The 106,088-nt window shown below is 55.1% G+C and overlaps 2 protein-coding genes across 3 annotated transcripts in view; one reads left to right on the top strand and one right to left on the bottom strand.

Annotated features, from left to right (window-relative positions):
* The window catches only part of LOC144951768 (teashirt homolog 3-like), a 79,499-nt gene extending 72,126 nt beyond the window's left edge, over nucleotides 1-7,373 (bottom strand). The window contains 1 exon segment of the mRNA XM_078882132.1: nucleotides 6,794-7,373. Coding sequence (XP_078738258.1) covers nucleotides 6,794-6,833 — 40 coding nt within the window. The 5' untranslated portion in view covers nucleotides 6,834-7,373.
* Nucleotides 7,374-44,653: 37,280 nt separating this feature from the next.
* On the top strand, nucleotides 44,654-104,974 carry LOC144951764 (fatty acid 2-hydroxylase-like). 2 transcript variants are annotated; one of them, XM_078882126.1, is made up of 7 exons: nucleotides 44,654-45,569; nucleotides 96,210-96,314; nucleotides 99,559-99,701; nucleotides 100,997-101,103; nucleotides 102,412-102,584; nucleotides 102,998-103,250; nucleotides 104,801-104,974. In XM_078882126.1, the coding sequence occupies exons 1-7, from the start codon at nucleotides 45,273-45,275 to the stop codon at nucleotides 104,878-104,880; spliced, it is 1,158 nt and encodes a 385-aa protein (XP_078738252.1). In that variant the 5' UTR covers nucleotides 44,654-45,272; the 3' UTR covers nucleotides 104,881-104,974. The 2 variants fall into 2 exon arrangements, with proteins under 2 accessions (XP_078738252.1, XP_078738253.1); XM_078882127.1 differs by lacking the exon at nucleotides 100,997-101,103.
* Nucleotides 104,975-106,088: the final 1,114 nt, after the last annotated feature.

Raw genomic sequence — 106,088 nt, forward strand, 5'->3', positions numbered from 1 at the left:
AGGTGACTTGGTAGCTGTGAGTGCATTAAGCGATTGCATAATACAAGTCTTGCTGCTCGGGGTTTTGTCAAAGATTTGGGGGGGGGGGGGCCTTCGATCAATGTACCCAGTTTTCTGCAGAGCGAGTTCCCCGATGACAACACGATCTTCGGAAGCCTCGCTCCCATTGGATCACGGCAACGTTACGGACGGACGCGACGAGTGGAGCGTGTTACAGTAAACAAATCAAACTCAAACTAGAAACGATGATTTTAGTTTACCAGCTGTAAGGCCCCACACTGAGATGTGTGACTCTGTTTCAGAGGCGACCCGTGGTCATCGCAGATGATGGCCCAACAAAGTGGCTTAGCATCATCACGTGGACATTGAAAGCAGCAGACAAATGCCGTGAACGCGTGACGTTCACTCTAAAAACGGAGGGGGGAAAAACGGGGGACCCGGAGAAAAATCCACGCGACCCCTGGGAGAGACACGCAAACTCCAAATATACAGCAGCAGCAGGCGTCGGGGTCGCGATCGAACCCACGACCTCCTGCATACCAGGCGATGTAGTTAACATCTCCCAGCCACCGTGATGATGATGATGCTGCTGCTTCATTGGCAGTGGTGCACATGGACAAGAAACAACAACAACAACAACAACAAACTCGGAACGCTCGTCAACAACAACAACAACACTACTTCATAGCAGATACAAACAAAAACTTCCGAAAGTATACCGGGGTCCCGTTAAAACAACACAGACAAAGATCCCCCGTGTAGCCTTGAGCAGACTGCTGGGGCAAGTGCAGTCACGTGGCACGCGATGGGGTGGGTGGCCAGCACCACCACGCCCGGCCCCCTTGAGATGCTCGCTGCCAGCGGCTACCGTTGTTCTTGTCCTTGATCGGGAACCGAACTCGGGTGCCTGTCGTGACGTGCACGCTAACCACTGCGCCACCGCTCCCAAAAACCGGTGTTCCATTCATACAACCAACACACACAGAACAACAACAACAATCACAACAGACTGCTGGGGCAAGTGCTGTGAGCGGCGAAGTGGCAACACCTGTGCTGAAGCTAGGATCTTACAGACGAAGGAGGTAGTGGGGTGGAGTCAACACCACGCCCGACCGCCTTTGTCTCCCCCAATGCTGTATAGAAACGTATACCGGTGGTGTCCCGTTAAAGAACCAACACACGTGACAAAGACAAAGATCCCCCGTGTAGCCTGTAACAGACTGCTGGGGCAAGTGCTGTTAGCGAGCACCTATGAAGGCCGGCAAGACACACGAGGGGATGGGTGGCCAGCACCACGCCCGGCCGCCTTTATCTCTCCAGTGGCGATGTTTACTACACACCGCACCAGGTACTCATTTGAGGCCGAGTCGACCTAGGGGAGGCCCAGGACCGGACACACGTAGACACGCACACGTAGACATACACACGTAGACACACGTACACACACACGCAGACACACACGCAGACACACACGTAGACACACACGTAGACACACACGTAGACACACACACACACGTAGACACACACACACGTAGACACACACACACGTAGACAAACACACACGTAGACACACACACACACGTAGACACACACACACGTAGACACACACGTAGACACACACACACGTAGACACACACACACACACACACGTAGACACACACACACGTAGACACACACGTAGATACACACGTAGACACACACACACGTAGACACACACGTAGACACAAACACACGTAGATACACACGTAGACACACACACGTACACACACGCACACGTACACACACACACACGTAGATACACACGTAGATACACACACACGTAGACACACACACACGTAGATACACACGTAGACACACACACGTAGATACACACACACGTAGTCACACACACACGTAGATACACACACACGTAGACACACACACACCTACACACACACCTACACACACACGTAGACACACACACACGTAGACACACACACGTAGACACACACACACGTAGACACACACGTAGACACACACGTAGACACACACACACGTAGACACACACACGTAGATACACACGTAGACACACACACACGTAGACACACACACACGTAGATACACACACACGTAGACACACACACACGTAGATACACACACACGTAGACACACACACACGTAGACACACACACGCAGACACACACACACCTAGACACACACGTAGACACACACACACACCTAGACACACACGTAGACACACACACGTAGACACACACACACGTAGACACACACGTAGATACACACGTAGACACACACGTAGACACACACGTAGACACACACACACGTAGATACACACGTAGACACACACACGTACACACACGCACACGTAGACACACACACACGTAGATACACACGTAGACACACACACACGTAGACACACACACACGTAGATACACACGTAGACACACACACACGTAGATACACACACACGTAGTCACACACACACGTAGATACACACACACGTAGACACACACACACCTACACACACACGTAGACACACACACGTAGACACACACACACGTAGACACACACACACGTAGACACACACACGTAGACACACGCACGCTGACGTCAGGGCGAGCACGTGATATGTACTGATGTTCATCAGCAACACAAATGGCAGGCGATCAATCAAGACGGGGGGGGGGTCCAGCGCTTATCTCTCCGGGAACAAAAACACGACGAGGCTCCCGCAGCAGCCAGCTGCTGCTGCAGCCTCCTCCACCACCTCCTCCTCCTCCACCACCACCTCCTCCTCCACCACCACCACCACCACCTCCTCCTCCTCCACCACCACCTCCTCCTTCAACAACAACAACCACTCCCCCCCCTCTCCTCCTCCACCACCCCCCTCCACCACCCCCCTCCACCACCCCCCTCCACCACCCCCCTCCACCACCCCCCTCCACCACCCCCCCTCCACCACCCTCCCCGTCTTTTGTTTGAGACCCCGCGAGACTTTTTCACTCTACTGCCGCTGCACGTGTGCGTAGGGGGTGTGAATGCAGGTGTGTGTGTGTAGGTGTGTGTGTAGGTGTGTGTGTGTAGGTGTGTGTGTGTAGGTGTGTGTGTGTAGGCGTGTGTGTAGGTGTGTGTGTGTAGGTGTGTGTGTAGGTGTGCGTAGGGGCTGTGAGTGCAGGTGTGAGTGCAGGTGTGAGTGTAGGTGTGTGTGTGTAGGTGTGTGTGTAGGTGTGTGTAGGTGTGTGTGTAGGTGTGAGGGCAGGTGTGTGTGTGTAGGTGTGTGTGTGTAGGTGTGTGTGTGCAGGTGTGTGTGTGTGCAGGTGTGTGTGTGTGCAGGTGTGTGTGCAGGTGTGTGTAGGTGTGAGTGCAGGTGTGTGTATGTGTGTGTGCATGTGTGTTTCCAGATGTGTGTGCAGGTGTGTGCGTAGGGGGTGTGAGTGCAGGTGTGTGTGTCAGTGTGTGTGTGTGCAGGTGTGTGTGTGTAGGTGTGTGTGTGAGTGCAGGTGTGTGCAGGTGTGTGTGTGCAGGTGTGTGTGTGTGTAGGTGTGAGTGCAGGTGTGTGTATGTGTGTGTGCAGGGGTGTTTCCAGATGTGTGCAGGTGTGTGTGTGCAGGTGTGTGTGTGTGTGTGCAGGTGTGAGTGCAGGTGTATGTGTAGGTGCAGGTGTGTGTGCAGGTGTGTGTGTGCAGGTGTGTGTGTGCAGGTTTAGGTGTGTGTAGGTGTGTGTGTGTAGGAGTGTGTGTGTAGGAGTGTGTGTGTAGGAGTGTGTGTGTAGGTATGTGTAGGTGTGTGTGTAGGTGTGTGTGTAGGTGTGTGTGTGCAGATGTGTGTGTGCAGGTGTGTGTGTGAGTGCAGGTGTGTGTGTGCGTAGGGGGTGTGAGTGCAGGTGTGTGTGTAGGTGTGCGTAGGGGGGGTGTGTGCAGATGTGTGACTTGAATGTGTTTTATTGCACTGTGAATGAACTGCACTGTACTATTGTGTGTGTGCAGGTGTGTGTAAAGGTGTGTGTGTGTAAAGGGGTGTGTGTGCTGTGTGTGTGCAGTACTGTGTGAGTGTGCTGTGTTTGTGGTACTGTGTGTGTGGTACTGTGTGTGTGGTACTGTGTGTGTGTAGCGCTGTGTGTGTGCTGTGTGTGTGCTGTGTGTGTGTGCCGTGTGTGTGTAATACTGTGTGAGTGGTACTGTGTTTGTGTCTGCTGTGTGTGCTATGTGTGTGTGCTGTGTGTGTGCTGTGTGTGCTGTGTGTGTGCTGTGTGTGTGTGCTGTGTGTGTGCTGTGTGTGTGCTGTGTGTGTGTGCTGTGTGTGTTGTGTGTGTGTAGTACTGTGTGAGTGGTACTGTGTGTGTGTCTGCTGTGTGTGTGCTGTGTGTGTGTGCTGTGTGTGTGTGCTGTGTGTGTGTGTGTAGTACTGTGTGTGCGTGTGTGCTGTGTGTGTAGTGCTGTGTGTGTGTGCTGTGTGTGTGTGTTGTGTGTGTGTGCTGTGTGTGTGTGCTGTGTGTGTCATGTGTGTGTAGTACTGTGTGCGTGTGTGCTATGTGTGTGTGCTGTGTGTGTGTAGTACTGCGTGAGTGCTACTGTTTGAGTGCTACTGTGTGTGTGCTGTGTGTGTGTGCTGTGTGTGTGCTGTGTATGAGTGGTACTGTGTGTGTGCTGTGTGTGTGCGCTGTGTGTGTGTAGTACTGTGTGTGTGTGCTGTATGAGTGCTGTATGAGTGGTACTGTGTGTGTGCTGTGTGTGTGTGCTGTGTGTGTGTGCTGTGTATGAGTGGTACTGTGTGTGTGCTGTGTGTGTGCGCTGTGTGTGTGGTACTGTGTGTGTGCTGTGTGTGTGCGCTGTGTGTGTGTAGTACTGTGTGTGTAGTACTGTGTGTGTAGTACTGTGTGCGTGTGTGCTGTATGAGTGGTACTGTGTATGTGGGTCAGTGTGTGTGTGTCTGTGTTCGTGTGGGGAGCGGTGGTGCAGCGGTTAGCGCTATGCTGTGTTACGAATCCGGCGACCTGAGTTCGATTCCCGCTCACGGCCAACACCGCCAGTGACGATTATCTGAGCCGGTCCCGGGCCTCCCCCAGGTCGACTCAGCCTCAAATGAGTACCCGGTATGATGTGTAGTAAACATCGCTACTAGAGAGACAAAGGCGGCCGGGCGTGGTGTGGGCCACCGACCCCCTCGTGTACTGTGCCGGCCTTCATAGGCGCTCGCTAACAGCACTTGCCCCTACAGTCTGTCACAGGCTACACGGGGGATCTTTGCCTTTGTGGTATCCAACCACTGGGGGGGGGGGGGGATACAAAGACGGTCCGGGCGAGGCTGCGGGCCCAAAGCGACGACGCTGCGGCCTTTGCAGGCCGGAGCACTTGCCGGTCATCTCAGTCACCTGCCGGTCATCTCAGTCACCTGCCGGTCATCTCAGTCACCTGCCGCTCATCTCAGTCACCTGCCGGTCATCTCAGTCATCTACCGATCATCTCAGTCGACTCATGGGTACCCGCAGGGTCTGTCAGCAGAGAGCCCTCGACACTTCAACGTGGCGTCAAGGTGCACCTAGCCTGGCACAGGCGACGTGGTGACGTCACCGCCACTGAGTGGTGTGTGTGTGTGTCTCTGTGTGTCCGCTCGCTAAAGACACTTGCCCCAATAGTCTGTGAAGGCTATCCGGGGGATCTTTGTCTCTTCCCCCGTGCATGTTCCTGTGCGTGTCTGTCCGTGTGTGCATCTGTCCTGTGTGTGTAGACGTCTCCTGTGTCTCTGTGTCTGTCTGTGTGTCTCTGTGTGTGTCTCTGTGTCTCTCTGTCTCTGTGTGTCTCTGTGTGTCTCTGTCTCTCTGTGTGTCTCTGTGTGTCTCTGTCTCTGTGTCTCTGTGTGTCTCTGTGTGTCTCTGTCTTTGTGTGTCTCTGTGTGTCTCTGTGTGTCTCTGTCTCTGTGTGTCTCTGTGTGTCTCTGTCTCTGTGAGTCTATCACTCGCTGTCCCCTATCTGTATATCTGTGTCTCCCACGTGTCTCTCTGCGTGTCTATCACCACTGTGTCTCTGTGTGTCTCTGTGTCTCTGTGTGTCTCTATCTCTGTGTGTCTCTGTGTGTCTCTGTCTCTCTCTCTCTCTGTGTGTCTATGTGTGTCTATCACTCGCTGCCCCCTATCTGTGTATCGATGTCTCCCACGTGTCTCTCTGTGTGTCTATCACCACTGTGTGTCTATCACCACTGTGTGTGTCTCCTATCTGTCCATGTCTCCCGCGTGTCTCTGTCTCTGTGTGTCTGTGTGTGTCTGTGTGTGTGTCTCTGTCTCTGTGTGTCTCTCTGTCTCTGTGTGTCTATCACCACTGTGTCTATCACCACTGTGTGTGTCTCTCTGTCTCTATGTCTCCCACGTGTCTCTCTGTCTCTGTGTGTCTATCACCACTGTGTGTGTCTATCACCACTGTATGTCTCCTATCTGTCCATGTCTCCCGCGTGTCTCTCCGCGTGTCTGTCTCCTGTACGACGCCACGCGTCTCTCTATCCACCCCCCTCTCTCTGCAGTGTCTGTCCGTGTCTCTGAGTCTCCCTCCTCGCGTGTACAACACTCTGTCTCCTCTCTCCCCGTATGCGTCTCTCCCCCTGTCTCTCCCCCTGTCTCTCCCCATGTCTCCCCGTGTCCCCCCGTGCCCCCACGTGTCTCCCCATGTCTCCCCTCCCGTGTCTCTCGCCGTGTCTCCCCCTGTCTCTTGCCGTGTCTCTCAGCCGTGCCCCCCCCCCCAACGTCGTCTCCCTCCCTGCCCCCCCCCCGTGGCGTCGTCTCCCGGCACTCCGCACTTACCTGCGAGCTTGCGCGGCGCCTGCTGTTTCACGCGGGGCATGCTGCTGCTGCTGCTGCCTGCCGCTCTGCCGCTCCAGGCGCGTGTCCGAGCATAGCACGCGGGGCGCAGCCGAGGAGGGGAGCAGCCAGAGGATGGAGGAGGCGACGCCGCTTCGCCCGGTCTCCCCCCACAGGGGTCGGGGGTCTCTCCTCCCTCCTCCTCCTCGTCGTCGTCCTCCTCGTCTCGGCCCGCAGCTTCCTTCCTGCAGCGGGGCTCGAGTCGGCCCGGGGCGCGATGTCCGCCTCTCTCTCTCTGTGTCTCTCTCTCTCTGTCTCTGTCTGTGTCTCTGTGTGTCTCTCTGTGCCCGTGTGCTGTTGCCTGTCGCCTGCACACGTTGAGTGGAAGAGGCTCGCTCGGGTAGATCGCGGTGCAGTCGTTCGCCGCCCTCTCTCCCTTCTCTCTCTCTCTGCCTTCTCTCTCTCTCCCTTCGTGTTCTCTCTCTCGACGCCGCTCCGCTTACCTCGCCCGCTCTATCGCCCCTCTCGCACGCTACGGCGTGGGGCCCCGAGCGGGAGGGAGGGGGGGAGGCAGGGAGGGGGCAGGGAGGAAGGGAGGCAGGGAGGGGGAGAGGGGGAGAGGGAGGGAGAGGGAGGGAGGGGACAGGGAGGGGGGAGGGAGGGAGGGGGGAGGGAGGGGGGAGGGAGGGGGGAGGGAGGGAGGGGGGAGGGGCAGCAGCGCGCATTGGGCGCGGTGATCGCTGCCAGTCAACGGAGCCGAGTCAATCAGCCTCGACCACTCACACACAGCCCCATCACTCCCACATCATCACTCCCACATCATCACTCCCACATCATCACTCCCACATCATCACTCCCACATCATCACTCCCACATCATCACTCCCACATCATCACTCCCACATCATCACTCCCACATCACTCCCACATCACTCCCACCCACATCATCACTCCCATCCACATCATCACTCCCACCCACATCATCACTCCCACATCCCCCCCCCCCACGCGCTCACCAAGTCACACACACGCACGCGGCGTGCGAGGGGAGGTTCCCGCACTCCGCCTGCGCGGGCGAAGCGGCGAACCGATGGAGGCCGGCAGAGTGCAACGACGGGGGTAGGGGGGGGTGGGGTAGAGGGGGGGGGGGTAGGGGGGGGGTAGAGGGGGGGGGGGGTAGGGGGGGGTGGGGGGGGTAGGGGGGGCCAGCACCACGCCCGGCCGCCTTTGTATCTTGCGGTGGCGATGTTTGATACGGAGCATCGGGGTGCTCGTTTGAGGTTGGGGGTGCGAGAGGCCCAGGACCGCTTCAGGGGAACTCGTCACCGGGGTTGGGGAGCCGTGAGCGGGAATCCAACTCGGGTGGTGCCTGTTGGGTGCGCGCGCAGCGGAGCGCTCGCCGCGACCACCAATTATCTCCCCCCCGCCCCCCCGATCCCTCTCTCAGGCGAGCGAGCACACACAGACACGCACACACAGACACGCACACACAGACACGCACACACAGACACGCACACACAGACACGCACACACAGACACGCACACACAGACACGCACACACAGACACGCACAGACACAGGTACGTACATACACACAGACACAGGTACGCACACACACACACACACAGACACACACACACAGACACGCACGCACAGACACGCACACACACACAGACACACACACACACAGACACGCACAGACACACACACACAGACACACACGCACGCACAGACACGCACACACAGACACGCACACATAGGTACGCACAGACACACACACACAGACACGCACAGACACACACACACAGACACGCACACACAGGTACGCACAGACACACGCACACACAGACACACACAGACACGCACAGACACGCACAGACACGCACTCACAGACACGCACACACAGACACGCAGAGGCACACACACGCACACACGCACAGGCACACACAGACACACACAGATACGCACAGACACGCACTCACAGACACGCACAGACACGCACACACAGACACACAGACACGCAGAGGCACACACACGCACACACGCACAGGCACACACAGACACACACACCCACACACACAGACACGCACGCACAGGCACCCAGACGGAGCAAGCGAGCAATGGAGTGACGCGTCCGGGTGGGTGGTGGTGGTGGCCGTGGTGATGTCCATCACCATCACTCGTGTGGGATGGTGCTTGTGATTGGGGGAGTGTTTATGATAGTGATGGTGGTGGCAATGGGGAGCGGTGGTACAGCGGTTAGCGCCCTGCGATATGAACCCGGCGACCCGAGATCGATTCCCGCTCCCCTGAGTACCTGGTGGGGGTGTATATATCACTGGGGAGACAAAGGCGGCCGGGCGTGGTGCTTGCTACCCACCCCCTCGTGTGCCGTGCCGGCCTTCATCGGTGCTGCTCGCTAACAGCACTTGCCCCTACAGTCTATTGAGGCTATACGTGGGTTCTTTGGCGGTGACGGGGAGCGGTGGTGTATCGGTGGCGAACCAGGCAGAGACCCGAGGAGGGAGACTCAGAGTCGACCGAGTTACACGCTGATGATCGTCACTTCATGGGTAATGGCAGTGATGATGTTGGCGGTAAAGTTGGTGGTGGTGGTGGTGATGATGATGATTCACATTCGATGGTTATAAACCGATAGGCGATCCCGCCGCGGGCGTCTTAACTTCAAGATCGTGACTCCGCTACCGCCCCCACCACCCCAAGCTGTGAGAGCCCAAAAAAGAAAAAAAACACAAATTCCTGGGACTCCCACATACGCCCAGCTCGTGACTTCCTTTGGTCCATTCAGGTGCGCGCCTCCCACCACCACCACTATCACCACCACCACTATCACCACCACCACTATAACCAGCTCCGTCTTCTCTCTCTCTCGAGAACCGGCGTCTTTTGGAGTGGGTGGGTGTCTGGTTCGTCACCGCCCTGCCTTCAGGAAGAATGCAGCATTCGTTAAAACAACGATGCCAGTTTCTCTCAATCCTCCCCACGCCGCCTTTGACCGCACCGCGGTATGAATGCACCCACACACACCCACACACGCACCCACACACCCACACACACACACACCCACAGACACACACACACACAACAGACACACACACACACCCACACACACGCACACATACACCGACACACGCACACACCCACACACGCACACACACACACATACACTGACACACGCACACACCCACACACGCACACACACACACCCACACACCCACACACACACACCCACACACACGCACACACGCACACACCCCACACACACACGCACACACACACACACCCACACACACACACCCACACACGCACCCACACACACACGCACCCACACACGCACCCACACACGCACCCACACACGCACACACACACGCGCACACACACACACCCACACACGCACACACACACGCGCACACACACACACCCACACACGCACACACGCACCCACACACACACGCACCCACACACGCACCCACACACGCACACACACACGTGTGGGTACTCATCATCACCTCTTCCAAGGCGTCTTCGCCCACGTGCACCCTCGAGGTCAGCAGTGGCTCTTGGCCTGAGGGGGGGGGGCACCACGCATCTCCTGGGGGTGCGTGGTGACCTCTCTGGGGGTGCGATACATGGCCAGGTTTTTTTAAAAATAAATAATCTAGACACAAATTAGCACGGGGCGCCGACTACTTTGTTTCATCAAACCCGATGTGCTTATTAACGTTACACATTGTTGTAACCACTGACAACCTAAGGAGTGCAAGGCCGCAGTAAAGGCTAAGAACTACTGGGATAGACGGAGTCGCCCTACCGCTGGTAGTGCCGTGAACAAGAAGTTGCAGGGGCTGCGCCTTCAACTTTGCATCATTTTGCACCACGACTCAATCACCCCCTCCTTCTCCCCCCGACGTGTGCCGCACAGCGCGCACCGTACTGCAACATAGCGCTTGCACTACACCATACCAGACCATACCACACCGTACCGCACGTACCGCACGCGTGCGGGCCCGCCCGGCCGCCCGGCCGGTCTTGTCCACGTGTCCCAGGATGCTCGCCAGCAGGAGCGATTGTGATGGTGAGGCCTGAACCGTCTGGAGGAGGGACCGGGGGGCGGGGGGGTGCAGGGCAAAGGGGCCCGCGGTGAGTGCGGCAGAGGGCAGTGGCAGCAGCACGCGAGAGGAAACCCTGCAGACCAAAACAATAATAACAGGGGCCCCGTAGATTAGACACAAATCAGGTCCAAGCTGGACGACGCTACTGCAGTCGATGTGTGGGCGCCGCGGTGGCTGGGAGATGTTGACTACCTCGCCCGGTATGCAGGAGGACGTGGGTTCGATCCCGACCTTGACGCCTGCTGCTGTATATTTGGAGTTTGCGTGTCTCTCTCATCATCATCATCACGGTGGCTAGGAGATGTTAACTACCTCGCCCGGTATTCAGTGGCGGCGGTGGTGGCGGTGGGGGTGGGGGTGGCGGTGGGGGTGGTGGTGATGGGGGTGATGGTGGGGGGTGGTGGGGGTGGTGGTGGTGGTGGTGGCGGTAGCGGTGACGGTGGTGGTGGTAGCAGTGACGGTGGTGGTGGTAGTGGTGACGGTGGTGGCGGTGGTGGTAGCGGTGATGGTGGTGGTGGTGGTAGCGGTGACGGCGGTGACGGTAGTGGCGGTGGTGGTGGCGACGGCTGCAGTGGAGGTGGCGGTGATGGTGGCGGTGGTGGTGGTGGTGATGGTAGCGGTGGTGATGGTGGTGGTGGCGGTGGTGGTGGTGGCGGTGGCTCTGCTGCACGTGGCTGTCTGTAATCCAGTCATGCTGTGGAAGCAGCAGCAGCAGCGGCAGCGAGGGTTGGTGGGTCACCGCACAGATATAAATTAACCGTTGGCGTCCAGGAGGTGCTACACCCTGGCTCCGCCAGAAGATGGTGGTAGAACAAAAGTGACTAATATCCATCTGTCCCAGCATCATGGATGGGTTTTCTCCGGGTGCACCGGTTTCTTCCCACATGAAATCACTCGTCGTTAATTGGGCCAATGACACCTCAATATATAGTGGACCGCAGAGCTCGGGCAATTGTTGGTAGTCCCAACAACAATTTTTCTTTTATTTTACCAGGTAAGGCCCACTGAGCTGTGTAGCTCTTTTTCAGAAGCGACTTGGCCACAAACGATGGCTCAACGAAGTTCGCTTATCATCATCACGTGGACATTTATAGCATTAGTCAAATACTTTAAACGCGTGACGTTGATTCTAAATGTGGAGAAAACAACCGCAGGATCCGGAGAAAAATCCACGCGACCACGGGGAGAGAGACACCACAAACTCCAAATACACAACAGCAGGCGTCAGGGTTGGGATCCAACCCACGACCTCCTGTAAACCAGGCGAGGCAGTCAACATCTCCTAGCCACCGTGATGATGAGAGAGAGACGCAAACTCCAAATGTACAGCAGCAGGTGTCAGGGTCGGGATCGAACCCACGACCTCCTGCATACCAGGCCAAGTACTTAACGTCTCCTAGCCACCGTAATGATGATGATGAGAGACACACAAATTCCAAATATACAGCAGCAGGCGTCAGAGTCGGGATCGAACCCACGACCTCCTGCCTACCAGGCGAAGTAGTCAACATCTCATAGCCACTGCGGGCACCCTCTCGCCACCAAACTGCACCACGCTGGTCCTCCTGCGGGCTGCTGTTCACGGGAGCGTTCACGAGGGGGGTGCGGGCAGTCGGGTGGGCGTGGGGGGAGGGGCTGCCAAAAATAATATCTGCTTAGGGCCCCCCCCCACTGCCGTGGTGAAGCGGTGCAGCAAGGTGAGCAGCGTGGGGCTTCAAGTGGCTCTGGCAGGCTCAGCATTCCACGTGTCCCCGAGGGCGTTATTGATAATTAACCTTGCTTCGCAGTGCCAACAGTCAACACAAACAGCCTGCTCGCCCTCTCCCCGAACAGCTGCTGCCACTGCACACAGCTACCCGGCAGCGGTAGCGGCTCTAACGCGCCAGAGCCAGGCGGGTGATGTAATCGACCCACACGGTGGCCAGGAGATGTTGACTACCTCGCCTGGTAGGCAGGAGGTCGTGGGTTGGATCCCGTCCCTGACGACGCCTGCTGCTGTATATTTGAAGTTTGCGTCTCTTTCGCTCTCATCATCATCACAGTGGCTTTGAGATGTTGACTACCTCGCCTGGTATGCAGGAGGTCGTGGGTTGGATCCCGTCCCTGACGACGCCTGCTGCTGTGTATTTGGAGTCTGCGTCTCTTTCTCTCTCATCATCATCACAGTGGCTTTGAGATGTTGACTACCTCGCCTGGTAGGCAGGAGGTCGTGGGTTGGATCCCGTCCCTGACGACGCCTGCTGCTGTATATTTGAAGTTTGCGTCTCTTTCGCTCTCATCATCATCACAGTGGCTTTGAGATGTTGACTACCTCGCCTGGTATGCAGGAGGTCGTGGGTTGGATCCCGTCCCTGACGACGCCTGCTGCTGTGTATTTGGAGTCTGCGTCTCTTTCTCTCTCATCATCATCACAGTGGCTTTGAGATGTTGACTACCTCGCCTGGTAGGCAGGAGGTCGTGGGTTCGATCCCGATCCTGCCGACGCCTGCTGCTGTATATTTTGAGTCCGCGTGTCTCTCTCCCCGTGGTCGCGTGGATCTTTCTCCCGTCCCTCCGGGTTTTCCCCTCCACGTTAAGAATCAACGTCACGCGTTTAGAGAGTTTGGCTGCTATACAATTCCACATGAAGAGGACGACGATGATGATGATGATCATGATGATGATGATGATCCACTTCGTTGAGCTACCATTAGCGATGGCCAGGTAGCTTCTGCTAAGAAAAGAGCTCTCTGGCTCAGTGGGGCCTTGTCAGGTAAAATAAGAACACGTGCTCAGTTTAATTTCGAAAGGAAGAGCGTTCCAGACGGCCCCGTTGTTGTGTTGTTGTTCATTAGAAAGGTTGTTGGGTTAGATCGCGTAACGTGTGAGTGTGTCGTGACCCTCCACCACCCGACACAGTCGGTGAGGTTTGTCACGTAAAACACATTCCTGCGGAAGGAGCTGGTAGGAAAGTCGGGTTGCTCGGTCAATGGCCAGGGTCAACGGCGGCGTGGTGTATTCCGCAAATATGCCCGACTGTGAGGGTGGGCACAATCCGGCGTGAGTAGGTTAAACTTTGAGTTTTATAAGGGCACCACGGGGTGACCAGCCCCTCCCCACCCAGCCCCTCCCCACCCTCCCCTCCCTACCCAGCCCCTCCCTCCCCACCCAGCCCCTCCTTACACGACGGACGGACGGACACAATAATCCCCTGTGGGCTGGTGTAACCAGGAGGTTCCAACCAGTACAACGCGCCAATGAGTGACCACGTGAGCCCACCGCTGTGTTGGAGAGTCAACCCGCAACATTTACAATTTGATTGCCTCTCCAACACACCGGTGGGCTCAAGTGGTCACTAATTGCCGCGCTGTTTACGTGACAAACCTCACAGGCTGTGTCGGGTGGTGGATGCTTCACGACACATTGACACTTTACGCGATCTCACCCAAAAAAACCTTCATTACGAATAACATTGGCCGCGCAAGCTTGCGGCGGCGTTAAACCGTGCCGCTGCTGCTGCTGCTGTTGTTGTTGTTTGCGAGAGCGCCTCTCGTCTCCTCGTGTCGACATTACTTGTAACGTTTCTCTGCTCAATTCTGCTCCCTTCTTTCTTCCATCGGTCGTCGGCTGTGGTAATTGCTAAAATAAATCTGAGAAAGCCTCCTAATTGTGCGTCGCTGACGGCTGAGCACAAGCTGTCAATTAATTAATCCCGGCGTCCCGATTAATTTGTCCTGTCACGAATGTGGCTTCACGTTGGGGGGGGTGGCGCGTCTGTGTTTCTCCCCCTCCAATTGTTGGTGTGCGCGTGTTAATTTTAAAAATGTGTCACCAGAGAGTTAATGACGTCCCCCGTGACTCGTAACGCTAGGAACGCGACTGCGTCATTCGTAATTGCTAAAGTATAACAAAAATATAGAGATTTTTATTTCATATTTTACAACTGGCTTTAAAGCCATCCCTCTCTAAGCCGTCACACGTGCTCTGTTTTTGTTTAATGCTTCCATTGTAATCGTCGTCGTCACCGTAATCATCATCGCAGTCATTTTGCCGTGGTCCATCCACTGCTGGATGAAGGCCTCTCCTCTCTCCCCAAGGCTGCAATACCCACCGCACCTCCGACGGTTGACTACGTACGGTGCGAAGGAAGTCCAACACACATGCTGCCGCTCCCTCTCACGATCCTGCGATGCAACCAGAAATCCATGCAGCTGCCTACCTCCTGCCTACCGGCTGCCTACCTGCAACATGAACCAAAGTCATCGCTGCATCTCCAGAAAACGAGCTCACATCCGCTGGCTCGCCTTTCCACCACGGCTGCCGTGGCGCGCTGGCCACGTGTCCCTACCGGACGACATCTGTGAAAAAGAGCTTCGTAGCTCATCGGATTTCTCCAGGATAAGTAAACATTCTGATAATTATTGACCCATAGAGACCGAGAACGATTCATAGAGACCAATAGAGATCCATAGAGAACCGACGAAATCCATCGAGACCCATACATGTCCATGGAGACCCACAGAGACCGATATACACCCATGGAGTTCTGTGGAGACCCACCGAGATCCATCGAGACCCATATAGAGACCAATAGAGATCCATATACATTAACGGACGATACGATTATCGTGGCGATTATCTGAACCGGTCCTGGGCCTCCCCTAGGTCGACTCAGCCTCTAATGAGTACCTAGTGCGATATGTAAACATCGCCACTGGGGAGACAAAGGCGGCCGGGCGTGGTGTTTGCCCACCCACCCCCTCGTGTGTCGTGGCGGCCTTTATAGGTGCTCGCTAACAGCACTTGCCCCTACAGTCTGTTAAGGCTACACGGGGGATCTTTGTGTGTTTTTAAACGAACAAAAAACACAGCGACACAATAGGCGACGTTTCGGACAATGGGTCACGCGCTCACAGGCTGCGCGTCTTAATGACACATGCGGGGGGAGCCGTTCTGCGTCTCTAGGATGGTGCAACAATGTTAACACACAGGTGGGGAGGGGGGTGAGTTTGTCGCGCAAATATAAATGTGTCGTTGAACCCGCCACCACCCGACACAGCCGCTGAGTAAAGGATTGTCACTGAAGCACACAACGAGTAGAACACAACGCGTGTGTGTGTTGCAGTGGATATACAGCGGGCGTCAGTCAGGGTGGGGAAGGAACCCACGACCTTGACACGAGGTAGTTCGCATCTCGCCACCTTGGGGCCGTCCATAAATGACGTCACGCGATTTTGGACAATTTTTTACCCCCCCCCCCCCTTCGTCACACGACGTCACAAGTTAACTTGACTATGGAAGGCGAGTAATGAAGGGGTCTACACACATTACATTGGTGACACAGAGAGACAGAGGTGTGGACTCGAGTCATGTGACTTGGACTCGAGTCAGACTCGAGTCATGAATTTGATGACTTGCGACTCGACTTGGACTTGCATAACAATGACTTTGTCCCACCTATGAGATGTGGACTCGAGTCATGTGACTTGGACTCGAGTCAGACTCGAGTCATGAATTTGATGACTTGCGACTCGACTTGGACTTGCATAACAATGACTTTGTCCCACCTATGAGATGTGGACTCGAGTCATGTGACTTGGACTCGAGTCAGACTCGAGTCATGAATTTGATGACTTGCGACTCGACTTGGACTTGCATAACAATGACTTTGTCCCACCTCTGCAGAGAGACATAGTAACAGGCACGCGCTTATTGCCCTGCACGCTCCATCCAGTGTCTGAGGGGTTGCGCAATCAGAGGGGAGGCTGAGCTCGTCGCTGCCTCACCTCTCGTCTCTCCTTGCATTTGCAGCGGAGCTCCGCAGATTTGGCGATTTTGACTATAAAAATGATTGGAATCGTACAGAAATTACATTTATAACATAGATCAGTGGAAAAATCTAAATTTTTATTTTATTAGCCCAAAATCTGATTAAACCACTCGATAAGCCATGCATCATTATCATCATAATCCAGAAAACGCTGCCCACAATTTATACCGCAACAGGAAGTTGCGGCTATTTAAACATATAAATAAATATATCGGAAAATCGGAAGTGACGTCCACGTGCCCCTGATTTTTCCCGCCAAAAGTGACGACCGCGTGGGAGGGGGGGGGGGCGCGCGTGACGTCACTATAGTTAGCGCGATGACGCGGTAGATTTTTTTATAAATTGGTCTCGCGTATGGGGCCGTCCATAAATGACGTCACGCACCTAGGGGGGGGGAGGGCAGACATTTGTGACGACGTGTGACGAGGGGGGGGGTCAAAAATCGTCCAAAATCGCGTGACGTCATTTATGAACGGCCCCTATGTGCAGGATGTACGTTGAACTTCTTTCGCACCGTACGTAGCTAACCGTGCTAATCGGAGGTCTGCGGGAAGAACAACACAACACTACACACTGGGCATTATATATTTATATTTCACGCACGCCGATTTTCCCCGTGACTCCCCCGCCCCCTTGAGCTACTTGGCACCATTCGCTTTTGTTTTATTTTCTTTCTTCCCCGGTGCCCGAGCGGTGCGTGCGGAGTCGCTGGCAAAGCTTCCGCTGCAATCGGTCCGCTTCAATGTCCGCGCGTCGAACTCGGCATCAGTGGCAGATGGGATGTTGCGTTTCACCAGTGGATCCGGCGGTCTCATGATGGATATCCACACACACACACGTCACCCTCGGCCCACGCACACACACGAAGACAAAGATCCCCCGTGTAGTCTGAACAGTCTGTTAGGGCAAGTGCTGTTAGCGAGCAGCGCCTACGAAAGCCACAACGGGTGGCCGGCACCACGCCCGGCCGCCTTTGTCTCCCGCGGTGGCGATGTTTACCGCACACCGCGCCAGCTACTCATTTGACACTGAGTCCACCTAGGGGGGGGGGGGGGTTCGGATAATCGTCGCTGGTGTTGGTGACCGTGAGGGGGAGTCGAACCTGGGTGGCCGGGTTCGTCGTGGTGCCCGCACGCCAACAGGCACCACCCCTCGCCGCACAACTCCGCGCGTGCACGCACAGGCACAGACACACGCACACAGACACACAGACACACGCACACAGACACACGCACAGCCACAGACACACACACACACGCACAGGCACAGACACACACACGCACAGGCACAGACACAAACACACAGACACACACACACAGACACACACACACAGACACACACACACAGACACACACACACACGCACAGGCACAGACACACACACACACACAGGCACAGACACAAACACACAGACACACACACACACACGCACAGACACACGCACACAGACACAGACACACCGACACACACACACACGCACAGACACACGCACAGACACAGACACACACACACAGACACACACACACACGCACAGGCACAGACACACACACACAGACACACACACAAACACACAGACACACACACACAGACACACACACAAACACACAGACACACGCACACAGACACAGACACAAACACACAGACACACACACACAGACACACACACAAACACACAGACACACGCACACAGACACAGACACAAACACACAGACACACACACACAGACACACACACAAACACACAGACACACGCACACAGACACAGACACAAACACACAAACACACAGACACACGCACAGACAGACACACGCACAGACACACGCACAGACACAGACACACAGACACACGCACACACACAAACACACAGACACACAGACACAAACACACAGACACACACACACAGACACACAGACACACGCACACAGACACACAGACACACACACACAGACACACAGACACACAGACACACAGACACAAACACACAGACACAAACACACCGGGGACATAGAAGAAGCAGCAGCCACTGGGAGACACGGAGACATGTGGTGCGTGCTACCACCGGCACGCAGGAACTGAGATTTAATCGCGACGGCCTGAAGTATAAATCTTGCTCTGGACGGAGCTCTGGGCGCCAGATGTGAGCGCAGCATGGGCAGGGTTTGCGCCTGGCTGCTGGGCTATCACACACACACAGACACACACACAGACACACAGAGACACACAGACACACACAGAGACACACAGAAACACACACACACAGAGACACACACACAGAGACACACAGACACACACAGACACACACAGAGACACACAGAGACACACAGACACACACAGAGACACACACAGAGACACACACACAGACACACACACACACAGACACACACACACAGATACACACACAGAGACCCATCGTGAACTGCCTCGCCTCGTGTACAGGAGGTCGTGGGTTCGATCCCGACCCTGACGCCTGCTGCAGTATATTTGGAGTCTGCGTGTCTCTCTCTCCACGTGGTCGCGTGGATTTTTCTCCGGGTCCTCCCTCTACATTTATAGACACGCTTTTAGAGTATTTGGCTGCTTCTTCTTGGCTCTTTCGGTAAAGTCACGTAGAAGGGAAGTAATAAAATAATAAAAATAAAACATAATAAAATAATTCTCACGACGTTTCGGCGCTGTCTCCCCGACAGACCTGAGGACGGCTGCTTGCGTTGTGGCCGAAACGTCGTGAGAATTATTTTCTTATGTTTTATTTTTATTATTTTATTACTTCCTTTCTACGTGACTTTACCGAAAGAACCAAGAAGATGAATCCCTGCAGTCACGAAAGCTTTAAATCGAAATTTATTTGGCTGCTGTACATTTCCACATGAAGAGCCACTTCGTTGGGCTATCATTTGTGGCCAGGTCGCTTCTGAAAAAGAGCTATACAGCTCAGGGGGCCTTACCTGGCATAATAAAAGTGGTCGTGTTTTTTTAACTTATTTTGCCCCCTACGTAGCCAACCGTGCTAGTCGGAGGTAGGTGCGGTGGGAAGGACAACAAACCAAAGACAAAACTGAGTTCTAAACAAACGAGTTCGTCAATCTCGATGATGATGATGATGTAAAAGTGCATCATCATCGCTCCCCAGGGGCTTCCTAATATCGGAAGTCAGAGCGCGTTCCCAGACGGTCGCAGGAAGCGGCATCTGAGGTCGCCACGCAATGACGACGACGACGATGACAACAATGATGATGACGAAAATGATGATGATGATGACGACGATGATTACAACAATGATGATGACGATGATGATGACGACGACGATAACGACGACGAAGATGACAATGACGACGACGACAACAATGATGATGACGACAATGATGATGATGATGACGACGATGATCACAACAATGATGATGACGATGATGATGACGACGACGACGATAACGACGACGATGATGACAATGATGACAATGACGACGATGATGACGATGATGACGACGACAATGATGATGATGACGACGATGATGACAACAATGATGATGACGATGATGATGACGATGACGACGACGATAACGACGACGATGATGACAACGACGACGATGATGCTGACGACGACAATGATGATGATGATGATGACGCCGATAATGACGCCGGTGATGATGATGACGCCGATGATGATGATGACGACGATGATGATGCGGTGACCACCGTCTTTGTTTCGATGGCTGAGCCAGAAGCCGCCGCCGCCGCCGCTGCTGCAGCGAGAATGACCACCGGAGGAGCGGACGTGGTGGGGTTGATGCTTCTTGACTGAGAGGGGCGGGGGGGGTGTCAGGGGAACTCTTGTTGATTACAATATTCTGGGGGGCCCCCCCACCCCCTCACAACTCCCACGGACCCCCCCCCCCCCGCCTGCAATCTCCAAACTTGCCGGTCCCAACCCTGATGGGTCTCTATGTGAGTCTATGAGTCTCTGTGTGAGTCTATGGGTCTCTGTGTGAGTCTATGGGTCTCTGTGTGAGTCTATGGGTCTCTGTGTGAGTCTATGGGTCTATATGTGAGTATATGGGTCTCTATGTGAGTCTATGTGTCTCTGTGTGAGTCTATGGGTCTCTATGTGAAGCTACGGGTCTTTTTATGAGTCTATGGGTCTCTGTGTGAGTCTATGGGTCTCATGGGAGTCTATGGGTCTCTGTGTAGTATATAGGTCTCTGTGTAGTCTATGGGTCTCTGCGTCATCTATGGGTCTCTGAGTGTGTCTGTGGGTCTCTGTGTAGCAATGGCAACGGTTTGAAATTCTGGCCAGCTCCGGTCCGAGATTCCGTGGGCGGTTGTCACTTCGTGGGTTCTCCTCAAAGGAACCGCTCCGGTTCCTGCAATTTCGTTTGTCCACGTCGTGTTCCTTTTTTTCGTAGCCGCTAACCCCCCCCCTCCCCCACCCCCCATTGCTCTTCTCCACGAGGTCGACATGACACCGACACGCGCCGCGTGCGGTGCCGCTCGTCCAACGCGCGCGAAGCCAGCGGAGACATACTTGTGGCCGGCCGTGAATTGTTCGGAGATCTTTTGAAATCCTCCAGACTGGGGGTGGGGCGTCACTGTTGAGAGGGGCGGGGTGGGGTGGGTGGGGTGGGTGGTGTGGGTGGGTGGGTGGGGTGGTGGGTGGTGTGGATGGGTGGTGTGGATGGTGTGGGTGGGATGAGTGGTGTGGGTGGGGTGGGTTGGTGTGGGTGGGGTGGTGGTTGGTGTGGGTGGTGTGGGGTGGGTGGTGTGGGTGTGGGTGGTGGTTGGTGTGGGTGGTGTGGGGTGGGTGGTGTGGGTGGTGTGGGTGTGGGTGGTGTGGGGTGGTGTGGGGTGGGTGGTGTGGATGATGTAGGTGGGGTGATGGGTAGGGTGGGGTGAGTGGTGTGGGTGGGGTATGGTCAGGGACGGATTAAGATGTTGTAGACCCCAGGGCTACAGGTACTGGTGAGGCCCCCCAGTAATATTTTCAAAGGAAAACAAAGTGAAAGAAAAATAAACACATCTTTTTTACACGGCTAACAACAAATAGAATTCAGCATCCACAAATGAAACAACGTTTCACTTCGTCTCTGGAGGCGCTCCAGCTGGCGGAAGCCCCTGGGCTGCAGCCCCTAAAACCTCCACGCTTTGAACCCGCCCGGGGTGTGATGGGTCGGCGTGGATTGGTGGGGTGTGGTGGATGGGTGTGGTGGGTGGTGGGTGTGGTGGGTGTGGTGGGTGGGTGGTGAGTGCGTGGGTGTGATTGGTGGGGTGGATGGGTGGGTGTGGTGGGTGTGGGGGGGTGGTGGGTGGGGTTGTAGGTGGGGTGTGGTAGGTGGATGTGGTGGGTGTGGTGAGTGGGTGTGGTGGGTGGGGTGTGGTGGGTGTGGTGGGTCGGGTGTGGTGGGTGTGGGGGGGTGGTGGGTGGGTGTGGTGGGTGGGATGTGGTGGGTGGGGTGGTGAGTGGGTGTGGTGAGTGGGTGTGGTGGATGGGGTGTGATTGGTGGGGTGGATGGGTGGGTGTGGTGGGTGTGGTGGGTGTGGTGTGGTGGGTGTGGTGGGTGTGGTGGGTGGGTGGGGGGTGGTGGGTGGGGTGTGGTGGGTGTGGTGAGTGGGTGGATGGGTGGGTGTGATTGGTGGGGTGGATGGGTGGGTGTGGTGGGTGTGGAGGGGTGGTGGGTGGGGTTGTAGGTGGGGTGTGGTAGGTGGGTGTGGTGGGTGGGGGGTGGTGGGTGTGGTGGGTGTGGGGGGTGGTGGGTGGGGTGGATGGGGTGTGATTGGTGGGGTGGATGGGTGGGTGTGGTGGTGTGGTGAGTGGGTGGGTGGTGGGTGTGGTGGGTGTGGTGTGTGGGGTTGTAGGTGGGGTGTGGTAGGTGCGGGGTGGTGGGGTGGGGGATGCCTGATTTTGAAGAACGCTTGACGCTCGACTGACGTTCGGATTGGATGTATTCTCATCCTTTGGGTTCATCCGACAGTCGTAGACACGGAGTTTAGTTTTATTAATCTCCGATTAACCTGAAAATCGAGAACACATCGAGTTTTGTAAAGAATAAGAAAAATCGATTTTGATAATCAGCATGATCATCATATATTATATTACCTTTATTAAGAATAGAGCATTGACATGTTTCATGCCGCTGTTTAAATTTCCTGACTTTTGGGTCATCCCGAAAGCACGCAAAGATAAGATAAAGATCCCCCGTGTAGACCTAACAGACTGTTGGGGCAAGTGCTGTTAGCGAACACCTATGAAGGCCGGCACGGCACACGAGGGGGGGGTGCCCAACACCACGCCCGGCCGCCTTTGTCTCCCGAGTGGCGATGTTTACACATAGCACCCAGTTACTCGTTTGAGGCTGAGTAGACCTAGGGAAGACCCAGCACCCGGTTCAGATACTCGTCCCCGGTGTTGGTGGCCGTGAGCGTGAATCTAACTCGGGTCGCCGGGTTCGTAGCGTAGCGTAGCGCTAACCGCTGCGCCACCGCTCCTCATTACGCACACACTGACACACTGAGACACTGACACGCACACTGACACGCACACTGACACACGTGCGCGCGTATAATTAAGAAATAATTCCACTGAGTTTGGAGCCTAGAAATGATGATGATGATGCAGCTTCATTGGTCCCTACACGGCCTTAGAAGTGGCCAGGAATGGCCGTGGCGTAATTGAAGAGGCGACCAGAGGTGTCGTTCACCGCCGATGGCATCGTGGCATCGAGGGGAGGGGGGGAGCGGGGTAAGGCGTAGGGGGCTCCCACACAACTGACGCACGCGACGTAGGAATGGGCGATGTTCATTTTGCGGCTAATTAGCGCGTTCCTATTAATTGACAGCGCTCTGTGATCAGAGAAGGGGGCGGGAGTTTTCATTGATCTTCTGCTCACGTCATGAGGTCCTGACAGCTGCCCAACGTTCACTTCACCAAAACTCGCCCCAGTCCGTTGTTGCTGCTGCTGCTGCTGCATTTACCCCACGCGTTCAGACCACGAAGCCAACACCGGGTGTATAACTATCTATCTCAACACCCGCTGTATATATCTACACGGGATATCTCTCTCTGTCTCTCTGTCTCCTCCACAACGCCGCGTTTCATTAACGCGGCGTTGAGAAGGAGAAAAGTGTCGAGAGCCTTCTTAGAGGACCCAAGGACCGATTCCATCATTCATCCCAAAAACTAAAAAAACCACCCACCCACCCACCCCCGTTGCCGGCTCCGACACACCTCTTCTGGCTGTCAGCGGAGCTTCCAGACAGCGGCGGCCGTGATTAATTGCTGCCAATTGATATCTGCGTTCCGCTGCGTTTTAATAATGAATTTCCCGGCCTAACGACGTCTCCAGAGATCGCCGTCTGATTGCAAATGTCGGTGCGGTGGTGCGAATTACATCGCCCGGGTAATGGCAGGGGCTGTAACATATCACAACACGCGCCCTCTCTCTCTCTCTTTCTCTCCGATCGTGTTCTCCTGCTCTACTTTCACGATGTCCGACGTTTCGCTCCACTGGCCAGGGTGACTCAGTGGCGACGCGTGCGCCTCGCAGGCACGAAGGGCTCCTCCTGCTGTGAAGTTAAAATGTCTTCCGTCTTCTTGCGCGTTGGGTTGCCTGCGTTGGCTCGGGTCACGCTGCGTCACGTGCTCTGCAGCCACCGCATGTCCAGGCGGCTTCTGTTTGGCCGCAGAGAGGCGGGCGGGGGGCCAAACAGGCGCGGCACGGGCTCGAGAAGAGACGGAGCTGATGCGGTGCCGGGAGGACGTGGAGCCGAAGTGGAATTCGCAGACGAGCGGTAAGCAGCGGTGTCGAGATCGGCCTCTGTGGAGGAGGAGGAGGCTGGTGAAGGACGCTGCTGCTGCTGCTGACGGCTGGAGGCAGTCGTCCTCGAGCAACAAAACCTGGGGCAGAGTGTCGCAAGCAAGGGGGCACTTCCAATCCGCGTGGAGGCGAAGGACAAGATGGTAATTCATCTTCTTGGTTCTTTCGGTAAAGTCACGTAGAAGGGAAGTAATCAAATAATTAAAATAAAACATAATACAACAATTCTCACGTTTCGGCCACAACGCAAGCAGCCGTCGTGAGAATTGTTTTATTAAGTTTTATTTTTATTATTTTATTACTTCCCTTCTACGTGACTTTACCGAAAGAACCAAGAAGATGAATCCCTGCAGTCACGAAAGCTTTAAATCGAAATTTAAAGATGGTAATTGGCCTGGAGTTGGAGTCTCGCAGCTGTCCGAAGTTTTAGAAAAAGGTGACCAATTCGCCTTGGTCCCGTGTTTGTTGAACTTCCTTTGCACCGTGCGTAGCCAACCGCGCGTATCGCAGGGTGCGGGGGGCAGGACAACAAACTAAACACGACAACAGCAGCAGCAGCAGTTCTAGAGAAATTAGCTTTCAATAGAGATTGAAACGTGCTTAGCTCCAGTGGCTTCATATTGCTGCTGTTGCTGCTATTGTTGTTATTGCGATTATTGCAGCTGTTGCTTCTGCTGTTGGTATTAGTATTGCTGCTGCTGCTGTTGTTGTTGCTACTGCTGGTCTTGTTTATATTGTTGCTGTTGCTATTGCTGCGAGTGTTGCTGCTGTTGTCCCGTGTGTGACGGTCAAGCGTTTTGCAAAGGCATCGTTGTCCACATAACCCCAGCATCTTTACGACCTATGGACGCGGGCCATCATTTGCTGGTGCCCTGTTGGACTTAATGTCAGTGACCTGCTTACCTTCCAAACATTTTGCACTGATGTCGTTTTTTATTTCAATCAATCAACCAAACGGTGGTTAGTACGGCGCCCTTCACGGTAGCATTGTCACAGAGCGCTTCACAGATGAACAAATTTAAAAACGTGGACATCGTGACATCAATTAAAATGTTAATTACACAACGCATTAAAAGTTAATTCACGTTAGTTGAACGTGTAACTTACCCCTACCGGGCATCTGTGAAACACGGCCCCAGTAGCTCATCGGATTCCTCTAGCGAACTAAAACAAAAGCATTGTTTTTATTTTGCCAGGTAAGCCCCAACTGAGCTATACAACTATATGTTGCAGAAGCGACTTGGATATTACAAATGATAGCCCAACGAAGTGGCTTATCGTCATCAGTGTGGAAATCTATAGCAGGAGCGAAATAGTCTAAACGCGTGGTGATGTTGATTATAAATGTGGAGGGGAAAACCGGTGGACCCGGAGAAAAATTCACGTGACAACCGAGAGAGAGACACGCAAACTCCACAAATACAGCAGCAGGCGTGAGGGTCGGAACCTCCTGCGTACCAGGCGAGGTAGTCAACATCTCCTAGCCACCGTGATGATGACACAGAGAGAGAGAGAGACGCAATCTCCAAATATACAGCAGGCAGTGTCAGGGTCGGGATCGAACCCACGACCTCCTGTGTACCAGGCGAGGTAGTCAACATCTCCTAGCCACCGTGATGATGACAGAGAGAGACGCAAACTCCAAATATACAGCAGGCAGTGTCAGGGTCGGGATCGAACCCAGGACCTCCTGTGTACCAGGCGAGGTAGTCAACATCTCCTAGCCACCGTGATGATGACAAAGAGAGAGAGAGAGAGACGCAAACTCCAAATATGCAGCAGGCAGTGTCAGGGCCGAGATGGAACCCACGACCTCCTGTGTACCAGGCGATGTAGTCAACATCTCCCAGCCAATCTGTGCACGGATCGTGCCCCTTCCTTCCCGATAGGGCTGCTCCCACTTCTCTCTGATGGAGTTCCGGTCTCGTTCGATCTGTCGCTTGCGGGGAGTTGTTGTTGTTGTTGCTGCTGTTGCTGTTGTTGTTGTGAGTTGTTTGCGCACAGCTCGTCCGGGTGACGTTGTCCATTGTCGCAAACAATCTACGTCGTAGATTATTGTTCTTTTCTTGAAACCTATCGACGTGATCGTTTCCTAAAGCCCCAATGAACGGGGTTGTGACAACTCCCTGGCTCGTCGTCCCATCTGCGTCGTCCCTCCCGCGTCGTCCCTGCCGCGTCGTCCCTCCCGCGTCGCGAGCGCGAGGTCGGACGCGGGGAGTTCTCCTCCTCTTGAATCAAAACACTCAAACACTCAAGGTGGTGCTGGTGCTGCTGGTGCTGGTGGTGGGGTCCGCCAAACGGTGAGGGTCTCTCACGAGCGCATGGAGCAGCAGGGGAGTTGGACGCTGCCCTCTGCTGCCCTCTGCTGCCCGCGGCTCCGCGTCGCCCCCCGCCTGGCTCGTGGGTGACATCGCGAGTGGCGGCGGAGCTGCCGAGTCTGTTCTGCTTTGTTGGTGTTGTTATTGGTGTTGTTGTTGGTGTTGTTGTCGGTGGCGGTTGATGGGCCCCGGTGGTGTCCGCATGTTACTTCACGGGAGATCCGTGATGCTGCGTGGCCAAAGCAGCAGTAACAGCGACAACAACGACAACAACGACGAAGAGAGGACATGGCAGAGAACGGAGGATCGCAGGGTCCTCAAGGAGGACTCGCTGCTGCTGCTGCCGCTTCTGCCACTGCCGCTGCAGCTGCTGCCTTTGCTGCTGCTGCCACTGCCGCTGCTGCTACAGCAGCAGCTACTGTTGCTGCTGCAGCAGCAGCTGCTGCAGCAGCTGCTGTTGCTGCCGCTGCTGTTGCTGCCGCTGCTGCAGCTGCAACGGTAGCGGCAGCAGCAGTAGCGGCTGCTGGCTTACCGTGCGGCGCTTCCAGACGCGCTTCTGCGGCCGTCTGGAACGCGCTCTCCCTTCCGATATTGAGAAGCCACTGGAGCTGCGCACCGTTAAATCGTCGTCATCTCGATTGAGGAACTCGTTTCGTGAGAACTGTTTAACACGTCGGCGGTGACGTCACCACGACGCTTGTGCCAGGCCATGTGCACCTTGAGGCCACGTGAAGTGTCGAACGCCCGCTGGCAGGAGGTCACGGGGCAGACACAGCAGGTGCCACGGGTCGACTGATTGAGATTACCGAGATGACTGGCTGATGCACCACCTGTGCCCCCTACTGTGCCAACTTGCTGTGCTTTAACCACCCGGCGCTCCGTTCGTTGTTGTGAGCGTCGCTCCTCCGCCCTCCGTTGTTGTTGGAGGGCGACTGCCTCCAACTGCCCAGTAGCGTCCTTCACGAGCCTCCTCCACAGAGGCCGATCTTGATACCGCTGGTACCAGTCATCGGCAAGTCCACTCAGCTCCACGTCCTCCTGTGCCACATCACTCCATCTCTTCTCTAGCCCGTGCCGCGCCCGTTTAGCCCCCTCGATCCGGCCGAACAAAAGCTGTTTGGGCATGCGGCGATTCGTCATGCGGGCTACATGACCACACATACACACACACACCGGGTGGCGCTGTTCTACACACACACACGCAGGGTGGCGCTGTGGGTGCCTCTTCCAAGAAGTCTGTGGCAAGCGAGGATGAGTTGGAGCAAAATAGCCTCGAGAATGCACAAGGGGGAGCTCTCCTCTCTGTCGAGATCATTACAAAAATAAGTAGAATAATACTTATAACTATAATAATCAGAATGAAATGTGTATCGCGCTTTTCATCAAGGATCTCAAAGCGCTGTACAGGGCACAGCAGCAGCCACTCAGCATAAAAATAATTAAAATATAAACACATTTTAAGAATCCAATTAGTAAGTGAACTAAAAGTGTCACACGCGGAAGCGAATATTAAGAGGTTTCTAAGACGCATTAAAAAGACGAGGGGACACGTGGGGGTGCAGGAAGAGGATCTGCATCATCCCCACGCCTTAGACGCCTTGAGGGGTCACGTGGGGTGCAGAGAGAGGATCTGCATCATCCACACGCCGTAGGCACCTTGAGGGGACACGTGGTGTGTAGAGAGAGGATCTGCATCATCTCCACGCCGTAGGCACCTTGAGGGTCACGTGGGGGATGCAGAGAGAGGATCTGCATCATCCACACGCCGTAGGCGCCTTGAGGGTCACGTGGGGGATGCAGAGAGAGGATCTGCATCATCCACACGCCGTAGGCGCCTTGAGGGTCACGTGGGGGTGCAGCGTGTCACTGATGTCGGCTGGTGGCAAGATGGTTCGCTGCTTCGTAAGCGAGCAATAATATTGTAAAGCTGTGTTCTACGTGAACCTGCAAGCCAGTGCAGGGAGGCCAACACGGGCGTACGATGATGTGAGGAAGGCGTTCTGGTTAACACCCTAGCAGCCGTATCCTGAGCATGCCGCAAATCGATGATCACCTTTCCTGTCCACGCCTGGGAGTAGTAAGACATCGCAATCGTCTATGCGAAATGAGATGACGGCATGGAGCAGCGTTTGTCTCAACAGTGACATCAGCGAGCTATTGCGGGGCTGCGCCTTCACCTGTCGATGGTGGCCACGGTGGCTAGGAGATGTTGACTACCTCGCCTGGTGTACAGGGGGTCGTGGGTTCCATCCCGACCCTGACGCCTGCTGCTGTGTATTTGGAGTTTGTGGTGTCTCTCTCATCATCATCACGGTGGCTAGGAGATGTTGACTACCTCGCCTGGTGTACAGGAGGTCGTGGGTTCCATCCCGACCCTGACGCCTGCTGCTGTGTATTTGGAGTTTGTGGTGTCTCTCTCATCATCATCAAGGTGGCTAGGAGATGTTGACTACCTCGCCTGGTGTTCAGGGGGTCGTGGGTTCCATCCCGACCCTGACGCCTGCTACTGTGTATTTGGAGTTTGTGGTGTCTCTCTCATCATTATCACGGTGGCTAAGAGATGTTAACTACCTCGCCTTGCTGTATATTTGGAGTTTGCGTCTCTCTCCGTGGTCGCGTGGATTATTCTCCGGGTCCTCCAGTTTTCCCCTCCACATTTAGAATCGACATCACCACGCGTTCAGAGTCTTTGGCTGCTACACATGTCCACGTGACGATGATGATGTGAAGCCGCTTTGTTGAGCTATCATTGGTGGCCAGGTCGCTTCTGAAAGATAGTTGTCACGCTCAGTGGGCCTTACCTGGTCAAATAACAAAAATAGTGTTTCGTTTATTAGCCTGTCAATAAAAGGTATCAAGACTCTTCATCAGGAGGGAGCGTGAGCGCGAAACTTGCAGGGCTGCGCTTCTACCTTTTCAGCTGCACCTCAAAATGAATGATCATCGCTGAAGCTGTTCCGTCTCTCTCTCACCCTCGCATACCACACACACATGTTGGTGATGTGCACGTCTTCCTCGAACGCTGGGGAGCCGGACAAGCCCCTCTCTGCACCAGCGTGGACGGCACCCTCGTGTTCACCTTCTGAAGCGCTCGCTCGTCACCGTGGCGTGCGCGATGACCACCACCACCACCACCACGTGACTTTTATTTCGTGTTGTGCGCGATGACCACCACCACCACGTGACTTTTCTTTCGTGTTGTGCGCGATGACCACCACCACCACCACGTGACTTTTATTTCGTGTTGTGCGCGATGACCACCACCACCACCACGTGACTTTTCTTTCGTGTTGTGCGCGATGACCACCACCACCACCACCACGTGACTTTTATTTCGTGTTGTGCGCGATGACCACCACCACCACCACGTGACTTTTATTTCGTGTTGTGCGCGATGACCACCACCACCACCACGTGACTTTTATTTCGTGTTGTGCGTGATGACCACCACCACCACGTTACTTTTAATTCGTGTTGTGCGCGATGACCACCACCACCACCACCACGTGACTTTTATTTCGTGTTGTGCGCGATGACCACCACCACCACCACCACCACGTGACTTTTATTTCGTGTTGTGCGCGATGACCACCACCACCACCACCACGTGACTTTTATTTCGTGTTGTGCGCGATGACCACCACCACCACCACGTGACTTTTATTTCGTGGCACATTTAGCGCCACAGCGCGTGGATTAATAGCGATTATTTGTGTTGCTGGTGACTTTGTGTGTTTCATATCGGAATCGCCTCCAGTGCCGTTGCTGCTGGCGGCAATAAAAGTTGTTTGAAAGTCAAAGTCCCCCACTTTGTGAGACAGCAGAGCGGGGCGCTCCGCTCCCTCCTCGTGACGCGGCGGTCCGGGCTTGACCAGCCTCGTTGTGAAATCGCAGCTGCGACTCGGCGTCTCCATCAGCCTCCACGCGCAAGAAGAGGAAACGGAGTTTACGACTCAAACAATGATTTACCTCCACCAGCCCCGAACCATTTGTTGTGGTGGTAAAGCAAATGCTGCTCCCATATGAATGCGCCGTGGCCTCTCTTTAGAAGCCATGCGGGTTGCGTAAGAGAGAGAGAGGTGGGGGCATTCTCCCTCTCCCGGTGTCCCTCGGCACCACTCCACGACCCCCCCCCACCTCGTGACCCCGACCACGGCGTTGCGAAACGACACGGGGGGTGGCAAACACCGCACCTCGAGGGCAAGGGCCGAGCCCACGGCCTTCCACGGCGAAGGCCACGCAGTCGGTCGCGACCTGCGGCTGTCTGGGAGGACGGCCTTCGCCTGGCGCGGCTTTGCCACGCACCCGCCGACCCACGCCGCTAAGCCCCGGGTGAATGATCGCTCGCCGGGGACGATCCGAGGCTGTTGCTTCTCCCCACCCACCGCGTGGACACCGCGAGCCACCCCCCCAGGGCCTCGCTGTGGCCGCGGTCCGCACCGTGCAACAACGCCACGTGAGCACCCCGCGTGCTTGTGGCCAGCGACGTGGATACAAGTAAAACAAGTCGCAGGACAACATTGTCTCCTCCACCTATAAACTAAACTATACATTTCGAGTTAAAGCTTTCGTGACTGCAGGGATTCATCTTCTTGGTTCTGTCGGTAAAGTCACGTAGAAGGGAAATAATAAAATAATAAAAGTAAAGCGTTACAAAATAGTTATTTTATTATTTTATTATGTTTAATTGAAACATTATTTTATTATTTTATTGTGTTTTATGTTAAAATAATAAAAATAAAACATAACAACACGATTATTTATTGTTTTATTTTTATTATTTTATTATTTCCCTTCTACGTGACTTTACCGAAAGAACCAAGAAGATAAACTATAAATACACTCTTGTTTTAACCAGGTGAGACCCCATTGAGCTGTAAAGATTTGTTTTAGAAGCGACCTGGTCACAAATGATAGCCCAACGAAGTGGCTTATCATCACGTGGACATTTATAGCTGTAAGCCAAAAACTCGACACGCGTGGCGATGCTGATTCTAAATGTGGAGAAACCCGTGGGTGCAGCAGAAAAGGTATAAGCGCAGCCCTGCAAGTTGCGCGCTCACACTCCCTCCTGATGAAGAGTCTTGATACTCGGGTGAGAGCCTTTATTGGATAAACACTAAAAAAAACTATTTTTTATTTGACCAGGTAAGGCCCACTGAGCTATACAGCTCTTTTTCAGAAGCGACCTGGCCACTAATGATAGGTCAACAAAATGGCGGCTTATCGTCGTCATCATCATCATGTGGAAGTGTACAGCAGCAGCCAAACACTGTGAACGCCGTGATGTTGATTCTAAATGTGGATGGGAAAATCAGAGGACCTCGGAGAAAAGTCCACGCGACCACGAGGAGAGAGACGCAGATTCCACATATACAGCAGCAGGCGTCAGGGTCGGGACCGAACCCACGACTTCCTGTGTACCAGGCGAGGTCGTTAACATCTCCTAGCCACCATGATGATGATGATGAGAGAGAGAGAGACACACAGACTCCAAATATTCAGCAGCAGGCGTCAGTGTCAAGATTGAACCCACGACCTCCTGCACACCAGGCGAGGTAGTCAACATCTCCTAGCCACCGTGATGATGATGAGAGAGAGAGACGCAGACTCCACATATACAGCAGCAGGCGTCAGGGTCGGGACCGAACCCACGATCTCCTGCGTACCGGGCGAGGTAGTTAACATCTCCTAGCCACCGTGATGATGATGAGAGAGAGAGACGCAGACTCCACATATACAGCAGCAGGCGTCAGGGTCGGGATCTAACCCACGACCTCCTGTACACCAGGCGAGGTCGTTAACATCTCCTAGCCACCGTGATGATGATGAGAGAGAGAGACGCAGACTCCACATATACAGCAGCAGGCGTCAGGGTCGGGATCTAACCCACGACCTCCTGTACACCAGGCGAGGTCGTTAACATCTCATAGCCACCGTGGCGCCGCTGCGTCTCCAGCACATCCGTGTCGGTGTCTGTCTCCACCACGGAGCAAAGAGACGCGGACCAACGTTATAAACACATCCGATACCACCCGCCATGCCGCCACACGGCATTCTACGAGTCTACAGCTTTCGGCTGGCGTGATGCACTCCCACAAGGCCGTGGGCTGATGGCTTGTGGGAGACATATTTGTCTTGGCGTGGAGAGGCGGTTACGTAAAAGACGTGTTGTTTCTTTACTTGTTGATATTCTCCGCGACGACGAAGACGACGCCAATCATTCTATTCCACTCTATCTCGGATGCATATCGCGTTCCTTCATCGGCAGGGCGTCATATGAGTCATTAGCGTCACTTCGAGGCGTGCGCTCACCGATTGCAATGTCGCCTCCAACTCGGGGACCGATATCGTCACGAGCCCTTTGGCCGCAAGCTCGGTGCCACTTGTTGATTCAAGCGAGCCCTGGTGAGACATTGCTCGTTTCGAAACCTCTCTCCCTCCGCCCGTCGCCACGGAGTTTGCCTTGCCGTGGTTCAGCACTCACGCACAGGGCGAGCCCTGGCGGTTCTTGTGCAAGAATTGCATCGATCGCCAAGGCAATGGACGCCCCGAGAGTGGCACCTGCACGCAGCAAACGGCGGCGGCGGGGAGGAAGCGGCGGGGCAGGGCCCACCAGAGGCACACACGCGGGGTCAAGGCGCAGCCGCACCCGCTCGCAATTGCCTCGCTCACGTGACTGCTGGAGAAGGGCCGCCTCGACATTAAGGGTGCGCGTTCGCCTACTCCTCCACGCGGGCCAGGCACAGCAAAGACGTTTTGGGTCTTTTGGTAAAGTCACGAAGACAGGTAAATAACAAAAAATAACGAAATAAAAACTACGACGTTTCGATGACAACACACGCGTTCGTCGACGAACGCGTGTGTTGTCATCGAAACGTCGTAGTTTTGTATTTTTGTAATTTTTCAACCTATCTACGTGACTTTACCGAAAGACCCAAAGAATATTAATTCCTGCGGTCACGAAAGCTTTAAGATTGAACACAAGGGGGGGGGGGGGGGGGGGTAGCGCAGTGGGTGATTCTCAAAGTTGCGTGCCTACTTCTGTTGAGTTCAGTTTCAACCGAGTGACCCCTTGCCTCACCCAGCGTGGTGCTCAGAAATGAACGCGTGGACAATGAGCGTCGATATTGTGACCGATTGTCCACGTTGTGAGGTCAATCCGAACGAGCTGCGAGTAACTGCGAATTAAAACAAAACATGTATCGCGACCGATGCTCTGCGTGCGCGACGCTGGTTGGTTTGGGGTCGTCCATAAATGACGTCACGCTATTTGGAAGATTTTTGACCCCCCCCCTCCTTCGTCACCCGACGTCACAAAAAGTCAGACCCCCCCCTAAAATATGACGTCACAAAGCTCTTCCCCCCCCCCCCCAAAAAAAACATTCTTCAAATCGCTTTAAACTATTGTCATTGTAGTGCGTATTTAATGCGGCGCTGCACTCTGATGTTGTAGGAGAAAACATTTATTAGAAAGTCTATCTAATTAAGTAGAACGTGTTGTCTATATGTATTTAAAGTTGCGCATTTTGATGTGACGTCACATTTCTCAACCCCCCCCCCCCCTAGGTGCGTGACGTCATTTATGGACGGCCCCTTACTCTGGGAAACCAACATTGTCTACGATCAAAGAGTTTCGAAAGGGCTGAAAGATCGTGCGAGCTTACCGCAGAATGAAATGCTGTCGTGGTTATGTCACGTTGGCAGATTCACGCAACGCGATTATTCACCAATGACTCCCGCGGGTGATGTCATTTCACACATTTCCCAATCGCATCACGTCACCCGCTCGCTGGGACATTGACCACGAACCCCCCACCGGGTTGAGAACCACTGGGGCAGACCCACAACCCACAACCCTGGTGCCATGCAAATGCCCCCTCTCAGCGTCTTAGCTGCCTTTGAGAAAATGCATTTACATTTTGACTTGAAGCTTTCGTGACTGCAGGGATTCATATTCGCTGGTTCTTTCGGTAAAATCACGTAGATAGAAAACAAAATAATGAAATAAAGCGAATACAAATAGCACGACGATTCGATTGCAACACAAGCGGTCGTCATCAGGAAAAGGGAACCTTGAGAGGAGAACTTTATTCTTATTTTTCTACCTACGTGACTTTACCGAAAGAACCAAAGAATATAATGTATTTACTACGATAACCAGCCGAGAATGTCTGTGTCCCGCGCGTGACGTCACTCCACGTCGGCCAGCCCCCCTCATTAATAATCATGAGCAGGTGACGTCCTTCACATGGACCCCCCCCCCTCGTCATTAATAATCATGAGCAGGTAACGTCACTCCACATCGAACAGCCCCCAACATTAATAATCATGAACAGGTAACGTCTTCCTAATGGACACCCCCCTCATTAATATTAATTAGCGGGTGACGTCACTCGACATGGGGGGCAAGGCGCCTCCTCCCCCCTCCACAGCGTCAACTCACAACCCTCACCACAAAGGCAGAACCCTCACGTCACGCGATCTCCGTCACGCTGTTGAGTCATCGAAGTAAAAAGGACGTCGTGATGAACAAGGGATTATAACCTGCAAATGAAATGGGTCTGTGTCACCGCGCCCTTACTAATTGCACACGAATGGATGCAATGAACATCACGTCGTGGTCTGTCTTGTCGCTTACAAGTTTCAGATTTACTGCAATACGCCCGTCCTAGGACGGGCAAGAGGCGAGTTACGCTATATTTGTGTCGTGCTGAACTTCACGCAGACAACTTCTTCTTTCTCCGTCGTCACTTTTATTACAAAACTCTTTACATTCCACAACCCTGACGACTTCAGCGTGTTTCTCTGCTCTCCGCCGCTCTCTCCCCGTCTCTCCCTCCCCGTCTCTCTCTCCCCGTCTCTCTCTCCCCGTCTCTCTCTCCCCGTCTCTCTCTCCCCGTCTCTCTCTCCCCGTCTCTCCCTCCCCGTCTCTCCCTCCCCGTCTCTCCCTCCCCGTCTCTCCCTCCCCGTCTCTCTCTCCCCGTCTCTCTCTCCCCGTCTCTCCCTCCCCGTCTCTCCCTCCCCGTCTCTCCCTCCCCGTCTCTCCCTCCCCGTCTCTCTCTCCCCGTCTCTCTCTCCCCGTCTCTCTCTCCCCGTCTCTCTCTCCCCGTCTCTCTCTCCCCGACTCTCCTCTCTGCTTCGACTGGCTCTCTCTCGGCGTCTCCGTCTCACTCCGACTGTGTCTCACTCTCTCTGTGTCTCACTCTCTCTGTGTCTCACTCTCTCTGTGTCTCACTCTCTCTGTGTCTCACTCTCTCTGTGTCTCACTCTCTCTGTGTCTCACTCTCTCTGTGTCTCACTCTCTCTGTGTCTCACTCTCTCTGTGTCTCACTCTCTCTGTGTCTCACTCTCTCTGTGTCTCATATCTTTTCTCGTTCCTGTTCCACTGCTTCTCCTCGACCGTCTCCGTCCAGCTCCCAGCAACAACTCCCCGTCCCTCTCTCACGCTCCAGTATATATCCCCGTCCTCATTTATTACCAATTAATTAAACTGCGTCCCCACCGACGCCCCGCGCCCGCGGCCCCCCCCCCGCTCCCGTCTCCAGACTTGCTGGCGCCCCCTGCACCTGCTACCTCCACCATCCAATCACCGCCACGCATCTTACAACTACTTAATTAACCGTCTCCCTCCGGCCGTTATCCTCCCAGCAACACCTGTTTGTCCTGACGCGACCCCACTGTCCATAACACACACGTGTTTCCAATTCCCCTCTTGGCGCGCGTTAATCCACTACATTTGTGTACCGTTCTTAGCCCAGGAAAACCTCGCTGAGTCACAAGACTCTTGTTTAGGAGGGTCCTGCCAAGGTTTCGCCGGTAGGGTGAGAGCGTGCGGTGAGTGTGGTGAGTGGTGCGAATTGTGAGAAGAAATGGAGTAATGTGGTACAGGAGGACGTGGGGCTGAGTGGACTTGCCGATGACTGGTACCAGCGGTGGCAAGATCGGCCTCTGTGGAGGAGGCTCGTGAAGGACGCTACTGGGCAGTTGGAGGCAGTCTCCCTCCAACAACAACGGAGGGAAGAGGAGCGACGCTCACAACAACGAGCAGAGCGCCGGGCATTTAAAGCACAGCAAGTTGGCACAGTAGGGGGTAGATGTGGTGCATCGGCCAGTCATGTCATTCAGTCGTCCCGTGGCACCTGGGTCTGTCCCGTGACCTCCGGCCAGCGGGCGTTCGACACTTTCACGTTTCCGTAACGTGCACATAGCCTGGCACAAGCGCCGTGGTGACATCAACGACACTTAGTGGCGAATGGTGGCTGTTGTTGTTGTTGTTGTGTGGTGAGTGGTCAGTGAGTGGGAAGTATGGTTGGTTGCCACCTTTCCTGGCTTTCCCACGATCGTCCTCTCGTTCACCTATCTGCTGCTTTTTTGTGTTTCTTTAGAACGACTTGTTCGTCTTTAATCTAGATCTGTTTGTCGTCAGTTTGTTGTCCTTCCCCCGGACCATCGATTAGCACGGTTGGCTACGTACGGTGCGAAAGAAGTTCAACATACGTGCACATACATGTACTGGGAAATCTGTCAGTCTTGTCCCAGAGATTATCCCGGGGTTTTGTGATTTTGGTAATACACAGCACTTGCCCCAACAGTCTGTTAAGGCTACACGGGGGAGCTTTGTCGTTGCTTGTTTGTGTGTGCGTGGGTGGGTGCAGAGTGACGCAATGTGCATCGCATCGCGCCCTCCACCTGGCAACCCGAGTTTGATTCCCGGCGACGGGTAACGCTCCGCTCGTTTCAATGCATCTCGTAAATATACCGCGGATCTTTGTCTTTGGTATTTGTATGTATTTGTGGGTGTATGTGTGTGTGTATGTGTGTGTGTATGTTTGCCTTCATCCGTGGAGGGATGCAGGCAAAGCCGATGAGTCAGATGCCTTCTATGAACTTCTGTCACAGGTGCTGGCTAAAGTGGCCACTCGGGATAGAGTCATCTTGTTGGGTGACTTCAATGCCCGAGTTGGTCATGATGCTGGCACCTGGTCTGTAGTGATTGGAGGGCATGGGCCAGATCAGCTCAATAACAACGGCAGGAGGCTGCTAGATTTTTGTGCAGCCCATGGGCTTGTAATTACCAACACGCTCTTCCGGCATCGGTGCATCCACACAACATCATGGATGCATGCCGGGTCCAATCAAGAACATCTGCTGGACTACATAGTGACAGACCAGCGGATGCGAGCCCATGTCCTTGACACCAGGACCTACCGTGGAGCTGATCTGCCCTCTGACCATCGACTAGTCATCTGTAAGATGCGCCTGCCATTCTTCCACTCCGGTGGTGGGTGTACACCCAGGACCCCATTCAAACCTAAAGTGGCCTGGTCTCAGTTAGCTGATAAAAGTTGCAAGCGAGAATTTCACCATCGCTTGCGGCTGGAGTTGGCATCGTCCCCCACTCCTCCTGATGTCGAGGGTAAATGGGCGAGGTTTCGGACTGTGGCTCATGCAGCTGCAATGGCTGCTTTGGGTACGCGGTCCAGACCTCCCCAAAGACCCTGGCTGACAGAGGAGGTGTTCAGGATAGTTGAGAAAAGCGACAGGCCCACTCTCATCGGCTACAGCATCCCACGTCAGAGAGTGAGGAGGCTTACCGCAACCTTCGCTCGGAGGTTCGGAGAGCCGTAAGGCGCTGCAAGGATGGGTGGTGGTCGCGGGTTGCTGAGGAGATGGAGGCTGCCTCAGTGGTCCGCGATCACAAATCACTATTTAACTCCATCAAAAAAGTAACTTGCAGCGCCACACCTATTACCACGATTAGGGGAAAAAACGGTGATGCAATCTCAACCCCCAGGAACAGGTTTGCAGATTTGCTGAGCATTTCTGTGATGTCCTGGGGGAGGGGAAATCCCTCAGCCAGGAAAACATCATGGCACAAAGTGGGGATGACCCTGCTGAGGCTGCGGTGCCTCAAATATTGGAAGAAGTCACCCCCTCTGAGTGGCTGGCTGAGGTGCCATCTGTTGAGGAAGTGCTGAAGGCAATCCGGAGTCTGAAACCAGGAAAGGCACCGGGCAGAGATGATCTCCCAAGCGAAATGCTGATATAGGGTGGCGTTTGTGCACAGACTGCCCTACATGACATCATAACAACAGTCTGGACCACTGGACGGGTTCTGCATGATTTGAAGGATGCCCTGGTGGTCCCCCTCTTTAAGAAGGGGGACTGCACAGACTGTAACAACTACAGGGGCATCTCACTCATCAGTGTGCCGGGAAAGATCCTGGCAAGGATTATTCAACATCGCCTTGATAGGCACGCTGAGGTGAGGCTTGCGGAGCCCCAATGCGGTTTCATAAAAGTGCGGTCCTGCACAGATGCCATATTTTCTGTCCGGCTGCTACAGCAGAGGTGTAGGGAATTCCAACAAGACGTACATCTCTGCTTTATTGACCTGGTCAAGGCCTATGACACCATCAGTAGGACTGGGCTCTGGGTTGTTCTTCGTGCTTTCAGAGTCCCTGACCCTCTGCTCACGATCATTAAGGACCTTCATGATGGTGAGCGGGCCCGGGTAAAACTACGTGGCCGGGAGTCAGAGCCATTCCCTGTACACCTTGGGGTGCGACAGGGATGTCTTCTGGCTCCCACATTATTTAACATTTATTTTGACCACGTAGTTTGTGAAGCCTTCAATATCTGTAGCGGGGGAATTTCCATTTGGTACAGATATAATGGGAGGCTGATCGATGCCCGGGTGCGATCAAGGGATGGCTCCCTATTGGTCAACCACGTTATGTATGCCGATGATTTGGTAATAGCTGTTCATTCAGAGGAGGAGTTGGAGACGCTGCTGCTGAGACTGGAGCTTGCCACTAAGAGGTGGGGCCTGACCATCAGCCCCACCAAAACTAAGCACCTGCCTGGGTATTTTGTACCATCGGGCACTCCACCCCCACAACTCCTAATCGGTGATGGGGCAGTTGTGGAGAGAGTGGAAAGTTTCCCATACCTGGGCAGTGTGCTTATGATCGGCTCCAGTTTAACAGCAAAGGTCTCACTCCAAATCAGTCGAACGGCAATATCTTTTCATCGGTAGCGTAACGTTGTGTGGAAACTACCTGGTCCGTCGCTCCGCACGAAGCTTCAAGTCTTGTCGGCCACGGTCATTCCCTCCCTTCTCTACGCTTGCGACACGTGGACCCCCCTAATGGAGCATCTTCGCCGGTTAGAAAAAGTCCCATCGGTGAGCTCCTCCGGCAGGCAAGGCTGCGTTGGCTGGGTCATGTAGCCCGCATGCCCAGCCACCGCATGCCTAAACAGCTTTTGTTCGGCCGGATCGAGGGGGCTGGGCGTGCGCGGCACGGGCTAGAGAAGAGATGGAGTGATGTGGTACAAGAGGACGTGGAGCTGAGTGGACTTGCCGATGACTGGTACCAGCGGTGTCAAGATCGGCCTCTGTGGAGGAGGCTCGTGAAGGACGCTACTGGGCAGTTGGAGGCAGTCGCCCTCCAACAACAACGGAGGGCGGAGGAGCGACGCTCACAACAACGAGCGGAGCGTCGGGTGGCTAAAGCACAGCAAGTTGGCACAGTAGGGGGCACAGGTGGTGCATCAGCCGGTCATCTATGTCATCTCAGTCAGTCGACCCGTGGCACCTGGGTCTGCCCCGTGACCTCCTGCCAGCGGGCGTTCGACACTTCACGTGTCCTCAGGGTGCACATAGCCTGGCACAAGCGTCGTGGTGATGTCACCGCCACTTAGTGGCAAATGGCGGTTGTTGTTGTTGTTGGGGAGCGGTAGCGCGCTGCGCTACGAACCTTGTTAACCGGGTTGGATTCCCGCTCACGGCCAACACCAGTGACGATTATCTGAACCGGTCCTGGTCCTCCCCTAGGTCGACTCAGCCTCAAATGAGTAGTACCTGGTGCGATGTGTAAACATCGCCACTAGGGAGACAAAGGCGGCCGGGCGTGGTGCTGGCCCATCCACCCCCTCGTGTGCCGTTCCGGGCTTAGTCGGTTGCTACTCGCTCACAGCACTTGCCCCTACAGTCTGCTCAGCTCACAGCACTTGCCCCTACAGTCTGCTCAGCTCACAGCACTTGCCCCTACAGTCTGCTCAGCTCACAGCACTTGCCCCTACAGTCTGCTCAGCTCACAGCACTTGCCCCTACAGTCTGCTCAGCTCACAGCACTTGCCCCTACAGTCTGCTCAGCTCACAGCACTTGCCCCTACAGTCTACTCAGGGCCTAGACGGTCTCGGTCATTTTTGAGTTGCGAGTTCAAAGGTCAGGCGGGGTGTCAACTCCACCCATCATCCATTCAGGGTCGATAAAATGAGTAAACCAGCACTTTGTGGGAATAAGTCAACACTTGTCGTTGTCCTCTGCAGAGAGACTCGCCCCCCCCCCCCCCCCGAGATGGCAATGTGGGGGTCAACCCCCGGCTCCGGGGCTGTTGAACAGGACGTGAACACCAACACCTCGGTGGTGGCGCGTGCCCCAAGTTCACTTTGAAGTCTGTAATCTCAACGGCACCCAGCTGACTACGTGGGGTTTCAGATGATTCCGGCCAAAACCATGTTCAGACGGACGGATCTAGAACAATAAGGGATGGCATCCGATGAATGGAACGCGTCTGCGAGGACGTGCGCCCAGGAGATGGAGCGATAATGAGGCAGTCAGTCCACGAGCAGTCGCCGGGCGGATCGTTCCAATGGCAGGGTCGCGATTGAACCCACGACCTCCTGTAAACCAGGCGAGGTAGTTAACATCTTATAGCCACCGTGGCGACATTTTCGTTTTCGCTAGTAGGGGGCGATGTTGCTGCTGCTGCTGTAGGATCCCAATTGAGTGATTTGCTGGTAATTAATCAGCAATGGGATGATGTTTCAGCCAACAGCAATTCTACGTTTTGATACTATGGGGCGGTGGATGGGGGGATGGGGAATCGGAGAGCCCGAGGGAAACCCACCACAGAACAGGGGGAGAGAATACAAACTCCGCACACTCACCGCTGTTACGACGACTGCCACCTGTCCCGGTTTCCCCAGGACAGGTGGCATCAGGTGCGGAGCACCGAGCTACGGGCCCTTGTTTAGAGGTGGCCTGGCCACCTCGTCCAGGTGGCTGGCAGCATCACCACCACACGTGGATTGGGAGCAGCAGGCAGATCGTCTAAACGCGTGGCGGTTTCTCAACGTGGAGGGAGAGGGGACCGGGGTGGGGGAGGGATGGGAGGGGGTGGGAGGGAGGGAGGGGAGGGGGTGGGAGGGAGGGGAGGGAGGGGAGGGGTGGGGCGGGAGGGGAGGGGGGTGGGGCGGGAGGGGAGGGGGTGGGAGGGAGGAGAGGGCGTGGGAGGGTGGGGAGCGAGGGGAGGGGTGGGGAAGGAGGGGAGGGGGTGGGGAGGGGGAGGGGGTGGGGAGGGGGAGGGAGGGGAGGGGGAGGGAGGGGAGGGGGGTAAAAACCGGTGGAACCTGGCGAACGATCCACGCACGCCCCAACCACCGCAGGGAAAGAGACACAGCGAGAGACACAGAGAGAGAGAGACACACAAAGAGACACACAAAGAGAGACACAGAGAGAGACAGAGAGAGAGAGAGACAGAGAGAGAGAGAGTCCAACGACACAGGGCACACGAACTGGGTCTGGAGCCCACGTTGCCCCTCTTGCTCCGAGGCTCGCGTCGTTACCGCCCAGTGCTCGTGAGCGTCAATCATTCTCCACGACTGCGGCGCGGGTCGTGGCAGCAAGATGATCCTCATCATCCACAACTACTCTCGTCTCACGACTTGAAGTGCTGCAGTGCGGATCCCTGGGGCACGCGCGAATTGTCGGCCTCGTTTTTAAAACGAGCGGTCGGCTTCACCCCCCCCCTCCCCCCAAAACAAACCTACGCACAGATGGATTCAAGGATCCGGCTGTACCACTCACTTCACTGCGGCGCATGGAAGTCGCCGTCGTTCTCTGCCCTCGTCACCCTCATTCACGAGGCTGCGAGCCCGGAGCGTCGGGCATCCCTGGCGCGATGCTTTCGTAGTTTGCGAATGAGCAAAGATAAAGATCCCCCGTGTAGCCTTGACAGACTGTCGGGGCACACGAGGGGGTGGGTGGCCAGCACCACGTCCGGCCGCCTTTGTCTTCCCCCAGTGACGATGTTTACTACACACCGCACACCGGGTGCTACTCATTTTAGGCTGAGTCGACCTAGGGGAGGCCCACCACTACCGCTCCCCAAGCAGCAGCAATGGAGGAGAGAGAGGAAGGGGCAGAGCGCGCTACTGTCCCTGGCCGGGCGTCAGGGATTGTGAGGGATGAGAGGGGGGGGGGGGATTGTGAGGGATGAGAGGGGAGGGGCGGGGGTTGTAGGGGTTGGGATTGTGAGGGATGAGAGGGGGGGGGGATTGTGAGGGATGAGAGGGGAGGGGCGGGGGTTGTAGGGGTTGGGATTGTGAGGGATGAGAGTGGGGGGGATTGTAGGGGAGGGGCGGGGATTGTGAGGGATGAGAGGGGAGGGGGATTGTAGGGGAGGGGCGGGGGATTGTGAGGGATGAGAGGGGAGGGGATTGTAGGGGAGGGGTGAGGATTGTGAGGGATGAGAGGGGGGGTGGGGATTGTGAGGGAGGGGTGGGGATTGTGAGGGATGAGAGGGGGGGTGGGGATTGTGAGGGAGGGGCGGGGATTGTGAGGGATGAGAGGGGAGGAGGATTGTAGGGGAGGGGCGGGGGATTGTAGGGGCGGGGGATTGTGAGGGATGAGAGGGGGGGGGGACGGGGATTGTAGGGGAGGGGTTAGGATTGTGAGTGATGAGAGGGGGGGTGGGGATTGTAGGGGAGGGGGTTAGGATTGTGAGGGATGAGAGGGGGGGGTGGGGATTGTAGGGGAGGGGGTTGGGATTGTGAGGGATGAGAGGGGGGTGGGGATTGTAGGGGAGGGGTGAGGATTGTGAGGGATGAGAGGGGGGGGGTGGGGATTGTGAGGGATGAGAGGGGGGGTGGGGATTGTGAGGGATGAGAGGGGGGGTGGGGATTGTGAGGGATGAGAGGGGGGGGGACGGGGATTGTAGGGGAGGGGTTAGGATTGTGAGGGATGAGAGGGGGGGTGGGGATTGTAGGGGAGGGGGTTAGGATTGTGAGGGATGAGAGGGGGGGGGGTGGGGATTGTAGGGGAGGGGGTTGGGATTGTGAGGGATGAGAGGGGGGTGGGGATTGTAGGGGAGGGGTGAGGATTGTGAGGGATGAAAGGGGGGGTGGGAATTGTGAGGGATGAGAGGGGGGGTGGGGATTGTGAGGGATGAGAGGGGGAGTGGGGATTGTGAGGGAGGGGTGGGGATTGTGAGGGATGAGAGGGGGGGTGGGGATTGTGAGGGATGAGAGGGGGGGGGTGGGGATTGTGAGGGAGGGGTGGGGATTGTGAGGGATGAGAGTGGGGGGGATTGTAGGGGAGGGGCGGGGGATTGTGAGGGATGAGAGGGGGGGGTGGGGATTGTAGGGGAGGGGGTTGGGATTGTGAGGGATGAGAGGGGGGGGTGGGGATTGTAGGGGAGGGGCGGGGGATTGTGAGGGATGAGAGGGGGGGGTGGGGATTGTAGGGGAGGGGGTTGGGATTGTGAGGGATGAGAGGGGGGGTGGGGATTGTAGGGGAGGGGGTTGGGATTGTGAGGGATGAGAGGGGGGGGGATTGTAGGGGAGGGGGTTGGGATTGTGAGGGATGAGAGAAGAGGGGATTGTGAGGGATGAGAGGGGGGGGGCGGTCTGGCGTCATCGCGTGACGCGCCAGGTGATCTCACCTGAGCGGTCCAACCCGCTCGTGTTGCGAGGGGGGGGGCTGGTGGCCGTGCAGGCGGCGTGAGGGGTGAGACACGCGCGCACAGAAACCTCCCACTCACAAAACCCCTCGTGGTTTGAGCGGGGCACGGATTGCCGAGTCGCATTGACGCATGTGCAGCAGCAGCAGGGGACTGTAGCAGCATCAGCTGCTGCTCATCACCACGTTTATTTAAATCAATACATATACCAGACCAAAAGAACCACCTAAATTAAAACGTACAAGAGCCAATCGTTAGCGATTCGTAAAGCAAGCGAAGTAATTTGAGGGCTAATCGCAATATCTGTCCGTGAAGTGATTCGTGGTGAGGTTTTAAATCGGCCAGCGTCGTGCGTTGCCGAGTCGTGAGTCGTGAACTTCCAAGAGGAGGAGGGGTGAGGCAGACGAGCAGACGCGCTCAGCGGCGGCACGGAGACACCGCGGGGAGGAGACGGCATCGGGACATCCGACGCAGAGTTGGAACACAAAGACGCACGGCCCCTCCCAGTGCCGCGCAGGTGCCAGTCTGCACATCGCTCGAGCCGCAGCAGCAGCAGCAAGAACCACACGAGAAGCAGAAGCAGCAACCGCAACAGCCGGCAACGGAGGCAGCAGCATCAGCAGCAACCAAACCCACCACCACCAACCCACCCCCTTTCTAAACTCCCACGATGTTAAAGCTGAGCGCCCGCGAGGTTCGCAGCCACCGTTCGCTCGACTCGTGCTGGGTGGTGCGAGACGGCCGCGTGTTCGACGTGACCCGCTTCGTGCGCATGCACCCGGGCGGCGAGACGGCGCTTCTGCGACGCGCAGGTGCCGACGTGGGTCGGGCGATGCGCGGCGCGCCCCACAAGCACAGCCACAACGCGTATCGCTGGCTCGAGCAGTACTGCATCGGGGAGCTGGCGGAGGGCGAAGACGACGACGGCGATGGCGGAGAGGAGCCTCAGCAGGTGCAGGAGCTGGAGGTGAGTCGGCGGAGATGTTGACTACCTCGCCGGGGGCACAGGAGGTCGTGGGTTCGTGCCCGACCCTGACGACGCATGCTGCTGCTGTATATTTGAAGTTTGCGTCTCTCTCTCTATCATCATCATGGTGGCTAGGAGATGTTGACTACCTCGCCTGGGGCGCAGGAGGTCGTTGGTTCGTGCCCGACCCTGACGCCTGCTGCTGTTGTATATTTGGAGTTTGCGTGTCTCTCTCTCCCCCCGTGGTCGCGTGGATTTTTCTCGGGGTCCTCTGGTTTTCCCCTCCACGTAAAACAAAACCCACGCGTTTAGAGTATTTGGGTGTTATACATTTCCATATGATGATGATGAGAAGCCAACTTGGGTGAGCTATCAGTTGTGGCCAGGTCGCTTCTGGAAAAGAGCTACATAGCTCCGTGGGCTTCACCTGGTAAAATATAAAAATAGTTGAGTTTATGTTGATCACCACCAACAACCAGCACCGCACCTGCGACCAGCATGGTTGGCTACGTAGGGTGCGAAAGAAGTTGAATTCTCCACACGAAGGTGTCGGGCATGGGTGTGCTGCACGCCCTGTGATGCCTGTGCTCCATAAAGACAAAGATCCCCCGTGCAGCCTGTAACAGACTGTAGGGGCAAGTGCTGTTAGCGAGTAGCACCTATGAAGGCCAGTACGGTGCACGATGGGGTGGGTGGCCAGCACTACGCCCGCCCGCCTTTGTCTCCCCAAGTGGCGATGGTACTCATTTGAGGCCGAGTCGACCTAGGGGAGGTGCAGTATCTGCCAGATAATCGTCACTGGTGGTTGGTGAGCGGGAATCGAACTCGGCCGGGGCCGGATTTGTAGCGCAGCGCGCGAATCGCTGCACCACCGCTCCCCCAACTTTACTTCTGCACACCACCTACACCTACAGTACCTCCAGCACCTACACCTACAATACCAGCAGCACCTACAGCACCTACACCTACAGCACCAGCAGCACCTACAGCACCTACAGCACCTACAGCTACAGCAGCACCTACAGCACCTACAGCACCTACAGCTACAGCAGCACCTACACCTACAGCAGCACCTACACCACCTACACCTACAGCAGCACCTACAGCACCTACACCTACAGCAGCACCTACAGCAGCACCTACAGTACCAGCAGCACCTACAGCACCTACACCTATAGCAGCATCTACACCTACAACACCAGCAGCACCTGCACCTACAGCACCAGCAGCACCTACAGCACCAGCAGCACCTACAGCAGCACCTACAGCAGCACCTACAGCAGCACCTACAGCAGCACCTACAGCACCTACAACACCAGCTGCAGCACCTACAGCAGCACCTACACCTACAGCACCTACACCTACAGCACCTACACCTACAGCACCTACAATAGCACCTACAGCACACCTACAGCACACCTACAGCACCTACAGCAGCACCTACAGCACCTACAACAGCACCTACAGCAGCACCTACAGTAGAGTTTTTAAGCCCTAGCTAGTCGTCGCTTTACGCACGGGCTGAGAGTTGAACACACGGTGGACACATGCAAATCAATTCTTTCCTATTTATTTACTCGGTGTGTAAACATGGCCGCTGGGGAGACAAAGGCGGCCGGGCGTGGTGATGGCCACCCACCCCCTCGTGTCATCCTTCATAGGTGCTGCTACTCGCTAACAGCACTTGCCCCAGCAGTCTGTTAAGGCCATGCGGAGGGGGGTAGGGGGTGTATTTGTCTTTTTGTGTGTGTCTCTGTGGGAGTTGTAGTGATGGGAAAGTGAGTGAGAGGAGAGTGTCGAGTGTTGTTGTGTGTAAGCTCCGTGCTCCTTCTGTTGACACCGACCACAAAGTGCGTGCCGAGTCGCACTGCGAATGCCGCCGCGGCTGCGACGACGCACAATGAAAGCCGCAAGCCGCCCGAGTGCGACTGTGGCCATGCGGACACGTGGCTAGGAGATGTTAACTACCTCGCCTGGTATGCAGGAGGTCACCGTGTGTTCGAACCCGACCCCGACGCCTGCTGCTGTATATTTGGAGTTTGCGTGTCCCTCTCAGCGTGGTCGCGTGGATTTCCCTCCGCGTCCTCCGGTTTTCCCCTCCGCGTTTAGAATCGACGTCGCCACGTGTTTCGAGCGGTGGCGCTTCGCCTGGGGGGCATTCACCACCACCTGGGGGTGCGAGATGCCCTTTCTGAGAACCAAAGGGGGGGTTTGCAGGCTGCGGTAAAGGTTAAGAACCACTGAGGCTTTCGCGACCAATATCATCCATAATACAGGGTGCTTTTTTGGGTGAGGTCGCGTAAATGTGTCGATGTGTCGTTAAAACCCGGCACCAGCCGGCACAGCCAATTAGTAAGATTTGTCACGTAAACAGAACGTGCCAATTCGTTACTAGTGCATCACACCGGTGTGTTGGAGAGCAAATCCACAGAGATTGCAACACACCGGCGTCGTGCTGTACTGGTGACGAATTGGCAAGTTCTGTTCACGTGGCAACCCTCACGAGTTGGCTGTGCCGGGTGGTGGCGGGTTTCACGACACATTTATATATTTACGCGATCTCGCCCAAAATCTGTATTATGGATCGGCCACTTCGTTGGACTATGGTTTGTGATAGCCACGTCGCTTCTGACAGCTCAATGGGCCTTACCTGGTTAAATAACCAAAATTTTTACAAATATTATTTCAGTTGAAGGACGCTGAATTTACAGGGTGGTCCAGAGGTCTTGTGACCCCCATTAATTCGCCCCGAATTTATTTTCCCCCTTGCTTCTTCGTGTAAGTTTTAAATAAACTTCGCCCACTCGATCTTCATTTGCTGTGGTTGTCCCACCTGATGACGATTGCTTTTGTGTTGCGATCGAAACGTCGTGATCGATTCTTTTTCTACCTACGTGACTTTACCGAAATAACCAAAAAGAGTATGCTTATCGATTTGTTTCGGATGGCTGATGCCCTAGTTGTTGGGGTACCCTTGAGGAACGGATCGCAGCGAGCGTTGTGGGCTTCGTGAAAGATCGCAAATCAGAAACTAGCGAACGATGTTCGAAAGCGTTTTCCTGAAAGGTTTGACGACGACAACCGCGACCGCTCACGTTGCATTCCACACCCAATGGCATGCAAACATTTAAAGCCTTCGAGAATGAAATGGGGGGGGGGGGGGGTCCCAAGACATCTGGACCAGCCTTGTAGTATGCACGCTCCCCCTTCAAACGCAGGATGAATTATCTTCTCGTGTACGGCAGCGGCAGCAGCAGCTGTAGCAGCAGCAGCAGTAGCAGCAGCAGCAGCTGTAGCAGCAGCAGCAGCAGCTGTAGCAGCAGCAGCAGCTGTAGCAGCAGCAGCTGTAGCAGCAGCAGCAGCTGTAGCAGCAGCAGCAGCAGCGGCAGCAGCAGCAGCAGCTGTAGCAGAGGCTCTTCCTGCTGCTGCTGCTGCTGGCCATGACGAGATGGATTCGGCAGAGAGAGAGGGAGTTCCTCTTCCTCCTCCACGTACTTTATTCAACTTCCTCTTGTTGTTGTTGTTGTCCTTGCCCCGCACCGCGGCTGGCTACGTACGGTGCGAAAAAAGTTCCGCGTCTGTACTTTTCGCGCCCGCGGTAAATCTGTGAGCAGGGGGACGGGGGGGGGGCGGGGGGGGGGGGGGGGGGGGCGGGGGGGGGGGGCGGGGGGGGCACCATCCATCGGTCGCCTCCTCTCCCACAACGACTTGTGGCACGCGGCCACTGCGGGTGACGCGTCCCCTGCCGAGATCTCTCCTCCTGCCGACCCCTCCTCCTGCTGCAGAAGGAGTTAGCTGAAGGAGTCGGCAGAAGGAATCAGCCGACTCCTTCAGCCGACTCCTTCTGCTGACTTGCCCTGCGTCTCCCACGCCCAGCGCCACCCCCACCCCCAGCAGGCAGGGCCACGCGAGCACCCCCGGTGCTCTTGATCGGTCACCGTGCCAAGGCGTGCCCCCCCCAACCCCCCGCCCCCCCCCCCCCTTAGGACTTGACACGCAGGCGCTACTTGCTCGTCACTGACACTGCATCCGTTTTAACCGATCGCCCTCCAGGAGCCCGATATCGCCCCCCCCCCCTCTCTCCCTGCGACGGTCGCTGATGGCCCAACAACGCGCCGCGGCCAGCCACAAACGGCGCCGTTCGTAGTTGTAACGGATGAAGAGTTACGTGAACGCGTTTCTTGCAATGGGCGAGGTGACTGTTGTTGTCAGGGCTCGGTGGGAGGGAGGAAGAGGCGCGGATTGCGGTGGCAGAGAGGAGATTCCGAAGCGGAACGGTTAGAGGGAAGTGGCAGAAAGACGTGGGGGGGTGGGGCGGTAACCAGCAGTGAGGTTGGTGGGTGACTGAGTGGATGGCTGTGTGGGCGGCTGAGTTATTGAGTGAGTGAGTGTGTGGGTGGCTGGCTGAGTGGTTGACTGAGTGGGTGGCTGAGTGGGTAGCTGAGTTATTGAGTGAGTGTGTAGCTGAGTTATTGGCTGAGTGGGTGGCTGAGTGGGTGGCTGAGTGGGTGGCTGAGTGGGTGGCTGAGTGGGTGGCTGAGTGGGTGGCTGAGTGAGTGGCTGAGTTGGTGGCTGAGTTGGTGGCTGAGTTATTGAGTGAGTGAGTGTGTGGGTGGCTGGCTGAGTGGGTGGCTGAGTGGGTAGCTGAGTTATTGAGTGAGTGGGTGGGTGGCTGAGTGGCTAGCTGAGTTATTGAGTGAGTGTGTGGCTGAGTGTGTGGCTGAGTGTGTGGCTGAGTGTGTGGCTGAGTGGGTGGCTGAGTGGGTGGCTGAGTGGGTGGCTGAGTGGGTGGCTGAGTGGGTGGCTGAGTGGGTGGCTGAGTGGGTGGCTGAGTGGGTGGCTGAGTGGGTGGCTGAGTTGGTGGCTGAGTTGGTGGCTGAGTTATTGAGTGGGTGGCTGAGTGGTGGCTGAGTTCTTGAGTGAGTGGGTGGCTGAGTGGGTAGCTGAGTTATTGAATGAGTGGGTGGCTGAGTGGGTGGCTGAGTGGGTGGCTGACTTATTGAGTCAGTGGGTGGCTGAGTTATTGAGTGAGTGGGTGGCTGACTTATTGAGTGAGTGGGTGGCTAAGTGGGTGGCTGAGTTATTGAGTGAGTGGGTGATTGAACAATCACCCACATGAGTCGTGGTTGGCTACGCACGGCGCGACAGAAGTTCCCCGTTCTTAGCTGAAGTGGCTACGCGAGTGAGTGAATCAGTGAGCGGATACGTGTGGCGATGTGGCCTGGCAGTGGTGTTGGCGGTGGTTGAAGAGCCGCGTGGGTGAGACGAAACGGGGCCGTCTGTGAGACCGATCCATCCGCCTGGGTTGAGAGGAGTGGGCGAGTGAAGTTTACCGGAGCTGTCGGCAGATAGGGACCGGAGGAAATCCCAGGGGGGGGACGGAACCCCCCAGCCCCTTCTCGCTGTGAGGCGCAGGGAATCATGCAAATTAAATGCAAGCGAGGTGCTGCTGCTGCTACATTTGGGCTGATGCAGCAAGCCAACGAGACCGATAAAGGCGATGCGTGAAAATCAACTCGGACGAGTCAGCGTCTCCTGACAATTATTTGAATCGCCTATGGGGAGAGGGGGGGTCTGTGGGGGAGTTGGTATGACGGTCTGATGCGGGCGGTATTGGGGAATCACTGACTGTGGTGACATCTCAATAACACTCACTGGCTGACGGATGGCCGTAGGGCCTCGCCTCGCCGTGTCATCATAGTCTTTGGTTCTTTCGGTGAATTCACGTAGAAAACAAGAGCAACTTGTAATAGAACACGACGTTTCGGTCGCTGCCCCCGTGTCTGTGTTGTATCATTCATTCTTACCTGGTGATGGCTGCTTGCGTTGCGACCGAAACGTCGTATTATATAATTATTTGATCTTATTTTCGACGTGACTTTACCGAAAGAACCAAAGAGCAGAATGGTAACGTTGAGGTCCTAATCTCTGTGGCCGTTCTTGGGTCGCGGGCTTAGATGAATGCCTGGGGGGGAGGGGGGTAACGATTGACTAACAGAAGAGAGAGAGAAAGAGGAAAAACCAATCCCACCAACACTCTGTTCATAATTGATGAATGTCAAGCAGAGGAGGCAAGCGAGTGATGCCAATCTCTCCCCTCCGCTGAGACGCGCATCCGCGATGCGTCGTGTAAGGAAACACGATTGTGCCCGTCGCAAATTTGTCCCGAGTTGTGCGTCTTAGTGTGTGTGAGTCTTAGTGTGTGTGTGTTGGTGTGTGTGTCTTGGTGTGTGTGACTGTGTGTGTGTGTGACTGTGTGTGTGTGTCTTAGTGTGTGTGACTGTGTGTGACTGTGTGTGCGTGTCTTAGTGTGTGTGACTGTGTGTGTGTGTGGGGAGCGGTAGTGTAGTGGTTCGAGCGCTGCGCTATAATCCCGTCGACCCGGGGTTCGATTCCCGATCACGGCCAACACCAGTGGCGATTATCTGAACGGGTTCTGGGCCTCCCCTAGGTCGACTCAGCCTCAAATGAGTACCTGGTGCGGTGTGCTGGCCACCCTCCCCCTCGTGTGCCACCGTGCCGGCCTTCACAGGTGCTGCTCACGAACAGCACTTGCCCCTGTAGTCTGCGTGGTGGGGAGGGGATAGTGCAATGGCGAATAGCCTGAACTAGCCCAGGCCCTGCCCTAGGCTGACTCGACCTGCCAGGAGTTACCTGGCAGAGTGTAAACATCGGCAGCAGCAGCGGCGGGGGTTGAAACGCATTGATTTCGGGTTTGCGCAATATTTCCCCACTGCTCACGCGGCAGTTGTTTGCTCCGATTTCTGTTTGCTTCACCGCTGGGGGGGGGGACAAACACCCCCCCCCCCCCCCCCATTGTCATCGCGGTGACCCAGAGGCCACTCTTGCAAATGGGACTTCATCCCCAGCCTCTTGAGCTCTCACCTGGTCAAACAAGATGCACTTGGAACTTGGCACAAAGGTGGCCTTGGGTGGGGTCCTACACTCGCCCCCCCCCCCCCCTTTGTGCGCCGTGCCGGTCGAGCGAGTGGTGTGCTCACTCTGCCAGGAGCACTTGCCCCAACAGTTTGTCGAAGGCTACAAAGCGGGGGGGGGGGGGGATCTTTGTCTTTGTGCGTGCCACTGATGGTGATGCAAAGCAGCTTGATTTCATTCTGAAGTCGGTCTCTCTCTCTCTCCCTCCAAGATGTTGGGGTCATTTCTGTCACCGTCCATCCGAAGCGTGCGACACGGCTTGACCCTGCACGGCTTGACCCTGCACGGCTTGACCCTGCACGGCTTGACCCTGCACGGCTTGACCCTGCACGGCTTGACCCTGCACGGCTTGACCCTGCACGGCTTGACCCTGCACGGCTTGACCCTGCACGGCTTGACCCTGCACGGCTTGACCCTGCACGGCTTGACCCTGCATGGCTTGACCCTGCACCCCAACGGGGATTGCCCCCTCGCCCTGGCACAGGCGGCACCGTGACTCTGAGGGGGGGGGGGGGCATCTTGCCTGGGTGCGGTGCGCTGTGTTATTTTGCGGCTATAAATGTCCAAATGATGGGCAACTTCGTTGAGCTATCATTTGTGGCCAGGTCGCTTCTGAAAGCGAGCTACATAGCTCAGTGGGCCTTACCTGGTAAAATAAAACATTGTGAACATGCGTTGAGCTTATTGAGATTATTTTGGTGCTATAAATGTCCAAGTGATCAGCCACTTTTTGTTGACTCATCATTTGTGGTCGCCCAGTACCTTCTAAAAGTAAGTGAACACCTCCGTGGGCTTCGCCTTGCAGGAGTGGGGATGGTTTAGTGTTGAATCTGCGTCTGTTTGGGTGGTTAATTTACCTTTCTCATGCTTTGTAGTACTATCATGTTTGTGCACTTTGTTGCTGTGATGTTCTTACACGCCCCTTCTGGACATCTGACAAAAGAGCTTTACAGCTCATCTGATTCCTCCAGTGATAAATACAGATTCTGATTCCACTGCCCGCACGCTCCAATAGAGGCCACGGCTGAACGGAATCCTTCTTGAGCAAGGAACCGCGAGACGTGGTCTGCCATCGTCATCGTCGCCTCTCCACGATGGATGGCTCCTGCTCTCGCCCGTGTGGGTTCTTCCTGGTGCGGTGTGGCGCGTCCCGTGGACCCACAGACGCGTCCGGCTTCACTGCGGAATGTGGCGACGAAACATTCCCAGCGGTGTCGGCATCTTGGCGCCATGACGCACGCACACGCGGGGAACGGCAAACGCAGTTCTTCAGGAACTTGTGGTTTTGCATAATGGCAGATGGTGCTCCGTGGCCGCCGAGCTGCTTGCACGTAGTTGTTGTTGTTGGTTGTTGTTGTTGTTGAAACTCTACACTGAATTTCTGGCCGGCGCTCGGCTGTTTGTTGCGATGGGGCTGGTCTGTATGACGAACTTCTGTCGTAAACCTTACGTAGTACGGTGCAAACCGTGCTCATCAAACATCGCCACTAGGGAGACAAAGGCGGCCGGGCGTGGTGTTGTCCACCCACCCCCTCGTGTGCCGTGCCGGCCTTTATAGGTGCTCTCTAACATCACTTGCCCCTACAGTCTGTTAAGGCTACACGGGGGATATTTGTCTTTGTCTTCGTGTGTGAATATTTGAGCGAGTGTGTGAAGTTTGTGTTAACGTGTCTGTTGAACTTCTTTCGCACCATACGTAGCCAATCGTGCTCATTGGAGGCGTTCTCCCCCCTGCTCTTCGTGGGTTTACCTTCGGCTTCTCTGGTGTCCATCCACAACAACACCCGTCCCCCCCCCTCCACACCCATACAATGTCACCGGTATTGGCCAAAGCAACACGCAGGCAGCAGCAGCAGCTACATCACCCCGACTGTGATAACTGAGCAAGGCCCTCCTGAACAAGAGTCTTGAGACTCGGTGAGGCTTTCCCGGGTAAAACAAGCGCGGCGATATGAATGAGATGATGATGATGAATCACAATGTGGCTGTTACCTCCCTATTCTGTGATTGCCGCAGATTCGCAGCGTTTGCCCAGCGGCGTGCGGCGTGTTGTGTTGTGGGGGGTGTTGAGAAACGTGCGCTTGGAGTGTTACAGCCAGGTCGCTTCGATTGATCGCACCTCCGATTAGCTCGGTTGGGGCTCCGTGCGGTACGAAATAGGGTCAACGTACCTACACACAGGACCCATAGACTCACAAAGATACCCATAAACATCGCCTTACACACCGACTCATAGATGCGCATACACTGTGAAAAGAGTTTTATAAAGCTCGGTGGGCCTTCCTTGGTACTAAAAGTTAAAAAAGGTTGAGTTTATTGCCAGAAAGGGTAACACCTATTCTTATTGTTTCATTCTTTGATACAAAAGTTTCCAATTCAAATACACGATGGTTGACTTCAATGCGGCGGCGGCGGCGGCGGTGATACTGTCCTCAGTGTGGGGTTGTATAAGAGGAGTACAATAAGCCCACCACCACCCGCAGCTGCACCTTTAGAGAGCGAGCGAGCGAGGCGGAGGGACCAGCGGGACCGGTTTGTTGTGCAAGTCGCCGATTCGCATTCCAACAGCCGCCGTCCGCGTCTCGTTTCGCCGCTGCGCACAGCCCCTGAGCCCGGGCGGGGCATTCCGGCCTCGCCCCTGAGCCCACAGAACCGACCAGTCGGTCGAGGTCTCAAACTCGTTCCTGAAGAGGCGCTGGAGGAGGAGCAGTGACGGGTGAAGCTCGGGCGGGTGGCCTGTAGAATGATGTTTTAAAGGGGCCCTAAATAAAAAAAAACACGTAAATATTACAACACATAAATGTTTTACTTGCATAGTAAAGCTATTGTGTGTTTTTTATTTGCTATACAGCAAGATAATACGACAAATCGCTAGCCTTAAACACCCGGTCATTCATAAAGTTGAAGGCAGTATAGTACTATAGTAATAGAAGAAATGCAGAATCACTGAATCGGAATTGATAGCTTGAAAGCATTTAGCGCTGGGCCCTTGAAAGTGCGGGGCCCGTAGCTACTACACATGATGTAGCTACTACACATGATGTAGCTACTACACATGATGTAGCTACTACACATGATGTAGCTACTACACATGATGTAGCTACTACACATGATGTAGCTACTACACATGATGTAGCTACTACACATGATGTAGCTACGAGGATCATTCGGCACTGGGGAGGGGAGGAGATTATTTATTTATTTATGCTGAGGGTTGCCAATTCCCATGCACGGCTGTGTGCAGCGTGGCCCGGATGTCTTGTGACACCCCATTTCATTCGCTAAAACTTTATATTTTAGCGAGTAAGGTTCATTTAAAACATACATTAATATAATCTTGATTTGGGTACCTACGTGACTTTACCGAAAGATAGCACAAGCAATGTGTCACCGTGAGTTTGTGGGGTTGTTAAATACAAACTAAACGTTTATTTTTATTTTACCAGGTAAGGCCCACTGAGCTATGGTCGCTGTTTCTCAGAAGCGACCTGGCTGTCACGATTGTTAGCAAAGTAGGATCATCATCACATCACGTGGACATTCATAGCAGCCAAACACTCTCAACGCGTGACCGAGACGTCTAAATTTGGAGGGACCCGGAGACAATTCCACGCGACCATGAAGAGAGAGAGAGACGCAGACTCCAAATATACAGCGGGCGTCACGGTCGGGACCGAACCCACGACCTCCTGTACACCAGGCGAGGTAGTTAACATCTCGCCACTGCAGCACAGGCGACTGACTGGTCCGTTGTACCCGTGCCGTGCACCCGTGCCATGTACCCGTGCCATGTACCCGTGCCGTGCACCCGTGCCATGTACCCGTGCTGTGACCTGTGCTTTACTATGCCATCACTGGTGCAGGAGTCTGGCTTTTTCTTGATTCTTTCGGTAAAGTGTTCTTCACCTGAGGACGGCTGCTTGCGTTGTGGCCGAAACGTCGTGAGAATTATTTAATTATATTTAATTTTTATTATTTTATTATCTCCCTTCTACGTGACTTTACCGAAAGAACCAAGAAGATGAATCCCTGCAGTCACGAAAGCTTTAAATCGAAATTTGAGTTTAGCTTTGCTCGTGGGCCCCGTGTCCACGAGTTCACCCACGATGATGATGACCGCCCCACACCCCCACCCCCCCTTATCTCCTGACCTGGGGGTCAATTGTCATCGCGCGTGCACTGCAATGCCAAGGAAGTAGTGTCCTTGGCCGAAATAACGATTTACAGAGTTCACCGTGATCGCGGTTCACAGCCGCCGCCTATGTCTTCTCTCTCTGGCATGCCTTCGTCGGTCAAAGGCGGAGGGTTGATTGACCATAATATTCACCACGCTGGTCAGTGTGGTGATGGTGGAAGAAGGAGGCGATGGTGGGGTGCAGTGACAGATGATCCTAGTAGCAGAAGTAGCTACGTAAGCTACGGGCCCCGCACTTTCAAGGGCTCCGCGCTAAATGCTTTCAAGTTATCAATTCCGGTTAAGTGATTCTGCACTTGCTTTATTACTATAGTACTATACTGCCTTCAGTATAGTACTGGGTGTTTAAGGTTAGCGATTTGTCGTATTATCTGGCTGTGTAGCAAATGAAAAAATACAATTACTTTACTGTGCAAGTTCAATATTTGTGTTTTTAATATTTACGTGTATTATTTATATATTTAGGGCCCCTTTAAAACATAACATGCTTTAGGACCCGCACGAGCTTCACCCGGCACTGGTGGGGGTGGGGGACGGACTCGGAGGGGGGGGGGGTGGATACGGGGCAGGACATCAGATGACGCCCATATCGTGAACTCGAAGGTCCATCACGTGGTGTATTATTAGGTTGCCAATGTGCGCCGCGCAGGTGAATTCTGGGTGTCCTATACCTCATGATCACCTCATTAACATGGTCGTCAGGTGGCCAGGTGTGCCGATGACCTCGCTCATGGGGCTAGTCACATGACTCATCACCTCATGACATGGGAGGATGTCACATGAGCCGGCATGCTCGTGTTAAGGGCTCCTGCTTGGTCGTTCTCAGGACCGTGAATATCTCTCGAGAGGAGGTGACTACCTCTCTTCCTGTTTAACGCATTGCAACAGTGTATGTGTGGCTCATTGCGATTGCTTAACAGCAGTGTCGAGATGATGACTACCTCGCCTGGTATGCAGGAGTTCATGGGTTCAATCTTGACCACAGTATATTTGGAGTTTGCGTGTCTCGCTCTCCATGGTGGCCACGTGGATTTTTCTCCGGGTCCTCCGATTTGTCCCTCCACATTTAGAATCGACATCACGCGCGAAGAGTATTTTGACTGCTCTAAATTCCGCACGGCAAGCCACCACTTCGTTGAGCGATCAGCTGTGGTAGCCAGGTCGCTTCTGAAAAAGATCTACATAGCTCGGTGGGCCTCACCTGGTCAAATAAAAATAGTTTATCGTTTTTTTAGACGTGACTTAACCGAAAAGAACCAAAGAATAGTTTATCGTTCACTGAAACATTAGATTCTTGGCTCTAGCAGTGTGCATAATGCGCGCAAATATCAAAAGCATTCGTGATACGATTTAATGTTTGTTATTCCCGGGAGAATGTCTGCCCTCACCCCCCGCTACTTGTGACCACACCGGTTTGTGGGGCTAGGGGGTTCACGTTCCCTGCTCACTGCGACAAGGGTCGCTGGCCCAACGGAATGAGGAGAGGAGCTGCGCAGGCTGCAGGAATGCGGCAAACGCAACCTCACTCCGAGGGGAAAGGCAAAACAAACGGACCGATGGAGTCGGGGAGGAGAGGCGCTGGCACGGAGAATATTGAGACGGAACGCCTCCACAAGATGGTGGTCGCCGGCCCGGCAAGGTGTCGCAGACTCGGCGGGCCGCCGTACGGATGTTGAACTTCTTTCGCACCGTACGTAGCAAACCGTGCTAATCGGAGGTGCGAGCGGGCAGGGGGGGGGCAACAATCTCTAAACACAACACCAAACACTTCTAAAGGAATTCGTTTTCCAATGGAGATGTTTAAAGGGGCTGCATGGGAAACATCGCTGGGGGGGGTGGTATAGACCGAAGTGAGCCACAAGCAGCGCGACTGCTACCTCCTGGACGCGGTGTACCGGGTACAGAGATATTCTCTTGTATGCAAAGAAGGGTTCGAGTAGAATTCTTCCTCTTATCCGTGCCCCGCTTGCTCCCTGTTAACCGCTTATTTCTCGCATCACGAAACGGCTTCCAAGCGTCCGCAATCGAATTGGTTGACGAGCAGCGTCCGTCGACAAAGTCGTCCAATTGACGTCCGCAGGTGTTCTTCCTGGGTAACCGAAGGACAAAATCTTGTGGATAACGCGGCCCGTGATTGCCAGCCCCCACCCCTCACCAAGGTCGCCACCCCACCTGGGTCTCGACTCAGACAGTCCGGGGATTGGCATCGATCGGTCTTCTTCGAGTGGCAGGAATTGATTTGTAGCGAGAGCTGGTGGGTAATTCTGTCGAACGTTTGTTCACGGTTGACCGCACAGATTCGATGGACCCGTGGGAGTGGCGACCGAGCAATACGGCTCGTGTCATGCGTCACATTCACTAAGCTCGAACGAAACAATGGACTCTTTTTATGCGACCAGGTAAGGCCCCACTGAACTGTGTAGCTGTTTTTCAGAAGCGACTCTGGCTGTCACAAATGATAGCTCAAAGGAGTGGCTTCTCGTCATTGTGTGGACATTTGTTAGTAGCCAAATACTCTAAACGCGTGTTGTTCAGTCTACATGTGGAGGGGGAAAACGGACGACCCGGAGAAACATCCACACGACCACATGAAGAGAGGCATCCACACGACCACATGAAGAGAGGCATCCAAACTCCACATAGACGGCTTCAGGGTCAAGATTGAACCCACGACCTCTTGTATACTCGGCGAGGTAGTTAACATCTCTCCACCACTGGGGATAAGAGGCGTTATAGTCCACACCAGCCTGTTACACAAAACCAGGAGCGATTAAACGTTGGGCGGCAGAGGGTGGCGATGTGGTGGCGTCGTAGGTGGAAGGGCCTGAGTTCGATTCCCGACTCGGGCGCCGATCCGTGTGTGGAGTTTGTACCCCCCCGGCTCGCCACTTTCCGCTGAGTTTGAGTGCATGGGAAGTTGACCTCGCTAACACCACTTGCCCCAACAGTCTTTTGAAGCTATACAGGGGGATATTTGTCTAGTGTGTGTAAGCGTGGGGAGCAGTGGCACGCAGCGGTTAGTCGAGAGGGTGTCAGTGTGTCGGTGAGTGTGGTGTTTGTATTCTCTTCTCCTGTTTTGAATGGGTTTTCTCTCTGGGTTGTCCAGATTCCTTCCGAAACTAACCCACCCCCACCCCCATACATTGTACGTATGTTGAACTTCCTTTGCACCATACGTAGACAACCGTGGTAATCGTAGGTGCGGGGGGAAGGACGGAAACAACAAAATACAAAAATCAGTTCTAAAGAAATTATTTTTGGATGTAACTCGCATTGGCCGAACCAACATTCTGGTGCAGCAGCAGCAGCATCGGCAGCAACATCCGACCGAGCTACAAAAACAAGGACCCTTTGAAAAAACTATTGTTGAAGTTTCTGTGGGTAGACATAAGGGACCGCAAAAGAAATATTCGTAATAATAATAACAACAATTCGACAGGTAACTCGACATCCGGGGAATCAAACCTGCCAGCGTCTGTCTCGTGACCTTATCTCCCGTATTGTTCCATCTTGAACCTGAATGTCCTCATTCAGCAACTCGTGGCGGGGGGCGGTGGGGGGGGCAGTGGGGGGCGGCCCTTGACGTGGCTGACACGGGCGATGTCGCAACAAGTCCCGGGGTTTTCGGTGCTCTGGCCGAGAGGAATAAAAACTCTCCAGGCACGCTGCTTCTCAGGTGACCGTCGCTGTTCAGTGGAGCTGCTCCACACACACAGAGGGGAAGGTAAAACGCAGGCACACGGGGGGCGTGACGATGTCATGTTTGGCCGTAGCAACAGTGCAGAGTGCTGGGGGGCGGGGGGGGGGGGTCAGGAGAGGCGGCGGGGGGAGAATTTAACTTAAAATAAAAAAATTTCCACCATGTAAGGCCCACTGAGCTGTATAGCTTGTTTTTGAGAAGCGACCTGGCCACAATTTATAGCTCAACGAGTTGGCTGATATCATCATCATCATCATGTAGGAAATTTCAGCAGGCCAAATGCTCTAAATGCGTGATGTCGACTGAGGGAAAAACCGGAGGACCCTGAGAGAAATCCACACGACCACGGTGAGAGAGACGCCACAAACTCCAAATATACAGCAGCAGGCGTCGGGGTCGGGATTGAACCCACGACCTCCTCGCCACCGCGGCGCCCCTTGCCCAGGGGTGGTGGGAGGGGCGGAGGTGGGACAAAGACCACCATTAACTTCTACCGGCAGAGGTCAAAGGTTACTCTGGCCTTCGGAGTCCAACAAACTTGCCACTCTGAGCGGGCACGCGGCTCTTTAAAGGGGACCGCGCTTCGTGAGGTTATCTATTGACGACCACCGTCTCATGTTCACATTGCGTTGCGCGCCTCTTGAAACTAAACATTGAGTTTAACGCCTTTTTTCACGAATTCGGAAAATCCAAAATGGCGGCTCTTGTTATTTTGGTTGCCGACCCGTTGCCCCGGCCACAGGAGGTAAACGTTTGTGGTTTGTCGATGACGTGGAACATTGCCCCATAGATGGGAGAGAAATGTTGGTATGGTCTTGGCCCCTTTGGTGAATGATAACGTGGCCTGGCCCTGAGGAGCGGCCTCGATCCGGATTCGCCGCTGTTCACCGTTCGAAGCCAAAACCCATGAATACAAAATGAGGCGATTTGAAGCTTTTGTGACTGCAGGAATCCATTCTCTTTGGTTCTTTCGGTAAAGTCACGTAGGTAGAAGAAAAAATAATAAAAGAACACGACGTTTCGGTCGCAACACTAGCGTCAGTCATTAGGTGAGTGATGACAGATACATGTGATGACGGATACTTGTGTTGCAACCGACACGTGTTCTTTTATTATTTTTTCTTATATCCACGTGACTTTACCGGAAGAACCAGAGTACAAAATGAGGCTGATTTCTGGCCGTGCGAGCCTCTTCGTCGTTCGAGCTCAAAACCCGAGGACCCTAATCGGCCATTATTCTGGTCATATGAGCCTTGGAAATTCAAGCTGAAACCCAAATTTGCTGTATGTCTGTTGATGTGAAGGAGGCATTGGTGACTGCTGATTCATAGTCTCCCCCCCCCCCCCACTGTGTTTCCGCATGGACACTCACACTATAATTGTGTATTCACTCGCTCACCCCGTCCACCCCCCCGCTAACTCGCTCGTGGCAGGTGCTGAGCTTTTTGGTAACGCCTGATGATGCTGGTTGTAAACACAAACGTCGTAAGAATGTAACAATGTCAAAAATGTTGCTCGCCTTTCAACGTTCCTCTCGTTTTGCTGAAAAACAAATTGGCGAATGTGTCCCTCCACGTGACAACTTATGTTCATTGATTGGGGCGACGCGGTGGCTAGGAGATGTTAACTACCTCGCCTGGTATACAGGAGGTCGTTGGGTTCGATCTCGACCCTGACTCCTGCTGCTGTATATTTGGAGTTTGCTTGTCTCTCTCCCCGTGGTAGCGTGGATATTTTCTCTGGCCTATTCGGTTTCCCCCTACATCTTTAGAATCGGCATGCGTTGACAGTATTTGGTTGCTGCTATAAATGTCCACGTGATAAACCACTAAACTGAGCTATAATTTGTGGCCAGGTCGCTTCCGAAAAATGACATGCACCTAAGCGATGGTCTGCCCAAAATAAACTTAAATATGAATCATGATATTGGTCGTGACAGGCCTCCACGTAAAACTCGCTTGCACACACACACGCCCACTCGCCCACTTAGCTCGCACCCCGCACCCACCTCCACTCACCTGAATCACTTACTCATTCACCCATTCACACACACACCCTCACGTATACAAATTCACAAAGAAAACCAGCACGAGCATAAAGGCAAAGATCCCCCGTGTAGCCTCGACAGACTCGTCGTGACAAGTGCTGCGGGCAAACACCTATTAAGGCCAGAACGGCACACGAGGGGCTGGGTGGCCAGCAGCGTGCCCGGCCGCCTTTGTCTCCCCACTGCTGAGTCGACTTAGGGGGGAGGCCCCTGGACTGGTGCAGATAATTTTCACCGATTTTGACCGTGACCCGGGAATCGAACTCGGGCGGGCGGGTTTTTTGGTGTCACGGCGCGCTAACAACCGCACAACCGCTGCCCCGCAAACACGCGCACGTGCACCGTCACGCACGCGCGAGGACAAAGGTCCCCGTATAGGCTATGCAGGTGACTGGGGCAAGTGCTATTTTTGGGCACCCTATGCGTGTCCACACACACGTACCACACACCCACACACATGTAGCAAAGACAAAGATCCCCCGTGTAGCCTGAACAGACTGTTGGGGCAAGTGCTGTTAGCGGGCACATATGAAGGCCGGAACGGTACATGAGGGGGTGTGGGTGGCCAGCACCACACCCGACCGCCTTTGTCTTCCCAGTGGCGATGTGTACACACCGCACCAGGTACTCATTTGAGGCTGAGTCGACCTAGGGGAGGCCCAGGACCGGTTCAGATAATCGTCACTTGTGGTGTTGGCCGTGAGCGGGAATCGAACTCGGGTCGCCGGGTTCGTAGCGCAGCGTAGCGCTAACCGTTACACCACCGCTCCCCACACACTCACTCCCTAGTGCAGAGTATCAGCGAGTCCTTTAAAGATGCCGTCACCCCCTTTTAAGAATTTCCTCCATGTCAAGAGGACGAAATCGACATTTCTAAAGAAAGGGTGGGGAAATCTCGGGCTGGGCGAGACGCGGCATTCTCTAGATTCCTGCGAATGCCCAGGGCTCGGGAGGAGACGGGGAGGGGCTCTGCAGGGCTCCACCGCATACCTCCACGCAAGGCAGCTCGGGCAGCTCCCGCGCGAGAGAGGGAAACATCGAATCCACGACACCTCTCACGGTCCACCTCCTTGCCTCCAGATGGGAGCTTTGCGGATAAGGGGGGCGGAGGGGGAGGAGGGTGGGTGTGGGACCCAGATGTGAATTTTCGTGACGGATTAATGATTGGTGCGTGGACTCTCTCAATGTATTGTCCGAGTTAAGCAAAATGGACGGTGCCACACGAGGGGGGGGGGGCCTTTGGCAGTGTCGCCGAGTCCCCTCAACGTTGTGGGCCGGCTGTGACACGTCGTGACGTCACAAACCAATCAGCTGACGTCCGTCACGGAGGCTGCCGGTCACGCGGTGAAGAATGTTTCCTGGTCACGCGGTGAAGAATGTCTCCTGGTCACGCTTGTTCAGAATCAGAATGTTTATTGAGGCTGCGGGAGGAGGAATCCGATGAGCTGTGAAGCTCTCCACCCCTCCCCCTTCCCCCACAGATCTCCAGTAGGGGGCACAGGGTCAGTGGGTCACGACAACGGCGAGACAAAAAAACAACCGATTGGAGTGCAAAATACTGTCGGGAGAAGGCAAAGCGAGCTCCTGTGAAATAAATGAAGCGTGCAAGCACAAGTTCCATAACTCCACGTGAGCGTGAGGTGGTGGTCGTGTCCTGTTCACAGCGTCGAGCCAGTGATTGGTCATCCCCGCATTCACATGGCAGGGTACAATCACGGGTGTGAAGCAACGATGACGACAATCATTTCAGTTTGCGTCCCTTCATCAATCCGCTGCTGGATGAAGGCCCTCCCGGTCACCGGGATTGCCCGGCGGCCACGCCGCTCGGTTACGGGGGGGGTCGCGTTGCAGGGCGAGGCGGAGGCTCCGGGGACAGCCTCGGATCTCCCTCGCCACCGGCGTCGGCCGCGGCCGGGAAATCGGAACGGCTTTCCAAAATCCCACGCGGCCGCCATCTCCGCCCGCCCAATAGCCACACGGCCACGTCACGCAGGGCGCGTGCCGACAGCTTGTTTGGCGTGGGCGAGCGGGCTCGTGGACGGCGCGTGCTCGCGAGGTGAGCTCACCGAGAGCGCGCTCGGACCGCGCCGCGTCACTCTGCGCCGCCATCGCTACCTCCTCCTAGCTGCCCCTGGCCGCAGCTGGTGGCCGTCACCGGAGGCCCGACTGGTCGTGACGAGTAGCAACTCGTCACGGGAGGCACGAGGGTATCGAAGGGCAGCGTCTCTTTTTTGGGCGCCGGGGACCGGAGCGAGGGGGCGAGTTAGGAGAGAGAGCGTGGAGGGGTGTCGAGTGAGATGGGATACAATCACAGTTCTTGGTTCTTTCGGTAAAGTCACGTAGAAGGGAAACAATAAAGTAACAGGTGAAGATTAGGTCAGACCTGTTCTTCACCTGAGGATGGCTGCTTGCGTTGTGGCCGAAACGTCGTGAGAATAATTTTATTGTTTTATTATTTATTATTTTATTATTTCCCTTCTACGTGACTTTACCGACAGAACCAAGAAGATGAATCCCTGCAGTCACAAAAGCTTTAAATCGAAATACAATCACAGTTGCTAAGCACAGCGCAAGAGTCCCAAATACGCCAAGGGGATGGCAACAAGCAGCAGTCTTAGAAGGTGTAATCGGTGAGAGCTACGGAAGGCGATAGTCAATTCGGCAAGGTTATTGTTGTTATTGTTGGAGCTTGGGGAAAGGAGCCGATGGCAGGTGGCGTGAGCAGCGTGAGGGAAGAAGCAGAATGAGAAGTTAGGTGGTGACCTGCGGTGTGGTGAGTGAGTGGGTGGGTGGGTGATTCTATAAGTGAGTGGTTTATTGTAAGAGTGAGTGGGTGGGCGAGTGTGTTGTTGTTGTGACCCGCAGTGTGGTGGTAGTGGTGGTGGCGGCACACAGCGTGTTGGACGAGACGAATCGGCCAGTCTGGTCGGGACCGAACTCTCCACACGTGGTGGTGGAGGAATGGACGAGCGAAGTTCACGGGAACGGCAACCACGGCCGAAGCGACAGAGGAGCGATGAGCGAGTGACCGGAGCGTACCGGTGCGTGCCGGACCCCCCCCCCATCACCCTGATGACCGGTCGCTCGACGCGGAACCCTGTCCGGTCGACCGAGCGAGGAACTGGCGGCTCCACCCTCGATGTAATAAGAGCGGAGGACAGATTGTGCTCCGCGTGCTGCTCCGCTGATTATTATTCAGTCGTCACAGAAGCCCTCTGGCACCGACAAAGCAGAGCAACGCCTCTCGCCTACCCGGGCGTGGCGATGCCGAGAGTGGCTTTGGCGCACCACCCGGCATAATGAAGGCCACGTTCGAAAATTGCGCCGCAAATTAATCGCTTGGAATCTTCGACTCGGCAGCAGTAGCACTCTCGCCATTCTCTCTCCACTGCTCGACTCGCGCACCAGGCCAGGCGCTCGTACGTGAGACGGCCGTCCTGGTCTCTCTCGGCTCCTCTCGCTCCGTTGGAACGACAACAACAACATCAACTCGAGATGGGGTTCAACCACGCGGAGCCAAGCGGCCCGTCCGTTGTGGTGGGGTGAAGTGTGGCTGCTCCCTAACCCTCTTGCCAGACGACTGGTCAGGATGCAAGTGCAGGCCAAAGTCAAAGTGGTGCTGCGTCGAGGGAGCTCTCCGCAATTCCCTCTGGTGGAGGCCCCTTCCGCCAACAGTGGCGCCAGCGGGGCACTTGCTGGGCTACGCCTTTACCTCCCCCCACCCGCCCCCCACCGTGAAGACGGGTAACTAGAGCCACCGATTATCGGCACCTGAAGGTGGCGTGGAACCAAGCCCACCGGTGTTGTGTGTGACGGGCACGTGTTGCCGTGGGCCGGTGAATCTGGCGACCCCCCCGGAGAGGAGAAAGAGAGGAGTGACATGGGGTGGCACTGATCGGTGAACGGAGTTTGTGATCGGAGGGTCAGGGTCAGGGATGATCCCCCCCCCACCACGAAAGGGGGGGAGCGGGGGGGGTCTCTACGCCCCCCCCCCCCCCCGAGTGACCCCTGCCACAGAGCCTGTCGGGGTCCAACTGTCGATGTCTCTTCGCAGGAAATCTGTCGTCTCGGGTTGCAGCGTGGGCCGACTTTGTGGAGAGCCTCTTCCTTGGCCTCAACTGTGAGGGCCGTGAGTCGCCGGCTCTGCTCGGGCCTGGCTCAGGATCGAACCGCTCGGTCGCTTCCAAAAGACGTGCGAGTGAGCAGCTCCGCCGTGGCTCGGCTCGGTCATGGCCTGGCTCAAATCCACCCTGAGCAGGGCTCGGATCGTGCTCTGAGGTGGCTCGGGTTAGAAGCGTGGCTTCGATTCCCTTTCATGTGGATGGAAGGTGGGGGCGGGGGTGAGGCACGTGGGGACTTCTCTATCCACATACAAACTATAAAAACGTGTCCATTTTTTTTATTTTACCTAGTGTAAGGCTCACTGAGCTGTGTAGCTCTTTTTTTCAGAAGCTACCTGGCCACTAAAGATATTTCAACGAAAAGTGGCTCAGCATCATCATCATCTCGTGGACATTGTTAGCAGCAGCCAAATACTCAAAGCGCACGTCGGTTCTAAATGTGCAGGAAGAACCGGAGACAAATCCACACGACCACGGGGCGAGAGACACGCAAACTCCAAACATACAGCAGCAGCAGGCGTCAGGGTCGGGATCGAACCCACGCCCTCCTGTACACCAGGCGAGGTAGTTAACATCTCCTAGCCACCGTGATGATGATGATGAGAGAGAGACGCGCAGACTCCAAATATACAGCAGCAGCAGGCGTCAGGGTCGGGATCGAACCCACGCCCTCCTGTATACCACGGGACCATCCCCAGTGTGGACTAAACTTTAGTAAAAACGTTACGTTGCTGTTAGCGATTCGCCCTTTAGAACACTGCGCAAGTTGATCGTAGGTTGCATATTTTCCATATTTTCTACCTGTATTAGTTTACTTAACCCATCATCCCTTCAGGGTCGATAAAACGAGTACCACTGTGTGGGGCAATAGACGGCTCTCCGATGGCTGGACTTGCCCCCTGACCTAGGAATGTGGAATGTCCGAAGCGCTTTCCGCAGGGCTGTAAACGGAAAGATGGAGCACCACGTGCTCGTTCTGAGCAAGAGATGTCATCGCACTCGCAGCACCACGTTTTGTTGTCCACTCATTGATATGCTAATTTTTTCTCTAACCCTCCTCCCTCTCTCTGCCTCCCCTCTGTCTATTTAAGACCACCACACAGAGACGATCACCCCTCTCTGTTACCTGTGTTGCTCTCGCTATGTATCTTGGTGATATCTGTCTGCTAATATGTCTGTCTATAGTTTTCTGGTTAGATTTTATGTCGCTATTTCATTATACCTGATGATGATTGCTTGTGTTGCAATCGAAACGTCGTATTCTATTATATAATTTAATTTATTATTTTATCTTTAGACGTGACTTAACCGAAAGAAACAAATAATAATAATGTCTAGGGATTTTGACTTGCGATGCCTTTTGGCAAGAGATCTTTGTTCTTGTGAATCGGGGGTTGCGCGGGTGGATGGTTCATTACGGCTGACGTTGTAAACGCTGCGGCGTTTCCCTGAGACGCATGTGGCAGAAGTTCCCAGATTTTATCGATTTTCACGATTGGGCCTGTCGTGTTTGCACAAAGATAAGACAAATATCCCCCGTGTAGCCTTAACAGATTGTTGGGACAAGTGCTGTTAACGAGCACCAATGAAGGCCAGCACGGCACACGAGGGGTGGGTGGCCAACACCACGCCCGGCTGCCTTTGTCTCCCTGGTGGCGATGTTTTACACACCGCACCAAGTACTCATTTGAGGCTGAGTGGACCTAGGGGAAACCCACGACCGGTTCAGATAACAGTCACTGGTGTTGGTCGTAAGCAGGAATCGAACTCGGGTTCGTAGCACAGCGCGCTAACCGCTACACCACACACACACTCACACGCGCACGTACACGCGCCAACATCGCTGACTGATATCCCAACTGAACTGATTCTGAGCCCTCCCCTAGGTCGACTCGACCTTAAATGAGTATCGTGCGTAAATTTCAGCACTGGGGAGACAAAGGTGGCCGGGCGTGATGTTGGCGACGCCCACCCCCTCGTGTGCTGTGCCGGCCTTCATAGGTGCTGTTCGCAAACAGAACTTGTTCCTACAGTCTGTGAAAGCTATCGAGGTTTCTGTACGTGCTACGAGACCGGTTTTAGGTGATAAGGCGGTGATTCTTTGGGTCACATACCAGCACAAGATAAGGGAGATAAGACCGGTATCTACCGGTTATGAAATCTCATGACCAATCTCCCTACCCTATCCCACCTTGACATCGCTCTCATGCCTTACTCATCATCATCACGGACCTCAACGTCATGATCAATAAAGTTATTGTCATCATCGTCATCATAGAAATCGTAAAAATTACCCTGGCGATTATCACCGCTCTTGCTGTTGTGTAGCTATTTAGGTTTAACCACCACCACCATCATCACGTTCAAGTTGATTTTATTTGCTACACGGATGATTCCGTGTAGCCAGCTGCCCCAGATATTTCACCGGGGGAGAGATCCGCGTTGATGAGTTGGGGTAGTGGCAGCAACGACAAAGACAGCAACGTCGCAGCAGAGGCCTAGGGTAGCTTGGTGCTGCAGGCAGATTGCGCCGCGAGCAAGCGCGGTGCTCGGTGGCCGAGAACAAACACACCAAAGCCTTGGCAGACTGCCGGGCAAGTGCTGTTAGCGAGTAGCACCTATCAAGGCCGGCATGGCACACGAGAGGCGGTGGGTGGCCAGCACCACGCTGGGTCGCCTTTGTCTCCCCAGTGGCGATGTTGACACGCCGCACCAGGGACTGAGTCGACCTCGTGGAGGCCCAAGATCGATTCGGACAATCGCCGCTGGTGTTGGGGGCCGTGAGCCGGCTTCGTAGCGCAGCGCCGCTAACCGCTACGCAAACGCTCCCCAAATATAATCACAATTTGTCACCACCACCATCCTCATCACCACCATTGTATCTATCAGCATCGCCATAATTCCTATCATCACCACTGCCACGATCAGATCTTCACCAGCACCCCATGTCCCGGTGCCAAACGCTGCATTTCTATTCACCGGGGTTACCACGAATTCTGAAGCCAGCCCATAGTTAAAACGAACACGTATATTTTCTTTTGGCACACAGCCGGTAGGAGAATACACACGTCGTGACCCCGTGGCTATCGTTACCAAATTGCCCGTAGACTTGATCAAATATGAGCCGAATCTTATTTTCCCGTCTCTCTGCCACATAATTGCAATGCTTGTTATGAGTCCGTCACGCCTATTGACATTCCAGACAAAACTAGTACGACAACATGTTCAGTAGGATATAAGCGTCACTGTGCGGTCGTATTGCATTTCAGCCATCATAGAGCAGCGCTTGATTGATGTAAATAATTGGTTAAGTAGAGGCGTGACTGACCTTTGTATGCTGAGCTTCTTTTGCACCGTACATAGCCAGCCGTGCTCATCGGAGGCGCGGGTACTTGGCTTCATTGTCTAAGGGCTCGCTGCTGATCACCGGTAACACGTCCCGAAATCTAACACGGATCTAGTAGAACGGGGGTGGAGGTGGGCATTGATGGCGGAGGGGCACATGTTCCCATAGTCTTACTCTTTTTAAACAAGGCCCTAGATTAATATTAGGGGGAAAAAACAATGCACGACCTCTGATAAATATCAATAAATAGCAATTTACGGGTCAACCCCGCTCTTGGATCTGCCACTTAGTACAACCAACGAGAGAAGGAATTTAATGCACAAAAATGGGCCCCCTAAACCACGGCAGACCCGGGCGCCCAGCTATGCGACTTTGCCCCCGCACCTCCGGCCGCATTGGCCCACGTGCCGTCGCGTGCCCACCCCGCGCCACCCGTCCCACCCGCGCCACCCCGTGCCACCCGTGCCACCCGTGCCACCCGTACCACCCCGTGCCACTCGTGCCACTCCGTGTCACCCCGTGCCACCCCGTGACACCCGTACCACCCCGTGCCACCCCGTTCCACCCCGTGCCACCCCGTTCCACCCGTGCCACCCCGTTCCACCCCGTTCCACCTGTGCCACCCCGTTCCACCCGTGCCACCCCGTGCCACCCCGTTCCACCCGTGCCACCCCGTGCCACCCCGTGCCACCCCGTGCCCACCCGTGCCCACCCGTGCCACCCCGTTCCACCCGTGCCACCCCGTGCCACCCGTGCCACCCCGTGCCACCCGTGCCACCCCGTGTCACCCGTGCCACCCCGTGCCACCCCGTCCCACCCGTGCCACCCCGTTCCACCCGTGCCACCCCGTGCCACCCGTGCCACCCGTGCCACCCGTGCCACCCCGTGCCACCCCGTGCCACCCGTGCCACCCCGTTCCACCCGTGCCACCCCGTTCCACCCGTTCCACCCGTGCCACCCCGTGCCACCCCGTTCCACCCCGTGCCACCCCGTGCCACCCCGTGACACCCCGTTCCACCCGTGCCACCCCGTTCCACCCGTGCCACCCCGTTCCACCCGTGCCACCCCGTGCCACCCGTGCCACCCCGTGCCACCCCGTGCCACCCCGTGCGACCCCGTGACACCCGTGCCACCCCGTTCCACCCGTGCCACCCCGTGCCACCCGTGCCACCCCGTGCCACCCCGTGCCACCCCGTGCGACCCCGTGACACCCGTGCCACCCCGTGCCACCCCGTGCGACCCCGTGACACCCGTGCCACCCCGTGCCACCCGTGCCACCCCGTTCCACCCGTGCCACCCCGTGACACCCGTGCCACCCCGTTCCACCCGTGCCACCCCGTGACACCCGTGGCACCCCGTGCCACCCGTGCCACCCGTGCCACCCCGTTCCACCCGTGCCACCCCGTGCCACCCGTGCCACCCGTGCCACCCCGTGCCACCCGTGCCACCCGTGACACCCCGTGCCACCCCGTGCGACCCCGTGACACCCGTGCCACCCCGTGCCACCCCGTGCGACCCCGTGACACCCGTGCCACCCCGTGCTACCCGTGCCACCCCGTGCCACCCGTGCCACCCCGTGCCACCCGTGCCACCCCGTTCCACCCGTGCCACCCCGTGCCACCCGTGCCACCCGTGCCACCCCGTGCCACCCGTGCCACCCCGTGCGACCCCGTGACACCCGTGCCACCCCGTGCCACCCCGTGCGACCCCGTGCCACCCCGTGCCACCCGTGCCACCCCGTGCCACCCGTGCCACCCCGTTCCACCCGTGCCACCCCGTGACACCCGTGCCACCCCGTTCCACCCGTGCCACCCCGTGACACCCGTGGCACCCCCGTGCCACCCGTGCCACCCCGTGCCACCCGTGCCACCCCCGTTCCACCCGTGCCACCCCGTGCCACCCGTGCCACCCCGTGCCACCCGTGCCACCCGTGACACCCCATGCCACCCCGTGACACCCGTGCCACCCGTGTCACCCGTGTCACCCCCGTGACACCCGTGCCACCCGTGCTACCCCGTGCCACCCCGTGACACCCGTGCCACCCGTGCCACCCCGTGCCGATGCTTCGGCCTGCGAGGAACTGGCCACGGCACCCACGGCATGGCGAAGTGGCTCTCGCTAAACGCCCCCCCCCCGGCACAAACTCCCCCCCCTCTCTCATAGCCCCCCTCCCCCCACGACGAGGCAACACCCAGCAACGCCAGGAGCCACAGCCCCGCGCCTCCTCTGGGCCACGTTGACGCTGATTGCCCCACTGCTGTCCCCGTGGCCACGCGTCTGTGTTGAGCTGCCCCCCCCCCACCAGAACCCTGCACCCCCCCATGTGACCCGCCCCCCCTCCTGTCCGTGTTGATTTTGCGTGGCCGCCGCTCTCCGATTACCGTTCAAAAGGCTTCCGTCGCTCTGCTAAGCTGCGAGTGGGTAGGGGGGGGTGTGATTGGCCCAACGTGCCGGGTAAATCGCACGTCTCGTATCCGAAAGGTGCGGCCGGTATCTACGGGTTCAGCTGGGGGCTCCTCGGCTCAGGGCTCACGGTGCGGGTTGTGAGAGGCTCGCACCAATGGGGACTTGCTCGGGGGGAGTGGCGCTGCTGGTGCCACCCAAGCGGCGAGCTCCCCCCACGTTGCGATCTCCCGGGATGTTGTCGCTGAAGCGAGCGATTTTTATCCTGCGAGGCCAAACGGGGACACGCGGGCAATGAGCTGCCAGCGCTGCCGCCTACCCAACGGCGTTCCGGGCGGGCAATGGCTCTGTGCTTCATGGCAAATTTATGTTTCATATGAAGAAAAAAAAAACATCACACGGTGTCTCCATGTGTATCTGTCTCGCCACGTTATAATCAAATATCAGTATCCCTCACACAAGCCATCGGCCCAATGGCCTTCTGGGAGTGCAGAATGTCAGCAGCATTGATTACCAGCACAAGCAAAAACTCTGGACCGGTTTCGACGTTGTGTCGACATACAAGCAGAGTCAGCCTTGCTTGAATCAATGCTGTGGTGGATTGCCAGATTTTGCAGACTAGGGCCCTCTCTCTTCAGCTGGGAGCATAAACCACCAACACGCGAACTCTGGTCGTCATCCTCGCAGCAGCAGCAGCAGCAGCGGCTTTTGGCTGAGCCGTCGAACCACTACGGTGGTCACCGCGTCGCGCTGCGCCTTCTGATGTGCTTCTACGGCCGTCTGGAACGCTCTTTCTTCCGATATTAGGAAGCCATTGGAGCATATGGACTTTTAAATAATCTAGATTGAAAACTCCTTTCTTTAGATTCGATTTTTCTGTTTAGTGTTGTTGTCCTCCCCCCGTACCATCGATTAGCGTGGTTGGCTACGTACAGTACGAAAGAAGTTCAACTCGCACACGTTCAAGTTGTAGATGCTAGTTCAAAAGCTACGTAATGTGTAACACGCTCACTGATATGTTTGTGTTGCATGCGATTTGAAGGCTCGCGTCAGGGTTGTGCTTCGTGTGTTCCCGGATTGGCTGCGGTGACTCGGGTGAGGTTCACTGTAGCTGGGTCACCAGGGAGACGGATCAATGCTCGAATGTCTCAAGTTAAAAACAAACTAAACTACGAACAATTTTTTTCCAGGCAAGGCCCCACTGAGCTATGCCGCTTGCTTCAAAAGCGACCTGGCTCTCAAATGATAGCCCAACGAGAAGTGGCTTATCATCATCATCATCATCACGTGGGAATGTACAGCGGCCCAATACTCTAAACGCGTGACGTTGATTCTAAATGTGGAGGGGAAACCCCGGAGGACCTGGAGACAAATCCACGCAACCACGGGGAGAGAGACAGACTCCAAATATAGAGCAGCAGGCGTATTCTTATAAAAGGGAAAATTGAGTGTTCAGGTCCATACGGCGTACAGCCGTTTCAATGCGGGCAAAGAAAAACACATTTTTAACATCTCATTTGTTTGTGTTTCTCCCGTGTGATGGCACTTTGTAGGATGAACGTTGAGATTTATATAAGGGGCACGGGGTGACCAATAAGGTCTGAATTGGTCTGTAATTCGGTCGGCACTAATAAGGGGATGACAGGTATGAGGATCGAACCCACGACCTTCTGCATGCCAGGCGAGGTAGTTGACATCTCCTAGCCACCGCGGCGCCCCAAGAGACCGAGGGGCGAGTTTGTGCGAGGCCACCTGGGTCCAGCGACACGACCAGACCAGCGAGGTACCCAGCGCTCCGACCGGAGCGTCACGAGTTGAAGCTTGCCGTTTAACCCGGTGCGAGCGTCGAAGAGACGGCGGGACTCATTTGCGTTGGGCTGGCCCTCCGCTCGCGCGACACGATCCAGGGCAGGAAAATAGCAGGCACGGCCGGGAGACGTTTGAGATGTGGGACTGCACAAAAACACCTCGCTCGATGTTTGCTCGCTAAAAAAACAAGCGACGCTCCTGTGTCGCAGGGCGCATCGAGTGAGATTGCTTTTTTGTGTTGTTGTCGTTGTAAATGCTTCGCCCCTCGCGCTGGTGACCCGTGACACGCGAGGTGTGAGAGCGGCTGGCGGTCTCCAAATGGAGTGGGGTCTCCTCGTCAAACATTAACCACCACCGAGACTCGCCGCCGAGAGGTCCGGTCCCACCTCGTGAGGAGATCGCTGTGGAGTGAAGGGAGGGGAGTAGAGTGCGATGAGTCGCTGTGAGTCTACAGGTCGCTATGTGAGTCTGTGGGTCTCTATGTGAGTCTATGTGCCTCTGTGCGAGTCTATGGGTCTCTGTGCGAGTCTATGGGTCGCTATGTGAGTCTACGGGTCGCTATGCGAGTCCATAGCCTGAGACCACCGACTTGCCGCACTTGAGAACCGCGGTTTTCATCGCGTGGCAGCAGCTGCAACCTGGATTCGAACCCAGGTCCTCCTCCTCCTCCGCGGTGGCGGCTGCGACTCGGTGTGCCCTCCGCCCTCCGAGGCAACCCGGCCACCTCTGTGTTCAAGATGTTCCGTAAATCGAAGCGACTTTTTTATTATTATTATTTTATTATTAAACACTCGCAGTGCCGCCTCCCGGGCCACTGCCAGAGGGACATCCTCTCACGCTGGGCAGCTGCTGAATAATTAAGGCGAAGGAGGCCGCGTGTCCATGGGCAATGATTAACCGTTCGGGCCTGGGGCAAAAAGCTGCGAGTGGCCATCAAAGTGGATTCGGGGGTGGGGGGGGTTGTTGGAGCCATGGGTTTGTGGGACTACATTTGGGGTAGGTGGGGGTGGCCCGGTGACCCAGGTCATGACTGGAATCGAATGTTAAGTAGAACTCCCATTTCGCGTCTCGACGTGTGAACAAGACTGAACTTCGGCTCATCAGCCGATCGGCCTTCGGGAGCAAAATATCGAGTGGCGGCATTTGTCTCAAGCCAACCACCTCTGGACCGGTTGGTTTCGACCTCCCTGGGTCTCGTCGGCAGAGTCGGGCTCCACCTTGGAGAGTCTGGACCCTGATTAAATGCTGAGAGTGTGAAAGCAACGTACGATGACTCTACACTTTTGCGTTTATGAATAATAAATAAAATGAGAGTGATGTATTTTTTTAGTGATATTCGAACTGGTCCTGGATTATCACCCCATCCGTCTACACCCACCGTGAAGTGACCAGCGCGGTGGAGAATGATCAAATGACGCCAGTGGCGTAACGAGCGTGGGGGCATGGGGTGCCTTGCCCCCCCGTTAGCCAAAGCTACGAGTTGTGGGGGGGGGGGGGGGCCCTGGCAACATCCACCATGAGATTTGTTTTCAACAACCAGTGTGAAAGAACAACAACAAACGGCTTAAATGTATTTTTTTTAATGAAAATGCTTTTATTTTCTTTCCCACGTTTTACTTTAAAGTAATGCGAGCGAGGAATGTGATATTGCAAAGAGGTGCTGCAGTGCTGCTGCGGTGGCTGCATTCAGCGAAGACGGAGCACGGGGCCCCCACAGCGTTTGATGTTCGAGGCCGTGAGCGCAACGACGATGGGATTAGGGCAAGAGGAGCCGCGATCTAGAGCAGCCTCGAGGTGCTGCCAGGAGACAAATCAAATACTGGGGCCTCACCTGACTGATTGATGCACCCCCTGAGCTGATAATGTAGTCACTACGCCACTGAAATGACCCCATGACAATGCATAGATTCGGTGGTGTACACGGTGAGGCAGTGGTTAGCGCGCTGCAATACGAACCCGGCGGCCCGAGTTCGATTCGAGCTCACGAGCGATATCGGTGACGAATGTTTGAACCGGTTCAGGGCCTCCCCTAGGTCGACTCGGCCTCAAATGAGTACCTAGTGATGTGTGTTTAACCGTCGCCACTGGGGAGACAAAGGCGTGGTGTTGGACACCCACCCTCTGGTGTGCCGTGCCAGCCTTCATAGGTGCAACTCGCTAACAGCACTTCCCCCAAAAGTCTTTAAAGGTTATTCAGGAAATCTTGGTTTTAAGCGCCACCATACATTTAGAGAAGAACACGAAGCTGATCGACCGCTGTTGTGGCAGGGTTCGGGCCACGATGATTATGATGGCGATGTTACAAACATCGCGGTAATTATGGTGCTTGTAAAGGTGCGGTGAAGAAACCTTGGTTGTACAAACATCAAATTCGGAAAAGAGATAAGCTCCGGGGTGGTAAATCGTGTTTGAATATTTCTAGATTTGAAGCTTTCGTGACTGCAAGGAATCATATTCTTAGGTTTTTTCGGTAAAGTCACGTAGGTAAAACATCAAAATTAATGAAAATAAAATAATTGTTTAATTTTATTTTATTTTCATTAATTTTGATGTTTTACCTACGTGACTTTACCGAAAAAACCTAAGAACGTGTTTGAATATCACTATGTAACATATGTAACACAATTTTTGATCTTGGGTAGTAAGTGGTTTTTTTATTGCTTATGCCTAAAAAGTATAGAAAATGGCTATTTTTCCCCACAAACTTTGCTTTTGTGGCCGACGGTGGCCGACGGAGGTGGTCGTGTGGACGACCCCGTGAGATGCGACGCAGAGCGCTTGGCGTGGTTCTGTGAACCCGATGCGTTGATCTGTCCCCTCGGCAGTGACTGTGGTTGTGTGCCAGGTGTTTCGCACGGCTTGGGGACGATAATCGTTTTTTGGGAGAGATCGCGTAAATAGAAATTGGTCGTTAAAACCCGCCACCACCCGACACGGCCAATTCGTAAAGGTTCGTCACGTCAACAAAACGTGCCAGCACAGCCGCCGTCTCGCGGTTACTCGTTCAGCACACCGGTGGTGCGTTGGAGAGTAAACCCACGACTTATACAATTCGAGTGCCATGACGTTTTGCTGGTGATCACAACGACAACAGCAACCAGCTTCATCAGGCGACAGCCAGAGTCGTGAAGAAGTCTCCCTGTTCGCGGTCTTAAATAGATGAGTGAAGGTGATGTCATCACTGTGAGCCTATCAGGTGCGGAGACGCTGCCAAGCGCGCAATAATCATCACCATCAATCGGCCTCGGTCGATCCACTGCTGGATGAAAGCCTCCTCCAGCACAGCCGCCGTCTCGCGATGCTGCGACGTAGCGATCCACAGCCCAGCAGCACCAGCTGCTGAATGAGGCCCCCCCCCCATCACTCCCGCCCCTACTGGACATCTGTGAAAGAGAGCTTCATAGCTCATCGGATTCTTCCTCCCCAGTACAAGTAAATATTCTGATTCTGAAACCGCGTCGACATCATCATCGTCATCATCGTCCCCTTCTCTATCATTGTCATCATCATCGTCATCATCATCATCATCGTCCCCTTCTCTATCCGCCATGGCACGTGCTTAGGCTGACATCATCCAATCACTTTCAGCTCCTGTCTGTGTTTTTATTTAATTTCAACCGAGTGGGGAATGGAATATTTTTCTTATTTTGTTCTTTACAAGGCAGACCTGGATACCACACGGGGCAACATCTGTGGTGCCCCCACCCAGCCCCGGTTGCCCACCAATAGACTCCTGTGCTTGGCACGCTGCCAAGCTCTCAAATGAGGCCAGCCTGGACAAATGTTGGCTTTTTATAGTAGAATAATGCCACTTTATAGACACAGACGCACACGACACAGACAAAGATCCCTCATGTATCCTTCAACAGGGCTGTTGGGGCAAGTGGTATTATTAGCGAGCGCCTATGAAGGGCCAGCACGGCACACGACCCGGTGGGTGGCCAGCACCACGCCCGTGTCCCGCGGTTCGTGGAGCGGTGCGCTATCCGCTGTGCAAATCGCTCCCCACCGTTTATAAACACAACAGCGGGCGCTTTTCGCCACTGAGTGGCGGTGACGTCACCACGGCACTTGTGCCACGCTAGGTGAACTTTGAGGCCACGTGATGTGTCGAAGGCTCGCTGGCAGGAGGTCATGGTAGAGATCCAGGTGCCATAGATTAACGGACTGAGATAACTGGCAGATGCACCACCTGTGCCCCCTATTGTGCCAATTTGCTGTGTTTTATCCACCCGGCGCTCCACTCGTTGTTGTGAGCGTTGTTTCTCTGACGTTCGCTGTTGTTGGAGGGCGACTGCCTCCAACTGCCCAGTAGCAGCGTCATTCACAAACCTCCTCCACAAAGGCGTATCTTGTCACCGCTGGTACAAGTCATTGGCAAATCCACTCAGCTCCTCCACATCCTCCTATAACACATCAGCCCACCTCTTCTCCAGCCCCGTGCCGTGCCCATTTGGGTCCCCTCTATCTGGCCAAACAGAAGCTGCTTGAACATGCAGGCAATTTGACCCAGCCTCGCTTGCCGGAGGAGCTCACCGATGGTTAGTATACAGATCTTTCAATGATCTGAGCTCCTCACAATGTGCAGCCTTGTTAAAACCCGGATGGATTGTAGGCGCAGGCTCGCCTGAATGTTTCAAACTCGTGCAGTTGTTCCTGTTAGAGGGGCTCCACGTTTCGCAAACATAAAGTGAATACATGACTGTGGCCGAGAAGACCCTTAGCTTCGTGTGGAGCGACAGACCAGGTTGCTGCTACACAGCAGTACGTAGCCAATGAAAAGATAATGCCGCTCGAGACACCCACTGCCAAACCAGATCTGGTCATAAGCACACTGCCCAGGTAGTCTTTCCACAACTGTCCCATCACTTACGGGGAGTTGACAGGATGGTGTGTTTGATAACATAAAATACCCAGGCAGGTGCTTAGTTTAGGTGGGGCTGATGGTTAAGGCCCCGCCTATTAGTGGCACGCTCCAGGTTTAGCAACAGATCCTCCAACTCATTTAAGTGAGCAGCAATTACCAGATCATCAGCATAATAACATGGTTAACCAATAGGGAGACACCCTTCTGCTGCATAAATCAGCCTCCCATTATATCTGTACCAGATGCAAATTCCTCCGCTACAGTCATCGAAAGCTTCTCAAACTACGTGGTCAAAAAATATGTTAAATAATGTAGGGGCCAGAAGTCATCCCTATCGCACCCCAAGGTGAACAGGGAATAGCTCCTGGCCACGCAGCTTTACCCGTGCCTGCCAACCATCATCAAGTTCTGTAATGATTGCGAGAGTCGGAGACCCCAAAAGCATGAACAACCCAGAGCCTTGGCCTGTTGATTGTTTCATAAGCTTTGACCAGGTCAATAAAGCAGAGATGTAGGTTCTGTTGAAATTCTCTACACCTCTGCTGTAGCAGTCGACCTAGGGGGAGGACCCAGAACAGGTTGGCGCGGTGCGCCAATTCACTCCGCCACCACTCCCCACATCCATAAAACAACCGCCATTTGCCACTAAGTGGCGGTGACGTCACCACGGCGCTTGTGCCAGGCTATGTGCACGTTGAGGCCACGCAAAGTGTCGAACGCCCGCTGGCAGCAGGTCACGGGACGGACCCAGGTGCCCATGGGTTGACTGATCCATAAAACACACACACGTGCCTGTCGTTTGAAGGGAGACACATTTGAGCTAAAATGCAAACAGTTTGAGCAAAGTGGCAGAACAGGTTTCAGTCAGTCAGCACTCGTTAAACATGATTTGACCAAACATTAGAAGAAAAAAACCCAATGTAAGAGGGCCTCCCTCTTATTAAAGAAAGCCGTGCGCGAGGCTTCAGGGCCCTGTGGGCGACTAAATGTCACCGTACACTTTATTTAATACTTTAATGCCACCGCGGCGTTGTTATCGCCACTGTGTATGTTAACACGCTGCCCCACGCGGAGCCCCCCCCCCCCATATTCCGTGTGCGTTTTTCGTTGGAGGGGTGGGGGTGGATGGGGGAGGGGGTGGAAGAAGGGACAGGGGGGGGGATTGCGTAACCTCACCGCTGTGCCGCGTGGCTTGGTAGTGACTGACGGCGCTTGCGTCGCGGAGGGCCCCGAGGAAGGTTGCCGGGTGGCGCCTCGCACCTCAACGTGAACCCCCCTGACCCTCCCGCGAATGATCGCGCGTCGGCCAACACCATCGACGTTGTGTACATTCATCGCAGCCCCTTTGTCAAGCCGCCTCTTGGTGGTTGGGCAACAGAGTGGGGGGTTGCGTAGTTGTGGGGCGGGTGTCGGATATCACCCGCCACTGACGTATGCACGCACCTATGTGCGTTGAACTTCTTTCGCACTGCACGTTGCCAACCGTGATATTCGGAGGTGCCGCGGGGGGGGGGGGCAACAACAAACTAAACACCAAAAGACGTTCTAAAGAAATTCGTTTTAAATCCAGACGATTTAAAAGTGCATAGCTCCAGTGGCGTCCTCATATCGGAAGAGCGTTCCAGACGGCCGCAGGAAGCGCGTCTGAAAGCGCCGTGCGATGCGGTGACCGCCACCTTCGTTCGATGGGTAGCAGCCAAAAGCCGCTGCCGCTGCGGGGATGACCACCGGAGTGGCCCAGCAATGGAACTCACGAACCCCGGGGTTGCCGTGCGCATGCAGAGCACGGAGCTCTTCCCACCGCTCCCACGGGGCCGACATATATTAGCGTGGGGAAATATTGTCGACTAGAGTCGGAGTGCGACTCGTAGCCACAGCCATAGCGACAGGGGATACTGGATGTTGGGTGCAGGGCGATTGTCTTGTACCAAGCTTGGTTAATCCAGGAAGGCCTCGCAGAGTCTCCCTACGGGATAACCGATAATTGCGATGTCCTCAACGGCATCCGGAGAACATTTACGTAAGAGCGCGCGCGTGTGCGCTCGTGCAGTGCACGTTGATTGGTTCGTGCGGAGGGGAGAGTGGTGGCGCGATGATTAGCGCGCTGCACCACCACGAATCGAGGACCGTTCGACGTCCCTCTCACGGCTAACGTGGGTGGCGAATTTCAAAATATCAGTCGACACGGGTCCTGGGGCACCCGACCCCCGATGGGGGTCCGCTCGGCCTTCAAAGCAAGCAGCGCGACGGGCGGTGTTGGGGGTACACGTCGGTCAGGGGGGAGGCGAAGACGGCCGGGCGTGGTGGCTGTTGCCCACGCCAGGCTGTCTGTGGTGGCCACTTGGTCGGCGTTGCTCTCTAGCAGCGCTCCCTTGCCCCAAACAGCCTCTGTCGGCCACCCGGGGAGGGCGGGCGGGGGGGCGGTCTTTGGCTCGCGGCCATTGGGAGCGGCTGAGCCGTATTGGCGTGGCTGCCATCTCTAAGATACCGCAGTCCCCTGGGCCGCGTCTCTTTGTTTACCCCGGCGCCCCCCACCCACACGCCGCTGTCCCTGGATGCAGGCGACTGTTTCTGTTGTCTACGGGCCGGGTCCTTGCTGGCCTCATCGTTCAACCTTCTGGGGAAGGCGGCGGGGGGGGGGCTAGGAGATGTTGATTGCCTCGCCTGTATTACAGGAAGGTCGTGGGTTCGATCCCGACCCTGACGCCTGCTGCTGTATATTTGGAGTTTGCGTGTCTCTCTCTCTCCCCGTGGTCGCGTGGATTTTTCTCCGGGTCCTCTGGGTTTTCCCTCCACATTTAGAATCAACGTCACGCGCTGAGAGTATTTGGCTGCTGCTTGCGTTAAATTTCCACACGACGATGATGAAAAGCCGCCACTCCATTGAGCTGTTATCATTTGAGAAGCCAGGTCACTGATGAAAAACAGCTCTGTAGCTTCGTCGTGGGGACTTACCTGGTAAAATGTCATCGATAATCGAGTTTTTTGGGTTAGATCACGTAAATATATAATGTTGTTAAACCCGCCATCACCCAACAGATAATTAATAAGGGTTGTCACGTAAACAGAACGTGCCAATTCGTTACTAGTGCATCACACCGGCGTGTTGGAGAGCAAATCCACAGAGATTGCAACACACCGGCGTGCTGTACTAGTGACGAATTGGCAAGTTCAGTTTACATAACAAATCTTTCTAATTGTCTATGTTGGGTGGTGGCGGGTTTAACAACACATTAATATATTGAAGCGATCTAACGCAAAACACCTATTATGCTTGTTTAGGGTGTTGAAAAAAATATATTTGGCCCCAAGTTTAAATACTCGGGAGAGGTGATCGAATGGCTCTGAGGTCAGAGTGAGGCCGAGCCGGAACCCGCTGAGGCCTGGGTTCAACTCCAAGTCTCAGCCGCTGCCTGTGATTTAAAAACAGCTTCTCCAGTGATTGAGTTGATGGTCTCAGCAAAGTCACCAATGCCTCGCATAGAGAGACCCATAGACTTGCATAGATACCCATAGACTTGCATAGAGAGACCCATAGACTTGCATAGAGACCCATAGACTTGCATAGAGACCCATAGACTTGCATAGAGAGACCCATAGACTCGCATAGAGACCCATAGACTCGCATAGAGACCCATAGACTCGCATAGAGACCCATAGACTCGCATAGAGAGACCCATAAACTTGCATAGAGACCCATCGACTGAAAGGGCGGAGTTGTGTTTGAACCTGTTTCTCCAGTCGAGCTATTTAATGGTGTCAGCTCGATCACCGATGACGACACACGATCACGCATCGCAAAATACATAAATGTTGTCCCACCATTCATTTGTCGAAAGTACTCCACCCCTGGTAATTACATCTCGCACTTAAACATCCCTCCCCCTCCGTGCCTATCCTACTGCACCCCAGCTACCACCAGGCCTACCACTACCCCTACCCCAACCACTACCCCTACCCAACCACTAACCTACCCCTACCCCAACCACGACCACTACCTCTACCACTCCGCTAGCACTACCCCTACCCAACCCCTACCACTACCCCAACCCCTACTTCAAGCCCTTCCACTACCCTAGCTCCTACCACTACCCTTCTTTTTCACAGACGTGCATTACCCCCAACACCTCATTAACCACCCCACTCGTTCTCCTGTCACCACAGCTACACCACCACTTTTAATAACAACAACAACCCCCGCTCTTCATTTCGACCGCCATCATCTAACGTACAACCGAAATAATAATTATTGTAATGCGCCTTGCACCACGGCGCCAGACAACTCGACATGAGAAGGTCCGATAAGTGTGTGAGGATGGCGCTTGGGGTGGCAGATTTGTGCCAGCGAGGTCGCCACGTGCGTGTGGGTGCGTGCGTGTGGGTGCGTGTGTGTGTGGGTGCGTGTGTGTGGGTGCGTGTGTGGGTGCGTGTGTGTGGGTGCTCGCTAACAGCACTTGCCCCTACAGTCTGTTAAGGCTATACGGGGGAAATCCCTGCACCCCGCTCCACACACCGCACTGCTGGCGGTGGAGGTTGATTGCCAAGGAAACACGAGTCAAGCCATGACCCAAAGTGGTTGGAAAGATGTCATCAACCACGTGTTGGTGGTGACGACGACGATGTCTGTGTGTCGGCGGTGGAGGTGACGGAGTGACTCTGCTTGGTGGGGCTGTGAATGGCGGTGGTGGCTGTTTGACGCAGGGGAGTGCCGGTGGGTTGGTGGCATTCACGGCGAGGGTGCCGTTTGGGTTGGTGGCGAGTTGTGTGGGTGGGTGGTGGGTGGTGAGTTGTGTGGGTGGTGGGTGGTGAGTTGTGTGGGTGGGTGGGTGGGGGGCGCTGAGTGGTGGTGGCGGGGGTCCGGATGAGCATCCGGGTTAATATTTGTCTTAAAGGCTCTCGGTGATTTCACGTCGTGCTCGCTCGTGTCGGTGAACTGCGCGTTCACTCCTCGCGTGAGCGCCGCAGGGCCCTGGCTAGGAGTCCCACGATGGGGCCACTCCCTCCCGTGCATCCTCCATCTTCATCTCTTCCTCCCTTTGCCCCCCCCAGCCCCGTGTCCTGTCGCCCCCCCCGCCCTCTCTTGGCAGAGCCACCCAGGCATTGGTGTAGATCAGTGGTTCTTATCTCACGCCTGTCAACCCCTTATCGGTGCCCTAACTTCTTACAGCACCAATTCAGACCTTATTGGTCACCCCGTGCCCCTAATAAATCTCAACGTTCATCCTACAAAGTTCCATCACGAGGGAGAAACACAAACAAATGGACACAAAAAATGTGTGTCCGTATTGGAACGGTTGTACGCCGCATGGACCTGAAAACTCCCTGTACAAGAATACGGGACGAACCTTCTTTGTTGACAGCTTTGTTAACCTTTACTGCATCCCGTTGCTTCTCACTCGTTACAACGTGTACAATGTTAATATACACATGGGGTTTGGTGAAACAATGTGGTTGTACTTACGTGCCCATGCAATATTGGTGTTTTCGATTATTTTCCTTCTCAAAAAAGAAATCTGCTCATGTCCCGCTAACCCCAGAAGGGCATTTCACAGCCCCCGGGGGTGCGAGCTTAAGAACCACTGGTGTAGCGTTAGAATGTCACGTGGCTGCCCCCCTTCTTTATTCATAAGCGATTCAAATACATGGGGGGCCCCCCTATTGGGTCCTCTTTTGTATGAGTTGTGGGTCACATGGGCAGTCCTGCCCCTTCAGCACCTGGCTGTCCGCTGGGCCTCCCCTAGGTCGATTCAGCCATAAATAATGACCCCAAAGATGTGCAGTGCGGGTATAAATGTATGTTTGTGACGCTGCGTTTGGCTCAGATAATCGTCCCTGGTGTTGGCCGTGAGCGGGAATCAAACTTTGGTCGCCAGGATCATAGCGCAGAGCGCTAACCGTTGTGCCACCGCTCCCCTTTATGGCCAAACACACAACAGGCAATGTTGTAGACGGCATGCGAGGTGTGTGTTACGGCCTGTTGGCTCGTGAAGGAAGATTTGTAATTTCTTAGATCCCCGCGCGCTCGTGTTTGTATGTATCTAGACTTCTTTTGCACTGTACATAGCCGACCATCCTAATCGGAGGTGCGAGGGGGGAAAGGACAACAAATTAAACACAAAAATCACTTCTAAAGAAATTTCAATGCAGTATAGTGGTGTCTTGTATTGTAGTGTATAGTGTAGTGTACAGTATAGTCTGTGTCGTGTATAGTGTAGTATGTTGAACTTATTTCGCACCATATATAGCCAACCGTGCTAGTCGGAGGTGCAGAGGAAGGATAATAAACTAAACGCAAAAATCTGTTTTAAAGAAATTTGCTTTCAATGTAGTAAAGTGGTGGCTTGTATTGTAGTGTATAGGGTCGTGTATAGCATAGTCTGTATAGTGCAGTATGTATGTTGAACTTCTTTCGGACCACCGTACGTACCCAACCGCGCTAACCGCATGAGACTAATATGATTCTTGGTGTTTTACAACCGTCAAGTCGCCGCCGAACGACCGGCATCTGCGTACGCGGAATCCCAGGCGGCGATGTTGTGCACGTGCCGTGCGACCGTTGCTTCGTGACGCCAGGCGGGCGTGCGTGTGCGCGCGCGCGCGAGCGTTTTACTGCACAGGTACACAAGCAACATACGTGCTTAATCTGTACAAGAGAAAAAATTACGCCGCCTGTAAATGCAACTGGAAAGATTTGTTTGCACCACCAAAGTCAAGGACAAATAATGGCCGCCTTTATCTCCCAGTGCCGATGTTTTACCACAGACCGCACCGAGGTACTCATTTGAGGCTGAGTCGACCTCCGGAGAGACCCAGGACCGGTTCAGATAATCGTCAGTGGTGTTGACTGTGAGCGGGAATCGAATATGTGTCACCAGGTTCGTAGCATAGCGCGCTAACCGTTACACTACCGCTCCCCCCTCCCCATTATTTATTTACACCACCACCACCACACCCTCGACGAGCAATTAGATAAATAGTTTAAGTTCAAGTTTATTTAGTGTAGCTAGGTGAGAGCCCTAGAGAGACCAGGCAGAGAGTGGCCCTGGGGCATCAGTCTGTCTGCTACAGCCGATGATTGCTGCTATGTTTGGTCCCAATTTAGTAGATTGCAGGGCTCATTTTCCAATTTGCAAGTTTGGACCGTGACGCCCACCCCCCACGATGGCCAAATCCTTCCAATGGCGTCGGGGGACCTTTTAATGTCCGCCTGCGATCAAGGAGTGGACGGCGCGTCGTAGCACGTTACGGTTCGTGCACGCCGTGCTATTAACCAGGGTGGCCGTCTGATTCCTCCCGTGAACCTCCCAACAATCGGTGCTCTGCCGCTCTCCCGCCCTACCGCCCTAGCGCCCTACCACTCTGCTGCCGAGCTGCATCACCTCCCCAGCTGCGATTATTCCAGGCGACGACTTTGATTCGATAATAATAACAAAAAAACAGTTCAAGAACCGAACGAGGGAAACGCAGGTCACGACCGCGTAACATTTCGGTGCGAACCGCCCTCGGACAGGGGACCTGCTGGAAGCACTCACAGCCCCTACCCGCCATCGTAGTAGCGATGGCGACCGGGAGTAGCGTACTTACAGACGAGGGGAAGAAAAGGGGGGGGGGGGGGGTGCGATAATGTAACCAAAAAAAATAACATAATCGCGATATCCGAGTTTGTCAATTTCAGCTTCCCCTCGGAGCGGCGGATGTCATGCATTTGGAAAAATGGCGCAGCACGAAGAGTCTCCATCCCCTCTCCCCGGCCGTCGTTTATCCGACTATTATTCCTAATTTATAACCATCGCGCTCCGCTTTTAGATGCGCTTCTGCGGCCGTCTGGAACGCTCTTCCCTCCGATAATCGGAAGCCACTGGTGCAATGCACTTTTAAATCATCATCTAGATTGATAAACTCATTTCTGTAGAACTGCTTTTTGGTTGAGTTTGTTGTCCTTTCCCCCGTACCCCCGATTTAGCATGGTTGGCTAGGTACAGTGTGAAAGAAGTTCAACGTACACACAGGGTTAGTAAATATGAGCAGAACAAAAGCCACGCTGACACGGCCGAATTAAGGCTGTGAGGGGCCTCAGGCTAATTGGGAGGGAAGGGCCTAAGTATGTGCACTCTTCTTTCATGAAGTCATCAACCGTATTTATGTATTAACCTACGTACAGTTAGTACATTTTTTCGAACATAAATCACTCGTGACACTCATTTCTACAAAGAAACCCCCCACCCCCTGTATAGCTTATAGTTTATGTGTCAAAGTCATGAATGTGTGGAATGGAGGGCCTAAAGAGGGGCCTACAAAACACGAGGATCTCAAGGCCTTTCTTCGCCTAATGGGTAAATCCGGCCCCAAATGCCCGCACCGCGTTCACTGAACAATGTACATAGGTATGTTGAACTTCTTTCGCGCCTTACGTTGCCAACCACGTCCATCGGAGGTGCGGGGGAAGGATAACAAACTAAACCCAAAAAGAAGTTCTAAAAAAATAGGCCTCTGTGTGAGTCTGTGGGTCTCTGTGTGGGTTTGTCGGTCTCTGTGCGGGTCTGTGGGTCTCTGTGGGAGTCTGTCGGTCTCTGTGTGAGTCTGTGGGTCTCTGCGAGTCTGTGGGTCTCTGTGTGAGTCTATGTATGCATATTTAACTTATTTCGCACCGTACGTAGCCAACCGTGCTCATTGAAGGTACGGGGGAAGAACAACAAACTAAACACAAAAAGCAGTTCTCAAGAAACGAGTTTTAAATCCAGAGACAATGTACAAGTACAAGGTCAGCAGTTCTCCTGCTGTATTTGTCTCACCTGATGACGGTTGCTTGTGTTGCGATCGAAACGTCGTGATCTATTAATTTTCTATCTACGTGACTTTACCGAAAGAACCAAAGAGTAGAGGAATGTAGAAGTAGTTGTTGGAGAGACACAACTTCAATAAATAATTTTGAGTGTTCATCTGCGGGCGATTATTGAAATCAGACGGGCCCCACACTCGAGTCACTCATTGTTACATTCCTGAGACCTCCAGACGGACTTAGAGAACACCCAGAGGCGTGGGAGAAGCGATTTAAAAAACGCGAGAGGAGGCTCGAGATTTAGACCGAGTGGCTACACCGATGTGTGGCACGGTGAGAGGGGAGGAGACCGGGGAGAGTGAACTCCAACTGTCTGCAGCTGCGAACAGGGTCTATGGATCTGTGTGTGTGTGAGTCTATGGATCTCTGTGTGTGTGAGTCTATGGATCTCTGTGTGTGTGAGTCTATGGATATCTGTATGTGAGTCAATGGATCTCTGTGTGTGTGAGTCGATGGATCTGTGTGTGTGTGAGTCTATGGATCTGTGTGTGTGTGAGTCTATGGATATGTGTATAACAGGGTCTCTGTGGATCTCTGCGTGAGTCTGGATGTGTGTGTGACAGGGTCTGTGGATCTTTGTGCGAGTCTATGGATCTCTGTGTGACAGGGTTTCTGGATCTCTGTGCGAGTCTGGCTGCTGGCTACCTATGTGAGTATATGGCTGGCAATCTGTGTTGATCTATGGCTCTCAGTTTGGGTCTAACTCTCTATCTGTGAGTCTATGACTGTATAAGTCGATGGGCATCAGTATATAGCTCTGATTCTATGGCTATCTGTGTGATTCTATGGAAATTAGGCTATGGAGGAGGGAGAGAACTTTAGGTGACAGGAACCGAGAAGCGACCGTTCGTCTGGTTTGAGAGACTCGGCGGTCGGCGGTGACCATGAGGAGGGGGGAGGGAGGGACTCGGGGCAGGTCAAAGGTTGTGAGACGGAACGTTCGACGATGAGATGGAGGAAGTTCCATGGGGCCTGTTGGGCCAGGGGCACGTGCGTGCTGTGTAGTAGCAGTGGGAGGCCACTTCGTGCCGTGTATAACAATAATGAAATAGAGTAGCCAGCAACGAGCGCCGTATGGGTGTAGGAGAACAGACTTCATGTTGAACTTCTTTCACTCCGTACGTAGTCAACCGTACTTATCGAAGGTGCAGGAAATGAGTTTTCAATCGAGATGATTTGAAAGTGCATCGTTCTCAGTGGCTTCCTAATTATCGGAAGAGCGTTCCAAACGGCCGCAGAAGTGCATCTGAATGCGCGTGGTCAATGCGGTGGCCGTCTTTAAATCACGTGATTCGGTTCGTCAGCAAACCCCAGAGTAGGAGGATTGTTCTTGGTCTGTGCGCACAACGCCGAAGACGTTTTACTGGGGGTCGCATCCAGCGCCGTCGCTGTTAACAACGCTGCACTCTCGCGTGGGGTTAGATTTGTAAAAGATTATGGCATTATTCCAAACACGACGAATCTGAGCCCAAAGCCACGAGTCGTAGTATCGGTCGTGTAAGCCTTTGCGTAACATTGTAAACATCGCGTCGCGCGCCTGCTACGCACGGTGCGGGCACCCCGATGGCAGGACAGCAACAAATGCATTGTACTGTACCGTACTGTAAATTCTATGCTCTCACAGTGATGCTGCCCCCCCCCTCCTTCAGTGACCCGGGTCGAGTGACAGCCCCCACCCCACCCACCACCATGACCCTCAGGACGTTGGGAATTGCCACGGCATTTGTCTGTACGGGTGCGTGAATGCTGGGGGGGGGGTCATTATGGAGGAAGGCCGAGGGATTGGGGATGTGACGTTGGGTGCACGATCGAGTGGCAGAACGTTCCGAATTTGCGGAATGTGTCGCGCAAAATCGGCCGTTCTTTCGATTCTCGGTAGACACACAAAAGAAAGGGTCTAAGTCGAAAAAAACGAAAAAGTGGAGGGGCTGGTTGTTGTCGCTGGGTGTGGCGGGGTGGGGTGAGTCTCCATGCGGCGGTTCACCTCGTCTGTGGATGGATGTGCGGGGCATGCGCGTGCGCTGTACGGAGTGGTACCAGAACTCCGGTGAGCAAACAGATAAAAGATCGCCCTTTAACCGGCAGGTGACGCAACGGTGCCGGGCTCCGGGTCTGATAATACATCACCGGTCTGCTCCTCCCCTTCGCAAACTCGCTTTCCTCCTGCCGATGGAAATTCGTCCCCGTCCGTCCCGTAGGGAGAAATATTCCAGGACGTTCACATGTGACGGCATCGGAAGGTCGTGAGTTCAAATCCTGGTTGGGCGGTTTTACTTGGCCCATCATCCGTCCGTGGTCGGTAAAAAAAGTACCACTTTTGGGGGCTTCTTGATAGTGCTTGTCCTATATATGGATTATCCCCCTCTCCTCCCGCCCCAGACTTAGGAATGTGGAATTTCCACTAGCGGCTCACCGGGCGAGTCTGTGTCCATGCATTCTAAACGCTACTCTCATACGCAGAGCGGGTGGGCAAGTGCCTGCCCCCCCCCCACTCCTCTGCTGTATGGTCGACCAGAGGTCACCTGACGGGATCTTGGAGTAGCTCTGTGGTGTCCGCTTCCGCACCAGCGTAAGAGAGCAAATCGCAGGGCCGCACCTTTTACCTGGACCCCGTGTTCCGGGAGGGGGGTGGATGGGGAGGGTGGGTGACGGGAGGGGGAGGGGTGAGGGGAGGGGTGGGTGAGGGGAGGGCGGGCAATTGGTCACCTGTGTCCAGATACCCGCGAGGTCAAAGGTCACGCCGCAGTGGAACGGGTCGCAGCACTTTGCCAAAGATGGGGTGACGAGGTGGGCGCGCTGCGGGGCAAGGCACCGCCAATTTCAGTTTTACCCCCCCCACCCGACTCAGCAAGGCGTCAACACAACAACATCAACATCCTCTTCAGAAACGCCCAGTTATTTGCTGTCCACGTCTCCGTTTGTGTGGGTTCGATCCCGACCCTGACGCCTGCTGGATAGTTGGAGTTTACATCTCTCTCATCATCATCATCACGGTGGCTAGGAGATGTTCACTCCCTCGCCTGGTCTACAGGAGGGCACGGGTTCGATCTCGACTCTGTCTCACATAGACTAACACTGCCCATAGACTAACATTGCCCATAGACTAACATTGCCCAGAGACTAACATTGCCCACAGACTAACTTTGCCCACAGACTAACTTTGCCCACAGACTAACATTGCCTATACACTAACATTGCCCATACACTAACATTGCCCATACACTAACATTGCCCATACACTAACATTGCCCATAGACAAACATTACCCATACACTAACATTGCCCATAGACTAACATTGCCCATACACTAACATTGCCCATACACTAACATTGCCCATACACTAACATTACCCATAGACTAACATTGCCCATACACTAACATTGCCCATACACTAACATTGCCCATACACTAACATTGCCCATAGACTAACATTACCCATAGACTAACATTACCCATAGACTAACATTGCCCATACACTAACATTGCCCATACACTAACATTGCCCATAGACTAACATTGCCCATAGACTAACATTGCCCATACACTAACATTGCCCATACACTAACATTGCCCATAGACCAACACTACCCATAGACTAACATTGCCCATAGACTAACATTGCCCATAGACTAACATTGCCCATAGACTAACATTGCCCATAGACCAACATGAGCCATCGACGAGGACCTCTTCTGTGTCTGTTTCATTGCGTACGTGGCTTGTGCTGCGTGCAGCCTGGGGGTGGAGGCGAGGGGGGGGTGGAGGCTAGGGGGGGGTGGAGGCGAGGGGGGGTGGAGGCGAGGGGGGGGGTGGAGGCGAGGGGGGGTGGAGGCGAGGGGGGGTGGAGGCGAGGGGGGGGGTGGAGGCGGGGGGGGGTGGAGGCGAGGGGGGGGTGGAGGCGGGGGGGGGTGGAGGCGAGGGGGGGGTGGAGGCGGGGGGGGGGTGGAGGCGAGGGGGGGGTGGAGGCGGGGGGGGGTGGAGGCGAGGGGGGGTGGAGGCTCCAGGCACGCTGGGGCGTGGTGCCGTGCGCGGTGTCAGCGGTCACGTGCGCGTGGCTGAGTTATGGGATGGGGAGCGGTGGCGCAGCGGTTCCAACAGTCTGGTGAAGGTTACACGGGGGACCTTTGTCTTGTGTGGACAGGTGTGGCCTCACCTGTGAGGTGGTTGGGGGCGGGGTAAGGGGGGGAGGTCTCCTTGGATCTTAGCCAGGTGCGGTGTGGGGGGGGGGCTGCATTTGGACGTTCGTGGGGGGTGAACGGTGGCGCAGCGATTAGCACGCTGCGCTGCGAACCGCGACCACCAACAGTTCGATTCCCGCTCACGGCCAATAACAATGACGATTATCTGTATCGGTCCTGGACCTCCTCGTGGTAGACTCGGCCACAAATGAGTAGCTGGTGCGGTGTTTAGACCTCGTCACCCGGGGGTGTCGGGGCGTGGTACTGGCCACCCCACCCACCCCTCGTGTGCCGCGTTGGCCCTCACAGCTGCCCTAACTGCACTTGCCCCAACAGTCTGTTACGGCTATATGGGGGGGGGGGAGCCTTTGTATTTCTCTACGAAAGCTCAAAGTTGCACTTGTGAAGACCGTGGAGATGCCAGGCGGATGATACTGGCAGATCCACACACACACACAGCTCTAAACTCATCACATTATTCAACAACAACAACACCCATGTGTGGTCCTGAAAGGAAACGATAAATAACTATATAATAGCAGATGATTGAGGCAGTGTTATTGATGAGTCACTTCGTTGAGCTATCATTTGTGGCCAGTTCGCTTCTGTAAAAGAGCTCAAATTAAATAAAAGTTAACAATTTAGTTTCTTTACCCAAGGAAGTCGCACCGAGGCCAAAAGATCGTTTCGCAGGAGGTTCCTGCGTTGGGATGTTTGGCCAATACCAGGCAAAACTTATTTATTTATTTCACCTATAGGATGAGGACACCGGAGAATTCAGAACATGGGGAGAGAATACAAACGTCCGTTTCATTTTTTTTCATTTATTAGGTATAGCCCTGTGAGCCATTCGGCTCTTGAATCGGGTGCAACCGCAACAAACAAAAAAACAAAAACATGAACAAGAAAACATCTTAAAGTGACTATTTGCAAACAGAAAATCCAAGAAAAGACAGCAAAGTATTGCAGAAAAATCACCGTACACCAACACTGTGTGCAAAAATCCCAGTGGGATTCAAGTCAAACAACAACAACCACAAGACAACTTAGATTAAGGCCATCAGTCTAACTCTGTACTACAACAAACAAACATGGCCAACAGCAAGGGCGGCGCCCGAGTCGGGAATCGAACCCGGGTCCCTCTGTCCTCATGGCTGGTTATGTCTGGCTGTGGGGGACGGATGCCGTCTTGCAGAATCCGCCAAATCATTTGGTGCCGATGCTGCGCTCGCTGTGCTTTGTGTACCACTGGCGACACAGACGCCGCGACTCATTTGTCACGAAAACCGCGTGGCCCTTGACAGTGTAACAAACGGCCATTTATTAGGTGTAAATACATTGTCAATTGTTGGTCTCATACTCCAGAGGATACGGTATAATGCACTCATATTTCCTCAGAGCACACGCGGGGGCGTGGGTAGCTGAGGTGTCAAAGTAATTTTGATCACACAGAGGGCCTTGCGGGCATCACGTGCCTCCGCTACGGTGTTTGGACCCCCCCCTCCCCAGCGCTGTCACCACCAAAGAATTTGCTGTGTAATGTGGAATTCGGGCTCGGCGCTTCTTGGTGGCGGTGGCGGCTACGCTGAACGCGCGCCGCCCTGTGAACCAGCACTGGCGGCAGAAGCCAGGGTTGGTGGGTCGTCGCTGTGGAACTCCCGCTCCCCGTGGTTGTGGGCGTGCAGGAGGCGCCGTACCCCTCGCTCGCCAGGAGGAGGCGGGAGGGCGACTGTGGACTCCACCTGTGTGCCTCCTGTACGGTTGGGGGGATCGAGTGTTTCCCCCTCGCACGGCGTTGGGTTTCTCCGGCCGCTCCGGTTTCCTCCCACGTGTGAACAATTCGTTAACCGGCCGATAACACCGGCAGCTCGTCGCAAGTTGGCATTCTCCTCGACTTTCGTTTGAGGCTCAACGAGGACACGTGACTGCCAGCTCCGCCCACTTGTACATGAACACGCCCACTCGTACATGAACACACCCACTCAACCGCTAGTCCCACACACACGGGCAGCGATGTGGAGGCAGAGAGAGGGACAGACATGAATACACTGGAAAAGGAGATGTGGACATTAGGACATCGACACAGACAGGCACGTCGAATAAGATGACCTGTACCTCGCCCTATTCTCACCAGACCTCACCACACCTCACCACACCGATCATAAGCACAAACAACAGCCCGGAGGGTCTCATCCCATCACCCGTTCTACCAGACCCCTCACCCCACGCATCGTCACCGACCCTCGCCACCAGAGGCCAACTCGCCGTGTCTAGACGCGGCGTGGTTGATCGGAGGTGTAGAATGCACTTGGGGATCAGAATCTGTATTGATGCCAGAGGAGGAATCCGATGAGCCGTGAAGCTCTTTTTGTTCACAGATGGTCCAGGAGGGGCACGGGGTCAGAAAGTTACAATAACAAACAATCGAAAACACGATAGGCATGCGAGATGTTGACTACCTCGCCTGGTATTCAGGAGGTCGTGAGTTTGATCCCGACCCTGACGCCTGCTGCTGTATATTTGGAGTTTGCTTGTCTTTCTCTCATCATCATCACGGTGGCGAGGAGATGTTAACTACCTCGCCTGGTGTGCAGGAGGTCGTGGGTTCGATCCCGACCCTGACGCCTGCTGCTGTATATTTGGAGTTTGCGGTGTCTCTCTCTGTGGTCGTTTGGATTTTTTTCCGGGTCCTCCGGTTTTCCCCTCCACATTTATAAGCGACATCACGCGTGTTGAGAGTGGTTGGCCGCTGTAAATCGTCACGTGATGAAAAGCCATCTTCGTCGAGCTGTCATTTGTGGCGGCCAGGTCGCTTCTGACAAAGAGCTTCACAGCTCAGTGGGCCTCACCTGCTCGAGTCAAAACCGCGTTCAGTTTATAGCGGAGTTTACTTAAGTCAAATCGGCAAGTTGGTCGTGGTGGGGCAAAGTGTGGGTACGCCCACCGTTCCCAACACGGGCCTGTCCGACGTGGCAGAGCGGACGCCAAGAACCCCGTCCGGAGTTCGCTCGAGCCCGGGGCATCGTCCGCCAGCAGTGACGTGTGAGCGAGCAATTGCAGGGCTGCACCTTTGCTGCCCACGCGTGTGCACGCGTGGTCCATCGGCCAGTCGTCTCAGTCAGTCGTCTCAGTCGGTCGACCCGTGGCACCTGCCGGGTGTTCCCCGTGACCTGCTGCCAGCGGGCGTTCGACACTTCACGTGGCCACAACGTGCACGTAGCCTGGCACAAGCGTCGTGGTGACATCACGGCCACTTAGTGGCTAATGGCGGTTGTTGTTGTCGTTGTATGTGTGTGTATATGTGTGTCACAGTCTTTTACAGGCTACACGGGGGGAGGGGGGGGGGGTCTTGGTCAACGCCGGGTGAGCCGGTTGTGGGCTGGTGGGACCCGGGGCTTCAAGTGCCGCCGCCCAGGAGGTGGAACGTTGACGGGAGGGCGCCGTGTCGTCGTGTCATTGTTCTCTTGACGCGCTTTACAGCGTCTCTACAATGTGTCATACATGTAAAGCACGTCCTGAGATTTTGTACACAGCCCATTTGTCAATCCACTGCTGGATGGATTGACGCCGCGGGTGGCTAGGAGATGTTAACTCCCTCGCCTGGTGCGCAGGAGGCCGTGGGTTCGATCCCGACCCTGACCCCTGCTGCTGCTGCTGTATATTTGGAGTTTGCGTGTCTCTCTCTCTCCCCATTGTGGTCGCGTGGATTTTTCCCTCCACATTTCGAAACACGCGTTTCGAGTGTTTGTCCGCTGTACATTCCCACGTTATGAACCACTTAATTGGGCTGTCATTTGTGATGGCCAGGTTGAAATCATGACAAATAAACCTACCTCAGTGGGCCCAGACCCCCATGCGCCTTACTCCAAATAAACAGGCGACAACGTCAGGATCGAACTCGCGAGATCTGCGTTTGTTGACCGTGGGATGGGCTCCTCTTCCGGAACGACGCCTGTGTATTCTGCGGTTCGATTTTCCACGCACGTTTATATGTTTTTCCGCCGAACAGAGGGAGGGGTCATTTAGTGAACAACTCGGAACGAAGCGCACGGCGCGAGTGGGAAACCCAGTCGCCACTGGGCCCCAACCCCGACGTGTAAACCAGCAGCATCATGACAAACATCATGTACCAGGACATGTTCACCGGTAAACTCACGTGACCCCCCCCCCTTTCTCCCCCCCCCTGCCTGTGTTACAGCCAGCCGTCACTGAAAGCAACGGAGTCAGCAGTGAACAATCCGGTTTGGAACCAGATACTTCGACGGATATCGAAGTGACTTACAAGACTGTATCAACAGAAAATGTACGTCCGTGTCGGTGGTGGTGGTGGTAATGGTGGTGCGAGTGGTGATGGTGGTGGTAATGGTGGTGTGAGTGGTGGTGGTGTGAATGGTGGTGGTAGTAATGATGTTGTGAGTGGTGGTGGTGGTAATGATGTTGTGAGTGGTAGTGGTGGTAATGATGTTGTGAGTGGTGGTGGTGGTAATGATGTTGTGAATGGTGGTAATGATGGTGGTGGTGGTAATGATGCTATGAATGGTGGTGGTGGAAGCTCCCCCACCGAAAATGAGTGAAGAACACCGCTCTAAAGTTGCAAAACGGCCACTCGCTCGCCTCTACTTCCGCTTGCCCGCCCGCTCACTCGCCCGCTCACTCGCCCGCTCACTCGCCCGCTCACTCGCCCGCTCACTCGCCCGCTCACTCGCCCGCTCACTCGCTCACTCGTCCAGTCCCTGCCAGTTTCCTCCTCCTCGATCAACTCCCTCCTCGTTGTCGTGCAACCAGTTCGCCGGCCCCTGCCACTAAAGAGCTTCACAGCTCATCGGATTCCTCCCGCAGTCTCAATGAACATTCTGACCTCCGTTGTACAGAGTGACCTCCGGACACATTTTAGGGAGTGGTGGGGGGGGGGACAGACCCCTGGATGGGGGGGCGGAAGGCACCGGGCAGTGTCTTGGTGGCTTCTGGTGATCACCGTCCGTGTCGCCCATGGCTGCCGGTCTCGGCGGTTGTGTAAGAGGAAGAAGTCTCGCTGCGCTCCACGATGAAACGGCAGCGTGGGAGCTGGCTGTCGGGGTGACTTGGTGCGGTGGGTGGGGGGTCACGGACCAACGTTTCGCACCGAGGGAGATGGCCGCCCTAACGTGGACGACCCTCTTTGATGTGCGCGAAAGCTGGGCCGCTGACGTAATTTGTGACGGCAAGAGCCGGCAGTTAACTTGTAAAGAGAGATTAATCATCACAAACTGTAGCGTGTGCGTGCGGTCTGGCACTCCGTCTCGTGCTACGCTCGCACGAGTCGCAGTGCCAGACCGCACGCCGCGTTTCACAACATGTAGAGATGGGGGTGTGGGGCAGGGGGGGGGCATATAAAGGGACAGCTGCCACTGCGAGGTGACCTTCCAAATAACGTGCTGGGATTTTGGTTTGCCGATCGTGGGACGAGCATTGCTCTGCAGCAGGTGGCGTGGCGGTGCTGCCCCCTGCTGTGCGCGAGCCAGAGGTCACGTGTCACGGATGAATCTGAATTGGGAATCCAACATCGCGGAGCAAGCATCATCGCTCCCCGAGGCGAGACCACGGAGTAATCATTGCCGCCCCCCCCCCGCTACTGCCAGACCAATGTGGCCGCTAGCAGACCAGGTGCTTGAGGCACCTCGTGCCCCACAGGGGCCGCTGCCGCATGCTGGAGATTTGACGTAAGGCGCTCCGAGACGCCCCCAGCGTAAAGGAGGGTAGCCCCGCATACCAAACCACCCCCTCCCCCCCTCACCTGACCTCCCCCCCCCCATATTGCCCCTTCTGCTGGCGGTGCTTTATGTCAGTGACTCCGAAGTGACGATGGTTTTGGGGCCAAACCGGTGCTGTAAACGTTGCAACGTTGTCCCGACGTTCGCCCGACCAACGTCGTCCTATGTTTTGTTGAGAGGTCAACCCCGGCGGGATTTGAACTCGAGGCCCTCGCAGCTGTCCCATGTCCCCGGGCCCCCCAATGAGACCGCCCGCGTGTCAACTCACGGCGGGCGCGTGCACGCCCGTGCGCGTGTGCGCGTGCGCGTGTGCGCGTGTGTGTGTGCGCGTGTGTGTGTGCGCGTGTGCGTGTGTGTGTGTACACCTGCGCTATGAACCCGGCGATCCGGGTTCGATGCCCGCTCACGGCCACCGACACCAGCGACGGTTATCTGAATCGGTCCTAGGCCTCCCCCCTAGGTCGACTCAGCCTCAAATGAGTACCTGGTGCGGTGTGTGAGCGTCGCCATTGGAGAGACAAAGGCGGCCGGGCGTGGTGCTGGCCACCCACCCTCGTGTGCCGTGCCAACCTTCATAGGTGTTACTCACTAACAGAACTTGCCCCTACAGTCTGTTAATGCTACACAGGGGATCTTTGTCTTTATGCGTGCATCAAACCCTGATGACCTTTCACGGTTAAAATTAAGGTGATGCAAGGCGTCCTTGTTGGGGCAGGGATTTTTACGGTGGTGAAATCAGTGAGGCGGGGATTTACCGTGGTGAAATTAGTGAGGGGATAATTTTGTGATGGTAAAAATAGTCGTGCCCTTTCTGAAACGACTGCGAGACTGCCCTGGCCAATCCAGGGCCTTTTGGTGGCTTGGGCCAAGTGCCTGGCGCATGCAAGTGGGCAGGCCGGTGAGAGAGTGGGTGAGCGGGTGAGCGAGCGGGCCTGTGAGAGAGTGGGTGAGCGGGTGAGCGAGCGGGCCTGTGAGAGAGTGGGTGAGTGGGTGAGCGAGCGGGCCTGTGAGAGAGTGGGTGAGCAAGCGGGGGCCTGTGAGAGAGTGGGTGAGCGAGCGGGCCTGTGAAAGACTGGGTGAGCGAGCGGGCCTGTGAAAGACTGAGTGAGCGAGCGGGCCTGTGAAAGACTGGGTGAGCAAGCGGGCCTGTGAGAGAGTGGGTGAGCGAGCGGGCCTGTGAGAGAGTGGGTGAGCGAGCGGGCCTGTGAGAGAGTGGGTGAGCGAGCGGGCCTGTGAGAGAGTGGGTGAGCGAGCGGGCCTGTGAGAGAGTGGGTGAGCGAGCGGGCCTGTGAGAGAGTGGGTGAGCGAGCGGGCCTGTGAGAGAGTGGGTGAGCGAGCGGGCCTGTGAGAGAGTGGGTGAGCGAGCGGGCCTGTGAGAGAGTGGGTGAGCGAGCGGGCCTGTGAGAGAGTGGGTGAGCGAGCGGGCCTGTGAGAGAGTGGGTGAGCGGGTGAGCGAGCGGGCCTGTGAGAGAGTGGGTGAGCGGGTGAGCGAGCGGGCCTGTGAGAGAGTGGGTGAGCGGGTGAGCGAGCGGGCCTGTGAGAGAGTGGGTGAGCGGGTGAGCGAGCGGGCCTGTGAGAGAGTGGGTGAGCGGGTGAGCGAGCGGGCCTGTGAGAGAGTGGGTGAGCGGGTGAGCGAGCGGGCCTGTGAGAGAGTGGGTGAGCGGGTGAGCGAGCGGGCCTGTGAGAGAGTGGGTGAGCGGGTGAGCGAGCGGGCCTGTGAGAGAGCGGGTGGACGAATGGTCGAGCGGGTGAGCGTGCAGTTGAGTGAGCTTTACGTCATTGTTGTGTTCCCGGCAGGACCTGGTGGACTGGAGCAAGCCGCTGCTGTGGCAGGTGGGGCACCTCCGGGAGAAGTACGACGAGTGGGTGCACCAGCCGGTGGACCGGCACATCCGCCTCTTCGGCTCTGACCTCGTCGAGTCTTGGACCAAGACCTCGTGGTGAGTGGGGGGACGTGGGTCGGTGGGGGGGGGAGCACAGACAATGGCGATGACAGCTGATAAAACCAAAAAATATTTTTTTTAACATTTTTTATTTTACCAGGTAAGGCCTCCTGAGCTGCATAGATATGTTTCAGAAGCGACCTGGATATCACAAATGGAAGCTCGACACAGTGGTGGCTTATCTCAATGGGGAAATGTGCAGCAGGCAAATACTCTAAATGCACGTTGATTATAAATGTGGGGGAAAAACCGGAAGACCCGGAGAAAAAAGATCCCCGTGACCAACAGTGCTGGATGAAGCTCGTGGCGGGGCCTGTAGCATGATGTTATAAAGGGGCCCTAAATAAAAACAAAACACGTAAATATTAAAATGCTAAAATTTTACCTGCAAAGTTAAGTAATTGTATTTTTTCATTTTCTATACAGCCAGATAATACGACACATTGCTAACCTTAAATACCCAGTCGTTTGTAAAAGTTTAAGGCAGTATAGTACTATAGTAATAGAGCAAGTGCAGAATCATTGAACCGGAATTGATAGCTCGAAAGCATTTAGCGCGGGGCGTTTGAAAGTTCGGGGTCTGTAGCATACGTAGCTATTTGTGCTACGAGGATAATCCGGCACTGGCGACCAGGGGGAGAACATACAACATGCAAGTGTCAGGGTCGGGATCGAACCCACGACCTCCTGTATACCAGGCGAGGTAGTTAACATCTCGCCACAGCATCAAGAATACTGGCAGAGACGACCAGCAAATTGAATCAAGGTTGCCCGAAACTTGACGATAAGAAAACCAGCGCCAAGAGAGTTTGCCTTGCTGGCGGCCTAAGGCGAGAACGTCACCGGCGTGCCTCGCTCTCACCACGGTTATCAGTTCGTCGTTGTTGTTGCGCGTGTCTCACCCCGCCCCGCCTCGCCCCGCCCCGCCCCACCCCTCCCCACCCCACCCTGCCTCACCCCACCCCGCCCTGCCTAACCCTGCCTCACCCCACCCCGCCCCACCCCGCCCCACCCCGCCCCGCCTCACCCTGCCTCACCCCGCCCCGCCCCGCCCTGCCTCACCCCGCCCCGCCCCGCCCTGCCTCACCCCGCCCCGCCCTGCCTCACCCTGCCTCACCCCGCCCCGCCCTGCCTCGCCCCACCCCGCCCCGCCCCACCCCGCCCTGCCTCACCCTGCCTCACCCCACCCCGCCCCACCCCGCCCCGCCTCACCCCTCCTCGCCCCACCCCACCCCGCCCCGCCTCGCCCCACCCCGCCCCGCCTCACCCGCCTCACTGGGCCGTGTGTCCAGGTACGTGGTGCCGAGCGTGTGGCTGCCGGTGGTGCTGCTGTGGAGCGTTTGGTGCAACCGCGAGTTGGCACGTGGCGACACGGCCCTGCACCCTCCGCTGCTCACCAGTGAGTGCACCGTTCGCTCGCCCACGCACGTGCTCACACGCTCGTGCCTACACGCGTGCCCATGCACGTGCCCACACACGCGCCCACGCACGTGCCCACGCACGTGTCCACGCACGTGCCCACGCGCGTGCCCACGCGCGTGCCCACGCGCGCAAACATGCACGCAAACATGCACGCAAACATGCACGCAAACATGCACGCAAACATGCACGCAAACATGCACGCAAACATGCACGCAAACATGCACGCCCATGCACTTGCCCAAGCGGTTTCCTCATCCAGGCGAGAGTCCAGCTCAAGTATGGTTACACAGGTCTACAGCCAAAATGCGTCCGAAAAAAATGTAGTCCAACTTGACTCATTCTGGGCCACTCAGAATGAACAATGATGCTTTAAATTGTTGACTGGCTCTAGCTTTCAAGATATGCTCCTGGGTCAGTATACACGACCCTTGACTTGGGAATGGCGGAGGATAAGCGAGTTGTAAAGGGAAGGGATCTCAGTTTAAACCAGAAATTACTAAATACATATTGGACTTGATCTGTGAATACATCTATGACTGGGTTTGGACAGTACCTGCTTTTTGAGCAAAACAATGAATGATGCACCCTGAACCTGTAATTGCATCATCCATGATATGAATTACATCCCTCTGCTGAACAAATTACCCCATATCAGCTCTAGAAATCACACAGTGTCGTGCTCTCTTATTTGTCAGAGTTTGATTTTGCAAAGGGACACATTTCTGTTTAGCCAAAGTGAGCAGAGATGCCTCGTACTTGTGTGAACAAAGCAGATCACTTCTGCTATGCTTGTGGTGAAGTGAGTTTTGCATCACAAAGCGCACTATAACCACTACGTTTAAGAAAGCCTATCACCTTTATTTTGGCTGCAAAAAGTAGTGGCCAAACACTCTAAACGCATGATGTCGAGTCTAAATGTGCAGGGGAAAAAGCGGAGGACCCGGAGATAAATCCACGCGACCACGGGGATAACATGCACATTCCAAATATACAGCATGTGTCAAGGTCGGAATCGAACCCACGACCTCCTGTACACCAGGCGAGGTAGTTAACAACTCATCGCCACCGCGGCACGCGAGGCAAAGCCGGCCGGGCGTGGTGCTGGCCACCCCTCCCCCTCGTGCACCGTGCCGGCCTTCGTAGATGCTGCTGGCTAACAGCACTTGCCCCAATATTCCGTTAAGGCTACACGGTGGTGGTGGTGGTGGTGGTGGCGGTGGCAGTGGTGGTGGCGGCAGTGGTGGTGGCGGCAGTGGTGGTGATCTTTGCGTGTTTGTCTTTGTAGGCGTGAGCGTGACCGTGGGGCAGGAGTGGTTCCCCTTCCTCTTCCTCCTGGGCATGTTCATCTGGTCCTTTGTGGAGTACAGCCTCCACCGCTTCCTCTTCCACATGACGCCGCCCGCCAACAACTACTACCTCATCACGCTGCACTTCCTGCTGCACGGGCAGCACCACAAGGTGAGCGACCATGACCCCCCCCTCCTCTCCTCACCGATCTCTGCTCCATCTCCTATCTCTCCACCCTCACCTCCCTTTACACCTCCCCCTCACCTCTCCACCTTCACCTGCCTCTCTACCCTTACTGGCCTCTCCACCCTCACCTGCCTCTCACCTGCCTCTCCACCCTCACCTGCCTCTCCCCCTCACCTGCTTCTCCACCCTCACCTCCCTCTCACCCTCACCTCCCTCTCACCCTCACCTACCTCTCACCCTCACCTACCTCTCACCCTCACCTACCTCTCACCCTCACCTACCTCTCACCCTCACCTGCCTCTCCCCCTCACCTCTCACCCTCACCTCTCCACGCTCACCTCCCTCCCTCACCTGCCTCTCCACCTCCCCCTCACCTCTCCCCCTCTCCGGCTGCACAGTCCCCGTTCGACGGCTCCCGCCTCGTCTTCCCCCCGCTGCCGGCGTCCCTCTTCGTGGCGCTCTTCTACATCGGCTTCCGCCTGGCGCTGCCGAGCGCCGTTACGGGCTCGCTGATGGTGGGCGGCCTGGCGGGCTACGTGATCTACGACCTGACGCACTACTACCTGCACTACGGAGCGCCGCGCCGCGGCACCTACCTCTACCACCTCAAGGCCTACCACGTCAAGCACCACTTCGAGCACCAGAAGCTCGGTAGGTCGCGGGTCGCGGCGAGACCGCCGTGTGTGAGTGACCCCTTGGGGTGGAGGGTGGCGGCAAGACCGCCCCCACGCCGAGTTGCGACGACGTACGCGTACGTCGTCGCAACGGAACCGGAAGGAAATCTGAAATGAAATAACTGTATCGGTAGCGAGGCTCCCCGGCAAGGCCGTGCGGGAGGGCTGCGTGTGGCACAGCTCGTCGCCGGCTACCGTCGGGTGACGGCAGCGGTCGTGCTGCTGCGGTTCTCTGCGGCGAGTCATCACGTCGTTAGAAACAGCGGCGCTGCTGCTGTAGCTGCTGTAGCTGCTGCTCTAGCTGCTGCTGTAGCTGCTGTAGCTGCTGCTCTAGCTGCTGCTGTAGCTGCTGTAGCTGCTGCTCTAGCTGCTGCTGTAGCTGCTGTAGCTGCTCTAGCTGCTCTAGCTGCTGCTCTAGCTGCTGCTGTAGCTGCTGTAGCTGCTGCTGTAGCTGCTGCTGTAGCTGCTGCTGTAGCTGCTGTAGCTGCTGCTGTAGCTGCTGCTCTAGCTGCTGTAGCTGCTGCTGTAGCTGCTGCTGTAGCTGCTGCTGTAGCTGCTGTAGCTGCTGCTGTAGCTGCTGCTGTAACTGCTGCTGTAGCTGCTGCTGTAACTGCTGCTCTAGCTGCTGCTGTAGCTGCTGCTGTAGCTGCTGTAGCTGCTGTAGCTGCTGTAGCTGCTGTAGCTGCTGATGTAGCTGCTGCTGTAGCTGCTGTAGCTGCTGCTGTAGCTGCTGCTGTAGCTGCTGCTGTAGCTGCTGCTGTAGCTGCTGCGCCTCTCTAAGTCAATTGGAGTTGTCTCGGAACAGGGGAGAGGGTTCAGTTCTTGCTCCCTTACCGTCCCCTCCCCACAGAACGGTAAAACACAACCCCCCACTCGTGGTGGGGGGGTCCCCACTTGGGTGAGGCAGCAAACCCAATCCCCTCCCTCCTCCAGACCCAGGAGCGCAGAGCTTGGTCTGCAGTGGCTAGGAGATGTGAACAACCTCTTTTGGCATACAGGAGGTCGTGGGTTCCATCCATACCCGGACGTCTGCTGCTGTATATTTGGAGTGTGCATGTTCTCTCTGTGGTCGCGTGGATTTTTCTCTGGGTCCTCCGGGTTTTCCCCTCCACATTTAGAATGAACATCACGCGTTTACAGTTTTTGGCCACTATAAATTTCCACTTGATAAGCCGCTTCATTGGGCTATCATTTGTGATAGCCAGTTCGCTTCTGAAAAAAAGAGTTACATAGCTCAGTGAGCCTTACCTGGTAAAATGGAAACAGTTTAGTTGAAGTTCTTCCCCCTTTATCTTCCCCATCCCCACACAACCCCCCCCCCCCGCTGGTGGTGGTCCCCACGTGTGTGGGGCAGCGAGCCCAATCCCCCGTTTCGGGACTTCTGTCCGCAGAGTTTCTGTACCGCCCCTCCCTGCGTCGCGGTTTGTGCTCTGTCCCGGGCTCTTATTGAAATAGAATAAAAACGTGTGTGTGTGTGGCGGGGCTGGGTGGCATGCCCCCGTGTGTCTCCGTGTGTCCGGCGAGCAGGCTTTGGGATCACGAGCAAGCTCTGGGACTTCCCCTTCCAGACGCTCATCCCCAAGGAGACGTTTGAGAAGTCTCACTGACGCCCGCGCGGCAAGCCGCTGCCACCGCTCCTCCTCCTCCTCTCCCTCACCGGGGCAACGTCTCGATTCTCAAGACCGGTCGTCTCACTCCGGCCCGCAGCGATGGGGGGGGGGGGGGGGATACGGTGGGGGGGATATGGGGGGTAGGCGGCGGGGGGTGTGTGTGAGTGGGGAGGGGGCGAACGCCGCCACTTTGACCTCCGCAGCATCGAGGGGATCATCTCCTCCCCCGCCCTGCCGCTCTTCTCTGTCTCACCGAGTCCGTGCCTTTGATGATGATGATGATTGTTGATTTCACTATTTACATATCTCCCATTCTACTGCAAAGTCCTTCACACACGAGGATCCCTCCCTTTGTGCATCCTCCCACCCTTGACCTCCCACCCTTGACCTCCCACCCTTGACCTCCCAGGCATGCCCCCCACCAACCAATATACTACTCCGCCCCCCCCACGGTCACTTGCCATCGCTACTCCTGGCACGTCCGTCACCGGGCCCCTGTCCATCTCTGCGAGCCCCCCCCCACCCTCACCGCCACCCCTCCCACTACCCCTCCTCCCCACCCCCACCTCGTGTGTTTATTGTAAAAAAAAATAATATAGAAAAAATGGTGAAGTGGCTAATGAGAATTAGCGGCGATGTTGCTGCTCCCCCACGCTTTCCGGCACGGCGCACTGTGATTGGCTTTTGCTCTGTGATGCGACTGATTGGCCCGTCTGCCCACCCGTGTAGATATATATAATGTGTGTGTGCGCGTGCGTGTGTAATAATTGTTTAATCGACGCATCCCGTTTATATATAATCTGCATATACACCATCGCCTTTACTTTCATGTTGGTATTTTTTTCTAAACTTTTTTTTATTAACGCAACCAACCACCCCCCTCTCCCCCCTCCCCCCCCCCGTCGATAACCGACGGGTTACGGAACGGACGCAGTAACGTGGAACGGTGCACAAGCCCTCTCGCTCTGTGTTGTGCCTTGAAACATCACGGGAACCCTGGGGGTCATCCACCAGGGTCAGCCACGGTCTGGCGAGCGACCGGGGAAGGCAAGGGTCAGGCTGGGGTCAGGCTGGGGTTATCCAGGGTAAGGTTGGGGTCAGGCTGGGTTAACCAGGGTCAAGCCGGGGTCAACCAGGGTTAGGCCAGGGTCAACCAGGGTCAGGCCGGGGTCAACCAGGGTCAGGCCGGGGTCAGCCTGCGGTCA

This window comes from Lampetra fluviatilis, chromosome 63, assembly GCF_964198595.1.
Source record: "Lampetra fluviatilis chromosome 63, kcLamFluv1.1, whole genome shotgun sequence".
In the NCBI taxonomy this organism is placed as follows: Eukaryota; Metazoa; Chordata; class Hyperoartia; order Petromyzontiformes; family Petromyzontidae; genus Lampetra; species Lampetra fluviatilis.

Excerpts from the sequence above, each read along its gene's own strand:
- LOC144951764 (XM_078882126.1), top strand. The coding sequence starts at position 45,273 with ATGTTAAAGCTGAGCGCCCGCGAGGTTCGCAGCCACCGTTCGCTCGAC. Across the intron at positions 102,585-102,997 it reads TGCACGGGCAGCACCACAAG|TCCCCGTTCGACGGCTCCCG; the intron begins GTGAGCGACCAT and ends CCGGCTGCACAG. Across the intron at positions 103,251-104,800 it reads CTTCGAGCACCAGAAGCTCG|GCTTTGGGATCACGAGCAAG; the intron begins GTAGGTCGCGGG and ends TCCGGCGAGCAG.